This window comes from Battus philenor, unplaced genomic scaffold, assembly GCF_028537555.1.
Source record: "Battus philenor isolate CCGP_79_NKW_IND1 unplaced genomic scaffold, ilBatPhil1.0.hap1 SCAF_2, whole genome shotgun sequence".
Lineage (NCBI taxonomy): Eukaryota > Metazoa > Arthropoda > Insecta > Lepidoptera > Papilionidae > Battus > Battus philenor.
The window spans coordinates 6,025,590-6,147,485 of record NW_027181682.1 but is presented as its reverse complement, the minus strand read 5'-3'; the positions used below and the strand labels follow the sequence as shown (position 1 = coordinate 6,147,485).

General features: G+C 32.3%; 13 protein-coding genes across 17 annotated transcripts; 8 read left to right on the top strand and 5 right to left on the bottom strand.

Annotated features, from left to right (window-relative positions):
- Positions 1 to 1,519: 1,519 nt before the first annotated feature.
- LOC137922356 (larval cuticle protein A2B-like) lies at positions 1,520 to 3,597 on the top strand. The gene is made up of 3 exons (XM_068765339.1): positions 1,520 to 1,576; positions 2,235 to 2,306; positions 3,169 to 3,597. The coding sequence occupies exons 1-3, from the start codon at positions 1,559 to 1,561 to the stop codon at positions 3,553 to 3,555; spliced, it is 477 nt and encodes a 158-aa protein (XP_068621440.1). The 5' UTR covers positions 1,520 to 1,558; the 3' UTR covers positions 3,556 to 3,597.
- Positions 3,598 to 3,687: 90 nt separating this feature from the next.
- On the bottom strand, positions 3,688 to 13,097 carry LOC137921998 (endoplasmic reticulum transmembrane helix translocase). Its single transcript, XM_068764810.1, has 10 exons — positions 12,648 to 13,097; positions 12,477 to 12,566; positions 12,199 to 12,405; positions 9,785 to 11,731; positions 8,514 to 8,772; positions 7,704 to 7,900; positions 6,986 to 7,128; positions 6,309 to 6,441; positions 5,082 to 5,225; positions 3,688 to 4,028 (listed from the first exon to the last, which is right to left on the bottom strand). Exons 1-10 carry the CDS (start codon positions 12,915 to 12,917, stop codon positions 3,918 to 3,920), a joined length of 3,501 nt encoding a protein of 1,166 aa, XP_068620911.1. The 5' UTR covers positions 12,918 to 13,097; the 3' UTR covers positions 3,688 to 3,917.
- A 681-nt stretch (positions 13,098 to 13,778) lies between these two features.
- Prim2 (DNA primase subunit 2) lies at positions 13,779 to 16,282 on the top strand. Its single transcript, XM_068765161.1, has 2 exons — positions 13,779 to 15,046; positions 15,985 to 16,282. Exons 1-2 carry the CDS (start codon positions 13,816 to 13,818, stop codon positions 16,239 to 16,241), a joined length of 1,488 nt encoding a protein of 495 aa, XP_068621262.1. The 5' UTR covers positions 13,779 to 13,815; the 3' UTR covers positions 16,242 to 16,282.
- Positions 16,266 to 20,259, bottom strand: Glg1 (golgi glycoprotein 1). Its single transcript, XM_068765159.1, has 7 exons — positions 19,344 to 20,259; positions 17,558 to 19,254; positions 17,340 to 17,487; positions 17,048 to 17,274; positions 16,792 to 16,975; positions 16,572 to 16,675; positions 16,266 to 16,483 (listed from the first exon to the last, which is right to left on the bottom strand). Exons 1-7 carry the CDS (start codon positions 20,107 to 20,109, stop codon positions 16,319 to 16,321), a joined length of 3,291 nt encoding a protein of 1,096 aa, XP_068621260.1. The 5' UTR covers positions 20,110 to 20,259; the 3' UTR covers positions 16,266 to 16,318.
- Positions 20,260 to 20,816: 557 nt separating this feature from the next.
- Positions 20,817 to 35,414, top strand: Tmem18 (transmembrane protein 18). 2 transcript variants are annotated; one of them, XM_068765283.1, is made up of 4 exons: positions 20,817 to 20,941; positions 21,168 to 21,285; positions 30,445 to 30,593; positions 34,527 to 35,414. In XM_068765283.1, the coding sequence occupies exons 1-4, from the start codon at positions 20,885 to 20,887 to the stop codon at positions 34,647 to 34,649; spliced, it is 447 nt and encodes a 148-aa protein (XP_068621384.1). In that variant the 5' UTR covers positions 20,817 to 20,884; the 3' UTR covers positions 34,650 to 35,414. The 2 variants fall into 2 exon arrangements, with proteins under 2 accessions (XP_068621384.1, XP_068621385.1); XM_068765284.1 differs by having other exon boundaries at positions 20,844 to 20,902.
- Positions 35,415 to 42,100: 6,686 nt separating this feature from the next.
- Positions 42,101 to 47,885, bottom strand: Tdh (L-threonine dehydrogenase). Its single transcript, XM_068765363.1, has 4 exons — positions 47,717 to 47,885; positions 46,251 to 46,775; positions 43,144 to 43,410; positions 42,101 to 42,241 (listed from the first exon to the last, which is right to left on the bottom strand). The coding sequence occupies exons 1-4, from the start codon at positions 47,814 to 47,816 to the stop codon at positions 42,105 to 42,107; spliced, it is 1,029 nt and encodes a 342-aa protein (XP_068621464.1). The 5' UTR covers positions 47,817 to 47,885; the 3' UTR covers positions 42,101 to 42,104.
- A 7,860-nt stretch (positions 47,886 to 55,745) lies between these two features.
- LOC137921893 (protein artichoke-like) lies at positions 55,746 to 60,128 on the top strand. Its single transcript, XM_068764678.1, has 5 exons — positions 55,746 to 55,758; positions 56,624 to 56,675; positions 56,889 to 58,845; positions 59,263 to 59,444; positions 59,901 to 60,128. The coding sequence occupies exons 1-5, from the start codon at positions 55,746 to 55,748 to the stop codon at positions 60,037 to 60,039; spliced, it is 2,343 nt and encodes a 780-aa protein (XP_068620779.1). The 3' UTR covers positions 60,040 to 60,128.
- Positions 60,129 to 61,347: 1,219 nt separating this feature from the next.
- LOC137922377 (inosine triphosphate pyrophosphatase) lies at positions 61,348 to 62,064 on the bottom strand. Its single transcript, XM_068765361.1, has one exon. It carries the CDS (start codon positions 61,938 to 61,940, stop codon positions 61,365 to 61,367), a length of 576 nt encoding a protein of 191 aa, XP_068621462.1. The 5' UTR covers positions 61,941 to 62,064; the 3' UTR covers positions 61,348 to 61,364.
- Positions 62,065 to 62,910: 846 nt separating this feature from the next.
- Positions 62,911 to 64,913, top strand: Rpn8 (regulatory particle non-ATPase 8). Its single transcript, XM_068765199.1, has 2 exons — positions 62,911 to 63,225; positions 64,062 to 64,913. The coding sequence occupies exons 1-2, from the start codon at positions 63,051 to 63,053 to the stop codon at positions 64,868 to 64,870; spliced, it is 984 nt and encodes a 327-aa protein (XP_068621300.1). The 5' UTR covers positions 62,911 to 63,050; the 3' UTR covers positions 64,871 to 64,913.
- A 1,205-nt stretch (positions 64,914 to 66,118) lies between these two features.
- LOC137922026 (myosin-VIIa-like) lies at positions 66,119 to 77,007 on the top strand. Of its 3 annotated transcripts, none has more exons than XM_068764858.1 (11): positions 66,119 to 66,217; positions 66,292 to 66,549; positions 66,762 to 66,946; positions 67,418 to 68,625; positions 68,748 to 68,989; positions 70,241 to 71,077; positions 72,056 to 72,394; positions 72,532 to 72,743; positions 73,374 to 75,700; positions 75,920 to 76,416; positions 76,683 to 77,007. In XM_068764858.1, the coding sequence occupies exons 1-11, from the start codon at positions 66,194 to 66,196 to the stop codon at positions 76,875 to 76,877; spliced, it is 6,324 nt and encodes a 2,107-aa protein (XP_068620959.1). In that variant the 5' UTR covers positions 66,119 to 66,193; the 3' UTR covers positions 76,878 to 77,007. The 3 variants fall into 3 exon arrangements, with proteins under 3 accessions (XP_068620959.1, XP_068620961.1, XP_068620960.1); XM_068764860.1 differs by having other exon boundaries at positions 75,920 to 76,048; positions 76,683 to 76,810; XM_068764859.1 differs by lacking the exon at positions 66,119 to 66,217 and having other exon boundaries at positions 66,320 to 66,397; positions 76,683 to 77,006.
- A 1,195-nt stretch (positions 77,008 to 78,202) lies between these two features.
- LOC137921914 (inactive peptidyl-prolyl cis-trans isomerase shutdown-like) lies at positions 78,203 to 82,516 on the top strand. Its single transcript, XM_068764705.1, has 5 exons — positions 78,203 to 78,333; positions 78,491 to 78,586; positions 78,698 to 78,998; positions 80,251 to 80,450; positions 81,599 to 82,516. Exons 2-5 carry the CDS (start codon positions 78,537 to 78,539, stop codon positions 82,386 to 82,388), a joined length of 1,341 nt encoding a protein of 446 aa, XP_068620806.1. The 5' UTR covers positions 78,203 to 78,333; positions 78,491 to 78,536; the 3' UTR covers positions 82,389 to 82,516.
- A 461-nt stretch (positions 82,517 to 82,977) lies between these two features.
- On the bottom strand, positions 82,978 to 86,005 carry Phb1 (prohibitin l(2)37Cc). 2 transcript variants are annotated; one of them, XM_068764707.1, is made up of 5 exons: positions 85,931 to 86,005; positions 85,582 to 85,671; positions 84,960 to 85,121; positions 84,296 to 84,477; positions 82,978 to 83,557 (listed from the first exon to the last, which is right to left on the bottom strand). In XM_068764707.1, exons 2-5 carry the CDS (start codon positions 85,667 to 85,669, stop codon positions 83,165 to 83,167), a joined length of 825 nt encoding a protein of 274 aa, XP_068620808.1. In that variant the 5' UTR covers positions 85,670 to 85,671; positions 85,931 to 86,005; the 3' UTR covers positions 82,978 to 83,164. The 2 variants fall into 2 exon arrangements, with proteins under 2 accessions (XP_068620808.1, XP_068620807.1); XM_068764706.1 differs by having other exon boundaries at positions 85,854 to 85,980.
- A 2,687-nt stretch (positions 86,006 to 88,692) lies between these two features.
- On the top strand, positions 88,693 to 93,112 carry LOC137922431 (uncharacterized). The gene is made up of 4 exons (XM_068765417.1): positions 88,693 to 88,818; positions 89,117 to 89,281; positions 91,243 to 91,372; positions 92,791 to 93,112. Exons 1-4 carry the CDS (start codon positions 88,732 to 88,734, stop codon positions 92,925 to 92,927), a joined length of 519 nt encoding a protein of 172 aa, XP_068621518.1. The 5' UTR covers positions 88,693 to 88,731; the 3' UTR covers positions 92,928 to 93,112.
- Positions 93,113 to 121,896: the final 28,784 nt, after the last annotated feature.

The following is a 121,896-nucleotide window of genomic DNA, read 5'->3' as shown; positions in this document are numbered from 1 at the left end:
TTCAACGTAACGCTCTTCCATTTATTTGCATGACGCCCCCACTACGTGAGTGGTGGATCGTTTATCCCGCAATCAAGTCGGTAATAAATTAACGCCATTACTAAATTATGCCCAGCTTCTGGATTAATCTAGAAGTCGGGCCGCAGTCCGACGCGGCCGCTCTTACATTATTACAGCATTCATTAGAGTTCGCTAATTACTCCTTGCTTTAATGAATAAGCTCTAATGAACCACTTTCTGTTAATTAAAGGCGGCGTGGGTTGGGGCCAAGGGGTGCAGGGGCGGGGCGGAAGGGGGAGACTTTTCTCCGGGCTCTGATTGCAAATGTGAATTTGTGTAAGTCTGAGTGGAAAGAGTGTTTCAACTGAAAAGGGGTAATGAGGCGGTCGAGAGAAGCCGAATTAGTTGCAACTGCACCGCTGTATGCATTACGACTCACCACCTTAATGATCATATGATGTAGATACTGAGCGTATATTTATTCAATCTAACGAAGCACAACTACAACCGAGAATATTTTGAAAAACGCAACTTGGCTTATGTACATTTATAACAACAACTCCATAAATTATTAGTGTTTCCTATGTTTCGTTTATTTTAAAATCCAAAATGAGATTCGAAAACGAATCCTTAAACGTTATCTTATTTGTCTATTTTGATCGATATGTTATAACAGAGCTACGTTCTATAAAACCAATATTGTTTTTTCAAAAGCCAATTTAGTTTTTTTTTAAAAATAAAGTAATATCAGCTTGGCAGAGATCGCTATAATCCGGCCCGATGTACCAGGTGTTACGACCAGTTAACTAACGTGCGGGACTGAGGTTCCGATCGGTATAATTTTGGTGACAACTCATTTACAATACAAAACAAGTCTGGGAAATCTTTTATTCGACTACTGGAATTGTCGCTATGTTGTTAACATATTCAAAGATCAAATCTCCTCTTGTACGGACGGTATGTTACTGTTTATAGCCACCAACAACCAACATCTATACGTCCAACCTAAATAATTTACCAAACGTGTTTACAAAATCTGTTTACAAAATGTGTCTATCCGCCTATAACCAATTTTTAACAGTTACGCGATTTTGCATCGTGGTCATACCGACATATACAATGTTGCGGTTTTAAGTGTGCTAGTTATTTGCGACTTTATATTATTTTACACTAATTTAGTAGCAAGAATATGTCGCAAAACGAAATTAAATAGTTCATTGCGTAACAATACATTTTTCGAAAGAAGTTCAGGTAAAAAGTTTTTATTTGAATTCTTATTGCTAGTAGTAATAACTTTGGGAACCAACATTAAGTACACTGTAGTAATCCTAAATTTGGCAATCGGCGTTAAGTTAATTAATTTAAAAACGGCTAATTACCGAGTTTTTACTTAGGTGTGATAGAAACCCAACGTTTGAGCAAACATAAATGCCTCAATAATCAATAAGCGTAACAAATTAAACATTGTACGAAGTGAACCAACGACGAACGAATGTATAAAATCGATAAACAGATACGAAAATTTTTATTTTAACAGTGATTTTCATCGTGAATCAATATGCTCTACTATGTCCTGGTAAGTTATATTTTATTTGCGTGTGGTATACTAAGTAAATATAATCTGTATTAATTCAATGTTTGAAATCATGTTTGAAATGAGTCTCTATTTTTAATTACTTTATAAAAAAAACACTCTTGACTGATGCTTTATTTGAAAAATTAAAATCATACTATCATAATATATAGTAAGTTTCCACTAATCAAAAGCTTCATCCGAAAGTAGAGACCGCAGGCCGTCAACCAAGTGTGTAGTAGTTTTTTTTTTAATTATTGTGACAATATTAATTTTGTTCGTCGTCGCAGATTTAAATTCTGTACAAGAATTTGCACTTCTCGATATTTAAATATACTAGGTTTAATATCAAACGGACTACTGAACCACAGTTCAGTGCCGTAGCTAGAATAGTTAATTCTATATTCGCCGAGCAAAGTAAATAAAGCAATATAGTAGGTGTCAATGTATACACATGGCTACTTTTTTAAAGGTGTACAATTAAATACATATAACACTAGCAGCCTTTTTGACCTAACAAATATAGACTATGCAATCAATGTAAATAAATATTTACGTCATTAATCACAACGATGTTTATGTTATGAATTTTTGGTGTAAAATAACTCATTCAAGAAAATACGGTCAGGATCTTAATAAACGTGTTTTTTCAACGTTACAGATTGCCTGCCTTTTGGCGATAACAGCGGCTGCTCCTTATAATTCATACGGATTAGCTTCCGTTGACAGTTATGTACGTATACTTTTATGTTGTCAATTTCATGCAAACACATAACACCTATATAAAGGTACACGAAAAATTGCAATTTGATTTCTTGATCTCAATCATTGTGAATTCGAACTGTAGATCTATTGTCTATTGTCTCGTATGATGTTAGCGCTGTTAGCCTTGCGGCTCTTACAGCTTCATCGGAATATTGAGATCCAGTCGTATATAACATAAGTAATAACATAAGTGGTCCAGTATTGACTGGACAAGTTATGTTAATTTATTGGAATATCTAATGTTCTCATATAAATAACCATTAATTTTAATTTAAAGTCGATCAATTTATTATTCATTAATTAGCTGTTGATTTTTATTTATTTGTGTGTCAAAAAGTTAGGTTGTTCCGCTTACTGCAAGGCGTAATCCTTCTCTAAAGATATCTATGGGGGCATATACCATAATCGACAAACTTGGCAGACGGGTTGGTGAACGCAGTGTCGTATTATGGTACACTGAGGACACTACTACACATCCTCTGGAATCTTATTTGTGAAGTGTCAATCCATTATAATAAATGCACAGTGTGTATTATGTAAGATTGTATCCCGGGAATCAAACCCTTGTCTCAGTCCTCCTCCGCTGAGCTAGCACTGCTCGATTCGTAATCTTTATTTAGGAAATATAAAAACAGTGATCAAAATTTATGTTTTTAGTTGTGAATTGCTAATTTTGCTGATAGTATTATTTAAATTATTATATAATATTTACTATATGCATATAGGGGATATGCACATATAATTGTGCATAAATATAGTAGTAGCTCATATTTTTTGTTTTAAGGAAATAAACTAATGATAATAGATTAAGCACGCAATTTTCTTTACAGTCAGTCCCAAAATATGAGTTTAATTACGCAGTAAATGACCCGCATACCGGCGACAATAAAGCTCAGTCTGAAGTACGAGATGGAGACGTAGTGAAGGGTTCATACTCGCTGGCCGAACCGGACGGTACCATACGCATTGTCGAATACACCGCGGACGCTGTTTCTGGTTTCAACGCAGTCGTTAAAAGAATAGGGCAGAGTGCCCACCCACAACAGATAATAACACCTGTTTTAACTAAAGCAGTTGCACAGCCAATGCTGACGCAAGCTCCGTTGATTGCGTCTGATCATGTATCCAACGTTGGTTATAGCCTTGAAGACTACTGGCCACAAGATATCGGCTGGGGCGGACATTCTGGTATTGGAGAACATGGCTACTGGCATTAGATAGAACTTGACGTATCTTTATATTTAAATTGTATCAAAATTTTTCCTAGTCGATTTTTAGATGAAAGAATTTATCGTAAATGCCAACGATAAAAATAATAATCGTACTGTAAATAAATAAAACTCAACAAATTATGAATCTTTTCTATTTATTTATATAATATGTATATCTATAGAACGAAGACAATACATCAATAATTTACTAAGACATTTGTTTTACAACTAAAAATACCAATGACATTTATTTATAAATGCACGTGTTGAGCGGCGTTGGTGCACCAGGCGCACAGAAATGCGTGCGTTACGAATGGTACGCACGCCCCACCCACTTGGGAAGGAGCATGTGCGGACTTCAATGCACGTTACGTGACTCTGCTAGCGCGACCTTCGCCGAACAGCCATAAGCAGATACGATCCACCAAGTATGCGAACACCATATCTGCTATGAGGACTTGCACTAATATCACTCGGTACTGAAACGAAAGAATTATTACAAATAAACTAAACGCAACAAAAAATTGTTAATTTCTTAACTAAACAACTTACAAAAGCAACAAAATTGTTGAATAAATAAATATTTTTAATTCTATATAATCATCCTTATCATGATTTCAACCACAAATTGTCAACTGCTGAACATTGGCCATTCCCATACATTTCCAGTTAGACTGGTTGGAAGCATTTGCACCTAACGTCTTCCGATGCCTTTAACAGGGTTGTCTATCCACCTTGTAGTTAGATGTCCTAGGCCGAGCTTGCTGGTCCACTCCAGAAACTTAGGGTCATTCATAAAATTATGTTAATGTTGATTTACTGATTTCGAAATGTCAATTTATTATTGAAAAAATTGGATAAAAATTTGATTTATGTATCTTTTAATTCTTGTAAGGCCTAAAAAAATCATTAAACTATCGTAAATCCAATAAAATGGATGTATGTTATAATTTTTGCGAAGAAAATGTTGTATAGGTGTATCCCCTTTTAGTGAGGGCGCTCATAAACTTTGATCATAAACCGGTTTTTAGGTTATTACAACTGTTGCTAGTGGAAATAAATAGTCATTGTAGTGTCCATATTAAAAATGTTTAGTAGAGGCCTTTTTTTAGATCGTTGCTTGAAAGGCAAAAATTAATAACACATCACTAAATAAAAATTCTTAATATAATTAAAGTACATTAATTCCGCTTTAACATGTTACTTTTATAAATCATGCCTGTATTATGCAATATCATGTCCTTTGTATAATAACAGTTAACCATATTAACAGGGGTTTCTCAAGATTTATTTCTATAATGTGAACCATTTTAACGAGAAAAATTAAACGTAAATCATTTTGTACATAACGCTTTATTGAGTCATATGAATGTTTATATAATAATTGTGATAATAGTCCTTGATTTTTTTTATATGTTTTATGGTTCAATGCAATGATTTCGTAACTGCCGCTTGTGGAATTAAATAAATAAGAAATGACTAGGGATATATTCATTATTGAATTTACAATTATTTTAAAGGAAAATACTCACATCAGGCGGGAAGTATACTATCTCGAACATGTTAGAAAGATCTGGAATTAAGCCGGCAGCGAGCGCTAAGACCGCGCCACCTGACAGTACAATACTGTACAGTAGAGGTTTGTTGTCGCGCAATCCCTCCATAAACGGCTCACCCTGTGTACAAATAATATGCGTTACGCCGGCAGATAACTATCAAAGTGCCTCGTCATTCGTATAAGCACATATCTTACAGTAAAGTAAAATAATTGGTTTCTGTCAAAGGTTTCTATAAAAAGAACATTTTGTGCTCCTTGTGATTTTACAGTATTAACAACGTGGTTTAAACTACAAAAATCTAACTCTCCAGACTACATTTTCATCATTATTTCAGTCATAGAACGTCCACTGCTGGACATAGTAATCAAATTCCAATAAGAGCTCAGCAACGGTGTGCAAACAGTCGGTTCACAAAAACCAGTAGAAGCAGAAATGAAGAAAAGCAATTAGAGAGATTGTTTTTAAACTCTGTCACCTTTCAAGGTAGCTTCTGAAGTAAGACACATCGTTTTGATCAAGTCTAACATTCAAAAGTCGAAAATTTCTTTATTCAAGTAGGCATTTCCATGCGCTTTTGATTCGTGGACGATTTTAATATAAGTAGTAAACTACCACCGGCTCAGAACACTGATCTGCTGAGAAGAGCCGGCCAGAAACTCAACATTTGCTATATTAAAAACTATTTGTGTCGTACATATTATAATATCAACCATAAAAATAAGTAAACGAACCAAGTTCCACAAATTTCAACCAACAAAAAACCCTTGAATGCTATAAGATTTATTTTATGAACATATAATTTTAGATTTAAAACTAGGAAAAGGAAGGTCTAAGATATCTTGTAGACTTTTAATATATATACAGACATCTAGTGAGTTAGTTACAAAAACTTTAAGAGAGCTGTTGGTACATATAACTAAAATAAATAATTAAAAGAGCATAAGTAGAAAATTGTTGTTGATTATGTGATCTGCCTAACCAGACTCAAGTTTATCTTGGCATCGCTTTACCAGAATGCAAGTAAATAAAACTGGGTTCTTAACAAAACTAATAAATCTGTGATTATTCAAGATATATGAACATGAGCACCAATAGATATGTGTTCGATTTTGATTAAGTAGGTACTAATATAAAAATAAAAATTACTCATTACTTTTTTTACTCATTATACATAATTAATATTATACAATCTTTACTAACCCTGTAGTTAATCGCAAAGGTCGATATCTGGAGTGCCATTGAAATAATGTAAACTGTACTATTCAGCAAGTCTGGGGCGAATTCCCTCTCCTCGTCTTCGGCGAGATCCATATCTAATTTTAATTTTGCATCCCTGTAAAGAAATTAAAATTCTCTTACATTATTAATGTTTTAAAATACTCCATGTATTTTCCAAACTGCCATTTATGTAAAAAAAAATGAATATTTTTTTTTATTTTGTAAAATAAGTTAAGTGAGAAACAATACATTTATTAAATTGTTCATCAAGAGCTGAGAGAAAAATGTCCGCAGCGCCCTTCTTGATACAATCAGATTGTACTCTTTTAAAATGGTATTCTTGGTATACTCTGACATGAGGAGGAAGGCCTGACACAAACTCGGACAGGTTTTAAGTGGAGCAATTAATTCACAAGTTTTTTTTTTCAATAAAACATTCTTTACACTAAAATAGGATCATTAACAAGTTTCAATTAAATTTTTAAATTTATGTCATCGTAATTTAAGGACACTAAAATAAAGTAAATTGTAACACCGTGCACAATAATATAGTTTTTATGGGGTTAAACAAAATATCATAATTTTTTTAAAATTAAATCAATAAAGTGTACAAAAGATGCAAACGTAAGTGAATATTCAAATGATTAATCAGTTCTCACCTAGCCGGCGACCGTTCTGTGGCCTCCTGCACTAAATATACAAGACACAAAAAGTGCACCGCAAACTGCGTCAGTACTGTCATTATAGTGTACATATTAAAAATGTTTGGTAGTGGTCGTTCTTTGGACAGTAGCTTGAGAGGCTAAAATAATAATAATAACAAATGAAAATACATAATTTACACAAAGTATTACCTAAATAGCTAATCCTTTTGTTAGCTTTCTAAATATATAAGTAACCAAAATAAAATAGCAAAGGACTATGAAATACGAAACTGCAAAATATCACATTTATATGCTTGTTATCTTGAGGCAATATTGATATTTTTAATATATGTATAGGTGACAAACAAAAGGATGTTCAATTAGAAAGTGAAACTACGCAGTATTTTAATTAAAATACTCTGATAAATGTGCAAACCTTGGGACAATGTACGGGTACATCGCAGTAGCAATTAAAATTTTAATAATTGCAACACCTTTCATATCTGAACATAGTAATTTTTTCCCTCAAACTTCTTTCTATTTTACACTTAAGGGCTTTCCCAATGGGTTTTTGCAAATATGTGCAATTATTGCAATTGCATGCAACATTACAAGCTGCTAAGTTTAACTTGGTTAACATATAGCATTTTTAACTGATTTAATGTCATTGTCACCAGTACGAAATAGATATTTATAGATATAAGAGTGTGAACTACACATTAATTAGAATTACCTTAGATCTCGATATGAATAAGAAACACGACGCGAGTAATAAACTCTGCAAAGTTGCTTGCGTGTCACTAAATTTAATCCCGTCCAAGTAGAGCACCGACTGACTGTACGCAAGGATGAGGGCATTCAATGCCAGGATCTTAAACATTTGCAAAGTAGTGACGAGAGTGCAACGACCTTGTTTGATAATGTGACAAACTGAAAAAAAATACACCAACTAAAAAATAATTTTGGTACATCTCTTTATTTTATCTTTATGTGTATATATATATATACACATTCATACATACATATATGTATGTATATATATACATATGTAAATGTGTGTCTGTGTGTGTTCCAGACAATAGTTTAATACCTATACGTGGACGCTCGTCCCATTGCAGAAAGAATTTTGTAATCCTATTATTAGCTGACCACTACTAGGCGTAGGAAGTATTCCTACAAAATTTCAAGTCGCTAAGCCTTATAGTTCAACAGATATCATAATGAGTCGGTACAAGGTGCAAATATTTTTATTTTTTAATGTATCGAGATAATATCTATTCCAGCAGAAGGGTTCCCCTCTTGGACACCTTCAATTCTGGTGACAAAGCTAACGTTTCCCATTGAGGTCCACTAAATGTCCTCTTATCACTACATGAAAGTTTACATAAGTGTCATCAAATCTTGGTGACTCCCAAATCTATTTAAAGATATAATATTTTTGGTTGAGTCAAAACTCCAGTGGAGGTTTCACTGGATATTTTAATCCTGGAGACTATAAAAGAGCATTTTTCAACAAAAACGTAGTTATGCAAATAAAACTCACTACAAAGAATGCTAGATAAACGGCTCGTAAATGGCGCGGCGACACTAGCATCACCAAGCCTGACGAGTTGCGGTTGATCCTCCTCCTCCAACTTCTTCATGGCCCTTCGAAGTCTGGCAGCCGCCTCGGCCCGGGCTTCAGCACGAGGGTCGGCACGCGTTCCAGTTACTCTCCTGGGCAAATCTAGGTCAGGATTACGTTCCTCACGTGGTTTTTCGCGTAGACGCTCAGGCGCATTCGCCAAAATAGCTACACCCACCTGAAATAAACAGACGACAAAATTTATTCTTTTAAATATATTATCCACTTAGAGATCAGGGGTGGGAAATATATAAAAATGATCACTTATACACTTCTACATTGTGTCTCTAATACAGTCCAGATTTGATTTTGGCGTAGTAGTCGCCATAGCTACTACTTTTAAAACTAAGTTTGCCAAAAAGTAGATATGCTTTTAAAATCTAAAAAACTATTACTATGATTTTTTGTTAACATCGTAACATGAAAGTAAAAGTATAGAAAAGTATTAATAAAATAAACATAAACGCAATAATAAATAGGTGAGTTTTTTTATTTATTTTGTGGGGCTACTACTATTACTTCTATTACTACTATTACTCTCATGTTCTATCATATGATTTCAGTTTGACGTTGATTTGCGGGACATCTTGTACATAACTAACATTGTTAATAATTATTATTGCAATATTGATTAACAAAACGAACGAAATAAAATTTTAAATTAATCATATACACTTTTCCCTCGCTTACTTTCACATATCCCAAGGCGAGACAAATTTCAACTTGATTTGTCACTAGAACAGCCAGACATATGGAACACAATTAAAACTGATCCAAAAAGTTCTTTGTAAAGATGCTTGTAGAAAGACATTCTTTAACAAAAAAAATAGTTTATAAGTACATTCTCTGGATTTTTTTTTTGTTAAACATACTCTTGTAGGTTTTCTTTTCCAACCTAACAATGTACAGAGATTTTCTTTTTAAAACTGTTTACATTAACTTTTAATAGGTTTGTAAAATATTCATTTAACATTTTTTGCAAGAGTCAAAAAAAATAGTCATTGAGCCAAAGTGGTTAGGGAACAGTTTGCGGACTCCTTATAAAGATAAAAAGCTAAGACAAGAATTTATAAATATGCAAAATTCTGATGAAGAAATATAATGTACTGATTATATTTGTTTTTACAGATTTGAAAAAGTATTTTCTGAATAATACCTTGCTAGTAACAACTAACAGCAACCATACTTACATCAGCATGTTTTAAAGCGCCAACATCATTTGTACCATCTCCACACATAAGAGTCACATAACCAAGTGATTTTAAAGTGATAACAGCAAATTCTTTCTGTTTTGGTGCAAACCTTGCAAATACCTTAATATAAGGCATTAGTTTTAACATTAATTTATGATAATGCTCATTGAGGAATGTAAGGCCTTCGCCAGTAATGCACAGATCATATTTACTTGTCAGTTCTTTTGATGATTTATCATCTACTGGTAAGACAATATTTTCATTGATAGACTTCCAGACCCATCCACAAGTTTCTTCTGTTAAAATAAGGACTTCACTTTTTTGTGTAAATTTCAATTCTTTGGCAACATGACAAGCAGTTAATGGATTGTCACCAGTGATCATAACCACAGAATGTGATGCATGGACTATTTCAGATATTGCTTTCTTTGAATCATTCTTTAATGGACATGATATTATCACAAATCCAACAAATGTCAAGTCACATTCAACATTCTCCCGTGACAAATCTCTGATTTCTTGAGAGCTCAGTTTACCCAAATTTCTATAGCCTAATGCTAAAACTCTTGCTCCCCTCCTCGATAAAGTTAAGTAAACATGGTCATAATGACTAGGGACCTCTTTGAGCATAGTTTTTATTGTCTCAGGTGCACCTTTGACACTACTAATGTAATGAGTTTCCATAAACCCTCGTTCAAATACTTGGTAACCCGCAATCACAGACATCCTCTTTAAGGCGCTAGAAAAATGATTTCTGTGAACAATTTTAAAACCAGGCGATTTTCCTTTCTTAGGTATAACAGCATCCCCTTTGGTTAAATTCCATTCAGCCGCTTTCAGAGTTGCCTTTTCCAATGGATCTCCAACAACTCCATCATCAAGTTGTACTAGTGAATGACAGGATGCTAAAACTTGTATTGTCTCTATTGGTGCTTCTGACAATGGTATGACAGTTGCATCTTTATGGTCCCCAATGCCTGCTACACCTTCAACTACTAAATTATCACTGGTGAGAGTCCCTGTCTTATCGAAACAACAAATTTCCACTTTTCCAGCAAATGGAATCCTAAATGGTTCTGTACAAAAGACAGCTAATTTTGACAGTGATAACAAAGAAGTATTTACAGCTAATGATAACTCAATAGGTAATTCTGGTGGCACCACAGATGTTAATATTAGAGTACACTCCAAGAAAAGTTTATATCTATTTCTTTCTGGATCCTCACAACCTTTTACCCAAACATAGACTGCAGCGGCAATGGCGAATATTAACAAAAACAAAATAAAGCCAAATGTTTCAAGATTATTTGCAGTTACCCGCTTTACTCCAAACAGAATAGTCCTTAACAGTTTGCCTTGTGATGTATTAAAACCATTACGTATAACATAACCAATACAACCATTATCAGGGGCCTTAAGCCCTGAACTGATGTTTTTACTAGGCGAAGAATGCTGCACAATTTTAGTGCCTCCATACAACATATGCAACTTACTATCACCTTCAGGGTCGAGGCTCAATTTTAAATTCTTTTCATTCTCTAAAGCTTCTTTCATTTGTGGTACACTTTCTCCTGTAAGCATTGATTCATCCACTATGCATGATCCTCTTAATAGCAATATATCACATGGAACAAGGTTGTCACTATGAGATCTTGTAAGTGAGACAATGTCACCAGGTAACAACTGATCACTCATTATCTGACGCCATCTTCTATTCCTATAAACATTGATGTTATAAGGTTTATTTCCCATCTTCCGTATTTCTGCCATATTTCTCAATTGTTGTTGAACTAAGGTGCATTCAAACATGACAAGCATCACCAGTGTAAATATTGAATAATACCAATATTTATCCAGACACCAAAGAGCAACACAAAATACTTGAAAAACAAAAAAAGGGGCTGTTGCTCTTTCTTTAAACAGTTCCATAAATTCTGGTACCACCTAAAAAGATGCATGTACTCAAGATTAGTATAAAATATGTTAGTTACTTAGTTAGTTTTATCATGCTCATTTTCATAAAGTTGATTAAGCAGAAAGCTAATAAAAAGAAGTTGATTGTAATGCCTGGTGCATTCTACATTTTTAAAAATTGATTTTGAATATTTCTTTAATTTTTTTTAAATATCTGTACAATCCTATATCAATCATAATTGGGTGATAGGGAAGATATTGCAACTCCAGGTATTAATAAATTCCATTTTCTGTTCCAAATAGCAATACTTAAAAAAACGTGACATTTATTTTAATCATTTTTTAAAATTATTCCTAGCTGTACAGCCCTATTTTGGGCCAAAATTGGTTTATGGACTATAGTAAAGTTTTTAATTAATTTTATTATGCAAAATGCTGAAGACCCAACTTTCTACTTTTGTTTCAATTTGAAGCTATGGGTTTAAAACAATACTTACCATTATCATTTCATTTTTACCATACTCTTTTTCAGCTATATCAATAGATTCATCATCTAAATAGCCTTTAGACTCCAAATATTCTTCATAAGTTTTATTAACTGGAAACTCAATTGTGTGAAATTGTTTTTTTTCCCAATCATAAATATATTTGCTCTTTTGAAAAATGAACCATACATCTGGATTGAGACTATCTTTTTTTGTTGACTGAAAAATCATATTACCAAATTTTTAAAGCCTGTTTTGCAATATATAATGATTTAAGCATGACAACCCACCTTAGTATGATGGAGTTTAACTATTTCCGAAAATCCATTATTAGACGTCGGTACAACCTTTACAATTTCTGCTTGTAATGGATCTTTTACCTTGAAAATTAAATTTGAAATAAGGATTAATTAGGAAGTGCTTGTGTTCTTCTTTGTTTTGAATATATATTTATTACTTACTGCTGTACAGGATAGAAAACATTGTATATGCACGCTCCAATAGCAACAGAGACAAATGAGTATTTGAATTATTGCTACTACGGCGACCGTAACAAAACCTGCTTCAAAATTATCCTCAAAACCATACACAACGATCCAAAAATAAAATACTACAGGATAGATTACTAGGAATGGAAAGACGGTTCCTTGAAAGACTGTAGCCATCGGCTTGAATAGCTGCGTGTATTGGACTAAGTCATCCAACGACGACAGCATCTTTGTAGAAACCATGTTACTGAAAATCACTTTAGAAATATTCACGCGCTTACAAAAATTTGTTTTTTAAACATTTATAAATGGGGGGCACATGTTCTTATAAATCTGATATACAAATCAATTCAGTAAAAGTTGAAAAATTAGATTTTACTTAATTTTAAAGCCCTAGACACGATATCATAATCGGTGTCAGCAAATGTGACAGCTGAATTGTCAAAACGTCAAGAGGAACTTAGATTTAGTGAAAAAAGTGTGATTTGCGCGTGCGTGACACGTCATGTTTTTTCGGTTTTGGTATACTTAATAATAACATTCAGTCGTTACATCTCTAAACCTTAAATATTGTAGATATAATGCTAAAGTCCTAATAAAATTATTGTCAATAGTATATTCCCATTTAAAACTACTATTTTACGATTATCTCAATCCTATTTCTTAATTAAATTGTTAATTTTCTATTAAATTTAATTTTCTTCATAATGTAACTTTCTCCATTTAAACTCACTATGGTCAGTAGAACCAGAGGACCCTTTAAATAACATTATACATTAATTTAGATAAACTTGAAGATGAATAGTGTTATAACTTTATATACTACTCAATCAGACAATCATATCTTTATGATTTTTCTATTTGCAATGCATCATATTTTTATCTTTTACTACTCTAATACATAATACATTATCTGTTTATGACTTTCAAACTGATAACGTTGACTCTGACAAAAATACATAAATATAAACTAGACTATAATAATTATTTATTAAAATTATAATATACAATAATTGAGAAATTATCTGTGCAGGCAAAATATCTGTCTACTATTAAAAATTTAAAACGTCAAAGACTCGCGCCAAAACTTAGACAATTATGTACTTTTTAATATTAACGGTAACCCATATTTATGTGAAACATGGATTTCAATATAAAAAGGAAGTCTACGCGAACTATTAATAGCAGTAATCATTTGGAATTCTATCCACATGACCTGCAAATGTATAAAATTCCTCCTACAGAGGATATAAGATTACAAGAATTTGAAACATTGGCTTTAGAAAGATTAACTTTACTCAGATGTTTAGCTACCGCAACTACTCTTAAAGGATTGCGACCATTTTCAAATGAATGGAAAGAATTCATTATAAATGAATTAAGATCCCAGGGATTAAAGTATTATGCTAATTTATGTGATGTATCAGGATGTGGTACCAATGAAAATGATATACAAGCAAGACGTAAAGATCATATTGGGCATTTCATACTGCGTTTGGCTTATTGCAGAACTGAAGAATTACGAAGGTGGTTTGTCGCCAGAGAATTAGAGCTGTTTAAAATGCGATTTTTGACTATGAAAACGGAAGCAGTAGAAGAGTTTTTCAAACTAAATAACCTGTGTTACACTAGTATTTCAGAGGAAGAAAAAAATGCAATTATTAATAATTTAAGGGAATCCACCATGCATCAAAAAGTGGACACTCTGAATTTCTATAAAGTTAAATTTTTTGAAGTTCTTGATCTAGTTAAAGCAAGAAAAGTTTATATTCAAGGAGGATTTGCTTACATACCTGATAAAGATTTTATCTCTGTTCTATCTGCAAAGTATAGAATACACTTAAAACAATGTTTAGTAATTGCATGTCAACATTTGGGTGAAATAGAGCAAGATGAGCGGCTGGTTGCTTTACTGAAAGGCTTACATCATTGTTATTCAGGAAATGACTATAGTGACACCAAAGTAAAAGTTCCAATTGAAAGTCTTGATTCTTTATCAGTGAAATCATTTCCTTTGTGCATGAGACAGCTTCATGAACAATTAAGGCTAAACCACCACTTAAAACATGGTGGAAGATTACAGTATGGACTGTTTTTAAAAGGTATTGGTGTGTCTCTAGAAGATTCTTTAAGATTTTGGAGAGATGAGTTCACAAAAATAATGGAATCAGATAAATTTGAAAAACAGTATGCATACAACATAAGATATAATTATGGTAAAGAAGGCAGTAAGAAAAATTATTCACCTTTTAATTGTTTAAAGATTATTAATGTAAATGTTGGCCCAGGAGAATGTCATGGATGCCCATATAGACATTGTGATTCAAGCAACTTAAAAAATAAACTTAAAGGATATGGTATAGACAATCAAGGTAAAAAATGTTTAAAATTGCATATAACTTTAGAACTTTTGGTTACACATTTTTTTTTTTAAATTACAGCAATGAAAATAATAATTAATGGCCAGGGTTTTTTTTTTTGAGTAAAAAGATAAGTACCACAATTCCTTTTACCTTGACACTTTAATTTTTTTACAAAGGGAGAATATGTGGTTACCATAAGTACTAAAAGTTGTTTTGTCAATTAATATCAGTAGCAGAATTTTTATAATTTAAAAATAAAACTTGGGCTGAAATCTCGTATAATACTCCTAAAACTACAATTAAAGTTCCTCATGCCACTGCCTTGAGGTTCTATTGTAAATTCATACTATCTATTTATATATAGCTAGACTTTCCAATGTAATTGATGCAAAGAACACTGAAGTGGTAGTAGTTATATATAGACATTCATCTTTTAAGGTGTTAGGTCCCTTAACAGCAACAAATTATACCGAGGCTTGGCTGACTTAGACACTCTTGAATCAGACCACTAAACATACCAAGTGACCCCCAGCTCCAAGGGGGATGCATGTCTAGGGTTGGTCTTTTGGCCAGTTAGTCTATAAATCATCTACCTTAATAACTAAGAACTAACTAAGCCAGAAGAATATCTAACATAACAGCTTGTGCCCAGGCCATCAATACCGCTCCTGAACTTACCACTTAAAGTAGGCTAAAGCTAAAAGCATCAAGTATTGACATCCAATGAAGTTGTTCAAGCTAAAAAACAGCATTTGTTGATGACAAAAAACCTTTACTTAAGTGAGTTTAGTTAGAAATATACTGCAAACATAAATATTTGATAACAGATTAGTCTTACATTTTTTTTTGTTAACAAACAGTGGAGACTGCAATTTCATTTGCATTAAATAAATTTAAGTCAGTGAAATTTTTGTCAAACTAATTTTACAAGTGCATGTTTTTTTCAGCCCTCACGGATATATTAGACATGGCAAAGAAAGGTCATTTCCAAATAGCTTGCAGCAAATATCTTGATGCTACCCATAATACAGATCTTGGCCTTGGGATAAATCATCCAAATCAATATTTTGAGGAAAGCCAAAAACTTTTGAAGGGTGACAATAAAGTAGAAGTAAAGAAAGAATCCAAGCTGACTATTAAGAAAGAAGTTTCTGATAATATTGAAAATATGGATTTCGATGAGATAAAGGAATGGAACGAATAAATGTTTGATTAAATAATATAATAATAAATGTAAAAAATATTTTTTTATTATTTAATAATACAGCATTCTCAATTGAATTATTTTCTTTTTGTGTACATTGCTCTCTTTGTCACACGACCACAGTACAGACCAAATATAAAGATTAGGCCAACAATTGACATTGCCACAACTAGAAAGTATTTCTTTGATGGTGATGATGACAGTTCATTGTAGATATCACCTAAATTTTCAGCATGGTGAGCCTGAAAGCACAAAACATTAACAAGATATTCTCAACCATACAATTCATTAAAATTAGTAAAAAAAATGTATTTACTGATTAAAACTTACAGCAACATATCTATACATTTCCAAACGACTTGAAAGTTGTTTCTCACATTCTGCTTCCAACTTTCTGTTACTATCATTTAATATAATTTTTAAACATTTAAGACCTAGAAGTATAGTAAAACATTTGAGCATAAATTATGTACAACAAAACTAATAACAAATATTTAAATAATAATTTGAAGTGGATAATGAATTTATATCAATATCAGAATTAACTAACGTCTTCCGGCACCATGTTCCAATTTTTCACAATATTTCAACAAGTCCAAAGCACATGCACGTTCTAATAAAGGATCTGCTTCAATGTCAACCTCAGTTTCTTCTATAATTTGTGCAACTTCCTGTGCACATTCAGCAGAAACTATTTTATGGCTTAACAATGCATTTTTCAAACATTCTTCAACCTAAATAAATAATATGATTAACAATCTTGATATTAATGTAAAATAAATTATAGTAATCATTAGTTGGTTTACCTGACCATCAGAATTTGTTACTGAATCTTTAGGTGCAGGACAAATAGTTTGTATCTCCGCTTTACACAATTTTCCAAGCAGTGGATCAAGGCGGTAATTCAAAGCATGCTCTTTCAATATATTTGCCAATTCATTTTCACATGACTGAGTTAGCTTGGACTCTCTAAACTTTTCCTTTAAGCAGTACAAAACTTTGCCTTGTAATTCCATATCTTGAGGTTCCATTGCTAAAATGTTATTTTAAATGAATACATAGTTTAAATTAATATATAACAAAAATGTGCATACTTACCGATAACCTTGTAACAGAATTTTTTAATATCAGATTTACAGGCATTTTGTAAATTATTGTTAAATCTATAATCCATGTTTTGTTCAATCATTCTGTTAACAATTACAATCTTACAATTCTCATCAAAATCTGTTTTTTGCTGATGGGCCTAAAACATGGTTATTCAAAATTTTTATCCAATATCATTAACTTTACATAATACATGAAAGAAAACTTACTTTTAAACAATCTAGTATATTGGAGGACTCTGTGTTGTGACAATACAAGTCTATCATATCATTGCAACTAGTTATCAAGTGATAGTCAATAGCATTATCAGTAAATTCCTGTTTTCTCACAACAAAAATTGCTTTTCTACATCCTTCACTTAATTTTCCTTTTGCAGTTTGCAGACATTCCAAGGCTGCAGACTCCCCATGTGGTACTGTAGGGCAAAACATTTGCAAATCTTTCGCACAAGCATCTTTGAGATCAGGATCTAAATCTATATTTTCTTTTTGTTGGAATAATTGGCTTCTTAATTGTTGACGACAATCTTTGAATATAGTATGCTTTCTTCTAGTTATTGTATCATTTCTTACAATTTCACTCAAACAAGTTACAACTTGGCTTTTCGTTTGTGCTTTAGGACAAAATCGTACAACATAAGATTTGCATGCATTTTTGAACTTCCTTGTAAATCTATAATTTTTTAATGAAATTAATTGTTCATGTTCAATAGCCACTCTGCATTTATTGTTTGCTTTTACTTCTGCATCATTTTTATGAGCAATCAAACAGTCTAACACATCATCTTCATCTTTTTTACCTTTAAGTTCTGATGTACAAAGCTTTTCTATAGGTATTCGACAATAACTACTTACAATGGCATTAAGTTCTATGTGACCACTTTGTGTTTCAGTGAAATTTGTTACAACTTCTTTGCATTTAGGAGACAGGTCTTTTATTTTATTTTGTAGACATAATATTTCCTCACCTTTTCCGGTATTTTCATAACACAAATTAGCTAGATCATCTATGCAAAAGTCTTCTATTTCAGGTAACAAATCAACACTTATAGCTCTTTGACGCATAACTTTTCTTACTTGTTGTTCACAAGCAGGCCTTAATACAGCTTTTAAACCAGAATTATATGCATAATTGTACAAGCAGGGTAGTATCAGAGGGTCCTTTTCTGATTGGTGTTCATTAGCATCAGCCCACTGTAGTTTTGCCTTACATAGAGTGACAGCATCATATTTACATGCCTTATACAATTGTGGATCAAGTTTAAAGTTCCTAGAAATGAAATACTGTATTTGAAGTAAAGCAGATTCACAATCACCAGTCATTAATACAGTTCCTAGCTTTTCCATGAGGCATGACATCACCCTACCATTGCCGCCACTTATTTCCCTGCAGGCTCTGTCAACTACGGGTTTACAAGCTTTTCGTAAAATTGGATCTACTCTCCAATCTTCTCCAGGATCTGCCTCTTGTACTAATGTTTCTAAAGACCTTTGACAAGTTATACTAATCCTTTTGTCTTTTCTTTTTCTAGGTCTGGCATGTTCCATTAAACAGTGTATTGTTTTACCTTCTGCTTCAATTCCTTTGCATAGATTTGTTATATCATTAGCACAGTTTTGCATTAATTCTGGTGACAACCGGTAGTCATCCATTAACATTTTTCTATGATCAGTCATCTCAACAATGCATTCTGGTGTTAACTTAGTGTTTTCATTCCGAGACACATTTTCCAAACATAATAGAATTTGTGCCAGTCGAACTTCTTTATCTTCAACAACACCTTTCCTGCAATGATACTTTCTGATGTCTTCTTTACAAGACTTTACTAAGCCTTTACTATTTTTATAATTAATAACCATATTTCGCTGGATGTAAAATAGTTGATCTTTACATCTTTTGGTCATACCTGGAACAAATTTTATGTAAAAAAAATTACCATATACAAATTATTTAAAAAAAAACTAATATATAGTTTTTTTAATTTAAAATGATTACCTTTTTCATACTTATGCCGAACAAGACATTTATACATTAGGAGTGATCCAGGCACTTCATCAAGGCAGTAATTTTTAAGGTCTAAGTTACAGGCTGCAAAAACTATTTTATCCAACTGCAATGTACTGTATTTCATTTCATTTAAAACAACAATTTCAGACTGACATTCAGGTCTTAAATTTTGAATTTGACTTTGTAAACACTTTAAGGTCTGGGATTGTGACATACTTTTAAAGTCTGTAGGTATTCTACCACAGTTATATGCATTAATATCATCATAACAGTTTCTCAAAAAGTCACCTGTTATCTGCCAATCATTAAAAATAAGGGACTCAATGTTATCAATTACATTCCAGCAGATTTTATCCTTTATACTGGGCTTCCGTTTCAAAACACAGTCTATACTAAGTTCAGTAGGAATTAGACAGTCAATTATAGCTAACTCTTCTCGACAAGGCTCTTTTATTTTGGAATCTATGTATTCATTACTTAAAAGTTTAGCCTGATGCATCCATAGCTTATGTTGACAAACTAAGCTAGCCTGTGTTTTATTATTATGTGTAGCGTTTAATGCACAAGACAGAATCGTAAGATCGTCATGAAAATGAGAACATTGTTTCTCAATAAATCCACAGTCGTTTAAGTCTACCGAATACCTTCCCTGTTGAGATCTTATTAAACTCCCAATCACTTGTGCTCCTGATGCATTGTTTATACTTAACGCCAGAAAAAGGCATAAAGCTTTTATTAATATTATATTACACATTTTTATACACTGACTAACTTATTTCTTATATTATAACATATTAAAGATCCAATGTTGCTTAATTATTTTTTTAATTTAATGCGCCATATTTGAAAGATTTATCGTAAATAATATTTTAAATGTACTATTTTTATATACCGAAAGATATGCTACGACTGCTATTTGTTTGACAAATAAAACATTCTGCTTTTTAATTTTTTACTCAAAGGGAAAGAGAAACCTGCAGCCACAATTTTTTATTTTTGTACCTAAAGCGCCTTATGTTCTTTTAGGGCTAATCTTTTATCTGCTAAATAATATTTTGGACAATCTACAGTATTATAAATTAACCATTGAATTTTCTATAAAATTGTTACATAATAAAATATTTAATGTTACCTACAATTTCTCTATTTACAAGCAGTAAAATTTAATCTATTAATTTTAGTTATTGCAATTACTACGTTTTTAGTTTTGTTGCAGTGTGAAAAGAGCAAGAAACTATTTTGTTAATTATTACATGTTTTGAAATAATTATATTTGCTTAAAATTAAATCAAATACAATATTATGTTGGATAAATTCATTATTACATTCGTATTATCACAATAAAATTAAAATGTATTTAAAAACATTGCGCAACAGAAATTAATGGCTGTATGAATGAAGTCTTTGTCGCATTGGTTATTTTAAGTCAACAAAAACGTCCGTGGAAGGAATGAAGTTTTGTCAATTTTACTGGAGTGGACTTACAGCTTATAGTAAATTAATTTTTAAGTGCCGGTAATAAATAAACAATGGAAGGATTTATAGAAGTAAATGAGATATCTGATTTCGTTTCTTATATACGTAGTGTAAGTTTACCTATTATTGAGACTTATTTTTTAGAATATCGTAGTTTTGACTTATTTTCGTATATATTTACCTCGTTAGATGCACTAAATGTTTGTATTAACGCAGTAAATTAAAATATTTTTAAATATATAACTTTGATCATTTGGAACTTTGTGACTAAATGTAATCGCCTTTGAAATTATTATTTTATTAGCAGCTGGTATTTAAGGTGAATCCTTGTTTCAGATTGAATGGCGTGATCCTTGGCTTATTGCATTACTTTCTTTCCACGTACTTGTCACCTTCACGTGTTTTTCTACAAGGAATTATGGCAACTTTCAAGTTATTCTATTTATAACACTGTGTAAGTTTTTTTTATTTGTTACTAAGATCATAATTTATTTTTTGAAGGTGATACAAATGATAACATGTTTTATTAACCAACGTAAATTATAACAGAAATGTTATAATTAAAATTTTTGTCATCATACTCATATGATTAAATTCTTCTGATATATTATATCTGTAGATGAATTTGATCAACTGCATTTTTATATATTCTTTTGGAATTGTCATTAATTCCTGCTTTCACATACACTCACACACAAACAATTGTTATTATGGAATGAGTATCAGTAGTTATATTTTCTTTAATTTTCACAATTAATGTAATAAAAATATAATGTACAGGAGGATTGATTATAGGTGTAAGTTCTTAAGGAATAAATGGTTGGCTTATTGGTCAACAAAAAGTTTTTAAGCCTTTACACCTATTTCCTATCTAACTGTAGAAAGTGTTCATACTGAAATATGAACAATAATTAATTTTAATATGTAGTAGTAGAGTAAATTTCAAAACAATTTTCTTGCTTTATTGTTAGTATGTTATCAATTGTTTCTGAAACTATTGATATTTGGATAGGGTACAACATTTATTGATGGCAAATGAATACTTTAAATTTTTACAGATGAATTTCAGAAAATAAAAACTTTCTAGAATGTACCTTGATGTTCCTCATCAGATAGTACATGTCTTATATACCCAGTTGCATGTGAAACGGTAGAATTGACCATAGCATTGAGTTTGTGGATGGCTTAAGCTTTTATGTAATTCAATTTAGTTCAATTCAAAATATCTTTATTTTAGTATGCATTTACATGCACTTTTAAATCATCAATTATTTTAACATTATAAGTAGTATGCTACCACTGACTCATAATACTAATCTGTTAAGAACAGCCAGCCAAAAATTGAACAGTTGCTCTTTTAATTTATTTTTAACAATTTTTCATATATACAATATTATTTCAATCATGTAAATGAATCAACACAAAACACAAAACAAGTTTCGCACATTTCAATCAACAGAAAACTCTTGAATGCTATAATGAGATATATAAAATAATATACTTTTAATTTTAGATGTAACACTAAGAAAAAGGCCTAGATATCTTGTGGAATTTTATTATATATATGTTTACGTTTTATTATTTTATTATATAGTACACCCAGACTCTTGAAGGCTTTGTTAACTTTTTTAAGACAAAATTCAGGCATTATCAGTGAATTTTTATTTTTTTTATTTATCATGTGTCTGTCACTTATTTGGATATAAGACTTTAAATTATGGGACATAAATAAAGTATCATAAGAATTTCTTGTGAAGCAACCTTTACAATACCGATTTTTTTAATGCCTCTTAAAGAATCTCTGCCTTTTATGTTATAAATAGCCCATACAGCTTTTTTCTGTAAAATAAATATAGAATTAATATCTGGAACTGCCTGATAATAAAATTGGTGTTGTAGATCAAGAATTTGCAAATGATTTTCTTTAAATGTCAAAATTTATAGATTTTTATCAAGATGACCTTTGGAATAGTAATGCAAATTCTATTCGGTCAATGTTTATGTAATTTACAATTTTATTCATTCCTTAACCTATTGCACTGACTTTTTTGTTTAAAGAATTGTTATCAGTACTGAAATTTAACAATAACAAAAACTATATTATTTTCATAATATAAAACATTGCATTAATTAAATGACTTGCCTTCTTTAAAATGCTATGTAGTCATATTTTTTCATTGTAATATCTCAGTACGAAAAACAATAAGCTAGAATAAATGATATACAGCTAAATAACTGGATCACTTTTGAAGATGCGACAAGGCATGGTATGATTTTAAATAATGAATCAGATCTAAGACATGTTACGACTATTGTAAACATATTCATAATTATTTGTGTCAAATAAATTTATTAGTGGCTATAAATATAGTTTTCGCGGCACATTTGAAAAGATTTATTTTATGTGGTAAATAGGTACCGCATAAAAGTCTAGTCGGAAATCACCTATAATTTGCTAAAACGTATAATCTATCCTATCTTTCAGAGTCTTCCAAAATAGGAACTGATTCAAAATAAATACTACCTCGCATTTGTTTTATGAGTTTACTATTTATAAGTTTTTGCGGCGACACTTGTTTCACTAGACGCTTGTATATATTTTGATAGCCAGATTTACAAGATCATCGTTTATCCATAGACGCCCACCGAAAGGCATAGGTCTTCTCCGAAAATGTCTATAGGGCAATACATCATAATCGCCACGCTAGGCAGTGGCGTTGTTAACGCAGTATGCTATTATGGTACGCAAAGGACGTTGCTACTAATCCTCTGGAAAATAGTTTGTGGTGGGAATTATATAAGATCGTATCCCGGCAATTGAATATGCGACCTACAATATCAAATCTCAATTCTGTACCGCTGGTTTACCACTACTCCGAATACAAGATCCTATCTACTAATTTTTATTATTGATAATTTCCTCAATTATGTTCCAATTTGATTTGAATTTTCATATCACTCAAAGAAAAGGACCGCAATATTAATTTCGAGATTTGAAATGCAAAAAAATGAGCCGATGTTTACATCATTATCAACCTAAATTGAGTTGCCGCGTCATCGCCGTGTTTATTTGTATTTTGAACATTCGGTTTCTATTTTAATCAAAGGATGTACGTCAATGGACCATCCTCTCATGTAAAAATATTTGTTTTTTGTAATCAACTGTTGGTTGTAACATGATATTATATAGCTAATAAAACTTTTAATTGTCTGTCAATGGATACAGTGTAAATTATGCGATAGAAAGTACTACATAATTTCTTATCTTGATCTTAATTCTTAATCCTTTGTTAACTCCGAGATTTAAAAGTTTTTTTTTTTAATTAACGTTAAATCATCAGTTTAAATAATCACGTTCCTTATCTATTTTTTTGCACATTTAACTTTAATTGACTGCACAAGCTAATCACAATGCAAAATAATAAAATTTATATCAAGTACGCATTCAAAGCGTGATTTAGTAAACATGTTTTTTTTTTGTATTTAATCAATGCTGTTTGCCCATTGGCGTTTAGTAAGAAGGTAGTGTAGATTTGTTTACAGTGACTAAGCAAGTGAGTTTCCTTGGAAGCCTTGGTTCGCGGTGTTACATTACTTATTTTACCGGATCGAAAGACCGACAAGCTCTTCGTGTTCCTTAGTCACAAGCGCCATTAAATGACTCGACGTAAGGGCTCCCGTGAGGAGAGCTCGTTCATAATTTAAAAAAAAAATGAAATTATTATTAATTACTATTAAGAGCAGTACTAGCCTAGAGGTAGAAGACTGAGAAATGATCGTAGGTCGCGGATTAGATTCCCGGGATACAATCTTATTTAATTCACACTTTATGCATTAATTATATAGAATTCCCAATGCTCACATACGAGTTTCCAGAGGATGAGCAGAAGCGTCCTCTGCGTACCATAATACAACACCTGCCAAGCGTAGCGATTGTGGTATATTGCCCCTAAAATATCTTTGGGGCGTGGCCTATGCCTTGCTCTATAAAATAAATACAAAGATCTGTTTGCACACACATTTGTTTGATATGAATAACTCCATATCCCGATTCGATCAGTATTTACATAAATACAAAAGCATGTTCATTATTGATATTTTCAAGAAATAGCAAAAATTATATAGTTAAAGATGTATTTACAAATAAATATACTCATATCGGCTAAGACTGCATATATAACATTAGAAGCATCGCTGGAGTTTCTTCTACCATTTAATGTTAACGCTTTTCGAACGAGTGATGTCAAACTGCGAGTAGTAACAGGCAGCAACGAAAAGTCGAAGTCTGCTCTCTCTTAATCTAGTAATATTGTAGAATAAAGCGACTCGAGCATTTCTAGAGAGCCATCTATCATTACTACCTATAAAAAAGGTCTAGCCTAAGCTCTATCTATATCTATATCTAGCTCTATCTATCTCGCAAGCCCAGGGGTTCGTCTATTCACATGAAGCAGTAACAATCTAAGAGTATCCTTTCAATCAGATATATGTCAAGATTTATTACGATAAAAAATTCTTTACAGTCACGCTAAAACTGCGCTAATCCATGACAAAAAAAGAATTGCCGAGATAGTACCACCGCAACGTCTATTTCTGTAGCTAAACAGCTGTGTAAGTACTATTTCAGCATGAACTACTGTTAGTGAAATGGCTGGGTATTGTTACATGTAACAAACGAGTACATGTAAGAATAAAGGCAGCATTGTAATTAGTAATGTTCGGATCCAAAAACCAAATACGAAACATTTAGCTTATGTATTATATCACATTTGTATTGGCATTTTAAACTGGTTACTCCAGTTAATTATATTTCTTTTATATGCCTGCTACTATATATATATATATATATATATATATACACTATTCTATCTACTGTTCGTCTGACGTTGAGTGATGCCGGCTATTCATAGATATTTACATTGGTGATTAGTCTATCGCACGAAGCGTTCTGAGTGAAGAATATTGTAATGTTTAAATTTTTCTTTCTGCCCACGTTTAAAGAGCTAGAGCTTACCTTTCAAAAATACTAGCATAACTTAATTGTGTATAAAATATTGGGTTTTGGCAGATTATGAAATTAATGATTTTAGAAGGAAGTCGTAATAAACTTGTATTGATGCTTGATAGTATGTTAAAACAATTTTCGAAGAGGCATAGTCGTTAATCATTAAACGACTATGAATTTTTGATCATAGTGCTACCGAAACTGCTGTACCACGCCTTAGCAAACCATACGGGTGTGGGAGCCGAATAAAAGAGCATGGTCGCCGATATCAGACCGGAGCGGCCGATACTTCCCCCTGCGTGGCATACCTATGACGCGGTATAGCCGTTTCGGTAGCACTGCACCACATATCTTTCTCCTGCCAGGTCAACCGAATAACGCACGTAATTTGTATATTAGTTAATATCTGTCGTTACTTTGTGTTTTCGGTTAAGGTGAACTGCAATGTATTTCTTATAGTAGTCCTGATGTGGCTTGCAAAACTATACATATTCTTAGGTGATTTTTATCTTTTATTTCGCCCCATATTACATTATTTGTTAAAGGTTTCTCTCCGATTTTGTTTTTTTGGAGAGAATAAAGAGAGGACTTGTATACAATGGAAATAACAATTTTAAATTCATGTTTCGTGTAAAACCGTTCTTCGTTCACGCAAAACACACGTTTTTAACAAAATAATTTTTTGAATATAATAGCATCATCATAAAAATGATACCTTTTAATATTCATTTCTTCCATCACTCTGATTAATAATACTTGCTATCTAATGTGATTGACCATATCAATGATATAATGTTATCTCTATATCGCGTGATAAATGTGTTTATCATATGAGAAAACAAAACAAAACTTCGATTAAAAAGGCATATCGCTATAATAATATCTATTGTATTTTTTTCTGAATTGATAAATGTTGTTTGTCCATTGGTTTAAAGGATGATTGATTATAGGAGTAAAAGCTATGTATGAATATATGGTTTATACGTCGTTCCTCTAAGACGCCCACTGCAAGGTATATGCCTCTCTCAAAGATAACTATGGCGGGATATGCCATAATCGCCACATGATGCTGCCCATCATCTGGAAACTTATTTGTGAGCAGTGGCAATTCTATATAATTAATGCACAAAGTGTGAATTATATAAGATTGTATCCCGGGAATTGAACTCGCCACCTACGATCGCAAATAGAGTGAAAAAACTTTCTTTTTTCACTACTCTAAAGTTGTTTACATATCAATCAATAAAACTGTAAAGCTTTTACTATTTGGGCACCTTCTGTAATTTTGACTTTTGACATTTTGATATAAATTAATCGAATTGCCAGAAACGACAAATGTTTATTTAATTATGTAAAATTGCGGCTTTATCGACGACTGGGATATTCTTAGACTATATATCAGTGTAGAAGGTAACCTTACCGCTATGTCACGTCGTGACGCGCTCGTATTACATTTAGTGAAACTCTCGTTCGATCTCCGTGACGCGAACATATTTATTGTCATAAAAAAGCTTGTTATAACCGATTGGCTTTTAAAATCAAATTTGCATATCCATTAACATAATGGCGAATTTTTTTTCTTCTAAATTAAGTAGTTTTTTGTCATGGTGGTTCCTTAGTCTCAATATTTTATCATTTAAAAAACCAGTAATAGGATAAAATTATTTTATTGACCATATTTTAATAATATATTTTTTTTTTTTTTTAATAAAATTGTCACTTGAATTAAATAATTTTTTATTTTCATTATTGAGGTAAAGGTAATAATTTCTCTATTCATTCTGTCATCTTTTCTAAAGGAAACTGTGTTCTATAAAGGTTCTAAACATTTTTAGAGACTACCGCCCTTTTACAACTAAAATAAAATCTGATTTAATTAGATACTATAAGTACGTATCTTGTGTTTCAGAACGGCAACATTTGGTTTTGAACCCGCTAGGGTACCGCCTCTGTTAGAAATTTATGTCCTAGATTTAGGCTTGCAGAGTATATGGGTTTGTTTATTTAAAGCAGCGTTTCCGAAAGTAGCCCACACGGGTTCGAGGGTCTTAAATTAGATAAATTTAATGCTTTTTATAGTGAAGAACTAAAACGTTAGGAATGGGGAGTTTTCTTAATGAAATACGTTAGGATTGATTGGGTTATTGCGATATATGTGGATGTCGAAAAAGTAAAGTTGGATGAAACAACTTTTTCGATTGCCTAACTTTAATAGTTTTAATTTGTAATTGAAACTCACCCGCCTAATTAAAGGGGGGGGGGGGGAGGGTATTGATTGATTACTTAGTTGATTTTTTACCAATTCCAATTTGTGGTTATAACTCTGCCGCAAAGAAAATCCCTATTTGAGATTGGGGATAAGGTAGAAATGTAGTTGTAGGCGGTCTACCGGAATCAGCTCAATTTTAAAAGCGGTCTATGACAAAAAATGTCTGAGATCCCTCGATTTTATGTCTCGTTCGGTATCAGAGATTACGCACAGTTATTGTAACATGAACCTAATTGAATCATTATACGATTTGTTACAATCATTAAATTCTGTACAGGTACAGTATTATGTAAGAAAAAGTATTTGTAGTTATTTTGTCATTACTTATAATTACATTTATTACTGAGAATTAAATATATACTGTATTAATCGTTTTCTATACTGTAACAATCTAAGGTTAAATTAACGTTATTATGTTGTATTGTGTTTCTCTGTAATCATGGTAATATTATATTCATATGTTATCATCATACACATGGTATGACATGAAACTTTTTTATCTTTAAAAAATTTCGTATTTAAATTTTAGTGGTCTAAATGAAAAGTTCATACGGTTAATCGGCGGACATCAGAGCTAAGAGCGAATGCTCCCTTTAAAACTTTTTTATTTCAATTTCAAAATATGTTATATATCGTGAAGTTGACAAAGTTTTCAGCGTGCATATATAGACGTACACATTTTAAAAGCAACAAAGAACGACCCGCGAAGTTTTCCTCGTTTAATGTTTTGTGTAATTAATTTTAATCAGCAACTAAAATTCTATGTATCATTATGGTAATTGTCCGAATTAATGATGTAAGACTTGAATTGCCCGTAGTTTATATGAAATTACTTGCTCGACCTTTTGACCTGGATAGACATCCGTTTGAATATATAAATGTCTCGTGAGTATAGTCTGAGTAGGGTTTGCTATATTTACTATATTATAATGTACGACAATTGTAACATCAGGCAAACTGGCATCTGGCAAATGTACGCAAATAATTTAATTCATGTATACAGTGAATTTACATTTTTTTTTGGTTTATTGAGCAATGACAGTGATATTCATAAATTTAAAATACCTAATCTTGTGCATCATTGCTTAAGTTGTATAGGCTTTGTAATTTCATCTGTTGTTGCTCGACTGCTAAAACAGAGGCTTCGTGAAGTCCACATAGATACATATACCTAAGGACGACTTTCCACTAGTATCAGTGCTCATTCGGGAATGTTAAAAAAATTCTTCAAATGCATTGTTTTATATATACAAAGATATAAGATTTTCACATATAAACCAAGACTGTCAATCTAACCTACACAATGTTCCACTATCAAAAACGTTACATAAACCTGTCTATACCAGGTGTAGCCAACCTGCGGGTCGAGAGCCACATGTGGCTTTTTGAAGGATTATTTTTGGCTATCGTTAAATGAAAAGCGAACACGGGCATTTAAAGTACTGTTAACAAATATTTATTTATTACACGTTAAATGAATAACACGTTAAGCAAATTAAACGAGTTAAATTCTTAATTTTTACTATACAATTTTTGTACTTTTACTTATATGTCTTCAAAAAAGAATTTGTTAATTTTTTAACACCTTTTTTGCATACATTAAAAATACGTTTTTAATTGCTGCAAATTTTCAAAATTTATAAAATGGCTCCGACTGTCAAAGAGCTTGGGTCCAGCCTCCCCTGGTCTATATATTATTCGTCTGGGAATAGCAGGGAATAAATTTTTTTTTCTTTTTTTGTTCGTCTACCGTTAATTTTACCCAAATTGTTTAAAAAAAGTCAATTTCGTTTTGCCAGTATTTTTAATATAATTATCCTACATACAACTACGATAAACTGTGTGTGATAAACAGATCTATTGTATAAATATATTTAATTTTGAATTGAAAAATTCTTTATTCAACATATGATGGAGATACTTAGATGTTCTCTTATTCACATCAAGATGAGTCTATCGTGAGTTTAAATAATAAATGCCTCGGACTTGAGATCGGGCTATAGAAATTCAACGAGATTAGGTAGCTTTTTACAAGTATATAAAATCACATTTTTAATTAACATTGAAATAGCTCGTATAGGAACACATCATTACCGGTGTGTTCTATCTTTTATGTAGTCTTTTACAGTGTGCTTACGTCATTTAACTTTTCCCATGGGAAGATTTACTATCACGCAGAAATCGAATCTTATGGTTATATTCTGGTTTTTACATTATGTATTACACTGCCTGGGAAAATCGGTAATCTTTTTGTGGACACAGGAATTGAAGAGCGACAGTCAATATTTTATTTTTGTATTTTTCAATATGTAGATTATTAATCGTATTTTCTTTTGCAGTACTCTTGGTGTATTTCTCGGAGAACATAAATGAAGTTGCAGCAAGAAATTGGACGCTGTTTTCTCGTCAGCAGTACTTTGATAGCAAAGGCCTCTTCATATCTGTAGTGTTCTCCATTCCTATATTGCTCAATTGCATGATTATGGTGGTAAGTGGGTGTTATTTATATGTCATTGCAATATTACACATAGCAACAATTGTCTGCCCTCATTTGTTTGCGAAGTTCGCTCGCATGATCGATAACTTTGTTTTCTCGAAAAAGATAAAATAAAAGTCAGTATGCTTTAAATGAATGTTATGTTAATATTCACGAAATATAAATGAATGTATTTGGCACATTAAACTGTCTGCCTTAATAAATAAATTTGGCTTTGAAATGCAGCAGGTGTGATCAACTGTTCAATCTATCACAACTAACAATAGTAATAATACAGAAAATCTATACTTCGGACGAATATTTGCATATTAAAGAACATGTTAAACAGTTTCATATATGAAAGTTCAAAAGGTGTTATTTTTAAGTGTATCATAAGTGTATATCAGATATCTATGGGTGGATATACTATAATCGCCACGTTTTGCACGCGGGTGGGCGATCGCAGTGTGGTATTATATTTCATAGAGGACGTTGCTACATATCTTGTCCCGTATTTGGGAACTTGTTTGTGAACAATGGCAATCAAAAAAAAAAATTAATGCACAAAGTTTAAATTATATATCTTTGTATCCTGGGAATCGAACCCGCGACCTAAGGATCGCTAGTCTCTCCTCTCTATCACTGCCCAAGTAATAATCAAAGCTTTAACATTCTGACGGATTGTCCAAAACGAAAATCTTGACTCTTAGGGGTTACCTTTTTTTATTTACCTACTCATTTATTGACATTTTTTACACATTGTTTAATAGACCCGCCATTTAATGTTTTAAAAGCACTCTCTACTAATCAACCCTGTAATAAAGTTACACAGTACAGTTCTCTTTGAACAATGGTTTCTATTTATGAGCAGTGAAGGCCCAGCGGTAGGTGACTGAGACTTATCTTAAGACGCAGATTCGATTTCCGGGATACAATCTCATATTATTCACACTTTGTGTATTAATTATAAAGGATTGTCACTGTCAACTAAGAAAATTTCCAGATGATGTCAAGCAGTTTGCGTACCATAATACCACTCCGCGATCGCATACCTGTCTGCCAAGTGTGGTGATTATGTTATATTCCCCCATAGACACCTTCAATGGCATTCTATGGGCTGAAACGACGTTAGTTATCTTTATATAAAATTATTTAATAAATTGTAATCAATTCTATCTCACATTGACGTCGCATTTATCTTCGTTAAAAAAAGTGAAACTGAAAATGTGTCCGAAATTAATGTGGACATGTGCGTACAAACAAATGTTTAAAACGATTTGATAAATGGTTTCATTGTATCGTCAGTGGTGCAGACAGGCGGAGTCGCGATAACACGTTATCTTATTTGGTGCGACAATCTAAATATAAATAGGAATTTAGTACATAGTTAATCGTGTTTTGTCTGGACTGATTTGAAACTGTTACATAGATATGCTAAAACAAACTATCACTATAATAAAAATAATATTAAGGTAAGCTTTCACTACCATTGAATTGTTAAAAAGTTAATTTTATTGAAAATTATTTTATTTAATAAAAAAAAACTAGAAAATCGGACTACATTGAGCCTGTTACTTCGTCGCCGATTCAGACCAAAGACGCTTACTGCAAGGCATCGGCCTCCCTAAAAGATATCTATGGGGGAACATACCATAATAACCACGCTTGGCAGGCAGGTTAGAGACGTAGAGTGGTATTATGGTACGCAAAAGATGCTGCAGCCCATTCTCTAGAAACTTGTTTTTAAGCAGAGGCAACGAACCCCCTACCAATAATCGCAAGTCACAGACCACTACCGGTGGTCTACCACTGCCTGTTATTCTGATGAGATAAAAGTTCGGTGTGTTTATTTTTTTTGTTATTATGTATATTATGACAGTCTCTTTTTACGTACTACACAATAATAATACATCATTATAGTGATAAGAATCTTTATTTTTATAAAAGTTGATACAAAATTTGTGAGTATTATATCATCCATGTGTTACAGAAATCGGTGTCTTTCCAATTATAATGTAAATCTATATTTAAGATGAAAAAAATAATTATTCAATAGAAAAAATATCTATATAAGAGTATTTAGGTAAGTATATAAATGAAAAAGGGACAAAAGGAGACATTCATATTTGTTTATGAATGTGTGTATACGTATTACTAATACAGCTTTGTTAGCGCTACTCTTATTAATTTTATTTGTAGTCACTGCAAATGCACTGTTTGAATAATTATAGCCTTACCAAGTTTAAGGAGTTCGAACGTTGAAGCTTAGCCAGACTTCTATACTGTAATTAAGTTCGAGGTAAACTCTCGACAACCTTGCTTCGACGTTACATTGTTTATTCACATCGGCAAAAAGATTAGAGGAATTTTAGTAACCCAAAAACTTTTAAAGTTAATTTTAATATTTATTATGTTATATATAACTTAATATTACATAGAAAATACATCAAATTGTAGTAAACAATTTCGGCATTAAATTTGATCAGTTAATGTTATGATATTAAAACTAAAGCCAGCACACCGTAAAATTAACAAGGATATTTCAATGTAAATTTTACAAACATAATGCACTTTGCACGAAGTTTTTCTTGAGTTAATTTATTTAAAGTGTAAAGAAATGACGCACTGCGCACCTGGGCGGTACGGTGCGACACGGTGTGGCAACTAAAACAACTAGCCAATGTTTAGTACCTTATAGCAGAATTAACATCTTGATTAATTAAAAATTAATAACGTATATATTTAAAAGATTTGAATTTTGGGATTAAAAACAAACTAAGTAAATTTTCAGCAGTAACAGGTCCGTTGCTAGACATGAGCCCGCAACAACAGATTTTCGATTAGACCGATAGGAAACGTCCGCATCTGCCAAAGACTTTAACATGATCGGTTTATCCATCTTGTAACTGCACGTTTCCAATCTCTTTGGATCTCTAAGGCCCTGCAACCGTTAGGTGTGTGCGCTGTGTGGCCTGACCACTGCTACTTCTTCCGCTAGTCTATGTCTAATCCTTTCGTTCGGATCTTCTTATTTCTGCGTAATCTTGTAGAGTAATCCCGAGCATAGCCCTCTACCATGGCCTATTGAGCGACTGTGATCTTGTCAGTTCAGTGTCGTGGCCGATTACGATCATTACTAATGTTTGTAAAATAGGTTTCAGATGTTCAATGTTACAAAAAATTTAGTCTGAAAAGGTCTTATACTGAAGGTTCATATAGCTCAGTCGAAGTACTGTAGTAGTTTATTGTTATGTAATAAGTAGTAACAATACGTTAAGCTGATTAGATATTGTCATCCAATTAGTCTCTAAACAAAAAGATAGTGCAATCGATATTCGTACATGTCGCATGGATTCGGATAAAGCACGACGATTCGCCCAAAATGTGTCTGTCTGTAATCAATTTTTATACAAAAAAGAACTTCGTTAAAACGTTGCATTAAATTACTTCCGTAATTTGTTTTGCCCAGCGCCAACGCTTTCCGAATTGGTTCGTAACAACATCGGAATCCTAAACAAATTTTTTACAGAGGATTCTTTGCCCTGTCACCTTAAGTGTCGTCCGCCCCAGTAATCTAAGAATTCCTTGCTCAAATATCAGCCTCCAATTCCGGAATCCACGTTCCGTAAAAAAAAACATAAAATTGTTTACATATATAGGTATACGATATGAATTAAGCATCTGCTTTGTATTGTATACAATATAGTACGAAAATTTCTCTCGTATTATTTTCCGTGTACGTAGTTACTTACTCATGTCAATTTGTCGTCACGAAAACACGGAAGGACGTTATAATAATATTTAGACTAAATTCTAAATTCCTCAACGGATCTAGATTCTAAAACTATTCATGTAAATTTAACAGAGTGGTTCTATATCAATACCAGGTTCTCCCATCATTTGATTAATAAACAAAATAGTTTAAGTTTAATGTTTTCTTTTCAGGGCTCGTGGCTGTATCAATCGACGCAGATTATGACAAACTTAAAGAAGGCGCAATTACGACAGCGCCTAAAAGAATTGAACATGCATAGAGAGCAGCAGCAACGCATGATGAAGACCGAGTGAAGCGTACAACATGAAATTGCAACGAAAACAATTGTATTTTTGCTAATAACAATGATGTGATATTTTGCGACGTAAACTTTACCGCTGCGAATGCGCTACACCCACGTTTTTGTAGCTATTCGATAACAAATTGACATTTAGTGATTATACGTGTCGAATTTTCACGTAAATGCCCAAACCGTCTAGATGACGTGTTTCTGTAACTTGCCTAAAGTTGCCATATAAATTCAAAAACAATAGACACTTGGCAACGCTATATGATAAGTGGCTATTGTATACTTTAATAGTATGCACGGCTTTAACATTGTTTGTAATTGACAGCCTTATGTATGAAGTTGCTGTTGAACTAATAATGTACAATTACACGTCGATGACATGCAGTTTTCATAATAATATATAAAGAACAACGGACAGAATTAAACACACAATAAAAAACTATTAAAACGTTGAAACTAACACGCGGAAAATATAAAATGAGTTTATTTAAATACAATTTCCGGCAGTTATTTGAATAATTGATGTATTTTTTAGGTTCCGGCATACAAGATGAATGTCTATATTTTATAATATTTTATCCTTTTAAACACCCAAATACAGTTTACTTATGATAAAATTATAAATAATACACACGTTTTATTAAAAAATTGCAAACAAAGCTTACTGGGACGAATACTGTATTAATTTTGACTTCAGCTTATTAACTGACTAAAACATTTTGAAGATGAAAAGGTTTAATCAAATTTAAACATCAAATATGATGGTATAGAGTCCAATAATTGTTTTATAATTTATATATATATATATATATATATATATATATATATATTTATGTATATATATATGTGTGTCTTAACAATAATTTGAAATTATAAATCGAATGAACCTTCTATTATTATTCATTAACAATGTTTCTAAAATAATTATTTGAAAATTCAATTCAAATATTATTTGTATTGAGAACTTATTGTATAAAAATTGTAAATGTTCTCATTAATAATAATATTATGATGGTAGATAGAAAAAATTCAAACTAGCACACGACAAGGTTAAGACGCAACCTTGTTTAAGTAAATAAACCGGTTCTGCAGATACTACCAGAATGTTAGATAGAACCACAGTTATATGATCTTTATTGTTATACATTGAGCAAAGTGAGATTTACAGATCGTTAATTTAATTGAATTAAATTATAAATTGTAATTATTAAAATGCACATTAACTATTAACTCTGAAAATTAAGTTAGGAGTTATTTCTAAAATAGTACTTTACCGTTAGCCGGACGAATGCTATAAACGTGTTAATGTAAAACTTCGCCAAATTTCTTACAATCATGACTAAATGATCCTTTGGATTCGTTAGCTTTATTATCTAAATCCGCATGATTTTCTTTTTGTTTCATACTTAATTTTTAGAAAAATTCTGAAAATTTGACATATAATTAGAACTTAAAAAGAGCTTTTCTCTACGAGAAATTAAAAATAACAATAACTATTTCGTTTACAATTAATATTTGTTAAAACGTAACTTGCGTCTTGCTAACGGAAAAGTACGTCAACAATTATTCTTAAATCTTTTTTGTACATATCAGGCTTGTCAATCATTATATTTAGTTTGGATAAAAATATATTGATAAATTAATATCATAAATATTACATAAGTCTATCATATTACATTTTTCGGCGAGTTCCTTTAAAATTATTTAAGAAAATAATCATCTGAATGATTATTTTCGTAAATATTTTTTTTCCTTATAAATTATGTCGTCGACGTAAATGCGCAAATGTTTGCAGTTTCTCTCGCAGAAATATATCTGTTTTAATTGCATATTTATCGCAAGTTTTTTTGGGAAACAAAAGTACTTTCCATAGTAACCAACATCCAACTAGCAATACTCGTCTTTAAGTTCAGTCATTGGTTATCATCGAAAAGCGCCTTTAGGTTATTTAAAAATAGCTATAAAGAGGCCGTTCATATAATACGTCATCAGAAATTGCAAAATATACAAACTTAGTTTTTCAATAATAATTTAATAAATATCTTAAATAAAAAAGTGATTGAGCAATTTGTTTACTGCCTAAGAGATAGAGTTATATTCTGAGATGTCTATGTAAAGGTCGTGTTTTCTTAGGCTCACCCATCCTTCGTTGTCACATCTTGTCAAATTAGGTTTCCAATCCCTGACCTTGTGACAACTGTCCTAAACAACATTAAAGTACAAATTGTATCGTTATTTTTGGTAAAACTAATGACTAATAATTACTTTTCAATAGTTTCGACTTGTTGCGTATTGCATAAGGAATGTTGATATAACTATGGTTCAATTATGATATAATAATGTATATCTAGTTAGTGGGCAGTGGCAGCACAGCGGTAAGGACTGATACTTGCGATCGTAGGTCGCGGGTTCTATTCCCAAGATACAGTTATCCATAATTCTCACTTTGTACATTAATTATATAGGATTGACAATGCTCACAAATAAGTTACCAGATGATGGGCGACAGCATCCTCTGCGTACTATAATCCAACATTGCGATCGCCAACCCGCCTGCCAAGTGTGGCGATTATGATATATCCCTCATAAATACTTTGAGAGAGGCCTATGCCATACAGTGAGCGTTTACGACCTAAAACGACGACGACGAATGTATGTCTGATTACATATTATACCGGATTTTTAAAAAGTTATTTGCTGAAAGATTAACTCGTTCCGTGCCACGGCAATTTTTGAAGATTATCCATTCAGGCCGCGTGGGGCGTATACAATCTATTATAGAAATTAAAAGTCGTTTAAAACTTATGCTTTACACTTTTTCAATATTGCAAAGATATAATGGCGGAAAAAAGTTATCAAATTTTAATATGCATTATGTACGCGCATAAGTAATGTGATATTATCTTTATTCGAGCCTTCAATTCATATTTTTTAGGAATCCCTTGTTTTTCAATGAGAACTGCAAATGGTCTGATCGGGAAAATGTAGAAAGGGTCGTATACGCCCTACGTGGCATGTAATGAGTTAATTATGGGTGCGTCTTGTTAAATATTATTTTGTCTGTTATCAGTGTGCAGAAAACAAGAAGATACTGACAAACATTTTAAATGAATGTATAACTTGAGATAACATTTACTTTGTTTGTGGAGTATCATGTAAACTGTACCTATAAATGTTGTTTATGTAAGTACTTAAAGGTTTGTTGGATTTTTGTTATTAAACAACAGCATTTTAGTGATGTGAAACTAATATTCGGTGCGAATAGTATGTTTTTTTGGCATTTGTGTTATAACGCTGTGATTATTTAAAAATATGCATTGATTACTTTAAGTATTGATCGTAATTTTTTTATCGGAAAGTAATTTTGTTTATGTATTTCGTATATATAGCATTATAGTCTATGCTAGATCGTTAGATAGGAATGTTGTGTTGACTTGTAAGTCTAATGTTACGTGTAAAATTAAGTTTCTATTACAAGTGATTGTTTTATCGTGAGATGTGAAATTTTCGTTATTGTACATCTGCGACAATGTGAGTGCCATTTTCGATGTGATAACAGGCATGAAGTTACAGTAAATATTTTTACATAATAACAAAAGGTTTTATATTCGGGTGCATATTCATATAAAGTTATTAGGTTCGCTAAAAATATGGAGATGGCCTTAGTTACTATTTGAAATATTAATATTAGATACTATTTCCACTTACAAGTCTGTATAGTTTTTAGTCCCACGCGCACAATCTTATATAGTCATCCCAACATTCGTATCTCAGGATTTTTTTCGATACAAAAGGATTCTCCATAATTAGCCAACGCTTCAACTTTTAATAAATATGCATTCGTATATTCCATCTGTTATAGCATGGTGCAATAGTATAGCGTAGATAATAAGTGACGGCCTATTCATCGTTTTAGTGTATTTATAAAGTTATTTGTATCGGCGTTAAGGTTTAGCGAATTTCTACGAACGAAACGCGCAGACATATAGGTTTTACATTTTATAATTTAACAAAGATTGAGTATATCTTTCTGCATACGATATATAACTGTACAGAATAACTACGTTATCTTATTATCCCATATAGTGTACATGTTTATTAGATTAAAACATATGATTGATGAACATATTAATCTCTCTCTCTCTCTCTCTCCTTGATATTTATTATTCCCATATTTTCGGTCGCTCTTTGGGTCAGGAACCTGGTATGTTGAGATTGGATGCGATGTTGTCTACGTACTCTGGGGGTCTCCTCTTTACATGTATAAACTGACGTAGGCTGCTTTCTTGAAGCTAATCGGCGATGTCGCGTACACCGAGACTACCGCGATCGTATTCGTTGCGAATTTTGTCTAGTCTCGTCACGCCGCACATCCACCGAAGCATCTTCATTTCTGCCACTTGGACAGTATGTGCTTGGCGCTTTGTTACTGGGTTTCGCTGTCGTATGTTAAGACTGGCCTGATGATGCTTTTGTAAACTTAGCCCTTGAGCTTGACAGGCATTCTTTTGTCACAGGTTACGCTACTTACTTCCTGCCACTTAAGTCAGGCTGCCGCGATTCGGTGCTGAATGTTTACTTCCAAGTTTCGTGACGAATGTGACATGGAACCCAGATATTTATATTTATCACACCTGGCGATTTGCTGTCCGTCAATAATGAGAGAGTTTTTTTTATGGAATCTGGGTCGTTACAGTAGGCCGCCTTTTTGTAGCTGGTGCTTTCATTTCCCTAAAGCATGTTCAAGTTCGCCTCAGGATATTGGACAGATCGCTACATCGTCGGCATAGATACGAATCCAGGATGATGGCCTGAGTGTTTTTAGTTAGAGCATCTATAACCATGCCATACCACGGGTACGCGATCGAATGCCTTTTCCATGTCTAGAAACGCTACGTACAGTGGTTTATTTTTCGCGAAACGCCTACATGATCTTGTTAACAGCAAGGGTCGGGGTCACTCACTTAGGTTTCATTGGCAAGCTCATACTCTTAACGAGAATGGAGAGGGATATGCTCAGAATTTGTTTAATAGATCGAATCAGTGGTCAGGGCATCTATAAACATGCCATACCATGGGTACGCGATCGAATGCGTTTTCCATGTCTAGAAACGCTACGTACAGTGGTTTATTTTTCGCGAAACGCCTACATGATCTTGTTAACAGCAAGGGTCGGGGTCACTCACTTAGGCTTCATTGGCAAGCTCATACTCTTAACGAGAATGGAGAGGGATATGCTCAGGATTTGTTTAATAGATCGAATCAGGTATGAAATCCCTATACGAACGGAAGTACTTGACATTCGACACGTTAAAGTCGCAGTGGGAAGGTCACTGAACGCACATAGCAGATAGCTGCTGGAGCCTTAAGGTTTTGGAGCGGGCACAGATCGGCAAGGATGTTCATTAGTAATGATCATGGTCGTCGGAAAACGCTGGATCCAGGTCGCTTTTAACCTGTCCTATAAATCAACGGGGTGGCCTATGTTTAAAAGAGAAACCTGTTAAGAATTTTTTCCATCTGTATTTTTATTAATCCAATTCAAAACCGTTTAAGATACATTTGTCATGAATTCATATACAATATCATGTAATTATGTCATGTATAATTTATAAATACGCTTTAACATGAAAATTGTTAGACAGTTCTAAATTATCAACGTACATAAGTCCAACTAAAACTGTACCAGTTAGGTAACTAAATGGTACTAAAAAGGGCGGTACAGCAGGTATACATGAACATTTTAAAACATTTTTTTTCCTCGTTAAAAATTATTTAATTTTATTAATTTGCAATACGGACATAATACTCTTAATTTTATTACCTAAATATTAATAAAAGATACGTGCGATGAACAAAACATCTCAAAAACAATGATGAACGTGTGCATTTGTTTAATGATTTATTGTCATTTATTGGTCAAAGTCATACAATTTTCGTGTTAAACATTTTTCGTTTAGAATAGATATTTAAGTTTTATTTACCTTTTAGTGTTTGATTGAATAAACATTGTATTTTTTCGCAATTTAAATTATATTTATAAATGGTACACTAATGCCGATTTTTTTTGTTTCATTAATAATAGAATTAGAATAAAGAAAACAAATGCCTGTCAAATAGTATGTAAAGTAATTGCTAAGCGGTCTAGGTCGTCTAGTATACGTCCATAGGTCTTATTGTGTGGGAACGCAAACACACGTCTCGTTGTGTAATTAATTGAAAGACTGATTGTGTGTGCAATGGTGAATATGTATTTTTATTTTTAAAATACCGCGTACAATTTTTAATGCTTACTTTGTTATTGCCATTATCTAGCCTTTATTATCATTAAAAGTTCTGCAATGTTTTATAAGGTACTTCCCAAGTTTAATAAAATCATGAAGTAGGTTTGGAGAAATTGACGAAAAGTAAAAAAAAAATGTATTCAAGTGTTTTTTTATTCAGTCTCAATTTTTTCTATATTCATGGATATTTCTAGTCTCTATCAACTCATTATGAGTTATTTCTTACCATCGGTTTTAGTTCGGCTATTGGCTTGTTTACAAGTGAAGTTTTTTTTTATATATATGCTGTAATTGTAAAGCTTCGCGCTTATTTTAAAACATCACAAGTTAATTTATTCATAAAGGAATTATATGATGAAAGGATGTGGCTGATAAAATAAGTACTTTCGTTTTGGTAATAAAAGTGAATTAACAGCGTTGTTAAAATATAATCATTTTCATCTAAATTAAGATAAACGAAGGAGTCCATATTTATAAGATAAACGTATATAAGTGACAATAATTCTAGGTGAACACTGTGAAAAAGCTATTTTTCTTGGCTAATATTTAAAATAGCTTTTCAATAGTATACGACACCGCACAGATTTTGGTTACTCTTATTTAACATCGCTGGAAATTCTTTAGAAATAGATATTACAAGTGTAAATATTAAAAATGTAAGAATGTTTTAGAAGCTTCAATGAATAAAACGTTAAATAAAAATGTTTATGTTTTTTTATTTCTCTTCAAAACACCCCGGCTTCTAAAATAATGATGTAAAACCAAGAAACTAGATGGCGCTGTTTTAAACGTAGCGCAGAAATTAGTAACCATTTTTGCATTTGAGGGACCGGAAAGTAATGTCGTTTCTGTTGACATATTTTACAGAAAAACAGATTGATTTGTGTCCACATCGTTGAAAATTTGTATACTAGATGGCAAAAGGTTGTTGATAACGAAGGTGAATATATTGTTATAAGAAATAAAAACTTGTTAAAACTGTAGTCGTTAGAATTTAACTTAAGAAAGCGACGTTACTTTTCGGTCCCCCTAATAATAAAATCAAATAACGAACCCAGTATATAGAAAAAGTGAAAAAAAAATCAATAATGTTTTAAATATTTTTGTTTAATTTCTTATTAAATAAAATATAATTATTGCTGCATTGGTACAGAAATAGATATTACGTCTATAGTTCAAAAATTGTTTGCGACAATTTTTTCTTTTACTTCTTTTATCATAAGTTTTACTAGACTATCCAAATCTATCTCCGGCTTCCAGTTCCAATCGCGTTGCGCGTCTTTGTCGTCGAATACTTGAGGCCAAGAATCAGCTGAAAAACAAGATTATTCATAATATACAATAAAATGGTAAGAATTCCATAATCCCCAACCAAAACGTCTTGCTTCATTTAAAACTCTTACTTTATAGTACTTATCTTATATTCAAATCTAAATAACGGTACAATTATTTCGGTAGTACAATAGCTATGGTGGCCTGGTGGTACACATAGCTCCAGAAAGTGACAGCTGCACCGATTTCCCGGAGAGCAGCTTAGCTATGAAGTAGCTTAGTTTTAACATTCAATTGAGGACGCAAGGGCGTCTGAGAAGGAACTATCACGTCACTGTTGTATAAAAAGTTTAAGCGATTTAACTCGTGTAAAAAAAATTATCAGAACTTCATTACAAACGAAGTGTTCACTGCCGGACGTAGGTCTCTCCCATAGACTTTTAATAGAGCAGGTGGAAGCAGCTTGCATCTAATGTCTTTCAACGACCTTAATATGGTCGTCTGTCCACTTTGTGAGTAGAAATCTTATGCAGCGTAAGCACCACTTGGAAATGTAAAAATATATCCAGAGTTTAAAGAGTACTTTTGCGATTTTAAGAGACAGTCCGATATGCTCAACTACAATCCTCATATGTTGTACTAACGGGCCGTAAGCAACTTTTTAAGAAATTTTATGTTTAAAAGCTTAGCTTCAGAACTTATTGTATTATCCGCAAAAACGTAAAAATTGAAACGGGCTATCGGAATAATAAAAACTTTTATGGTTATGTCACGTTTTTAACATCTTCCAATTACACGAACATGATGGAGTAACCTTCTTTAATAATAAATTGTAACTTAAATGATTTTTTTTAAATGTCCTATATATTTATACGTCTGGCAAAATATTGGTTGCGCTAATTATTCTTACTTCTATTTATCTTAACGACTATTAATCCTTACCGATATCCTGTCTGCTGTCCGGTTTATATGAAATCGTGAATTCTGGCAAATGTTTAAACATTTCATTAGCTAATTCTTCTGGGGTAAAGCTCATAGAGGTCACGTTGTATACTCTTCGTATTAACATTTCATTGGGTGCTTCTAGATATTCGGACAGAGCTCGGAGAGCATCTTTTACGTGCATCATTGGCAATCTGGTGTCCGGCTTTAGATAACAATCATAATGGCCTTTACGGAGTACATCGTGGAATATTGCGATCGCATAATCTGTATACAAAAAAAAACTTTTAATATTATTAATATTATATTAATTATATCCTAACAGTTGCTTCTTAATACATATTAAAAAATTTAGTATTTATGCGCTAAAATTTAAATATTCATATAACAAAATAGTGACAGACATATGATAAATATAAGAAATTAAAATAAATCCATAATGCGTGAATTTTGTCTTTAAAAAGTTAACAAATCCTTCAAGGGTCTGGATGTACTTATAAATAATAAAATTCCACAAGATATCTTAGACTTTTCTTTTCTTAGTTTTATGTCTAAAATTAAAAGTATATTATTAAATAAATCTTATTACAGCATTTAAGAGTTTTGAGTTGATCGAAATGTGTAGAACTTGGTTTGTCGACACATTTACGTCGTTAATAGGCGTCAAACATTATCACATTTAACTCAAAACGTTCAACTTTTGAGTTTCTAACCGGTTCTTCTTCCTCAGCAGATCCGCGTTTAGTGCCGGTAACTTACTAATTATATTAAAATAACTGAAGAATCAAAAGAGCTCGTAAATGCCTATTTGAATAAAGATATATTATATTTGGAATTAATTTATCTGATCGTATTTTATCGTGTAATTATAACGGATGTTTTAATTACTGCTTTGTTGATATAATTTCGATAAATATAAAAGAAAATATTACTATCATTGTCAACAATTTTACTTCTAATAAAACTGAAATCTTATAAAGCTTCTTTTACAATAAAAATCAAAAACGTCATGAAATCAATAAAACAAATATTTCATATACGATAAAGAGATTTTTCAATAAAACTTGTCGGTTGCTTCGAAGGTTAATATGCATCTATGCGAATTAACAATCACCATCTCTCCTGTGTTGTCGGCCTTGTAATGTGCTTACTATTGAGACAGATATTCTCAAGGAGAGTGTACGGCCATTTGACCTGTCATACTCCGTCGAGCCGAGAGCAAATCGGTGAATATCATGCATTTATCAGATGTTTTGGTCTCAAGATATGGCGTGTTCCATATTATGTTTTCCTTCGCCGTTTAAGAAGTATAATTCAATATTAATTTTATATAGGATGATTTAAAATTGTTATTGTAATTGACATACAAATTTAACACTCTATAACTGTCTGGTTACTATTGACGTGAATAAACTAGCTTTTTTTTTGCCAAAATTACTATATTTGAAGAAGAAGAAGAAGCTAATAGAAATATTAATTAGTAAACATTATTATATTTATCCAAACAATATTTCGGTACCTCATTATTCCTCAAAATTAATATACAATTAGTATAATAATTCATACCCGCTATCTAGGTGTCGTCCTGAATTACAAATTAAATTTCAAAGCGCACGTAAAAGCGCGCGAAAAAAGGCGGCCTAAGTACTCGGCCGCCACAATCCATTATTAAATAGCGGAGATATAATGTCACAGACGTAAAGTGACACTCTTTAAACTGTAATCAGACCCGTCCTCAGATACGCAAGCTAATCCACGCGTCATTGAGACTCCAGGTCATACAGAACTGGTTTATGCGTAGGGAAACGTGTGCGCCGTGGTACGGACGCAAAAAAAAACCTGCATGTTGACATGGAACTGCCAACAATCGCCCAGTTCCTTAAACAGACATCAATACATTACTATGACTCTGTCGTTCAACACACAAATTTATAGATTATAGGTGCCGCCATCTACAATATGATCACACCCGGTACATTCAAACGCCGCACCGCCCTGAGACCTAGACACGTACTGAAGTTACTAGACGAGGAGACTATAAGACAAGCCAAGTACACTGCTCACCATCATCGTCGTCAGTCGATAACCAACCAGTCTAATCGGATTGTATATAATAGGGGACCAACTCCCATTCATACTAGATAGAAGCGTTGCTGGAGTTTCTTTCACAACTTCTTCTCTCAACGCTAATGAAGATAAAAACGGTAATAATGATATTAGCCAGGCGCAAATGACATTAACCTAAACCTTTTTTACAGGTAGCAAAGATTGAGGGCTTCCTCGGGAGTATTAGCTGGGGCCGCTATGTTCTACTATTACCAAATTGGAGCTTTTTGATTGTAAATGTTTAAGCTTGTCACATGAAATTTTATTTTAATTGTAATTAATAAATTGCATTCTAATTTAATAGTTTAATCACACGAGAGATTTTGTAGATTATTTTAAAATTATATGTTAAGCTACTACCGGCTCGGAATGCGGACCTGCTGAAAAGAGCCGGTCAGAAACTCAACAGTTACTTTTTTTAAATAAAATTTAATAATTTTTGAAGAAACCCAACATACTTGTATTTGATAGTAAACCTAGATGCTCTTATGTCTAAGACAAACGCAATAAGGTGATGGTCATACGGTGTTTTTAAATCGCCATATGTTGAAGTAAAACTTAATAAAGACTAAAATCAGCATCTTGGACACTATTAAAATTTTAGCGTAGGGTTTTAATGAATTAATATTGAGAGACGTTAAGCTATAGTTCATAAATTATATCCAATACACAGGGGCATCTTAGATATTTTAAATTACTAAAATGGACACCAATTTAACAATTGAATATAATTGTATATTTAGATTAACTTATTATTAAAATAACTAAACATTGTTAATCTCAATATTGTGACAAGCGGAGATAGACAGATTTAAAAAAAAATGATCAGATTAATTTACGAATGCATATTTTATCAAATTATTATTCACATTGTACCCAATAAGGTTAAAATTAAGTAAGTTGTTTTTGAATGACGTCTTAAAGTTTACAAGTACGCTCATATGTTACATATTGCCAATTTTTTTTTAATTTGTTATCTAAATAAACATATATATATATACCTGTAGTTCCGCCACCAGGTGGATCACTGGAAATCACTCCAGGAAATCTTAGACAACGAAAATCCAACCCGAATTTGTAATGATAATATTCGCCTAAAAGCTCTGCGTGCACTTTTGAAACACCATAAATAGTTCGCGGTCTCTGCACTGTTATATTAGGCGTGGGATTTCTAGGAGAATCCGGTCCAAATGCACCGATAGTGCTGGGCACAAAAATTCTAAGCTTGTACTGTTTAGCGAGTTCTATCACATTGTGCATTCCTTCTATGTTAACTCGAACTGCTAATGGAACATTTTGTTCGCCGATAGCACTGAGCAAAGCTGAGAAGTGTATCAACCAATCCACTCTGTGATCCACGACTATTTTCTGAAGGCCTTTAAAATCTAAGATGTCTGCAAAAATGTAAGGACCGTCGTTAAAGATTTCGGTGGATGGTTTAATTATGTCAGAGAGAATGACGTTGTCTTTTCCATATTTTCCTCGTAAGTGTTTAGCACACTCGACACCAAGTTGTCCAAGGCCGCCTGCAATGGTTAAAAAAGTGTTTTTATTATATCACAAACTAGTTTCGGTTTAGCGAGGTACGACCATGAATTTGTGCTTTCACTGAAGTACATTTTAAGTTTGTTGTACAGAATCCGGTGCAATGTATGATGATTTATTACAATTAGTAAAAAAAAAATATTATCATTTTATTATTTATTTCTTAGTAAGAATTTACGACATTATGTTTCAGTTTAAATAAATATCACATTTAGAATTTTGAGCTCACGGAATCGTTTTTAGTAACGACACTTCTAAAAAAATGAGAGAACCATGGTCAAATTTTTTGTTGCAATCAAACAGCGATGTAACCTTAGTGCGTACCGATTTGACGAACGTCTTAGCAAAATTATTTATTTAACGACATGTTCTATTTTAGAATTTATTGTTACAATCACCAGATCAATTGTAAGAATAGTTTCTCTAAAGATCGTTAATAATAATCTCACAAATATTAACGCCTTTCTGAGCAGTGAAAGTCTGAAATAATAAAGAACCTAGATATATTTCTAAATATTGTCATCAACCGCAAATTGCGGAAACGTACAAATATTACGCGGTCTTTGTATACTTTGCATATTACGTTGCGTAGTTTAATTTAGCAAATAAACATGTTTTTGTTTGGTATGGAATATTTCGTAGCTATGTAATTATAATTTAGAGATGTTGTTTTCATTTTAGTAATCATTATTAATCTATACTTGGTTAAGTGCATTTAAAAATAACTTAAAGAAAGAAATGCGACCTTTTTACATCTCGGCATAAGTTGGTTTCTATAATAAAATTTAAGAAAATTTTTATTATATAAATATTTAACGTATATTTAAAGAAAATGTAGCTGCACTGTAAGTTACTTCAAATATTTAAAGCATTTCAAAAGAAAATTACACCTTCTCTTCTCAACTTGGAAGAAAAAACTCACCAGTGATCAAAATTTTAGGCGGTTTCTTAACAGTATTAATACTGTAATTTCGGATAGTTAGTCTTGTTACACTAAAACATAATCGTTTTACAACTGACATTTGGAACAAAAATTCTTTATATTAATTGTTTAATAAAATAAATCTTAACGCAATGTGAGTCTGCGTTAGACAAATGATAGCTCCTGACTGGTTGGGAACGTAACTAAGAGATGTTTTTGTGTTAGATCTAAAACTGGTTCTGTATGAAGATACTTGTAATTTACCTGTAGACTTTCATAGGCTTTAAGAAATATTATCGTAACAGAATCTTATTGAGTTATTGAGAGACACACCTACGTATCTTATATAAGATGGGTGTGTCTCGTGACCTATGTGACAAAACTGTTTTTTTTTTGTTAGGAATTGTAAACTTGTTTTGTGAATGTCTTACAAATAAAGAACGTATTTTTATTCATCAATCAATAGTTTGAATAATTTTATTTCTAATGCACAGATGTAAAACGTATAAATGTAAAAGTTATAAATGGACGAGCATATCACTCATTTTTGACAATTAATATTTTACGGTACACCATATCCAAAAAACAATGGTTTCAGATATAATAAATTTGATTTATGTCTTAATATTATTTATTGATATTAAATACTGTTCACTATATGTCCTTGCAGACTTTATGCTGCCAGAAGTAATTTACCTGTCGTATTTTTACAGAAATTTAGAGTGATGACTTTATAAAGCTTTATGATTTCCTTTTGCTGGCAAATGAGCCATACAATCATCTTTTTAAAGCTTTTATACCATAACCAATCACCTGTATTCTGCACATTTCTAGTTCACGTGTTGTGATATATTATAAGTAATATTACAATATTTTTCTTTCCGTCAGTCTCAAATGTCGCATTAAAGAATAATATCGAAATGTATTTCTTCTTTTATACACATTGAAGCTTTTGTATTATCGGTTTATATTTATAACCGACTTCCACTTCACGACGTTTTTTTTTAATAATGTTTATCGTGCGATTAAGTTTCTAATAAACCTCATTAAAACAGACTGTTGTATAGTTCTCCGCGTATTTTCCTAATACGCAAAACGATGCTTTACTGAAGGTTGTTTTACAATATGAAATCATTGCTGCGGTTAAATGTGTCGTATATTGCTATCGTTGTCCAAACATTATTGTTTCAGTTAAAGGTCGTCCTCTGTAACTAGCAAAATAGGAAATTAAGATAAAGAAGATTTTGAATTTAAAGTTCCTAATAACTTCTGTTATATGAAAATTTATATTGTTTCATCGTAAATGCAAATTCAAAATTCTTCATTTAGCATTATTAGTAATAATCGCCTCCAGGCAATTACAATCTTCTATAAAATTATTTACGGTATAGTAATCTTTAAAACACAAACCTTCTTTGTATTTTTTTTTAAATTTAAAAGTAGAAGCTTTCTATCAATTATCTGGGATCCTATTACGCTTTCGCCTTTAGAAAAAAATCATCAACGTGGTATAATCATTTTTTAGGCATATAACAATTATTTTTGCTTGTGTTATTAAAATAGAAAACATCCAACTTCCTGGGAAAGTCGGTATTGTTTTTTTGCACATACATTACACGTATTGACATGCAACAATCAATATTTTATTTTAGTTAAATGACTGATGCGTACTTACTTTATGTTCTTCAAATTTACAAAATTATCACTTTTGTTATTTATGCTTAACATATGTTTTAAGAAATGTTCATGTAAATAAACCCCGCTATACAAAAAGCGTTTATAAAAATTATGCCCTTAAACCATTGCACAAACTCGGTTTTCGAAGTGTTGTGCTATATTTATGTTTAAACAATGTTAAGTACATAAAATTACTTGTAGGGCTGAGACGATTTGGATTATTATAAATAAAAATTTATTTCTTGTTACCGGATCGAGATTTGAGTACATAATTTTTTTGCTAACTGATTTATATTTATATACCACTAGTTCGAGATTTTCAATTTTGGCATGAATTTACTTGAGTTTGTCAAAATAGACTTGCAGTTTAGTTTTTGTATATATGAATACACCGGCTTCTTTTGGAATTTCCCAGATGAAATTTCTTGGTATTAATTGGAGATGCATTCTTTATAAATATATAATACATAATAGTGTTATTATAATTACCTATCGTCTTCTCTTAAAGGAACCCTTGACAATTTCGCAAAAAAAAAAATAATGTCGCATTCTAAGTATAGCTCTATTGTGTTGTATGCATTAAAAACGTCAAGGTTAATTGAATTGATACGAATAAAGTCTAAATTACCGATTATCTTTATGGGCCGTCTCTCCACCAAGTGGAAAGATCTTATTTAATGTATAGCAACACCTGCCAAGTATAACAGCAAAACAAGATCGCACTTTGCCAAGTTCTCCAAACTTTCGGTTGCCTTTTTCTTAAAGTAGAGAAACTGTCCAAAACTGTCTATTAATAATAGTAATATCAAAATAATACAATGATTAACGTTCAAATATAATATCTAAACGTTTTGATTAAATGACAGAAATTGTTACAGAGAGTCTTAACAGTTTTGATTTAATAAAGCTAATTTAATAAAATATATTTTTCTTTCTTTATACTGTACATGACAGTATAAAGAAACAAACTTAAATTGTGATTTTTTCCCAGGAATAGTGATATGTCCAATATAAATAGCAGAAGTAACAACATATTCCATGAATTTAAGACTACTTTATCATAGCTTCCCGGATAATATTCAGAAAAATTACATTGCTATTTAAAAAAAATATGTCAAAGAAAATTTGTGTGCTAAGGGTTCGCTACAATGACTCCATAGCACGCACACCTTGAGAAACTGTTCGCCTCTAGGTAATTTAAATGTTTATTCAATATATGTTCTTTATATTATTTAATGAAAAATATGTTATCCTGTTAAGTTTCTTTCGACTGTTCTTCTCAGATCTACGAATTTATTATCTGAACATGTGGCAAACATGACTTCATGATGTTCGTGAGATATGTATTCATTATGTTATGTATCCAGTACCTTGCATAAAGAATTTTTGAACTTTAATTTCGTTTTAAAATGTATTATTGTCATTATATTAATACACTCACTTTAATGGCAATGTATAATTTTGTGCAATGAATCTGAATGTGCCATAAAATTAAAATACTTTTACATAATTGTGACAATTTTATTGTTTGAACTACTCTTCCCTATTACTACACCGTAGAATTTAATCTAGATAAGTCGTTCATGCAACTGATGCAATCTTTATTTTGCAATATTATAGTCAAAGATGAACTACACCGACAGATTTTAATTTGGTCAGAAGCATTACTTCATTTGCTACTTTTGAGAAGTAGTTTTTATAAATATAGCATTCGAGCAGTATAAGAATGAAATATGCATTACTTGAATAAAACATACCTCTGTAAACTATTTGTAATTTAGCCGAATTCGGTTTTATCGAGCGATGGGTCTGTGCTTCAACAGCCTGGTAGTAACATAACTATAGATAAATAATAAGACTTTACAGAGCCTAAATTATTTTAATTATATATCATAATAACTGATTCTGGTTGTGGACGTTCAAGCGTAAATCAAACGACGGTTCTTAATGGTTACTGTAACAAGATTTTTAAAATCCTAAATACAAAAATTTTATTAAATAACTAATTAATGTATTAGATGTCAACTGTTTCTTTTGCATTAATTTAAATGCAAAAATTAATTGCAATAAATAATTAAGAACAAAAATCTTTGAGATGTGTTGCAAGCAAATTGTTCTCGGTGTGAAAAACGATTTAGGTGAATTAATAAAAGATCACAGAAAAAATATAATATCCTTTATATCTTTATTGGTATTAATTATATTCCGTTTAAAACTTTATAGTAAATTGTACAAATTAGATATAAGCCATATGAAATAAAATCATTATTAAACTTAAATATCATTTCGCAGATTAAATCAAAAATTAATATTATATAAGTTGATTACGTTCGTTTTCTACCAAATTGTGCATCTGTATCCAGATGAGAGGTTATGTGTACTGGCACGCGCCACAATGGTGAAAGATAAGTTCCTTGGTGCGCATCGAGCCATGAACCGAAAGTTTGAGTATGCACGCGATGCAAAATTTACTTAGAACCTCAGTTGGTGTTTGTGTACTAAAAGTGTCGCCAGTCGTACGGCGAGAAAATAGTGCTAAATTTTAGTAACAAAAAATAATATCAGTTATCATTACCGACAAAGCCTTCATCTCGAGTACACTTTCATGAATAAGTATCTTATGAGTTAATTATTAAATTTTAACAAAATCTTAACAATTCTTGAAATTGGATCCTATTGGGAGTTAGTGTAAGTAATAAATAAATAAATTAAAATATGCGGTTAATATATGTTTCAAATTATAATTATTTTATAAAAATCCTAACCTTTTTACCTAAAAACAAGATAAATTGTTATTTTTTGTAAAGAATTTCTTCTTTTAATGTTCCAGGTTCATTTTTGCTCTCTGTGCAATACGCAAATGATTAGAAAATTTTATGTAAAATTTAGAAATATTGGCATAAAAAAATCTTAAAATTAATTATCTGACAATTGCAGAATTTTTTAAATAAAAGCAGAAAATATTTCGTAAATTTTTTAAAAAAAAAATTAATCTATGAAAAAAATTATGATGAAACAAGTTTATCTTAAGTTAAAAATCCTTCTTTATATGTCTTCCTCGTAATATCATTCCAGGTAATAAAATCTTACGAAGTAATGGCTTAATGGCTAAATTACAAAACGTAGATTTTATAAATTGACAATTAATACGCACTCAAGGTAAGCATGAACGCAGCATAATAGATAACACAAGAGAATCCCTGGTTGTTCGTTTTCTTTGACACTGGAAATCACGCAATTAAAAAAAAATGATATTATTTTATACACGAACACGACGTTCCGCTAAAAGTAATTTACGTAATAAAAATTGTACCAAAAACTTAAACAAAAAATATATGCTGTTTTGTATTTTAAATAGGTTAAATTAGACCTATGTTTAAATTACAAAAGCCTATATTTCTTTTCTATTACATATGTCACAAAATCCATCGATAGCTTGAGGTAAAAACCTTCTCGTATTTTATTGCATTCTTGTCAATTCGTTTACAATTGAGAATCAATTAATACAGTATGATTTTTTACATATTCACATAGTATTCACTAATATTAGTAATAAGTTTTTCTCTACTTATCAAAACGATGTAGGTTTTCTTTTCAATGGCGCATTTGTAAAACAATATAATTTCGTTTTAAGTTTCGCTTCGTCATTTGTGATTGGCGTATTTTATTATGCAGAAAAGCGTTTTCACATGATGTTAAATCGTTGAAAGTTTGGTTAATGCAGGCACAGGGTCGATTTAATGGAAGTCACTGTTTTAGAAAGAAAATGGCCGAGAATTAAAACACCGGAAGTCATGTGCCTGTGATTTCTATGCAGGCCCTTCTTTTCTGTCCTATTGGGAATCTATGGAGGATGCCTATAGCCAGCGGTAGACGTCTTTCAGCTAAAATGATGATGGTGATAGTTCATCATTTCACAGATTACGATTGTTAATATTTGTTATGTTGTTAGGGCTCTAGTTTTTTTTGCATAAATAAAGCACTGATTGGTGTCGTTTGGAATATACAAACGAACAGACCTGTCGACTATTAAAAGAAATGTTAGTACTATAAGAAAAGAATTTTAATTAATGATTGCGATCGGACAAACGTTTAAAATTTATGTGAATTAAAATTGATAACCAATTTATTGAATATTTATGTTTGGGATGTTTTTTTACGAATTTATTTATTACGAATAAATACAATACAAATGTTCGCTAATGTCTGTAGTAGTTTAGAACTGTATTACAGATATTAACGCCTACTGTAATTTAAAGGCGACAGTGTTAATTTATTATTAATGTATAATTCTGAGCCTATGGAATAATATTGTGATAATGCTATTGGTTAATGTATAATAACATGTCTCATTTAATTTATTAATTATTATTAATAAATAGGTATTTTAATAATAATTACTTTATAAATAATAGTTTTATTTTTATGCTGGTACTATTAACTGTTTTGTCTTGCCTATAACTAGAAACATGTATTAAAAAATTCTTAGAGGCATACATTTGTACACACACAAACTTTGTTATTGACTCGAACGTTTTAGCAATAGCAATTCCCAATATCGATTCACAGCAGGCACACGTGCGTTGATCCAGTTTTATAACATATTGACATGGCATTAACACGAATGGCCTTATTTGATCGATTGCTATAAAAGTCTTAATGATTATTATTAACAGTTTATGTTTTCATTTACCGATTTAAACTTAGAATTAAATACAGCTTTGTAATCGTGTACAACTTTTGGTCTCTTTTAACCTTTCAATGTTCATTATATATGCATTAAAAACTATGCGTTATTCAATTTAATTTATTTATATTTTATTGTACATTGAAATCAAAAAATATGTTTATTTATACAAATGTAATAAATTTAATAGAATCAATAAAAAATTAACGGTATACTAAAAATTAGTTATAAAGTTTATGTAGGTGGTACAAAAGGCGGTCCCATCGCTTGTCGCAATCTCTACCAGAACCTTTATACATTTGAATGGGGTGATATAATTAGCGGAAAAGACGGCTTAAGGCATACATAATAGAGAAAAAAGACTACGAAGTATAAAATATACTACACCTTGTAAACTGAAAGAAGAATAATTTAAAAAAAACATATAAATGTGAACTTATTTTCCGTATCATCATACAAACTAGCGTCTTCGGAACACCTTATCGACTTTGTCTATCTTGTGGCTGGACGTCCTACCCTGCGCTTGTTAGACTGTGGGTAGTACTCCAGAACCATAAAGCTCTATCGACCATTTGTTCCCTTTATCACTTCAACTTGCTAATCCTCTGGGCTATATCGGTTACTTTCGTTCATCTATGGATCTTCTCATTTCTAATTCAATATCGTAGAGAAATCCCTAGCTACATAAATATAAAGTATATATATACATAATTAACAAATAAAAACGAGTAAGTAGAGACAGAGGCTAAGTGCTTTAATTCTAACTAGAAAAGTACTTTATATTTGTTCCAATATGCAAGAAAGTTTGCGGTGACGAGTCTTGTGACAGTTATAAGATGAAGATAAGTATAGCGTAACTGTACCGTAATGATCACCCGTTTCGTTGGCTGCCTGCGTGTTACGTTTTGTCCTCATCTTTCAAAGTGTAATCATTTTTTATTATTGTCTCACTTATTGTGTTTGCATTGACGATTGCAATTTCATTTCCATTACGAGCCAATAAAAGGGTTATATATCTTGCAGTGCGTGACGTTATATTGCAAAAGCGTTAAATAACACGCATTAAATACGGTTATTTACGAGTACAGTTTATGTAATATTACATTTTACTTAGGAAAAGTAAACTATTATAAATAATTATTATTACGATGTTTGATGTGTTAAAGGACAAATTAAAGAATATTTTGTTAATTGTAACATGCTGTTTGTTCGTTAGCATTTAAAGTTTTTCGGCCTTGACATGACACACGTTTCATTGCGCTAAGTTAAAAACTCTTTAAATCAACTACGTTTTGCTTAAAAAGCTTTGATACACTCAGGCTGTTATGAAGGATGTTCCTTTGATTTGGGAGTCCGTCGAGACCTAAGAAGGTAGCCCAAGCGAACATTCCTTGGAATGAAAGGGGATCTCGGATTAGTTTGTGGCCAAATTATCGTTCAATTACAAAGGGTGGTCCATAATAAAGTTCACTTTATAATAATCTAACAAAAAAGTGACATTTTTTTTCGAATATTAAGTAATGAAGGTGTCCAGGAATATTGAGACATCAAAGGTATTCGGAACCGGCGCCATTTCTTATCGAATGGTTTGCTTTAAGCAAGTGTTTTTGGAGATTCACAAAAGAATCTGATCTTGAGATGTTCTCATAAAAATAATATCACGACATGACTTTTGTTGGTAACATTTCTCGTACCATCTCCATGCTGTCATGAAATGCAAGACGTCTGGCACAGTCATACTGGAACCTAAACTTGAAATTGCACTCTCAATTGCACTGAGCTCTCAAAGTTTTCGTTCCACGAAGTTATTATAATACAAAAGTGAACTTCATTATTGCCCACCCTGTAGTACGGTAAGTGATAGCACGTCAAAACTAGTACTTGAAAGGACCTAATAAATATAAAACGAGTTCTGAATTCTTTTCATGGTCCCATCGATTCATCTTCGAATCATTTGATAAAGAACTGCATGCTTTTAAATCGATTACTTAGCAAATAAACTTATAAAGTTTCAAGGTAATGCACGTATGGGTGGGTAGTCATGATAATGTACAGTTTTGTTGTCGTAAAACCTAAAATAATATGTACGTAGATTTGATAGACCTCGAATAGAAACAATAGTATAAAAGTGAAAGTGCAACCTACCGTATCGTTGTACTGGACCATTGTCTTCAGTTTTTATTGTTTTCAACGATGTCTAACAGTCCTTGACGCAATAGTACTAATTGTTATAAATGTGCACTTGTTTGAACTAAACTTTGTTAACTATTCGTAATAGTTTGTAAATCAAATACAACTATTTGTGTAAGACATTTTCATAAAAAAATTCTGTTAATTCACTGTTATTTCAATAATATGAACAACAATAACAAATTTATCAATTTTTCAGATGCACCACAGTTAAAACAATCCTAACGTAAAATGCAACAATGACTGTCACAGAAGAACCTGAGGGATGGATATCAATTCAAAGAAGAATTTATTATGGACAACTTTAGCATTAATACTGATTTCAGAAGTTATCACAATATGTCCCATTCCAGATACGATACTTCCTTGTATTTGCACAAGCCGACACGATGACATTCAAATTTGGTAATTTTTCTGATAACAATTTTCATAATACTTAAATTCTGTTCGGCACAGTGGTAACAGTTTCTATACGTAACTATCGCTTCAATATTTATATTTAAAAGCCAATGTCAGTATGCGGTCTTAAGGATACTGATTAATATCAGTGTAATATCAAACCATTTGATAAATCCAAAGTAGATACACAGTCAGTATTTTTTAATATTTTTTTTTCAGGTGTACCCACAGTGATTTACAACAGGTCTTAAAAGGTGTACAAAAAATTGGACAGTTTGTACAAAAGCCAATAGACGAATTAATTATTGAAAATAATTACCTGCCAGCGCTACCTGGAAAAATCTTTCAAAATGTAAAAATTCAAAGACTAATGTTGCGTCATAATGGTTTAGAACGCGTATCAACAACATGGTTGGACGCACAGGAAATGAATTTGGTTGAAATATTTATAGTAGAAAATGAATTAAAAAGTATTCCTGTTGAAAGTTTAGCGAAATTACAAAAACTTCAAGCACTAACTATTCAGTCTGATAGCTTAAAAAGGATACCACCGTTTATGAATATACCGAGACTAAAATATATCAATATACATTCCGAAAGTTTAAGCGGAATTAGTGAAAATACATTTGCAAATTTACCTAAACTTGAAAGGCTGTACATTCAAGGAAGCTTAAACTTACGCACGTTAGGAGAAAACGCCTTCTATAATTTACCGATGTTACAAAAACTAGAAATAACAGAATGTGGCGTTACCAACATTCATATGAGAGCCTTATCTTTACTTCCTGTTTTAATGCATCTATCATTGAGTAATAACGAAATTTCTGATGCATCTATGGTTGGCAGATCTATTCGAGATTTACCTATGTTGACTCACTTGAATCTTAATTACAATATAATAGATAGATTAGACGAAGGTGCTTTTGTAGATCAGACTATGTTAGAGACTTTATCGTTAGCGCATAATAACATAAACATCATACATCACGGGGCATTTCATAGAGTACCGAAGTTGCGGGAAGTCGATTTAAATTATAACAATGTTATTAGAATACATCCTGAATCCTTTCTACAGCAGTCTAGTAGCGGGGTAGAAGAATTAAATCTCATAGGGAATAAAATTATGCATATTTCCGAATTTCGAGCGTTACTGGATGCCCTGCCGCGATTAAAGTTTCTAGACATGAGTGACAATTTGCTTCAAGAAATTCCTAGAGGAGCATTAAGAGGACATCCTAGCTTGGAACGTTTGCATCTCAATAGCAATAGCATTAAATTTATCGAAGGAGAAGCGTTCATGGCAATGCCGGCTTTACGAGAACTACATTTAGGTAAAAATTCATTAGGCGATATGTATGAAGGACCATTTTGGAACTTACCATCTTTAAAAGGTTTGGATTTATCAAACAATTTCTTTCAACGTATACAACCCAAATTATTATACAATCTTCCATCATTAAGGAGATTAAATCTTAGTTATAACAAATTAACAGTTATAGATCCTTTAAGTTTTATTGAAACTCCTCTATTAGAATACATAAATATATCAGGAAATGCATTAGTTTCGATTCATCCGGCAACGTTCCGAAATTTACCTAATTTATATGAACTAGACGCGAGCCTAAATAAATTAATTGAATTTGTCCCTGGATTACCACGAGGCCTGGAAAAGCTAAATTTACAGAAAAATCAAATAACTAACTTACCAGTGTCCCCGTCGCCAGATTTAGATCTACCTTCACTAAGAACCTTAGACATATCAAATAACGGTTTACAAAGAATTCCCTACGGGAGTTTAAAAGCGCTACACAATCTCAGAAGACTATATATAAGACGCAATGGACTTAAACAAATCGATGTAACTTCGTTTAGCGACTTAACTAAATTAGAAATATTGGATTTAAGTTACAATCAAATCTTCCACGTCCATTTAAAGAGCTTTAGTGCGCTCGGTAGCCTTAAACAGATAATTATAAATGGGAATAATATCGAAAACTTTGATTTTATGATCTTTCAAGATAATAATGAATTGAGCTCTCTGGATTTTAGCAAAAATAAATTAAAAACCGTACAATTTGAGAAAAGTGATAGAAAATTAAATATAGAAATTTTGAATATTTCTTCCAATAACCTTTATGAACTTCCAACAAACTTGAATGCTTTTGGCCAGCTTAAGGTATTGGATGCAAGTTTCAATCACCTTAAAACGTTTGACGGTAATTCCATAAACAATATACAGAGACTGAAATTGATTAAACTATCTTTCAATAAAATTATAGAAATTCGTAGCAACAGTTTTAGAAATCTTCAAAACCTTGAAACTATTGAATTAGAAAATAATAAGATTGAAATTATTCACACATTAGCGGTAACCAATCTTCCAAATTTATTGTCTATTTATCTCAGTCGGAATCATATTATCGATATACCTGACAGCGTATTTTCAAACCTACCTAAGCTAAGAATATTAGAACTCCAGGGTAATCGCCTTCAGTTTATATCAATGCGAGCTTTTGAAAACACGCCTCTAGTACAATATCTGAACGCGAGTAATAACCAATTAAACAATCTAGAAAACTCTGGCATACGACAGTTATTTTCTTTAGAAGTTTTAGACTTAAGTTTTAATAAATTGAAGAAAATATCAAAGGAATCATTCCAATATATGGAATGGCTAGTAGAACTTAATTTGGATAACAACCAAATATGTCACATAAGCGGACAACCATTCGATACGATGCCACGATTAAAAGTTCTTTCGTTACGCTATAATAAATTAACATCCGTAGCAGAACATAACTTTGAAAAACTAAGAAATAACATTGCCATATTTGATATAGACGGTAAGGAAAATTTGTATCAATCAACATAGAATGTATTCAGCTATTTCAAATAACGAATTCTTTTACAGGTAATCCTCTAACTTGTAACTGCGGCGCAATTTGGCTAAAATCCTGGTTGTTAGAATCAACTTCCATTGGACCAAAATGTGCCGATGGAACATACGTAAAAAGAATGCCCTTTTCTGGAAGTGATTGTCTTAATATTCCGGTACAAAATGATAATTCAAGGCATTGTATAATTCACGAAAACGAAGCACTTTTGCCGAATTTAGCAACATCGCAAGTTTATTCATCATTGGACAAAGGAAACGGTTATATGACACAAGAAAAAAACAGTTTACAAATTAATAAATTGAACACACGGCCTACACCTGAAGAATCCGAATATTTTTATGACGAATATGTCGATTATCCTTTTAATGAAACTATCGTGGATTCCATTAATGAACATGACAACTCAACTAAAAATAATGAAAAAACACAAGACAGTGCAGCAAATACCTCCAAAACACCCTCCAAAAATATAACAAATGTTCCTAGAAGTGGGTTTACATTTTTTGGGTTTCCTCTTCCTTCTATAGATGTGAGTAAATTTATAAATACAGGCCGAAAGATTGATTGGCAAGATAAAAGAAAACCTTTACGGTTAAACAAATATCAATCACCTGTACTTGAAGCACCCCAATTTGAAACTGGTGGTTTTACTCCAATGTTGCCTACTACAAATGGCGGTTTTACGCCCATAATGAATCCTACGATTGCAGGTCCTGATAGTTTACAGGAATCAATATCTAAGATTGGATATACAAACTATTATAATATGGATCACACCGAAAAAAGCTTTGCTATGGTAGAAAAGTTGGCACCAATAACAATTAGTCAAAATAATACAAGTCATACTAAAACAAAAAGTGAAATCCATGAGGCTGAAGCTTATTTAAACAAAGATAACAACACAAGTATAATCTACAACAAGACAAAGAATGTAGAGGAACAAAGTGTTAAGCCAAGTATTTTAAACAAGTATCATTTGATTGAGTCCAATTTGACAGTTACTCAAGTTACAGAAAAAGAAAATATTATAACAACCGACACAAGCAATGATATGTCAGTTCAAGCTTGGATGGAGTCAACAACTAGTATTCCATATCCCACTTCTATACAAGTAACTTTAAAACCCTTAACAAAAAAATATGTTGAAAGTCAACCTACGGCACTTTCAGCAGTTTTAAAACCAACTAAAGAAGAGTTAGAACGACGTGAGCATAATAAACATCCTGCAACAATAACTAAAGTCAATTTACCATACTTAGATTCAGTTGCAAATGATTATACTCTGGTCAATAACAGAGCTGCCAAAACTCATTTTTCAGAAATACATACTACAAATTCTAGAACAAAAAATGCAGATGATAAAGATTGGTATTACAAGAATTATAATAACTCTAACTTAGAACCCTTTATTGCACCAGATATTCATACATCAAATAGTGATATGTTATATTATAAGAAATCAATTGTTTATTTTTTGACAATGTACTATTTTTTGTTATCATAATTGATAGTTGTTAAATATAAAATAAAATCATAATATTTTAAATAATAGATAAGATAACTGTATACTTCACTAATCAAAATTGTTATTTTTGTTACATTAAATAAACCGTTTTTTTATAATTAGATTATGATAAACTGGGCTAAATGAATCAATTCCAATCTTGTTTCCATTATACATGAAATTTGTGACGATATTTTTATATTTCAACTATCTGATATTATTGATGGTTAGAAAATAAAGAAGTTCAATTATTAAACTAATATATTTTCTTGTTCAATAAACTTTTATTTAACTTTACTGACAATTTCTTATAAAGTATGCCTTTAGTTTATCTAAAGCTTTATACCTATGTGAAATTTTATTTTTTTCTTCTTTAGACATTTCTGCATAAGTCAAGTTGTACCCATCAGGTTGAAACACACAATCCCAACCAAAATCTCGTGTTCCTCTTGGAGATACAATTTTTCCTGATGTTTTTCCTTGAAATAGTAAAATTTCCTGATTGTCACCAGAACTAGGGCAATAAGCAAATGTGCAGATAGCTTCCGCTGATTTATCTTCCCATCCGTCCAATAATTTAGGTAGTCCTTCAGGTTCTAATTTCTCTAAAAACCATTTAATGTATGGACCAGGTAATCCTTTTAATGCATTAAAACATAAACATGTATCTTCAACAACTACCGGCTTGTTTAATCTACGTGCTGCTTCTTGACATTTCTTGATAGAAACTTCATCAATTTCCCCCTGCAACTCTGGTAAATCCAACTTATAACTCGTCACTTCAAAGGGAAAATTTTTACCTAAAATCGCTCTAACCTCTTCCAACTTTTTTACATTTCCTGTAACAAAAGTCAAAGTTCGTTGAGACATCTTTGTACTATTATATTAACAAAAAGGTTTAAGTTCAATGAAACGTTTCTTGTTATTGTTTGCTTGCAATCTCTTTTAATATACGTGTTACAAAAATATTATAATAATACAGCATCGAATTTGACATTACATTTTTAGACGTTAAAGACCGAACAAATGCTACTTTTTATTGTCAACAAATGAAAGCATTTCTTTTGGTAATCCAAATGATAAAATATTCAACGTTGAAGTCCTAAATTTTAAATTTACCTTCTTTGGTTTAGAACAGGCCATCAACAAATGTAATTGATATTTTTGTATTCATTAGGCATTTAGTAGGTTACTGGGTATATCATTTAGGGATATATATCATTGGTAAAAATATAATTTTTACCTTAATATTTTATTTCACTAACGTATATCTTTTGAAATGTAAACTATTAAAATGGGAGTTGAGTACTGTTGGGTGTTTGTTTAATAATGGATGATTATGCGTCTGGTTTCCGTCTTAACAGTAACATAGCTGTGAGGGGACGGTTATGACTAAAATCGACGAATATTTGGCGCTGTGACTTATTTCGACACTTACTCAATGCAAATATGGTAAATATTCAATTTATAATAAATAAAGGTCTTCCAATGCAAATCCTTCGCTAGAGTAGTAGAGTACTAAAGTTTTCGAAAAAGCTTATTTGTTCATGCTTGGTTAATACCAATTATAATATTATCCAAATCAAAAACGTCTACTTATTTTGAGCATAATGGAACAAGTTTTTGTTTAATAACAAAAATTTGAAGGCCTTTAAATTTTGTTTGTTATAAAATTATGGCTATCATGACATGCATCTCAAAAAACATTTTATTTAGTAAAAATTGGTTTAATTGAGGTTCGCTTTTGAATAATATAAGTAAACAACCATGACATTTCTTATTTTTTAACCAATTTACTGTTATCTGTGTAGTTCATAGACTGTTTTATCTATTGTAATGACTGTCAAATTTTGTTTCTTGCAGTGAATAAGTAGTCTTAAATTTGCTTTGGTTCTATATAATTGTAACAGCAATAAAAGATTACAAAATAATAATAGCTCCATATTTAGGTACGTTTTAAATAATTATTAATATAAGAAAATGCCGAGTCAAGAAGTAGTAACCACAAAGGTTGTGGTTCATCCTTTGGTACTTTTAAGCGTTGTGGACCATTTCAATCGAATGGGAAAAATTGGCAATCAAAAGAGAGTTGTCGGCGTTTTATTAGGTTGCTGGAGAGCTAAGGGAGTTTTAGATGTTTCAAACAGCTTTGCAGGTTAGTAATAGTTTTTGGGACAGTTGAAGTTACTAATGTTTTGTGTATAATTTGTCAAGTCATATACCAATTTAGTCAACTGTTATAAATGTATATTAAGCTTAAAACAACAAAATAAGTCCGATTTCAAGTACGCAATGATATATTATCATAATCATTACAGTGATTGGATGTCCTTTTCTAGTAAAGATATGGTCTTAAACTGCAAATCTCCAAAGTCAAAAGCTTGTTTTTCTATTTTTGTCATGTTAGTACTTTCCCTACCTTTTCTCCTATATTTGTTAAAATAATTTCATAGAGTAGCTTCAGGAGAGCATAGCTTTTTATTCACTAACTGTTATTCAAAGGTTATATATTACTATGCAAAATGATGGATGAAGATGCTTCCACAGTATCTAATGTCCATCATACCTAAACTTGTATTAGTTGCTGTTGACCATCGGCTGTCTCTCAATAATGCTCACATATTCTGCTTTTGGACTCCATTAATATTTTGGGGGTATAGAAAGCAGTGTCTAGTTGTTTAGCTTTGAGTGTACCAGTTACTATTAATGTAATATTGTTCAAGTACTAAAAATGGCAAATTTTAGATAATGATGCTAGAAAAAGCTATAGATGAAATATACAGCATGTGTTTCTTAAACAAAACTGAGCATAATTATATCAATGGCCTATAGTAGGGTTTTAAGATTAGTTAATAAAGCTAAAAATCTAAAATTTAATTTAATTAGTTTTTTATTTGAGTTACAGACATTTTTAGAGTCATAAAATAAATATTTTGTTATATTTCAAAATTAATAACAATTGTTTTAATTAGTTTAATTATTACTTTACAGTGCCCTTTGATGAAGATGATAAAGACAAGTCTGTATGGTTCCTGGACCATGACTATTTGGAGAATATGTATGGAATGTTCAAGAAGGTTAATGCTCGTGAAAAGGTAGTTGGTTGGTACCATACTGGGCCTAAACTTCACCAAAATGATGTGGCAATTAATGAGTTGATCAGACGTTACTGTCCTAATTCAGTCCTTGTTATTATTGATGCTAAGCCAAAAGATCTTGGTCTGCCTACTGAAGCATACCAGGCAGTTGAAGAGGTTCATGATGATGGCAGTCCCACAACACGTACATTTGAACATGTTCCTAGTGAAATAGGTGCTGAAGAAGCTGAGGAAGTTGGAGTTGAACACTTACTTAGAGACATTAAGGATACAACAGTTGGCAGCCTTTCACAAAGAATCACCAATCAATTACTTGGGTTGCGTGGCCTACATTCACAACTCAGTGAAATTCGTGATTACCTTATCCAAGTTGGTCAAGGGTCACTACCAATGAATCACCAAATTATCTATCAGTTACAAGACATTTTTAACTTATTGCCAGACATAGCAAGTGATAACTTTATTGATAATTTATATATAAAAACTAATGATCAGTCTCTTGTTGTATACCTAGCTGCACTAGTAAGGTCTATTATTGCTCTGCATAACCTTATCAATAACAAAATAACAAACAGAGATGCAGAAGAAGGTAAGAAAGATGATACAAAAGACAAAAAAGAAAAGAAAGATGATAAAGATGATAAGAAAAATGAAGAGAAGGTAAAGGCAGATAAAAAGGAAAAGGAAGAGAAGAAAAAGTAAAACAGAATCATCAGTAATTAAGTTGTTTACAATATTGAATTATTTTTAAATAAACTGTATTTACCAATTCTAAATTAATCTCTCATTTTATGTTAATTATCTTATTATTTAAAAATAGTGTGCTTTATTAACCCCCTTGACATACAAACAAAATGTGCATCAACATATTTAAAGGATACCATTTAATTTGGCTTGCCTGGAGTGCCAACGATCACTCATGGACAATGTCAGAATCAGTGTGTTTTATGTTCTGGGCTTCATTACTGTATAAAATTTTAAAACATTCATATATTACATTGCTAGTTTACAATAAAAGTCTACAACAGCACATGAAATGCGACAAGTCAGAGCCATCATTGTATGTCAAGGGGTTAATCTTTTACAGAGAGATACTGCATCATGTTTCTTACATAGGCCACTGGTTTGGTTGAGACTATAATAAAATAAAGTTTTAGTTACCTAAGTATCTATATAAGACATAGTAGCATTTTACCAAAATTTAATTGGTACAAAAACATCTATTTGCTTAATTAGAGCTATTGCTTATTGTTATCGATACATTATTTTTTTTAAAAGAATTTAGAGAATAAATCTTTTATATTTTTTCATAAGGAAATAACCAACATTTTAACATACAATTTAATCATTTTTTAACAAAACTATATTTTGTAGGAAAAGGAAATATTCGAAAGAATTTGTAAATGCTATAAATTTCGAATTACATATTTAAAGGCATTACAAACAATTTAAATTCTAACTTTAAAATTGCCAAGGTGAGAATTGATAATAAACATGGTATAAAAATAAAAATTTCCTTAGTGGCAATCTTACACTTACATATTTAGTTTATATATATTGAATTTATAATTTTTATTATAAAAATTACGAAGATATTTGTTATCTAAATATGAGGAAGCAGTCACATCTAGTGTTAAGAAGTTTTAAAGAGAGCATCTTTTACAACTTATATACAAGACTTAGTAGTATATTATCGTATAGTATTAATTTTTTAGAAATAACTTGTAAAAATTGTCTTATATTAAATCCACTAAGTTATCATTATTACTCTGATAAATCCTAAAATGGACGATACCAATTAAAACTTTACAAAAATATTGGTAGTCTATAACTGTAAGTATGAAGTGCTATCTTGAAATACTTTGTTGATAAGTTTCAGTTATCATTTATAATAATGATAAATAATCTGGAACACGATAAACATTTTCCAGTATTTGTGATGATGTTATGTCGCCGTTATGTGTGTGTAATAGTTTGTGAAAAGTTTTAATATTTCTGTGAGAGGAATCTCAAGCGTTCTCCAAAATGGCTGACAGAATACGTCTTTCAGTAAGTCCTATATATATGTATAGTAACAAAAAAAACTGAAATTACAATGAAAATAATGAACCTACTTCTTATAGGACTTCGTTTGGTTGCACCCAGAACAAAAATCAGAATTTGATATTCCAATAGCTGTTAGAATATTGAACAGATCTGGTGATCTAATACAAGTCGTAGACGATAATGGTAAAGTATTTACAACCTCCGTCAATAACGTTTTGAAGCCTTTGCATGCTACATCTATTAATAATGTGGAAGATATGATCACATTAGGAGAACTACAAGAGCATACTATCCTTCGTAATCTTCATATACGATATAATCTTCAGTTGATATACGTAAGAATACTTGTAATTCCTTTTTAACTTAATTGTGATGTAAGAAAACTGTTTCAAGGTTTTCGACTGTTATTTATTTATGTGTGTATCGCTGTTATTAATGTGATGAGAGAAAATGGTTTTTGATTTTTACATTATGAACTTTAAAAACTATATTTAACATTAAATAAAACATCGCAGTAAATTTGTAATATAACAAATGATTATTTCAGACTTATACAGGTACAATGTTAATCGCAATTAATCCGTACGAAATATTGCCGATATATACAATGGATCAAATACGTGTTTATCAAGATAAAGACCCCGGGGAGATCCCTCCACACATATTTGCAATAGGCAATAACGCTTACAGAGCGCTTTTAGAAACCTCATCTAATCAGTGCATTGTAATAAGGTACTTTTTACTGATCGTTTTTATCCTAAACATAATATTTACATTAATCTTTCAATAAAATTTAATTATGAAAAAAAATAATCATAGGCAAACGTCTTAACTGCAATAGAACCCTGCAAAGTAATTTTAACCTTTCGTTAGTATATTTCATGTTATGAAAGTAATTTCGTTAGTTGACATAGCTACAACAACAACAATAGGAACATTATTAAGCAGGCTAAAATACTTACTCAAGTACTTGAGGAGTAAAACTAAATACTACTTTAAATATTTATGTTGTTCAGAGAATGAAAATTTCTGACGAGAATTATTTACTACATTATTAGTTGGAAAGACTTAATAAGATTATTCTGATGTAATCAAGATTACATTGATAATTTTTTTATTGAGAAATATTTTTGTTAATCATTTCAAATAATCTAAGTAAATTAGTAATACGAAATTCATTAGATAACGTTATGGAAATTACAGTGGTGAAAGTGGCGCTGGCAAAACGGAGAGCACAAAATTATTGTTGCAATTCTTAGCAGCTGCCAGTGGAAAACATTCCTGGATCGAGCAACAGATTCAAGAAACGAATCCTATTTTAGAAGCATTTGGTAACGCCAAAACCGTAAAAAATGACAACTCATCTAGGTTTGGAAAGTACATTAATATATACTTTGACCAACAAGGAGTTATTGAAGGAGGAAATATTGATCAATATCTTCTAGAACGATCACGAATAGTTTTTCAAAATAAAGGAGAACGAAACTATCACATATTTTATTCTCTGGTAACTGGATTATCTGCGGACGAAAAAAAGAAACTTGAATTAGGACGTCCTTCGGATTACGTGTACTTGAATTCGGGTAACATGTTGACTTGTGATGGCCGCAATGACGCACTCGAGTTTACTGATATAAGGTCAGCGTTCAAGGTCCTCAACTTTCCTGAAAGTGAGGTTTGGGGAGTGTTCAGCCTTCTCGCTGCTATTTTGCATTTGGGAAATTTAAAGTTTAAACCTATTTATTTAAACAACATTGAATCTTCAGAAGTAACTGATCCAATGAGTGTAAATAGAATCGCAAATCTTCTTGGTGTAAATAAAGCCAATTTATGCGATGCTTTAACAAAAAGAACATTTATTGCTCAAGGTGATAAAGTTGTTTCTACGCTATCCGCACCGGCTGCAGTAGAAGGAAGAGATGCTCTTGTTAAAGCCATTTACGGGCACATTTTTGAATATATAGTCGAAAATATTAATAGAACTTTATGCAAAGGGCAAATGCTTTCAAGCGGGTCAGTTGGTATATTAGACATTTTTGGGTTTGAAAATTTTATTTCAAATAGTTTCGAACAATTATGTATAAATTATGCTAACGAAAATTTACAACAATTTTTCGTTAGGCACATTTTTAAAATTGAACAAGAACAGTATGAGAGAGAAGGAATAACGTGGATGAATATCAACTATGTAGATAATCAAATTAATTTGGATTTGATCGGTTTGAAACCTATGAACTTGTTGTCACTTATTGATGAAGAATCCAGGTTTCCTAAAGGTACTGACATAACTCTTTTATCCAAGCTTCACAGTAATCACAGTAAAAATACATGTTATGTTACTCCGAAATCAACGCGCGAACATCGGTTCGGAGTTCGCCATTATGCCGGTGATGTATATTATGAAGTCAAAGGTGGGTGATGCTGAATATCAATTTGAATAACTTAAGCTCTAAGCTATTTATTTAATTATTTTGTGTAATTTATTTTAAACACTGCATTTAATAATTTATGTACGAATTAATAATATTTACAGGTTTTCTTGACAAGAATAGAGATATGTTGACATCTGATATAAAAGAGATGATATTAGATTCTAATAACCAATTCTTGAAAAATCTTTTTCTTATGGAATCTGTATCTCAAAGTGGAAGTAGAAAGACTTTGTCTCTCAGCCACCAGTTCAAGACCTCTCTGGATGCCCTAATGAAGACACTTAATGCATGCCATCCATTTTTCGTAAGGTGCATAAAACCAAATGAATTTAAGAAACCCAGGGTAGGTATTTTAGTTGTTTTACTTAAGCTTTTTTTTTTCAAAAGACTGCAACTTTTAGGTGATACCTCAAAAATCAGCTTATTAATTAAAATAGACTTGGATTTTATATTGGCGTCTTCCGCCAATATTAGTAAGCGGAGCGCTCTATTACAGGACTTGTTTGACTGAAAATGACCAAAAAGACCGCAAAATAAAGATGCTCAAAAAACTTTTCTATTAATATAAGCCCAACGGAAGAGGACTGTGGCTTGCGATTCACACCTTGTACTTTAATTATATAGAATTGATACGACTCAATAACCAGTTTTCAAAAGATAGGCTGCAGCGTCCTCTGCGTACCATAACACCATACTGCGATTACCGACCCGCCTGCCATTCGTTGCGATTATGGTATATGCCCTTAAAGATATCTTTAGGTCAGACCTATGCCTTGCAGTGGGCGCCTGAAACGATGAATCTAGAAGTTTGTTATTCACCGCCAGTTCTTGAATTTCTTTTATGATAATAAAGTGTTCGATAAAGAACTTTTTTCACTGACATTTTAATACAAATGTAAACGAGTCCTTACGCCGTTATGTCAGGTATTAGCTCCATGTGGCAAATATAGCGTCAAATTTGTTTGCAGTATATTTAACGTAAAAAATAATTATCTTAATGACACAAAGGACGACACATTTATATAACATTATTTACTAGGGGTTTAGGGGTCTATCGTAAATGTATAAGTTAAAATTTATTAAATTTAAAATGCATTATTTATTTAATTTATGCGGTTAATTAAATTTACAGTCTCTTCCTTATCTTTTATCCATGTTATATTTTGGAAACTACAAACCTTTAAAAATGTCGAAGCACGAGTATAATCACGTCAATTATAACATTTTATTAATCAAAATGTTGTGGCATCAAGGGAAATTTTCCAAAATTTGAAATAGACGAGACATTCCCTACAATCTCACGTAGATGTGTTTTTTTTTTTAAATATGTGTCGTACTTTTAAGGCTCTTAAAGCTTCATTCATGGTTCGCGATGCTTTTAGGACTTTTTTCTCTACAGTAATAAACCACTTCTTGGAAAAACACATTTGTTTAGATTCTAAATTGGTATACAGGCTTCGAAGATTTTCTGTACTGGTATAAGTCGTCTAAAATTTGCTTTTACTGCGATTTCGTAGTCAATGAATTTAAAATAGCAAACATTACAAAATGATATTTTAATGAAAGAAATAATTTCATATAACATCATTTGCAGCTTTTTGATCATGCTTTATGCGTACGTCAATTGAGATATGCCGGTCTAATGGAGACAGCCAAAATACGACAAGCCGGTTACCCGATTCGATATACGTATGAAGAATTTGTTCACCGCTATCGCCTCGTCGTCCCAGGAATACCGCCAGCAGAAAAAACCGATTGCAAAATTGCCTCAAAAAAAATTTGTAGTGAAGTATTAAAAGATCAAGACTATAAATTTGGACATACTAAGGTATTTTTAAAAAATCATCACGACGTCATTCTCGAAGACCTTAGGCATACAATTTTATTACGAAGTGTCATTAAAACACAAGCTAATATCAGAAGATTTATACTCAGACGTAAATATTTACGAATGCGTGAAGCAGCAATAACAGTTCAAAAACTTTTCCGTGCTCGTGGATTTAGAACTAGATACCTACTTATGAGAAGAGGTTATCTACGCTTACAGGCAGTTATAAAATCTAGAGAGCTGAGGCGAACATTCCTTAACTTAAGAAAATTCTTTACCAAATTACAAGCTCATTGTAAAGGATATCTAATCAGGAGATTTGTTAAGGAAAAAGGCGAAGTTATACGAGCTAAATTAACGCAATTACAAACAGAAAAGAAAGAGATGTTAGTAACAAGTGATATCGAAACTGTTGAAAATACTTATGAGCAAAAGTTCAATGACCTCATGAGATCTATATGGATTTCTAAGGAGGATGCCGGCATGGAAAGTAAAGTTCAAAACACAGATGAAATAGATGACAAATACGTTGACGATGTTTTTGGTTTTTTAAAAGATACGATAACCCCGGCTGGGACCGTTCGTGGTACAGGATTTGGAGTGGTCAGTTTCCTTTCCAATATTTTATACTTATTAACAAATTAAAACATAAAGTCATGTAAAAATTATTTGTGATCCAAATAGTATTATTTCATCGGGCCAGCGAGTGATCAATAAATAGTTATTACATTTTGTCCTAGCTCAGCTACGAAAAACTACCAAAGGCGCAAATTCTACAGTGAACTAACAAACGCGCTCAGTATGAATAGTCGTTATTTTTTTTGAAAATCTTTCGAGTCATCGAGATAGAGTTTTGCCTTAACTAAATTTCATTCATATGACAACATAACTTAAGTTTGGGCCATAAACTTTATTCTACTTGTTAAATTGTATTACAGATTATTGAGATTTTAAGACATGGGGTTTATATACTCGTAGATACTAGCTGATCCCGCAAACGTTGTTTTGGTAAAATATATTTTTTTTTATTCTAAGTCATGACAAAATAAAAACAAAATTCTAGCAAAAAAAAGTTTTTAATTAACAAATAAAAAATAAGGGTTGATTGTAGAGGGGTGAAAATTTAGGGTTGTATGTATTTTTGTACGCTGTATCATAAAAAAATAAAAACAAAAATTTTTGTCCAAAAAAATTAAAAAATATTTAAGGGTGGACCACCCTTAACATTTAGGGGGATGAAAAATATATATTGTAGGATTCTCCACCCTGGCCGATATGCACGCTAAAATTAACGAAAATCGGTCGAGCCGTTTCGGAGGAGTTCAATCACGCCCACCATGACACGAGAATTTTATATATTAGATATTTTATATTGAGACATTGTATATTATTAAGTAATATAATTTTGAGTTTGAATATTTTGCCAACCGAAAATTTTTAATAAAATATTTTGACATAAGGTTAGATAATGAGATTTTAATTAAGACAAAAAAAAATCAATCAAATATACTCTTTATTTATAGTATCGATTCACGATAACTTTATAATTTGTCAAAATTAATCATTTGCAATATTTTACAGATGACAACGGAAAAACCATCCATATCTAACATAATACCGCTTCCATTAGAAGTGGAGGACGAGCCATTCGATGAATTCAATTTTAGAAAGTTTGCAGCCACTTATTTCCTTGGAAATATAAGTCATCAGTACTCTCGGAAAGCCTTGAAAAATTCATTGTTAGATTTACCTTCGCCTGTAGATAACGTGGCTGCCCAAGCATTGTGGATTACGATACTCAGGTTTATGGGAGATATTTCGGAGCCGAAATATGTTGACGATAAAATTGACAATGTACCGGTTATGACGAAGTTGACCGATACTGTCGGACGAGCGTTCCAGAAGAGTAAAGAATTTGAAGTTAGTTTCTTGTTGCAATAGAGAAATTCTTTATCTATACCTTTTAAAAAGCACTTATTAAATGGTTAAAAATTACTTTTGTATCCATCATTATTTTTACGTTATAATAATATTTAATAGATGAAAATTATTTTTAGAATCTTATACAACCTGACAGTTCTAAAAGGAATAAAATTGCTCAAAAATCGATTAAACGGCGCGCAAAATTAAATGACGAGTTTATGCGAAATATAATGAACGATGATTCAACTAATGATATGTATAGCAGTTGGTTAAATTCCAGACGAAGTACGAATCTTGAAAAATTACATTTTATAATAGGACACGGAATTATTCGCAAAGAGTTACGGTAAGCATAATCGATTATTTTTTTATTGTGTTTTCACATGTATAATTACAAACTAATGTGCTTGAAATTGGCATACTGAACAAATAGTTTGCTAAGGAATATAGGAATTATTATTTAGTTATTATTACCAAAATACGATCCCTTTATACTTCAATTAACCAACAATAATTGGCCATGTAGGTACATACGTAAATAAAAGTATTGACACCTATTAATGAATAGCCATTATTATTCACAGAAGTTTATACATAAAAAGTGTCTCTTAAGTCTTTTCTTCAGAGTTCAACTGTTTAGGTGTTTGGTTCTAATTCTTAAGAAGCCTCTTGTTAAATATAATTGAAGTCAAATATTTTAGAGTTGTCGTAGTGTAATTTTTTTCTGACAGTGTCACATGTTTTCCTTGTTTGATCTGTCTTTATGGTTTTTTAAATTTTCTTTATAATATACTGGTTAATAACTAATGAGATAATTTAAATTATATTTCTATTGTTGACAAGGTAAAATATTGAAACATTTTAGATAAAGTATTTATATGAAACGGATCAATATTTATAAAGTAGCAATGTAATACTATAAAGTATTAAGTAGCACATAACAATATATCTATGCGATTTTTTTCTGGTTTTTCAGGGATGAAATATTTTGTCAGTTGTGCAAACAGTTGACCAACAATCCTTCAAAATCTTCTTACGCCCGTGGTTGGATCCTTCTCTCGTTATGCGTTGGATGTTTTCCGCCATCGGAAAGATTTGTTAATTACTTGCGTTCATTTATACGAGATGGACCTCCGGGATATGCGCCATATTGTGAGGGACGGCTTATAAGAACTTTCAAAAATGGTCCTCGATCTCAACCGCCTAGTTGGCTGGAGCTGCAATCCACAAAAACCAAAAAACCTATATTATTAACTGTAACTCTCATGGACGAGTCAATGAAAACGGTACAATCCGATTCAGCAACGACATCGGAAGAGATTTGTCAACAAATAGCTGATAACATAGGTCTTGCTGATACATTTGGATTTTCATTATATATAACCTTATATGATGTAGTTTTATCTCTAGGAAATGAAAGCGTTCATATAATGGATGCTATATCTCAATGCGAACAGTTTGCTAAAGAACAAGGAACTCCTGAAAAAAATGCACCCTGGAGATTATTCTTCCGAAAAGAAGTATTCACACCGTGGCACAATCCTACAGAAGATCCAGTAGCTACTAATCTGATATACCACCAAATCGCTAAAGGTGTTAAATTTGGCGAATACCGTTGTAATTCGGAACAAGATTTAGCAATGCTAGCAGCGCAGCAACATTATATTGAGCACGGTGGCAAGATGGATCCTAATGTATTAAGAAGAGTCATCGTCAACTACATTCCAAATCAGTTTATTAAATCCAACGATGTGGCTTTAACTAAGTGGGAACATCTTGTCACGAAAGCGTTTGAATCCTCAGAGAGTATACAATCGAAGATCGATCCACTACTTTGTAAGGAAGATATCGTAATATTTGCGAAAATAAAATGGCCAATGCTATTTTCGAGATTTTTCGAAGCATTGAAATTAAAAGGAGATTCTATAAGCAAAGATATAATTATAATAGCCATCAATTGGACCGGTATATATATTGTAGATCAATCAGAGCACATTCTTCTCGAAATATCATACCCTGAAATAACTTACGTTTCTTATGATGACGAGCAAGAGTACGATAATGTAGGAAATGTAACCATTAGAACTATAAGACAAGAAGAGTTTGTGTTTCAAAGTGTAGATGCAAACGAGCTGAGTTCACTAATCATTTATATTATAGATGGTTTAAAAAGACGTTCCACATATGTAATAGCACAGATGGACTCACAGGGTTATAGCGATGCCGCCTCGTTCTTGCAATACAAAAAAGGTGATCTTATAACATTATTATACGAGTGCACAGGAGAAACTTTGATGAATTCAACTTGGGGTCACGGTTCATGCAACGGACAGGAAGGCTTATTTCCTACCGAACAAGTGTACATCTTACCTACTCTTTCTTTACCGTCTAATATCATTTTAGAAGTATTTAAAAAAGGTAACGTCAGCATTGACAAAAAACCTTTTTCAAAGTATAACACTCTTCAAAGAAAAAAGATGCATACTCTTGAAAAATATGCGAAGGAATTTTTCAGAGAGAATAACGATTATAACATATCGGTATCAAAACAATCAACATTAAATACAGCAAAAAAACACTTGATAGGTGATCTTTGGTCACACAGCCGAGAACCCTTGAGAAGACCTTTGCTAAAAAAGCTGACAGGCGATGATAAACTTTGTAAAAATGCTCTAACAGCCTTTCATGGAATTCAAAAATACATGGGAGATTCGCCAGCACCCAAACCCAGATCAGTCACTGAATACACTGATGAAATATTTAAGTCTGCTTTGAATCAACCTAGTTTGCGTGATGAAGTATATTGCCAAATAATGAAGCAGTTGACGAACAATCGAATACAACTTAGTGAGGAAAGAGGTTGGGAATTAATGTGGCTGGTGACTGGTGTGTTTACGTGTGGACAGCCATTAATAAAAGAGCTCGTTGAATTCCTTAAAACACGTCCACATCCCATTGCTAAGGAATGTTTGAAGCGCGTGTTCAAAACTCAAAAGCATGGGCCGAGGATGTATCCTCCTTACATTGTTGAAGTGGAAGCAATTCAACATAGAAGTATGCAAATTTATCATAAGGTGTACTTCCCCGACGACACGGACGAGGCATTTGAAGTAGATTCGTCCACAAAGGCTAGAGATCTTTGCGAACAAATAACTGGCCGATTAAATTTGAAAAACAGTGACGGTTTCAGTTTATTTGTGAAAATAGCTGATAAGGTCTTTTCAGTTCCCGAAAATTATTATTTCTTTGATTTTATTCACGAACTTGTAGAATGGATGAAAAGATCGCGGCCTGTACGTTCAGGTGAGTATTCAAACTCGGGAGTTTTCCGATTCTTATATGTTGTTATCCTTAACGTATGACTATTATTTATTTAGAACCTAGCTTCAAATATAAATTAAAAAAGCAGGTATGTTTCTTGTTTACATATATAATTTATTATGTTGATATATCTACAATTTCTTTAATATTCGCCGTATTATAAAATAAAAACTATTTTCATTAAATAATTTATGTTTTCAGCTGGCACTCAAGTACAGATGAACTATCAAATATTTTTTATGAAAAAATTATGGATTAACACTGTTCCTGGAAAAGATAAAAATGCCGATCAAATATTTTACTTTCCGCAAGAATTGCCTAAGTATTTGCGTGGGTATCACAAAACTTCAAAACAAGACTTGATAGAATTAGCTGCACTTATTTATCGTTCAAGATACGGTGACGATCAAACACTTTTATCACAAATTTCACAAATTTTAGAAGAATTCATACCATTAGACATGACAAAAATCCAATCTAACTCGCAATGGAAATCTTCGATTACTTCAGCTTACTTAAAACTTGGAAACATGTCAGAAGATGAAGCTAAAGAACAGTTTTTAAAGAAAATTTATAAATTGCCGACATTTGGTACTGCTTTTTTCGAAGTAAAACAAACATCTGACCCGACATATCCTGAAATGGTAGTTATAGGAATAAATAGGAATGGCGTCAGTGTTATTCATCCACAAAGTCGAGTAGGTATTTGTACACAGTAATCAGAAATTGCACGAATATTGACTAACAATAACTTTTATACCTTTTATACAGTGGTTAATGTCGAGTCTTGGCTTTTTGCCATAATACCTACCATTTGGAAAATGTTTGTGATGCGTAAATGTTTGTCTACATGTTTCATACAGTTTATTAAATGTTTACAAGTTCCTAACTTTGCAGGTTTTTTGTTCTCCACATTATACTTTAAATTATATAGTAATTATAAACTTTGGAATATTTCTTCCAGGACGTATTAGTGACGCACCCATTCTCTCAACTTTCTAACTGGTCTTCAGGCAATACATTCTTTCACATGACAATGGGTAACGTTCTTCGGGGTACCAAAATCTTATGCGAAACGTCTTTGGGATACAAAATGGACGATTTAATATCATCATATATAGCAGTTCTGCGTCAAGTTAAACTAAAACCTAAAGCATAAAATAAATTAATTCAAAAAATACACCTGTAATTACAGTTAATTAATTGTATTTGTAAAATAATAAATAAGTTTTATTATTAGACATAACTGTTTACCATGTTTTATGAATGTCAATAGTTTCTATGTATTTTTGTGTAAATTATATTACTTCTTTACTACCATAAAAAATAAAGTGTTTATGAGAATGGTAACAAAGATTTTGTCATTTTTTGTCTATTGATACCTAACAACGAAAGTTTTTCTTTAATATTTACTTAAATGTTTTTTCCTATAGTTCCACTTTTGATACATTCCACAAGAAAATAAAGTTGCAATGTCAATATAGCGCACCGCATTCATTGGTCGAGGTCTAGCCTAGGTCTAATAATGATTTTGCCGTTATTACTATCGAAACTGTAACTTTGGGTCTATGTAAACAGCGTTAAAGCAATTAAAGAAAATGTAATCAAGAACATCTAACCTCTCTAACATTAAACTTACAATATCTAGTATTGGAACAGAATAATTGTCGTCAACTTTTGCACAATTGGGATTTGTTAAGATTTAACGATGTGGCAATTTGTCGCTTAAGATAATTCCAACTGCTGTTTGTGCTAACTATTGTCGATAGAAGTCGCAATCAATTCGATGTTTCCTTATGAAAACTTTGCTGTTTTGCGTGAGTATTCTATACCACCACATGGTGCATGGTGGATAAATAAAAATATAAGAACCGAGAGCTATCTCTCGTTTCTCTTCACAGACCAGCTTTGTTAACATCTCATTCACTCTCAATACAGAAGGACCGTTCTGAGATTACCTGTAAAAATTTGTTTTATCTTATAGATGATTCTGTATGGTTAATCGGGATACCACTGTAAAAAGAATTATTGCATCGAATATTATGTAAGCTTTAGTAACATTTATGTAAGTTTGTTAGTTTTTATACTAAGTGCTTAAAAATTCCTCTTTGTTTTGAGTGATATGTTAATTCTAGATGAGTACTTTTTACATACAGTTTAAATGTATTTATAATGTACTTCATAACAGATTTTTTTGTTTAAAATTGGAGCCTTTGTTTTGTTACATAAGAAGTGATTAATTTAAAGTTCAGAAAATTAATTGACGAAATTAAATTTAATTGCGGATATTTCCATGAAATATGAAATTAAAGACTATGAAATTAAATTCTTAGCAGAAAACTATTTTTTTGTTTTATTTATTAAAAATTTGATAGACGAAAAAGTACATTTGCTTTTATTAACGAATCACATTGAAAGAATGACAATTTTAAAAATAATTACTGTCAAACTGTCAAAAAGCATCTGTCCAAGTTGTATATTCCACAAATAATATATAACAACAATTTTTACTAAACCAGCTGATGATTAAATAAAAATTACGACAATTGTAATGTCAATATTTAGATAAAAATAAACTATAATGTGATTAATTATACGTACTAGTTGATTTCAAGGTAGTAAAAATGTTAAAGTGAATTTCGGGCACATTTTCTCTATTTCGTGTCATGACATGTTAAACATTTAGTTTAGCTTGACTTTTGTCATCAATTTATGATTTTTATCCTTTAGATTTATTTTACAAAACATGTTATTTTTGTTCCTTGTTTACAGAAAGTAAAGCAAAAAACAATTTTTTAATTAAAGTTACAAACTTATTATGGAATCAACGGCCCCTAGTGTTGCTTTGGAACAAGCTTTAAATTTAAAGTAAGTAAATTGTTAGGATTTTTTTTGGAATACAACGGCAGAATATATTTATTATGGAATTGTTTGTAACATTTTGTATTGTTTAACTGACCAATTTTATTACTTTGATAGTGATGTTCTGAAGAATGGTTCAATACTTCATATCAACGAAGAGTTCGAAATTGCTAATAATTTAGCAACAGAAAAAGATGATATCCTACTAACAGATTCTATGGGCCACCCTGTAAAGTCATTTAAAGATCTAGAAGAAAAGTTAAGTATTGTTGATGACGAGGGTCTTGTGAAGAAAAAAATTATTGAAGAGGGTGGTGGTCTACCTTTGAGTGAAGAATTCACTGTTTCAATTGCATTTTCAGGTTATTGGGAAAATGAAACAAAGCCTTTTGATGTTGTTAATGAAAATAAACCTTTGGTACTTATTATTTATTTAATTAAAAGCTATTTATTAAGATATTTGCTATAGTTTCTTGACAAATATGTAGCATATTATAGTATAGCAGAATAACAACTTTTATAGCACCTTTATTTCATTTTAATTTAGAATATTGCCTTAATTCGTTATTGGATTAAAAAATTTGCATAAATTTTAAATAGAGGAAATGTAACAAAAAAGACAGAAAAATTTTAGTTATTACCCTGCAGAGGTTGTCTTCTTGCATTTTAATTATTATAAAATTTGAATTAACCAATGGTTAGCATAAAATATAAAATAATTTAGTACTTTATGTTATCTTTCTAAATCATAAAAGGCTTATCATCAAGAATTTTTTGTTAGTAGTATAGTTAAAATGGTGTTAAAAGATTTTACAGACAGAATTAATTCATCAAATTTCCAGAAATCACTCAAATTTAAAACTATAGTCTTTTGTTAGCGTCATACTAATGCATGAAAAAATATTTTAATCTGCCCAAAAATTTAAAAAGCGAGTAGGAATATATATATAATAATAGCTTAGAATTTTTTAGATATTCTGATGTTTTTTGTATGGAAGAGAAATTGAGTGCTGTTGTGAGCAAAATCTTGCTCACAATATTCTAAACCATATTCATAAAATAATCTAATAGATAATAAGGGAGACTTTGAACAACTTGAAACACAACTCACTAGACAGCAAAGGAAACTGACTAAAAATTCAAAGAATTAATTTCTTCAAGCACAATTAGCTTTGAGCCTAAACAAAAATTCATTGATCTGAGTTTAATTGATTTGTGGAGAATCCCTGAACTAAAGTCTTTTGGGATATGGAGTTTCTCAAATCATTCTTTTTTAAAATATTGACTGACAGGAACATGAATATGCATTCTATGGCTAAACAAAACTGACCATAGAAGTAGCAAATTTAAGGCAGCCAAGCAAGCCCCAAAGCCTCTTTAAATTGAAAGAACCTATAAATTGTCAGATCTATCAAAAATAGGAGATTGATAATAAGAATATATGTAATGAAACTTGCCCTATTAGGTATACACATGCATGTTTTCAATATGTATTCATGTATAAACATATGTCTATAAGAATATTGTTAATTTCTGGTAGTTTTTAGCCCACAAGTGTGATTAAATATTTTAATATCTTAGATTTCGCTGGATTAAAAAATAAAATAATTCACATATACAAAAATGGTGAAATTAAAAGCGCTGAGGAATAATTCATTTTTTAATTGCAGGTAGTGGATCTGAATGACAATGGTTTATTACCAGGTCTTCAAATTGCTATAAAGACCTTATTAGTTGGAGAACTGTCCATTTTTCTATTGTCATACAAAGTCATGTATGGAGAATTTGGAATTCCACCAAGAATCAAACCCAAAGCAAATTGTGTATTTTATATTAAGTTACTTAAAAGCATAATTACACCAACACTCGGGTAAGCTCAACCAAATACTTTTATACAGTGGCGTAGCTATGGTGTTTGAGGCCTGGGGCAGTTTGGGGCTCGGTGTCCCCCCCGTCCCCTAAAGAGTCTAAAATCTTTATTTAAATATTTTTCAAATTTTGGTACAATTTTTTGCCCATAAAATAGTAAAAAATCCGAAGCTCAATTTTGTTTTTTTTTCTTTAAAATATTAAAGAAATCAAAATAATTTTTTTCTTGAAGGGACATGATCCTCGCCCTCTTTGTATAAAACAAAAATGTGTTTCCAGAATTTTTTGAACCCTTTATGAACTCATCTTTGTGGTTTATACATTAAGGGAGAGAATCATGTCCTTAAATGTTGAACACATATATATCTTCTTGTACATTTCATGAACACAGATATGTGTTTTGCGATTTAGGGCCCTTTTAAAAAATACTTTGTGTTTTACGAATGAAAGGCTTAAACACTGTATATTATAATTTGTAACCATTTACTTTTTTTTTATGTTCATATTATTTAACAACTTTTTTAGCACAAAAATAGTAAAATTTGATATTCTTTTTATGTTAACTTACTTTAAATTATGGTTTTCATTTTTGTTTTAACATTTCATTATTCACCGTACAAAAAAAAATTCAAAAAAAAATATATTTTCAACTTTGCTTGTGGTGCCTGGTGCGGCCGCCCCGCTCGCCACCCCCTAGCTACGCCACTGCTTTTATATTCAATTAATTATTAGAATAATATGCTTTACAGACCAAGCTGGTCATATTTTCCAAGCAACCATACCTTGTAATTTCTAAGAGAAATTTGTTTCTATGGGATTGGTGTTTTTTTAAAGATAAAACCTTGTCCAAATTATGGTTATAAACAAAACATGTTTTACTGATGATACTTTTGTAGAAAAATGATTTATTTAAATATACATGTTATGTATTTAGTGTGTGTGTTAAAAATATAAAAAAGTCCAGGTCTCTTTGTTGAGAAGTTGTTAAAGTTAGGATCACACAGCTGTATTAGTTGTTGTACAAAGTTCTAATGCATGTATGTATATATGTTATGAGCAATCTTTATCAGTTATCCTGTTTATAATGCCTTGCTAATCTTAAACAATACCAGCATAAAAATTTATATAACCTAATGAACTTGTTTTCAGGCCAATAAATTTTTCAGCACCAAATATGTTTCAAAGGGTGCATCATGAGGTAAAATTGTTGTACAGTTGTGGTACTACTTTATACAAATCCAATAATTATTCAGGGGCTATAAAATTATTCAGAAAAAGTCTGGCCATGCTTCACAAGTGCCGTTTAGCCGATGAAAATGAGGAAAATATTCAAGAAAAACTTCTAATAAAATTATATACTAACCTTGCATTATGTTATAATAAAACTAAACAACCACTGAAAGCTTGTACTGCTTGCAATGAATTGAATAGGTTAAATAGTTTGTGGAACAACAGTAAAGTACTATTTCAAAATGCCAAAGCACTTCGCATGATGGGGGAATTTGGAAAGGCAGGAAAAAAAATTAGACGAGCCTTAAAGTTGAACCCAAACAATGAAGAAATAAAAGCGGAACTGGATTTACTACAAAAAACTCATAAAGCCTGTAATCAAACACAACTGGTGTTTAAAGAGAAAAATTCTCTCGAGTTAATGAATGATAAATTCAAACAAGAAGTAGAAAGTCTAATACAATATTTTAAAAATAACGATGATCTTTGTAAGCTTACACTGCCATGTACATTAAATTCTAGTGAAATAGATTACATTAAAACGATATGTACTAGAGAAAATATATTTTTTAATAAAATCCAAAAGAGTTATTTATTAGACAAAGATACAATCTCAAGTGAAACTAATGAAGACGACACCTCGTGTTCTTTGTTTGATAATGATGCAAAACTACATGATATTTTTTACACTGCAACAAAAGTAGATTAATTATTTGGCAGAGAAATTTTTAAATAATATCTTGTTTTTGATGTAAGCATTATTATTCCAGTGTTAAAAAATACACATATCAAATATGACAAAGTTTTTCTCTTCCCTCAGCCATATGCACTTTATTCTTATGTTGTACTAATAAATCAATTACTTTTTACTTTTATTACAAGAAAAATTGTAGCTGTAATTTTTTTCAAATATAATTTGTGTGTATAAAAACATCTATATATTTTATATAAAATGTAAATGAACATACAGCTAGACTCTAATACTCATTAGTGAAAATATAAAATGAGGGTTTATAATGCACTCATATTTTTTCAAAAGATCTGTGGTAATATTTAGAAAATAATTTTTATTTTATTAGTACCGATAACAATTCTATGCTATTCAATGTGATATTTGCCGTGTTTAATGTAATTAGTGGTAATAAGATGGCGAATAGTTAAAGCTCGCTATAAACATTAACTAAATTTAATATAGCCCAAATAGCCATAAAAATTTAATTTTTAGTTCTGTGTCAGAATATATTTTATTAGGGACAGAGGATTGATTTTCATATAATGTAAAATAATTATAGAACATATCAACAAATTATATTTTATTTGCGTAATTACAATATGCCATAAAACTAATAAATGACTACACTATATTGGTGAAACCACACCTCATTTAAAGTCCTTAAAATGCAACACTTAATGAACAGAAATGCAACAGCACAGTACCAATCTGCATCTTAATTGTACCAATTTGTAAAGATAGAAAAAGTATACTTAGTTTTGAGTGGGAAGGTTTAGTAGGACATTCTGTCCCTGAGGTAGATAAGTAACATTTCGCGATTTTGATAATTGATAAGCAATGTCTTCTGCAGCTTCAATACGTCTAAGTTCCACCAGACCTTCTCCAGCATTGCCAAATGATTTTGCAAGGAGTATGGCAGCTTGAGCATCACCTTCTGCTGCTATAACAGCAGCTTTTTTCTGTTGTTCAGCTTTTTCCACAAGGAATCGTGCTTTCTCAGCTTCCTGCTGTGCTACTTGTTTCAATTCAACTGCTTGAGTGAACTCTTTTCCAAAGGTTAAATGTGTAATGGAGATGTCATCCAAAATTAAGCCAAACTGTGAAGCTCTTTCTGTGAGACTTTCATTTACTTTCTGTGACACCACCTGTGGAATATTTAAATAGTATCAACATGGACAAAAAGATACTAAATTGAGTAGCATTGAAAATTCTTTTTTTTTCAAATTTTGTGGACATTTTTTTAGGACAGTGTTTCTCAACCTTTTTTATACCAAGCCCCACCTTAAAATTCTTGTGAGCCTCTATATAACAGTAAAGTAGGTAAAAAAAGTAAGCCGGAGTGTGGGCTCTTCTTTGGGAAACAGAGGCAGTGTTTGAGTTTTTAGGGAGTTCCAAGAAGCTGAAAGATTTGTATGTCTTAAATGACAGACACAGTCTTGGTGGATTGTAGGCCATGCAAATTCTGTATTGTTTAATCCACCTTTAACTAAATTAATTCTTGCTAGGTTAGTTTCCTCATCATACTACATATATTTTTCTACTTTTAATATAATAAAACTACCTGTCCTAATTGTTTAATAAGTTAAATCATATTGGCAAAGTTAAAATGTAAATAAACTTAAGATACAATTATATCATATTAATAACTGTCTCTGATAATCAAAGGAATTTATCAAAGTTAAGGGATGAAATGACCTTTGAAAATCATTATGTGAACTGGCAAGTGAGGCAGGAGTGACTTAAAAAATATTAATAACACATTGATGCCATTTCCATTATTCTTTAAAGTATAAAATAGAAAAATCAGAATAAGTGAGGACAATGGATGCACATCTGCCATTTAGGACAGATACACATTTTTTTTTCATAGTATTTATTATTACCTCTCTCTGTGTAATGAGTTCTCCTGCATCAAACTGTGCAACTACAGCTTTAAGAACTTCTGCAGTGATGGAAGGAAGCACTCTTTCATCATAATCTATACCAAGGATAGTGTAAATCTTTGGCAATTGATCTGGTATTGGTCTGAACAGAATACGCAATGTAATATTCACATTTTGCAAATCTGAAATAAAAAGAAAATGTTCATAAACATATTTTTGTTTTAATTCAAATCAGATTACATCTTTAAACTCTAAATACAATAAAAAAGAGAACATGCTGCATAACAGATAATAATAGAAAGTTTTAGAGGCATAATATCAATCCAGTATTTTTAATGTTATAAAAATTATAATCTTTAGATTTTATGTGTACATGTATTATAGCAATATCTGTGATCAGACTTATAATAGATAAACCATTTTGTGGATTTATTAAACAATGAAATAATATAGAATTTTGTTATAATTAGTAGTATAGTAGTAGAATTTTGTTAGGAAATACCAAGGATTCCAAACTATGCTTTTACTATGCTGTGTGGCTTGCCAGGATATAAATTGAGGTGTCAACTAAATAGGTAGTTACAACAGTTTATCACCAGGTTACTACTGCTTAGTAGTTTTATTGTATTTCTGAAAAAGAGCCATTTTTTAAATTTTATCATACCTTTACTTCCTGTCATAGTAGGAACATTTCTGGGTCTTGATCTGATGTCAAAAATAATGGGTCTCTGCACCCAGGGAATGAAGAAGTGAGTCCCTTCACCCACAACTAGATTTTTAACTCCAGCGAACCTATCAAATATTACAGCTCGATGACCACCATCAACTGAAAATTCATGTTTTGTCCATAAGAAACTTGATATAATTATGAATAATGAAGTGCATAATTAGGTTACTGCAATGTTTAATATAATGTGCAGCAAATGTAAAAAGTAAGCATTTGCACATAGGTTATATCATTACAATCATCATAATATAAACCTAAAGTGCTTTACATCATATTGTTATTTTGTACAGTAAAGTGGAATAATTTGCATGTATTATGGCATCCAGTCCCATGGGAAAGGCTTATGTGTCCAGCAGTGGATATCCTATGGCTGAAATGATGAAGTTGATTATAGTTTCTGTAAAATTTGGACGAGGGTGTCTCCAGCAGATACAGTAGATAATTAATAAGCTGATGTTTATATTATACCATAAGAACTGAATATAAACACTATTATAACCTGATAAAAGTGCTTATTATAAATCAGTCATAGACGTAATAATTTAAAATATAAACACACCATTATAAAGAGCAGAATTAACTACACCACCGACAACCGCTACACCGAGGCCAAGTTGACCAATTCGATTGAAGAGTTGTGCTGCCATTCCTGAAACACAGATTCCATTACTGTGAATTAATAATCATTTTAATTATCAACCGCTATTTTTAATTCTTATAAGATAAAAAGGCAAAACTAAACTTTTGTAGTTGCATGATTACCTAACCTTAAAATCCATAATAGTCATTAACATGAGAAGGGCAAACATATTACACAATATAAAAACGTACCTAATGTTTTCTATAATATTAGGTTTAATATCTTTTACAGAATACAGTATAATACTTTATAACTAAGTAAAACTCACTATATAAACTAATGTCGGCTCACGTAAGGTGAAGAAATTAGTAGCAAAATTATTGTAACCACTACCATAGATAAGACACATTGTTTTTCTCAAAGAGAATATAAAACTTAAGATACTTATCAATAAATAATAAAAATCAATTAATTAAATCAAATACGATAAAAATAAGTCAAACACACTTAGATAAAATAAATTAAAACGAAAAGATTTAAGATTACAATATCTAACTTTTTTTAACAACAATATTTTCTTGCGGTTATAGGCGGTCTTCTATTTACATGTTTCTAGTATTCTTTGATATGAACTTAAATGAGTGAGAGGAAAACTTACTGTTTAAATATTTTAAAAGAAGGGAGGAGAGAGGAGGAATTATTTACGTACGACTTTAAAAATATGACTTTCCTGACTTAATATTTTGTGTCACCTGTAGACGGCATACACAGTGTTAGCATCGTTAAAAACTAAAATTTAAATTTAGAATTACATACTTTCGATGTTTTTAATTGATATGAGTGGACTATAACATGTTCAAGTATTATGCTTTAGGCACTTATCGTATTAGTAAACATGTCGCAAACTTCTTTAACGATAACCATATGGTAATTGAACAAAAAATAAACAGACGTAGTTACAATAAGGGGTTAATCGGTTAAAGTTTGCGGAGGGTCGTACCGTGGGTGGCTCAATTATGCAATAACGACTAATAAGCAAATCATTATCTTGTAAAAATTTTCAAATCCAATTGTCTGGTTATTCGTTATTAATATAACATTCTTCTTATTTTCACAAGAGCTCTCATAAATTGTTTGTAGATCTGCTATCTGATAATCATATGACGATTCATTTAGATAGGCGATGAGGTTTCTTTTAGTAAATCCTTAACGATGTACAGTGTTATTCCCAAATAAATAAGGTTAAACAGATTTTTGTAAAAAATCAGCCTATATTTACAAAATTTTTCCTTTCTTTAAAAAAGGAACGGCGGTCTTAGCTTAATAATTCTTTGCCTACTATGAAAATATTACTAATATTACAATTATTCCTTCGACTTGTTGGATGAGCAGCTGAGCAGCCTTGATTATTCCATAGATAACAGCCATCTAGAATCCACCAAAGATTAATTAAATAAAATTGAGCGCCTTCAAAGCTTCTGTATTCGTTTCGTCTTGAGAAATATATTTTCTAGTTTTAGCTAAGCACAGCGGTTATCTTTACAGATTCATATCATTGCTCATATGTATATGCTTTCTATGCACTTTAATATTCTCAATCCTCCCAGCCATTTTTGTCACAAATTTCGATATTGATTTCTCCATAACATACAGATTCAGAAATAACTCAGATTAACCGTAAATTTAACAAAAAATATGTCACCAGTCTGAGTGCAATATGATGTAATATTTCACGTATGAACAAGGAAAAATGGACACCAAGACTGCCGGGTAAGGACCAACAAATAAAAGATTAAGAGGTAGATAAAAGAAAAAATGGATTGATGAAATAAGAAAAGCAGGTGAAAACTGGATCACCCAAGCAAAAGGCAGACAGATGTTGAGCAAAATGGTGGAGGCATTTACCTGTAGGGGGATCCATAATGATTTATGATTTACAAAAAATAATTTTGATTCTTTTCAGTTTATTTATCATTTAAAATTTATGCATTAAAATTATTTTTTATGATTGGAATTTAAATTTAATGATTATTAATAGTAATATTTTATTTTTTAATGCATGCACATATTATGTAATAATTAATCATATGATGTACCTGTTTTATATTTTATTCAATATGGAAATAAAGAGGCTGTATTAATATTCTTTATGTAAAAAGGTGCATAATATTGTATTATATTCTATCTCGTACAATACATTAACTATCTGTTACATGTGCTATGGTTGTTTGTATGAAATTGCCTTGAACGAATAGACCTTCTATTGAAATTTATTTATATTACGATTATTCTACGTCTTTCTTTCTGATGTACAATTGAGAATATTTAATAAATAAATCAATAATTAATGCATGTATAGTTTATACCAGGACTTTATTTTGGTTTTCGGAAGTCGTCGCCGCGGAGGACTTTGTATAGCAGTGAAACTCGTAGGAGTTCATCAATGATGGAAACCTTAAATTGCGTGCTCACCCACTAGACAATGCTATCATATTAAAGTTCATGATTTTTTATTATAGCCTTATATATAGATATAAGCGTATGTGTTTTCTTTGATAATACGATAGTTTTATCTGGTATTTAGTTCTTCTAACAATCTGGGGATGTAATAAATGATAAATAAAAATGACCGATGGAGATGTGTCAAATGTATCAAAATGTTATAAGATAAAGTATAAATGAGACACGGTAAACATGTTTACATTATTTTCATGCCTTATGAGGAGGGTTAAATAGATCTAATACGGCAAGTTCGGAAATTGCGAGTAAATATTATTTTTTAATTGCAAGTCAATACTATAATTACTTGCCTTTTAGATGGAACACTTGCCTTTTCGTAAAGCGTGGACCCAAGCCAAATGTTGTTTAATGATTGGTGATAGTAAGTAGTTTATTCATATTAAAATAAATTTGAACGTTTAATTATTTTTAATTAAAGGTTCATTAAACGTATTCACGTTCAGGTATTATGTTTTCTGAGGGCAAAGTGCCGATTACGGGATACCGATATCAACTGTTGATATAAGTTCAATGTAAACAAAGTAATATTATTACACACGCATCAATAATATTTACAACCTTAGTAACGAAGTGAATTTAATAGACATCTATTCTGTTAAATAAATTAAAATGCATATTAAAGTGCCTGAAATACAAAAGTGCTGTTTTTGTCTTTCTTTACGTCGTGGGATCATTATATTTGCTTATATTAATATAGTAAGTTGTAAAAAAATATGTTTTTAAATTAAATAAGTGTCAGTTAAAGTTAAAACTTTAACAAAAGAGAGTTATATCTATCATTAAATTTTTTTCTTCTTAGTTATACCTATCTTTACATTTTCTTCTAAAATATTTTTTTACATTTACAAAAATCTAAATTTATTGCCAGTAATTTATTTTCTAAAGTATTTATTCAGCTTTAAAAAATATTAGTCCTGGGCTTTTTAACTATAGAGCCCTATAAATAATTAATGAACATTTTTTTTTAATTTTGAATTATGTTCCATAACGGTAGATATTTTCATTGGTCGCCGTGACGTGTCTCGTTATCACAACGGAGTTGCAGAGGCTGTCGATAACAAACGATACGTCGTTGGAAGTCGTGACCTCCACTGTATTGTTCAGCATCCTTGGGATGGGAGTTATATTAAATGTACTGCTACTCGTGGCAGGTTCTCAGGTAATCAATTTATTAATGTCTCCTTGGTTGTTTCAAAAATACACGAAGCTCTCGCAATATAAGCCTGTAAAAATAATTGACACTTGTCATATGTTATAATATGCTAATAATCGCCAAGATCGAGATAGAAAGAACCTAACAGATATCTTATACAAAGTTTCTCAGAACTAGGGAAAGTCACCTAATCAAGAGAGTTACTTTTATTATACAGTTAACATACAATTTCATACAATGTTATTTAATAGAGATTTGTTTTGATATCGTTTACAGAAGTGTCGAAGTAACGTTGCGTAGTTTTACTTATTAGCAGCTTAAATTAAATAATGTACAGAAATTTCATTTGCCATTTTAATGTCGATATATTCTATAAAAATGATTTAATATTCTCTCCTCGGTTAAATCATTTCAATCCATATAAACAATATAATAGGTATATACATAAATGAGTTATAAAAAGAAATCATTAGAGAAATACACCTCGTATCATTATGATCAATCAATTTAAGGATAACGAGTAAAGAATAATGTAGTTACTTAACAGTGTTTTTCACATTAAATGGTGATTCGATTCCTTAGCGAAGCAGAACTGATATGTCCTGAATCTGAGTCCTGATCCTGAAAATCGTTACATGTAGTATATAAAATACGTTAGCTATTTTACTAAACATATCTTCTTTTCGTTTCCCATAACTAGAACGCCTTGCATACCGAATAAGTCGTATGCAAGGTCGATTAAAAAATGTTGCTAACGAAATTACAGAGTGCGTTCGTTAAGGTGGTCCGTTTTGTTTGTTTAGCAATCATGCTAGTAACAACTTCCTTCGGACTGTACTACAGGATTTAAAGTCGGTTTTGGCGAATTTTTATTATGATTTCTATTTTTCCTTTTATTAGATAATGTAGGAGAGGACGTATTACCAAAAATCAATGTAATAGCACTGTAGGGACAACATTACGTCATCGTCAGCGGCGCTTCGAAAAGAGGAATTCGACAGAAATATAATTCTTTACTTACATCAGTATTATGACAGTAATATTCTGTCATCGTCAGTGGTGCATCGAAAAAGGGAATTCCACAGAAATAAAATTGTTCATTTACGTTGATGTAAATAAGAGGAAAGGCCGAATGTAAAAACACTTCTACTTCAGAATTCGTGTTGTTACTACCACCTCGTGACCTACCGGCCCTAGAGAGAATCCCACAGCGACATGATAACCACGACTGGGAACTTTATAGATAATATACAAAGTATAATTGCGGTTAAAAGAGTTATGTAGACCGTTGAATATAGTATAACTATGGCGTTCTTTAGGCTGTAATATAGAAATTAACTTGGGTTTTTTTGGGATTACGATATGTTGTTTGCCCATTGCCGAACCATGGCTGGATTGGAAGCTATTATATTGTTATATCGTCGCTGAAACGAGGTCTGTCATTACTGGATTCTTTGCCAAACTCATAGTCACAAGTTATGTTCGTGATTAATCTAGGAAAATGTAACAGGAATGAGTAGATCCGAACGAAAATAACCAGCATGGCCCGTTAGGTTCGCGAATTTAAGCGGCAAGCCCACATAGCGAATACCACAATTGAACGTTGGAGTCTTATGGATCTGCAGTGAGACCTAAAAGGTGAACAGAGAATATATGACTCGCTTATGGTTTTGATTACCGATTTCCTGTTCTCACCGCTTTTTTTTTTGTTTTAAAACTAATATAGCTCCCTCTACTTGTCGGCTGCTTGATGGTTAGTAATTTGGCCTACATACAATACAAAGGTATCCTATATGATTTTATAAGCAAACCTTAATTTGTAAGAACTTGGCGCGGACTTTTAGTAGAGAAATTTAGACCAGTAAGTTTTCTATTGTTAGTTGATTAATAGAAATATTTCATCAAGCACGGAGAAAGAAGAAATTCATAATATATTTTTTTTTAATTTTACATGTTTTTTTTTACAGAAAGATGTTGCGATGTTACGTTTGTACAACTACTATGCTGTAATAACAACTTTGGCAGCTCTGGTGCCTACCTTCATGCTTTTATCCCGAGAGATGTTTTTTGAAGTTTTCTCGGCTTTGTTTGCTATAAGTAAGTTACACGCTTAGCACATAAAAACGGGTCCTTATTCATCATCATTTCTATTTGTAGGAACTTCAAAGCTGGACATAGGTCTCCCCCTAATTTTTCTAATAAAACCGGTGTGAAGCAACTAATATCCAGAGTCTTTCAACAATCATAAGAAGGTCATCTGTCCATCTAGTTGGGCTTTGTATTTGTCATTTATTTCTATTGATTGTCATTTTATTGCTTTAACAGAATTCGTCTTAGTTAAATCACATTTTGATTTCTGGACGCTTACTTCCAAATCTGATATGAAAAATATTGAGGTACATGTTGTATCAATAGGTATCTTATTACCAGAGGACTAAGATATTATGTGTAATTATTAGTAATTATGTTCGGTCTCTTTTATCCAATACTCGAGAAGAAATAGCCGTGAACTGCAATAATACGCTGTCATTAAAAAGAGGCGGATACCTTTCTCTTTCCAGACATTATATTTATATAACTTGTTTTTAAAGGTAGCTGCTCTCCACGACTTGAAAATTTAATTTTGGTAAATTAATCTTATTTTTTAAATGAGAAAGTAAAAGAATTAGTAAGACGTTTATCTAATAATACAAAAGTTCACATTTGATTTACGTTTTTTTAGTCCTGTTAAATGCATTATTATCATTTGGTGGGAACAGACCTTTCACATGGATTTACAATTAGATAAATGGAGATTGGCGATCATGCGTCTTCGGATGACTTTAAAAAGACTGACGATTCGCGGTCTTCGCTCCTAAATATTAAACCTCAAATGCCATCAGTTCTGCGCGCTATGCGGTCTGGACACTGCCACTTCAGCTTACCTAATCCGTTGGGCTATGTAATTTCACTAATCGCCGGATAGAGTGAATGCACAACTTATCTCATTACCAACTAATGGCCATACCATAATATGATCTGTGTTTGTATGGAAAAATGGAATTCTATGTGCCTTGTTTGTACAATGCGGACATGTTCATGTTCTCTTATGTTTTTATTTCTGTTTAGCCTGACATTGGCGTGTTTTGGGAATGATTTTTATTTCACTTGTCATTGGAAGATGTAGAGGTCGTAACCTTGAAATTAGAATAGAATCGGTCACATGTGCAGCTTAAAATACGTGTCTTTAATTTTATTTACAATTTTAGATCATCATGTACAATAATTTATACCTTCCACTTGCTTACAAAAGTGCAGTTCAAAGGGTGGTTTATTGGCTCTGTTCGTCAAATATAGCATTGTTATGGTGCTCTTGAAATAAGAATGTAGTATTGCTGACAAATGACTGCTTATTATTACCACCTCTTTCTTTTGCCGATTTGTTACAAAATACTCCTACCAAAATAATAAAAATTCCTCGACGTATTTATATTTTTGACCAATTCGAATATGGTAATCGTTTTTGATGATTACAGTAATGCAATGCTACGTTATCGTCCTCGTTAGAAGCGAGGTTGTAAAGCTTGAACAAGAAGAGATGGTGGCCAATGAAGACATGCAAGGAGAGAACGAAACGATGATAGCAGTTCCTGATCAAGTTACATTACTCTGAAAGTCCCAAATGTAATGTGATAAAAAATTTATGGACCGTTTAAAAACGTTCAGTCGTGTTGTTCAGAAGAAATTATAACTATTTTAGCATTGAATATTAATTGTATAACAATAAATATATTATAATGGGGGTAAGTTTTGTAAATAAAATAATTATTAGCCAACACCCATGTACATATTTAATAAAGATTTTGTCAACTATATACATACATTTTTTTTCGGGAACACAATTTGACTTCATTACGTACAATAATTGATCTATATTTTAAGGTTAAACGTTCACCGCTCACGATCACGCGGTCTTGCGGTAAGTGTCTGGAATTATTAAGAAAAATTAAAATATTTCCCAATTTGGTGCACGAGCACAGGTGGGCGCCTGCGGACAAGAATCGTGACTTACTCCCGGGAATATCGTCGAGAATAATATTCATTGAAATAATATGGAATATGACTTAAACGGCTCTGACATGCATTGTACGCTAAATTGCCAATTAGGCTCACAAAGTTACAATGTTGCAAAAGAAATTGATGAAATAAGCTGATGCCAGAAGTTTGCATGCTATACTGCATGAAACTCACTGTTATATAGAATATTGAATATCAAAAGTTTATTAGACAATGACACTGAATTTATAACTTTTATTGACTGTCCTGATTTCCAGAGTGAGTTTTCATTGAGCCTGATTCATCGTCATAGCTTAATTATAACTTTTTCTTTATTTTGCTTTCGGAGAGGAATTTTCGAATTTTTTCCTTTACTGTTTTGATAGCCTTTTGTACGAATACTACGCGGACGGAAGAATCTTTTTCTGTCACAAATACATGAGGATACTTTGTACCTATTATTGACCGTTACACTCGACTAAAAGCGGACGGAATTTTTTCAGTAGTTTTAAAATATGGATGATAAAAATTGCGTTTGACTTCAAACCTATTTTGCGTAATGCTATTATAGCGATTCGGTATTCTTTATCACCCCACTTCATTACAATATCAAAAAAAATATATTTGAAATAGATTGGTACGAAAGTGAGAAAATACAAAAAGAATGAAAAATCCGAAATTAAAATGTAATATTGTATTTCTTTATTATATGTAACTGTGTAAATAACTATTTATAGCTATGCTAAGTACATCATTATTAACGGAAATTAAGTTTCATAAGTCATATATATTTTTATAAAAAATAAATTTAATGTAATTTACAGCTACAATAAATTGTAGCTAATGTGAAGTCTTGCACGGAGCAACTTGCGGCAGATGGCATTCGAGTGAGAAAATACTGAAAGGTTCAACCGCGAAGGGCGGCGAGCGTGCGGAGTGTTGGTCTTTAGTTACGATTTCGAAGGTCATGTAGAATTTTACAACTACCATCCTTAGAAATTTTATCTAAAATAATTTAAACGTTGGTTTTATGCCTATATTTAGATGATTTTCTGAAAATTCAATAATGCTGATGAATGCAATAATTTAACAATCGTGATGGTATAAAATTGTAGAGTATAAACTACTTATATAATAAGATACAAGTAAAAATAGATTCCATTAAATATTTGTTGGCGTGCTGGAGCTGTAATAGTGGTGTTAATTAAATTTAAAACTCCAGTCAGAATTATATAATTTTAATCACAATTTTACAATAATGTCACAGAACACAACGTGCACTACTCAAAAGCAGCTTTTTAAACTTTTTCCTTGCACCTTATTAATTACTTAAGTAACTTAATTGCTTAATAGCCTCAATTACACAACAATTCACGTTACAATTCACTCGCGTAGCAAAATGGCAGCTCTCCATGGCCATTTTTTTAAAAACAGTGAAACTTTAAAAACTGCACTAAGGAGTCCTGTAAAGCGAAATGCACTTATTAGCCATGAAGGGCGCGCCGAGAGCTCTGCCTAATGGTTGCCATTCATGAGCTGAATGGAGACATGAAATTGCCAACAATTATATACTCTCGCAATGATAACTGGCGGATGCTTTAGCTTCGGCAAACTTGCTTGGGCTCCAGATAAATTCGTGCCTCTGAATATTATGGTTAGAAAACCGCTGCGTTGTTGTTTTATATTACATTCGTTCAAACTTTTATTCATGAATATTTAACGTGTTTAAAATAATAAATCTTTAAATTCATATTTCATCAACGACATAACAGCATTACTATATATTTTTGTTTAATTTGCGAATTATATTTTAAACTAGCTGTAAGTTCGAAAATAATAAATTATTATATAAATGGTCAAGTAGTAACGATAAAATTAGCAGATATAGCTCTACTGAAGACCAAAAATTCTTCACAGAGATCGATCAGTATACAAGATTTCTTACGCCTATATATCCGTGTATAAATTAACTATTGATGATTTTCGAGGGTAAGACAGTTAAAACATCTTTTAATGTGAACAATCATTTTCATACGCCTTTTAACCGAGTATTTTTAAATACATTAATGTCGAATCTCAACAATCGGACGATGTTATCGAACAATGCCAGGCAGGGTGACATCACAACATGGCTGCCAGGTAGTCGGGAGCGGAGATAGGATCCGGTCATCCTGCCCATTTCCGGTCTTCACGCGGCCGTGACGCTTCCGGGCGTGCGTCGCTGCCGCTGCCTTCGCTGACGTAGAGTCACTAGAAATGAAAAAGCGTAATGCATAAATAAATGTTCGATGTTTAAATGTAAAATAAAGTTTATTGAAACTATTTGGAAAATTATAATTAGCTGGCGATAAATGACATTTTCTGCACAAACTTCATTAAAAATTAAAGTATTTTTGATACTATATAGAGGTAAATGGCAAACATTTCAATCGCGTAATTTCAGTTTTTAACATAAATGAATACAAAGGAATCGATAACAAAGACACTTCTAGAGGAAGCTTAGCATAGGTACAATCTCCACGTCATGTCGTCACCCGCCGTCCGCAAGATGAGTTTTGTGAAATGAATTCGTTCACAGTGACAATTGAATCCTGCGCTGTGGCTCGTCCTGAGTGTGGACTGGAACGGTTATCTTGGACTGCACTACAACTTCGAAAGTATATATTGTCGGTTATGTATTATGGTAAATATTTAAATAAAGGTTCGTAAAGCCTATTTTAACAAGCATGTCATATGTAATGACAATACGTACAGAAACCGACATATGTAAATTCCTCCGATCATTGCCCAATCAGTAAGTTACCCGTGCCTATTGACAAAAAGCTTATATTCTATTATTATGAGAATACGTTACAAAGATGAATTTTACAAGATGATCGGTTATAGGTATAAAAGCTTTAAAAGGTTAAACATATAGCTTATTTATCAGCACATAGCTTTAAAGATTTGGCACATTAAATTATCACTGTGAAATAAGTTACATGAACTTCTTTCTCGTTTTGGCATGCCACGGCATGGCCCTTAACTTTTGGTAGTACAAACGATGCAGGGACCGACCAGTAAAGAATATTTAATTTCAATAAGTAGTCATCCGAATTTTAAATAGTTTTTAATGACTATTGGATAAGGTGTACCATAAATAAATTGAAATTACTAATATCCTTAATTAGTTAATTTTTAGTTAATTATGAAAAAAGGTAATAAATCCCAATTTTTAAGCACAATTGGCAGAGTTGTAATATTTAATTGAATTATGCTTATCAAATTTTTATTAAGTCTAAAAATTTTTTTTTGAAACAAGTGCGATGCGAAGTTATCGTGTATCAAACTTCGATATTACCACTTCATAATATAGACAGGTGCCGTCAGGACCATCTGACAGCGGTCATGCCCATATGTCGTGCTCTGCTCGCGGCTCCGCAAGGCCTCACGCAAACTGCTTTGCTACTCTTTAATTAGTGTATTTCCTTAACAGTCTATTCTATTGAAGTTTTTTCTTAAATATTTTCAATATTCAAGAAATACAACAGGCAACCTACTTTGTTTAAACACACATTAAAAAGGTGTCATTTGCTAACCGATAGTATGTTTACGAAAGTACTTATATGTAATTAAATATGAACTTAAAACTATTGATATTTAATCTTTTTGAATATGAAGAAGCTAAATGTGCAAGGGAGGTTCGTGTGAACATAAGTTTTTAAAAGCTAGCAAATGGAAAAAACCCATGCAAACTTGTGTTTGTAGACCGCATCCATCAATGATCTTCGTTAATGTGTCGTAATTCTATTTACTGAATATCTATATTCTCTGTAAATGGAAGATTGTTGCCCAGCAGTGGAAACGTTACGATAAATAAATTCTAGTTTAATAGTTTTCATATAGGTGCATCATTAATAAATAAACTTACATCTACAAATCAGACATTTTATGTAAACAGCGTTCGGTGGCTGACCCATGTTTTCAAATTTAAATTAATAATGTAATATTTTAAACATAGCTTTCATAAAAGCATTGGACGATAAAAAAGGAATGCGGATTTAACTATTGAAAATTATTTTGTTTACCGCAAGACTCAAATAGATTCATGAGGTTCTTTTTATATACGCTTTGACCGGTAAGTTGCAATCAATGTTAGTCTGGGATCCGAGTGTTTCGGAGTTACTCAGTTTTAGCCCAGTTGATTTTAGTTGGCTTTTATACTCAAAATATTTATTTAAGAGGCATCAGTCTCATTCTAATAAGAGAAACAAGACTAAAGTTAATTGTGATAGCTTTAGCTCCGCCTGAAAACAAATTTTCTTCCACAAAGTAAATCTTAATGCAGAAAATTTTATAACGTCCTGTCAAGAAAAGCAGCGAAATCACCTTTAAAAACACATTTTAATTGTTTATCTAAATATTTTTTAATGCTTAATACGCTGTTTTAACTGACGACAGGTTGAATACCGGCGATTGATGTAAAAGAAACGAAAAATTATATGTGAAAATCTAAATAAGCATTCTACGTCTTCGATTACTTGAATTTATTAAAGTCAATTTATAACCATTTTAAATGAAATACTAATCTGTTATTGATAACCGCGAAGGATGAGTTTTTTGTTTTTAAGATATTTCAACATCAACATGACCGGTTAAATAGGGTGACAATGTAAATCTAAGCTTGCTAATATTTTTTAGGAGAATTTATATTCTTTTTGAAAAGAAGCTTTAGCATATAATGTTACATATAGATAAAACTTTCATTATTTATTTTTTGATTTGTTAATTGTTAACATCGATAACATAGATTTTCTAAAATAAACGTAAGGAAAGCGGAATACATTCATATATTGTGGTAAGTTTGTTTATTATTTTTTCATGCAGATTGTAGCGTCATTTTATTAATCATTAGTTGATAGGATTTTTTCTTTAAGTTTGATTTAGTATTATGAACATGATTAAAGGGAAAAACTATTAGTCACTAAAAAAAGTTTTAAAAGGAATATACCAGATAAATTTGAAGAAAATTGTATCTGATACATTTTACCTTGCTTACTGTATGTCAGCTAGATATGAATCTTTACAAGTAGCACTAAACATCTATTAATTACATGTGCAGTTGATCAAACAAAAACTAAAATAACTAAAGCACTCATGAAGTGGCAAAGGAATGGACATATGTAATGTTATAAACACAACGTAAGCAAAGAAAATTGCCAAGGGGTGGTGATATATCTGACTATCTGACTTAGAAGTGAAAGTCTAACTGGCCAAAGCACGGGATAGAAACCTGGAAGAAGATGTAGAGGGCCTTCACCCGTAGTTGGGTCCACATTAAAAATCAGCATACTATCCAATATTTTTTATAAAATTGATAAGGATATTTTCATTCGGAAAATAAGGATACGGACGTCAAAGAGTCGTACGTCAAAGAAAAGTGAAAAAATAGATTCTTTGTAATTCATGTCAAATCAAATTTGTCTTTAGGTAAATAGTAGGTCTACTTAATTGGAGAGAGTAATAGCAATCTGCTAGTTAGTCAAGAACTAAAGATTATATGGCAAGTATAAATAGTTCTGTTAGCAAAAGCCCACAATCTGCGGCCAACTTTATGGACACTGGATTGCGGTTCATTTATCGGCTGATTGAAATCGACATATGTTGGATATGGTAGATAGCGTAGTTTCCGTTCCAAATGCGTCCTTCCAAAACTCCCTAATGTGACGTGCGTAATAGAGGACCCTTTGAGAATTAGTGAGATCGATGTGGTTTGGATAAATCTTCATTATGTAATGGTTTTAGCCGATGCCTTATTTGCGTAATTATTAGTCGGTTGGTAGTTTATATTGGCAACGTATGACTTAAAGGAATTACCGTATTAATTTTTTTGAAATATTAGCGTCTTTAATTTTTGTATTACTTGTAAAAAATATGAAAAGCAAGAAGGTTTTTTCGGCGAGCAAAGTTATGCCTGCGATGCGTCTTTAACATTCCAGAATGACACAGAGAGTTTAAGTGGTCGATTTCGTAAAATCATTTTCGGTCGTGTGTCGTGCCCGCATGGACTATTAGCGGCGGTAATGACGCATAATGACAATAAATATTCGGCACATTAAGGGACACGATGGAGTCGCCTGCAACCGTAACGTCGACGATGCGGTTGTTCTATTGTGCGAGCACGGTTCAAGAACTTCGCTTGCTGTAAAGAATTTTGCTTCATGATAAAGTCGATTAACAATACCGTTTACTTGTATAAATATTTTAGAACCTATAGTGTTATGTGCATTGTAATGTAATTAAATAAGTCTGAAGAGTATTTTTTAAAAAAATGCACCACCTTCGCTTGTCAACCCTATCCTTCATGTCGTTACAAATAGACGCCGGAACCACTTTAAAACCTGTAAAAAATATAACTACTAATTTTAACCACTTTTAAGTTTTAATTCGAGTATTAAATATATTAAATTGCTAAATAGGCGATTAGTTCCTACTAAATATGTCCGGAGTAATTTGTTTTGATTAATAAATAGAATCCGGCGTAAATCATCGAAATTTATTTAGGAAGTATGATGTTGTAATTTAATTTGTATACGTATATCTCATGATAAAACATTAATCGCTTACCTTAAGTTATTTTTATATAAAGCATTAGGATTTTAGTTAATAAGGACAACGATGATTTCCTCCCTGCCTTGATAACCAGGATTATGTGTACCATATCTGAAAAACAAAATGTTTATACCAGTATGATGGCAATTTCAGAATAACATTTTTGTTAAAGGGAAAATTATTGAGAAAAGTTTCTGTTTGATTAAGGATAGGATTTTTTTCTTTGAAGAAAAGTCAATAGTGGTTTTTCTAATTCTTTATCCTTGAGGGATCTATGAGTTCTGATCAAGAGGCTGGGCTTAGAAAGAAAAGTATCTGCTTATACATAAGTTAAGTACTAGACATTACTCCGGGATGTCTCACATAATAATCTTGGTAGAGTTAAAAATGTACATGCCTGAAACATTATTAATAGGCCATTAATATATATAGTACAACTCGTATAAGATTTTTGTTCCTAAACATAAGTTAAGTATGTTTTTGAACTGTAACTTGTGGCCTGACGGTATATCATTCCGCCGCTTTGTTGACTTTCGCCTACGCAGGCAAAACAACAAAGATACGTGTTCAAAGGGAGGCGTTACTGAAACACAAAAATTATGAACGATACGACAATGATTAGTTTTAATTGCCGATCACTGAAACGATCAATGGAGTGCGTTCGATCCCTCAGCCAAAAAGCTGACATCATTGCTCTGCAGGAGACATGGCTTCTACCGAATGAAATTCAGGAACTAAGTACCGTGAACAAGGCTTTTGGATACGCAGGTAAATCTGCGGTTGACACTTCAGCTGGACTTTTACGGGGACGTCCATACGGCGGTGTGGCCCTTTTATGGAATAATTCGAGATTCGAGCGCGTCTCGATTATTGCGTGTGAGAGTGATCGAATCGTTGCAATTAAAGTGAGTGTTATGGGTCGTACTATGCTAGTGTTTTCAGTCTACATGCCGACGGACTCATCAGAAAATCTTGTGGAGTATGTAGAATGTTTAAGTGAGATAGTTGCCGTTGTGGAAACTAACAATATTGAATGTGTGTATGTTTTGGGAGACTTTAATGCACATCCGGGGGAGCCTTTTTATCAGGAATTAATAAGTTTTTGCTCTGAGCAAAACTGGGAGTGCATCGATTTAAACACATTAGGCTCAACATCTAACTCATACACCTTTGTTAGCGATATAAATGGTAGCCGACGTTGGCTCGATCACTGTTTGGTCACCGAGGCCGCGAGTGGTTCCGTAACTCAAGTTAAGATACTTCATGACGTTTACTGGTCCGACCACTTCCCATTGGAAATCCACTGTGATGTGTCCACTTTTCAAAAGACAGCGGAGCCGCCGCGAGCTTCTAAAAACAAAATTGTATGGGGGGAGCGTGATGCTAAGCAGATTGAAAAATACGCCAATTACTGTAATGAAAAGTTGAAATTAATTGACTTTCCTCACGCTCTTCACCACTGCTGTGATTTTATTTGTACAAATAGTAGCACAGAACATACAAAGGTTATTGATGACTTGTATAACAAAATAATAGTGACGTTGCAAAAGGCCGCTAAAGTTAGCTTCCGTGCTAGTCAAGGTGGGTATAGCAGAAGCGGGGGCAGGCCCATAGCTGGGTGGAACCAGTATGTTCGTGATGCTCACTGGGATGCCAGGCAAAAGTTCCTAAACTGGGTATGGTACGGACGACCTCAGCAGGGCCGCATATACAATGATATGTATGTCTCTAAAAAAGTATTTAAAGAAAAATTGAAGTATTGTCAAAAAAATAAAGAGTTAATAAAAATGAATATTTTAGCATGTAGTCATAAAAATAAAGATTTTCGAGGATTTTGGAAGCATACAAAAAACATGAGCCCGAAGCTAGGCGTACCGGCGAGCATCGAGGGCATACACGATCCCAAGGAAATAGCTAATCTGTTCAGCTTAAATTTCCAAGTGCAATCGCCTTTAAAAACACAGGTTGAAGATGTTGAGGTCGTCGTGTCCAGTGTGCCGAAACGTATTAGCGCTAAAGAGGTGGAATTATTAGTAAAAGGAATGACGCGAGGCAAGTCACCGGGGCATGATGGCCTCAGCATCGAGCATTTTTTGTATGCCGGGCCCCACCTCCCGAGACTGTTGAGTTTGTTGTATACCATATGTATTAGACATTCGTATCTGCCGGCGGATCTAATGCGTTCGGTCGTGGTTCCCATTATTAAGAATAAGACGGGCGACTTAGGGGATAAGAACAACTATCGGCCGATCACATTGGCTACTACTGCAGCGAAGATACTTGACGGTTTGATTGAGGGACAACTTAAGCGCTACTTAGTCCTGCACGACGCTCAGTTTGGCTTCAGGCCACATTTATCTACAGAGTGTGCTATTTTGACCCTCAAACATACTGTCAAGTATTACACGGATCGGAAAACAGCTGTCTATGCTGCATTCCTGGACTGCTCCAAAGCATTTGATCTGGTTAGGTACGACATTTTATGGCCTAAGTTAGTCGATTCTGGTGTGCCAGGTGAATATATTAACATTTTAAAATTTTGGTATGGCCACCAAACTAACCAGGTCAAATGGCTGGACCAGTTTTCCCGCACGTACAGGTTGGAATGCGGGGTGAGGCAGGGCGGTCTGACCTCGCCCTTGCTTTTTAATCTGTACATAAATCAGCTTATCGTTGGGCTCGGCAGTGCCGGTGTCGGCTGCTATATTGATGGTTGTTGTATAAACAGCATCAGTTATGCGGACGACATGGTGTTGTTGAGTCCGTCGGCGGCTGCTTTGAGAAGGCTGATGGCCATATGTGAGGGGTACGCGAGGTCCCATGGCCTCTCGTACAATGTAAATAAGACAGAACTCCTTGTGTTCCAAACAAAAAATCACAAGGTCACTCAGGTACCGCCCATTAAACTTAATGGCGAACCGTTAAAAAGAGTGTCGTCTTTCAAGTACCTCGGCCATGTGGTTACTGAGGACTTGAAAGATGACAAAGATATTGAAAGAGAGCGGAGGGCGATGGCAGTTCGCTGTAATATGTTGGCCCGCAGATTTGCACGATGTAGCATAGAGGTGAAGATCACCCTGTTTAAGGCGTACTGCCAGACATTGTACACGTGCAATCTGTGGGTCAGCTACACGCAGCGGACTTTCAGTGCCCTCCGTGTACAATATAATAATGGTCTTAGGATGTTGTTGGGGCTTCCACGTCACTGCAGCGCGTCCGAGATGTTTGCGCTTACGCGCACCGACGGGTTTCACACCGTATTGCGCAAACGGACCGCATCACTTCTGCACAGAGTGCGTGGAAGCACCAACGACATTCTACGACAAATTAGTGATAAGCCTGACTGCCCTATTCTGCGACACTGGCTGCGTGTTCATGTTCACGTAGCCGGCACGAGTACGGGCAAATATTTAAATTAATTATTTACATATATTTTATTGTAAAACCAATATGGACAAACGTCCGAAATAAATGATAAATAAATAAAAATAAAATAATATAAAATAATTTATTTGTAATTAGCTACTTCGATAAACTTTATACTGTCAAAAGTTACTGGCTAGTTGCTTTTTTTTTTTAAAGAAAAACCTGAAAATTAATAATTAAAACGTAAACAAGAGCGTTGACTTTAGTAATTTAATATCTGAATAATAAACAAGGACTTGACAGTTTGTTTAGTTCGTCAAAAGGTTATATCGGAAACATTTGTGATAGGTCTACATCCAGAAATAGACGTCTGTTTTTCGACGATGACGATGAATGAGACGATGAATTACTTTAATTTTTCGTACACTGCAATACTTTTTAAAACGTATATATTTCCAAAGTTTTGTGTTAGAGGATTATTCAGTTTAATTGGCGTCAATTGTTTTAGGTTTCTTAATTTACTATGTATGGTACGGAAAGAGAAAAAAATGATTCTTACTAATTTTAAAAGTTTTCCTTCATCGAAACGTTGCTCGTGCATAAAAAGTCGGATCTATTAAGCCACTCCAGAGATATGCTTATGTTGAATGTGTAACACATTTCACAATATTTTTTTATTTATATAGTAAGATTAATAAGGATGATAGTCTAGGTAATTTGCAAGAGTCGTTGGATCAATGCATTGCATGCTTTCGCTTTGGTATTATAAGACGGAGATTTCTCGTCGTCATAGGCGCGTGTACCGTAGTTTCGCGGTTGACTCAAAGGTTGTGCGTAATGAGCCCGGGGTTTGCCGCGTCACGTACTGTAACGAGTTAGTGCGTCTGGCTGGACGGCCAATGCCAGTACTTAATTTACTATATTTCCGTATTACTTTGTATAATAACTGTTTTATAGCTAATATATGCTTGTTGAAAATAAGTAATATTAATCAGGAATTAACATAAACCTACTCAGTTAAACCTACGGGTATATGTACTGAATGTGACTATAGTAAAAATAAACGTTTTAAAAAATTAACATATTTAATTTATCATTGAATGCTATGTAAAGGTACATAGTTTTCAGTTGATTGAAATGTGTAGAACTTGGTAGACTAATTTTCAAGATTGATATTATAATATATACTTGATGTACATTGTTAAAATTTATTCAGAAAGTGCAACTGTTAAGTTTCTAGCCGGCTCTACTCAGCAGATCAACATTTAGAGTCGGTGATGCTACTTATAGTGTTAAAAGTTAAAGTGTTACTTGTTAATATTCAAATACAGAGAAGCGAATAATCGCCATGAAAAAAAAAATTCAAATGAAAACTACAAAAAGGTAAGGTTGAAAAATAACTGTATATTCGATCCACAGCGCGGGTGCGTATCGTCCAGCGCATCTCACGGCAACCTGCACAGCGTCCGTATCGCATTACATATAAAATATTTATTATTTATAGCATGTAATTAATAAAAACACACCGGCTACAAAAACAAGTACCCTAACAGGAAGATATAATAACTCAATCGCGCCTACATTGCTCGCCTCGATTTGTTACCGTCCTGATTGGATCGCTCCGCTGCGCAGGCGCACAATATAAACACCAGTTTGTAAGCAAACGGTAGCTTAATGTCTTAACATGATATGCTATCCGCAGCCTACCGCGGTTACGTGTTTCTCTTGTGTTTAATAATTATGGCCATTCAACAATTTAGGATTGGCGACTTGATAGATAAACTCAGCCTGACTTTGACCTTTGTTTGGATTATTTAGTGAAATGTAGTAAATTTTAGTCTTTAGTTTAACGCCACAGATATCACAAAATTTTACAAGCTTTTTATTTTTATAGAGAATATGAATGTCATATCTAACAGGCAAAGGTTTTTTTTTAATTATTATTCACTAAACTATGTCTCTAATTAATTCATAAATTATGTGATAAATTAACACATAATATTTGTTCAGACCCCTTTCTGTGCTATGTTTAAATTTGTGTTAGAAAACTAGCGCTTTCATCATAAAAGTTAAATTGTGAATTGCATACAGGTTAAATCAGAAAATAATTAAAGCACCTTTATAAATAAATAAGCCGGTACGTGTTCGTGTGTGAGAGCGACTGACTAAGGGGCACGAGGATACTTAATAAATATTTCGTATTTATTAAAAGATACATCTTGAACGCGGATTCTTAAAATGTAATGTGAATGAAACTGTTATCAGTAAAGAAGGTACAGTAAAAGATTTGTTTTTAACGGTGGTGCCTCACTCATACGAATGATCTGCAAAAATATTGGTATATCTGGTGGTGTTTGAAGTTTTTTTTTTCATGTCACGTAAGTGGAGTTATTTAAATAGAAACTTTCTAGGAAGTGCTTTTTATCAGTGGAGATGGATAAGAATTGTGAGTTGGATGTATTCCTAACAACATACAATGCTATTAACAGTTATTGGTCATCCTTTTTAACTCACCAGCTGAACATAGTTTTTCTTTAACGGTTGAGTTCTGTGAATCTTTAATACAGACGGTGTACACAACTATATCATAAGTTTATAGTCTTCTGCAGTGGTAGAATAGTTTCCTGCCACTATTAGATGTCTATTTAGATTATGTCGCCAAATCGATTTATCGTTGCGCTCAATACTCTACGCGTATCGATATCCACTGTAATAAATGTAGTAAAAACCGTAAATACCTCTATTGATTTGTAATGATTATTATTGTTCATAATTAAAGCGTAATGTTTGAAGACGAATATAAGCAACGTAGTAGCGCAGACCCGGCCATCATTGTCTAAGAAATGTACGGACACCCATCATTAACATCATCATGTCAGCTGATAGACGCAGAAAAGGGCAGAGCCTCTCCTAAAGAATGCCACGATGATCGATCTTAGGCACCATGCATCCAGCGACTTTCCAGTGTGCCAGTCTTCATTGATTATAAACATTAAAAATAAAGGTACTTAATATCATTAGTCTAAGTAAAGGTTATAAAAACAGATCCCGAGATTAGTATAAAAAAACACAGTTTAAAAAACAGTTCATTAGCGTTAATAAATGACCCAGAAATTTAGTAATCCCGCATAAAGTTAACGATTTAAAATGTCACACAAAGCATTAAAATTGCAGTTTATTCGCCTGACAGGGAACCTGTGCGTCCAGACGGCGCGTGGGTTTGAAATACGAGCGCCGGTACCTACGTGAGGAAGGACTTTATTAAAGTTCTCGTGAAAACACAACAATGAAGCGGTTGCAGTAACTTAATCTAAGAGAATGAATCCGCAAATGAAATCTGCCGCGAATGTGGGGTTTAATCTCGCTGCTCTAACTTTAGTGGTTTTTCCTCGACTAGTTTTGTAACTATTATTACTGTGCGTATTAAAAATTATTATTAAAACTTCGCACTGTAACATATTAAGGGTGTGCCATAATAAATTTCACTTTTGAAAATGATATGAAAAACAACACTTTGCGCTTTGACGAATACATATTTTAATTAAGCGAAGGATAAATATTTTATCTAAAATCAGAACGTTATGTTCCATCCAAAAACAATAAGTTTCAGAAATAATAAATAACGTAATGAAAATATAGTAGGAAAAAGCGATTACAAAATTCGGATTACTACATATTAAATTTATTTATAGTTTATTACTATCTGTCCCTGTCTGCACATTTTGTACTGCCAGAAGTTATTGGCCTATCGTACTCCAATATAAATAAAAAGTAGAGTGATATATTTTATAACGATCACTTTATATTGTTTTGGTAATAGGTTCAAAAATTTTAAAGTTATTTGCTGACAAAAGAATTATACATTAACCCTTTAAAAGTTTTTACACCTATAACTGTACATTTATTAATAAAAGTTATTGTGAATATGTTATTTATTTTAATAACATAACCGTATGTTAGAAATACGGACTAGCATACTTTTAAATTTATATTTTAAATACAGTAGTCTCGGTATAAATCTCTTTCAGCTGACATTCTTGCAGCTTATTTGCTAAGCTCACCAACGCTGCAGGTCTCTGCTAACTTGCCTTGGAATACACTAAATATTCATAAACTGTCAACGCTCGTTCGTGTTATTATTTTTGTTTTTTTTTTTGACTGCGAAGAACCAAATATTTTATGTATTAAAATTGCCTTTTCACAGTAGGACTAGAAAATTAATTTGGAATTAGTGTAAGAAGGTATTTAGTATTATAGGAGAAAGTTCATTAGTTCGTTCAAAATTTTCACGTAAACGTACTACACGTTAATATACGTTTTTTGGCAATTAATTTTTTGTTAATTTTAATTTAATCATAAAAATTAAAGTTAAAAATATTCTTTAATGTATACATAATATAATAAAGAATAACAGAATAATATCTTACGACACGAGATGGTTTCTTACAGACTTTCATAGTATGGAAACGGAGGACAAGTAGGGGGTAGATGAAAGTAACTCGTATAATGTACACGAGTTACTTTAGAATATAGTTAATATACAATGTTCTTAAAAAGACATTTATTTATTTACGTAAAAACGCATAGACAACTAATAAAACGGTGAAATGTATAATAATGTACAACTATAGTTTAAAAGTTCAAATCATTTTGGTTCGCGTTCGTGTTTTCCTGAGAGTGACAAAAAGAAAAAAAATATATTAATAATTCAATAAACGATTAAATAGAATATACACCTTAACTATTTTCTTATAAATTGGTAGTGCTCGTATAGTTACAGGAAATTCGTTCGAAAACCGATTATCCTATATTTTTAATTTAATCAAATATTATCAGAAACTTTTCAGTTGTAATTTGTAATACCAGAAAATAATACCATGCAGAGTTTTTAATATTTACTCAAATCTAAATATTCATTTATAGTCTGTACTGAATATTTTATTTATATATATATAAGTGTTTTTCATGGCCGTAGGTGTGTAGACACATTGATAAAATATATACAGTTGAAATAAAAAAAATGGTGACTGTGATTTCCTCCAAGGGGCATAAATCCCAGCGCGGGCAGTGGGACAGCGATAAATAACCAGGCTTACAGTCGCCGCATTGGCTTCTGTTCTTGTTAAATCTCCTCTATATGTTTAGTTACGTTATATAGATTTTAATGCCAACGTAGCAAAACAATTTAGTGTAAACCTATACATTTTTGTTGTAGTATAAGCAAGTATGAATATAAATATCTTTTTTATTTAAAAAAAATAACTCTTACATATCTCACACAGTAGATGAAAGAAAGCTTTAGAAACTTATTTGATTTCTAACATTATTTCAGTTCTAGGAGGTATACTGCTGAACATAGACCTGCGTCATAGATTTCAAATAGGACTGGTTGGAAGCGGCTAAACAACGTAATAAGGTCATCTGTCCACCTTGAAGGATACCGTTTGACCCTGCGCTGGGCGATCTATGGTCCCAATTGCAGGAAGTTAAGGCCCCAGCGGCCACCCGTTTTGCTCCTATTTGCTGTTTCACCTGACCAATGCTACCTAAGGTTGCCCATCCGCTGGCCTATGTCTGTTACTTTCCTCATTTTGATCTATAGGAGAAGTCCCGACTTTAACTCTCTTTTCTTTCTTCTCTGTTACTCGTTGAGCGACTGTGAGCTTTACAATGAGGCCAGAAGTAAGAGACCACGTTTTTGAGCCATGGGCCTTCATTGGTAACACAAATAGATATTCATTTTAAAGAACTGAGGGTTATTAAACAGGAAGATTTTTCGATGTTCTAACATTTATTTATTTATTTAAACAATACTTTTTACTTTTTTTAATTTTAAAAAATTACACTTTTATACTGTAGAGAAATGTTCATTCATAAAATACTCCTTCACATAAAGTAAAATTTTACTGTGTGTGTATAAACAGCACACTTAAATAAATAAAACCCGAACGCTGTAAGTTACTATACGTATTAAACGTTAGAATTTCCTTCCTGTCTAATAAAAACGGTGGCTGCGAGTATCGTATCTCGAAGGAAACCGGGCAGGCCGTAATAAGTCTGAGAAATAAAATAATTCCCAAGTGGAATACACACACTAATGTGACTAATATTATAATATCTTGCGCCCAACGTATCTGCTCTAGCAACGCCGGAAGATTTAGGTGTAGGTTGGAGCGTGTTATTCTATAGGAAGTCAAGAATTAAATTATATTATAAAATAAATTTGCTCTAATATTTTTCCATACCTTATAGATGCTTACAACATTACTATAGTCTAACTCGAGTGGAATAAGTTACCCGTAAATATATATGCCTGTAGAACTCCTGTAATCAGTTGTAATTGTTGTGTTAATTACTATTATCCTGTTGTGAATACGTATACAACAAGTTTTAGTTACTTGACTGCTAAGACAGGTCTATATCTAGCACAGAAAACGGAAGAATCAATAAACTTTGTTAATTGTGGCCGGAAAGTTTTTCTTTTTACCACTGCGTTATTTTACCTACAATAGCAGTACTTGGTTCCAACAAAATGGCGCATCAAATACATCCAATGAATCCAGTTTAAGCGAAATAAATCCAGTTTAAAAAAAAAAGTTTAGTGAAAAACAGATATCGCGCCGAGGAGACAATCCGTGGTCTACCAGTAGTCTAGTTCTTACGGATTTATTCTTTAAGATGTTGATGAACTGGCAATTAGTTCAAGGCCCTGTTTACGCTAATAAAACGATAACAATTGCCCCACTCAAAACTTATAATTCCGAAAATGTCGAAGAAATGTCCGCTACGTTAAAAAAGGCACACAGCTCGGTGATGTTATATTTATGAAAAAATATATTCTGAAGTCCTTACTACATAATAAATATATATTTTAATTCTTAATTGCATTTCTTTTTGATTTTTTTTAAATTCGGTTAGCTTAATGGACCAGCCTTTACAAGAATTTGTATTTATTGGTTTTTTAACATTAGAAAGTGTCATAACAAGGGCATTGGTTGTAATATAAAGTTCTGCAAAATTACATGTCAGTTTTTGTCAATTCAAGACCTCAAATGGTTCGTATAATTAACGCAGTAAATTTACAACAGGCGGCGATCTTAATTTAGAATAGACCAACATGATTTCAGTACTATTTGGATACAGAAAAGCGCCGCGTTATTGCCTTCTTGGTCTATTTAATGGACTCTTGTGAGAGACATTTCCTATCATTTGAAAATTGTAGCAAGCCTCAAATAGAAAAATATTTTATCTTTGAGAAGATATCAACGCGCTTGAATGTATGTGTTAATTTAAATTAAGTAACGAATAAAAATTCGTTACTTAATAATAAATTAAAAATTCTCTATTTTTCCTCTTAACTGTATTAAGCATGTTTCCTATAGTACCGGCGTCTTCAGATGGTTCTAACAAGGTTTTCCATCCATTTTTAGGGTGGACGTTCTATGCTGCACTTGCGGCTATTTCTTCTGCACGCTGCGTGGCCTTCTCACTGCCGTTTCAATTTCCCAATCCACTGAGCCATTTTAGTTACTTTCGTTTGTCTACGGATATTAATATAAATGGCTGAAATAAAAAACACGTATTAAAGTTCGTCAAACTACCTTCAAAACTCGCCTCGCTGTGGTATATGGTGAGGTATAGCGATAATTAAAAACTTAACTTTGCAATTAGAGTCAAGTATATTTGTTTACGAGTCAGTGTTGCATAGAGCGCGGTATGCGCGCGCGCAGCAGCCAGGTTGGGTCGTAAAGCGCGGACCACACGCGGGCGGAGGTGTGAAGGCAGCGCCCGCGCCCCGGGGGCCTGTCGCATAACTCACAAGCAGCGGGGCGCCGGCCATTCATATCTACCTGCACGATTCGGCTGCCGATGCCGCGACATATCGATACATCGACGCACCTAGACACACTGTCTGCTCCGAAAAACAAGGTGAATCGAAACATTTGTAAATGTGTCGCATTGAACCATCTTCCGATTTAACGTTACTTTCCATGCGGTTTTAATAATAAATATTGACAATTATAATATTTTTGTCATTTGTTTGTATTTTGATTTAAATCAAAATATAACATGTGAAACATATATCTTCACATCAATAGTAATGTTCGTAAACCGCAGACAAATAAAAAACTTCTTTAACACAAGTTCAGAGTAAAATGTTTTAAAATATAATTTACATTTCATAACACAATTCTGATCCTTTATCAAAATTAATTTTAGTATGATAACATTTGCAAAGCTGTTTTGAGAGATGATGAAATGTATCAACTTGGTCTATTGTGTAATTGTAGATAACACCAGCCAATTAAAAACAAGCTGTCTCCGACTGAGTATAGGATTTCCTGTCTTGAAGTGTCTTCTGTTGGAACGCTAAGCATCTTGAAAGACAGCCCAAGTCGAGGACTACCTAAGCTATCTAAGATCTCAACGGTCGTCTAATTCGGTAATAGTGCATGTTATAACATATAACAAGTTACTGAGAGGAGTTAAGTTGCGAAGATGAGGTTTAGGCTAAACGCCTTTCGCGCTTTGCCCTATCAAGTTCCAAGAACCTGTAAATGTTATTAAAGCTACATTGCAGGCTTTGACCCTCCTCTCAAAAAAAACAGAATTAAAGGTTGTTGATTTCCATGATTTGCGGTCGTAGGTCGCGGGTTCGATCAGTATACAATTTTATATAATTCACACTTTGTGTATTAATTACATGGGATTGCCACTGCTCACAAAGAAGTTTCCGAAGGATGGGCAGCAGCATCCTCTACGTACCAAAATACCATCCGATGATCGCCAACCCGCCTACCAAGCGAGGCGATTATGGTGTATATATCTTTGGGAGAGGCCTTTGCCTTGTAGTGGGCGTCTATAGGTTGTAATGACGAAGAGTTATATATTTTGTACTTTGTGTTATGACATACTGGTTCTCAAAAAAATTTTTTTCGCCATAGTGGCTACTGTCGATGTAATAATTTACACATAGTATAAGTGTCCACTTAGCTACTATCGTTATAAATTTAATAAACACTAACTTCAACAGTTTGTAAAAAAACATTAAAAAAGAAGAGAAGACGATGCATAAATAATGCATAATAAATCATTTGGTTATTAAATTTATTATTAATAAGGATAATTTGATGACAGTTGATATTTATTACCCGGGCATCCTATTCGACCGGAAAGATAATTTCAATAATCAGCCTTGAACAAACTGAACCAAACAATAATTCTCGTGAGCCCAGAGGTTCCCGGCTAATGACACGTTTCTAGCGCGACCACGCGCGGGGCATCCCACAATTTAGCTGTTACAAATTAGAAGCAACCCGTTATTTAAGTATCGGTAGCGGGCTAGCGTGCGTCGTTACTGTAATTTGATTTCTTTTACGGAACGAGCGTCATTTGGCCACTAATAGGAACCTTTTGGCTCATCACTCCAAACGCGAGTAATTTAACTTAAAGTTGAAAAAAGGATAACTTGCGCCGACTTTACATAAGTTAACCCGATTTGACGTGAGCTTCGTGCAATTGGTTATTGCTTATTATGTTAATTCACGGTTTTCGCTTCTTATAACACGTGAGAATTTCCGTTATGAAGTATGATTTTAAGCATGAAATGATGAGTGAGTTTTGAGTATTGTAACAATTATAGGTGGGTGTGTGGCTACGTGTTTCTGTGCGAGGAGAGAGAGGACCGTAATTTTTAGTGGTAAATATGAGTTGGCATTTTAAAGCAAACTTGAGTTTAATTATGAATGTTGAATGTTGCTTCGACAGGCTATAATTAGAAGAACAATGGCGTCTGATTGAAAGTTTAAATATGGCGAGAGCAGAAAGCCGTGCGTAGGTTGAGTTTATTTAAGACAACTATGATTGGTCAAGGAAAGAGAAATAATTAAACTAAATATTTTCTCAATTCATGAATTGTTGTTACATAATAAAGTAAATGTTATCTTAAATTTATTTTATTGTAATGAGTCAATAAAATATCCAATATTTAAAGAAAAACACTATGTCAGATGCAACACAAGAAAGCTGCCAACGACATTCTGGAATTAGTATCGTATTTATATATACATATATATTTTACTGTTTCTCTCTTTCTCTCTCTCTATGTATCTCTCTCTCTCTCCTTATATATATATATATATATAAATATATATATATCTATTATAGTATGTCTAAAGTACAATCATCTTAAGTTTTCAACAAGAGAATCATTAAGTAAGCGTGTAAACGGTGAGTGTATGCCCAATTTTAAAACAGCATAGTTCCTAAATTTAAAAAAAAAACTTATGAATATATTTTTATACCTATTTCACACATAAGAATTCACAATTTTGAATACCGTTGCATGGAACACCGGAAATGACGTCGTGTTGCGAGCTAGGTTGCGTGTGCATGCCGCGCTCCCCTGCGTAGGAGCAGCTTCCGTTTCCGATATGCCGCATTTGTTGCCCAACCTAACGTTTAATTTTTGTAGGGCCATGAACTGTTGCGTTTCAATCGTATTGACAAAAATTTGGTTACCCTGATTAAGCCATACTCGTCTTATCGTGCAACTTTTTTATTTTTGTTTTTGCTACTTGTTGTACATTGATTGTTAATATACGAAAGATAGATCTAGCCATTAGTTATCACATGAATATACATAATATGTAATATGATATAGTTCATACCATTAAATGCACTAGTTATCGTAGTATTTATTTATCACATTAAAGCGGGGAAAATTTCATTTCTTCCTTTTTACCTTACGGGTAGGCGAGTTTTTTGGTTTGTTTATGTAGTTTGTGACATGTCGTCAAAAATAAATGTCATAACATATAAACAATAACCAAAAATTTGAGCAAAACAATATACCTACTTTTGTCTACAAGAAACCAAGACTGTCAGTATTCTGACAGCGCATTAATAATTATGAATATTAAATTATTAACAGAAAGATACTCAAAAAAGCAAGCAACGCATGTCTGAGAAGTAGTAGCCTAACTTTAGAGGACTGCGATCGTAGGTCGCGGGTTCGATTCCCGAGATGTAATCTAATACAATTCACACCTTATGCTTTAATTATATAGGATTGCCACTGCTTATAAGTTTCCAAGGGATGGACAACAGTATCCTCTGTTTTATAATACCACATTGCTATCGACAACTCCTCTGCTAAACGTAGCGATAAAGGTAATATATCTATATATTTTTATAGATATGTATAGTGAAGGCCTGTGCCTTGCATAAAGCGTCTATCTGCTGTAAAGTCTGCTGAGAAACACTTCTCTAATTTTTTCCTACATGTTGACGCCTCTATACGATCTGTGCTATTCACAGGCCACAAAATTTTGGTGCAAAGAGCGCTATATTAGCATAGTCCGTATAGTATATGTAATACTGACGAAATAAATACGCAGCTGATAAACCATGCCAAAATTTGTAGACTGTACTATAGATACTATAGATACGTGGGCGTTTAAAGAAATTTAGCTTTCGTGTGCAAAATTTCTTGATTAGTATAATTATAAATCGTGATGACGTTGATACGATAAAGTTGTAATCGTTATTACTACAAAATTTTCTTTCATATCTTTAAAACACTTTAACAGTTTATTTCTGATTTTGTTCAATTTCGTATAGTACTTTTTAATCACGATCAAATAATAGTGATTATCTAGTTGCTCTTATTCGATAAATGAGATTTAAAAGTATTAGGAGAACATTTCACGTTTAAATTTACACGTCGCATAAATTAAAAATAGTTTTAAAGTACAATGAAGCAAAAAAGTAATTGCGATAGTTGATAACATACACAAGAAAGAACAGTATATGTAATTCCTCGCGATGCTATTCCAGTTTAGATTAATTAAGTAAGATTTCGTGGAACTTATTTTCACCGAGGAAAAGTCAATTTTAGTCGTAACATTTAACATAAAATAAGATTCGGATTTGTTCGCGTTTTGGATTTCGGAATATTAGTTGTTTTAGTGTCATGGGTCGGTGGACAGGAAGTCACGCGGTGCGATGAACCCTCCTAATTACTCCGGATATGTGACATAGACTATATTTATTTCACGGGTAGATACGTCGGAGGCCTCGATTGTTTGTTCATATTATTTAATTAAAATCATGACAGAATCGTTTTATTTATTTTTAATGGTAATTTGTCGTTATATCGATATATTTTGTATAAGTGTAATAAATGTAATTATTACACGAATATGTAGAAGAGATAGAGAGAAAAATACTTTATAGTACCTTTATCTCTCTGCTAGGCATCATCGCGAGCCATTGGCGAGATAGGTGTATCAATAAGGAAGAAGATACAACGAGGCGTGCAACTTCATTGGATTTGCGCTTACGATGTGTTCTTATTTTAGTCTACTCAAAGGCATGAATGGCGTCTGTTACACCGACAAATGCTGTTGATTGCCAGCGAAATAACTACGAGAGTACCAGGGAGCACTCTATGCATCGTACGTAAATCGTCGTCGAAAAAAAATCATGTTGGGGTTGCAAATAGCGCTTCACAAGTCCGCAGTATTATGGTTCCAAGAACTATCGCGTTAATGGGAATCACCGCACGTAGTCCTAGCAAAGCATTAGGTGATCGAGGTACTCGACCTCCTTAGATAGTCGTTTAGACTCCGTAAAGCATTACGATCGCCTGGTCCTTTGAATAAATAAAATAACAGGCGAGAGAAATCTGTCTTTATGTGTCTATAGATAACCATAGTAAGGTAACCAAAACCATACGGAGTACGCGTGTGGACAGCCTTACGGAAGCATGGACTTCGTACAATATTATTCAAGGTTGGGACAGTCCTGATGCGCTTCGTTCACCAAGGCAAAGGTACCGAGTCGAATCGAGTACTTTAACCGGCGCAGGGCATTTACCCCCTGGCATGCTAAACTTACAAAAGAACAATATGTGCGTTGTTGGTGTGATTTTGTCCATTTCTAGGGCGTAGTAGGTAGAGACGCAAGGAAAGGCTCACCTTCAGATGTAAACAGGTGATTATGTCGTGCGGTTGCTTCGGCGATTGATTAATTGGACAGCCCTGGATTCCACGTTCTATACGAACGCAAATACCTGGCATGGCAGTCGAAGCGGCGGATCTTAGTGAATATATTCGGATATTCACTTTTCTTGACCGCAGTCAATCGGTGATAATAGGTGGAGCATCGTCGCGGAGGGCGATAACCTCCTTCTGTGAGAGTACCGTGATCCATATGAAGGCAGCCGAACTTGGTCGACAAAGGACAGATTACGCTCGGTGACGTCGGCGTCAGCGAAGAGACGCGTCCTCGTCACGAGACCATCCGAAGAATGGCGTTTCTCCGCCATAAACAAAGCCTCTGGGTCCGCAAATGCTTACGCTTACTTCATCTTCTCCGATTGAGAACCGTTAGTATTGTAATGGCAAAAGGAGGTTTCAGAAATAGCATTAACAAAGCATATCATGAGACGGGCTATCGAAAATAGCAAACCGCTAAAGGGACTGTGGCGCTTTCCCTATAGAGTCTAGTGGGTAAATATCCCATATATTCCTATTTTCCCTAACCAGCGATCGCGAACTTATGACTTGTGAGTTCATTTATGGTGATACGCATATTCAAAGAAAGTTCATATTTCAAATATTTTTCTCTCACAACTGCCAAAGTTGGCTATTAATACATAATTACCTTACGAATAATTAAAATCTAGAAATAGACGCTAAAGTTTCGTATCGTGTATACATCCAGAATATTTCTCCCCTTAACGAAAAATACCTTAGAGTTGCTATATGCTATACCTTAGAGTCTACAAGATAACGTGAATACATACAAAAAAATTTAAGAAATTCTTTAGTTTGATAGTTGTGGTGAACATGGACCGAGGGATGTCATTAATATTTTTAATATTGCTTCACCGAGTATAATCCGACCACAAACGAATCTGTTAAGGTGGTTATACACAGAAAGCTGGCCATAAAAAGTCATAAAACGTATTTTAACATCCATTCGATAATCAATCTAACACGTCATAACTTTGACATCCAGTCTGCATCGACCTAACTCAAACTTAAAACACAAAAGGCACTAATATATTCTTTAACTGTATAACAATAAAGAATAGTTTTCCATGATGACTTACGTTAAAACAAAAACTTTTGGACAAGACCACTGAGTAAATGAGTCTTAATATAAACATGTTAATTCACAATAAAAAAATCGGGACTTATGCATATTATTTTAGATACAAATTGGTAAGAAACATATAAACGCATTATCGAGCCTGTTCTAATATTGTTTGTTTGATATAAAACTTTAAATTTACTTTTTAATTGGAGTTTTTTTATTTTTATTAGACACATTTTGACTAATGCCGTTATTTTTGTGCTAGTGAAAAATTAGCAACAATTTTTACTTTTGCCATTGCATCATAATTATTGATGTAGTAATCAATCGTAATACAGAATTATTAGATATAAGGTATTTAAAGAAGTGAACATGGTACAGCTCGTTTGCCGTCAATTAATGTATTATATATCTTAATCGAAAATCAATGGTTTCAGAAATAATAAATAACTATATATTAAGATTAATTATTGTTTATTATCTGTCCCTGCAGACATTGTATTGCCAGAAGTTGTTGCCCTGTCGCATTCTAATAGAAAAAATAAATTAATGTAACATGTTTCAAAGTTATCATTTTTTACAGTATGATTGGAAATAGCTGTAAAAGCTACAGAGCCTTTTTACGAATGAGCTGCATATTCACCTCTTTAAAGGTTTATGCCTATAACCAATTACTCAATATAATTCAATAGTTCCATTGTAAAACGTTAAATAATTTTTAACATAATTTTTTTATTCAGGTTACGTAATAGGTTTAAAAAGTAACAGTTAAGTACACATAATGTAATTTTGAGTCAACGCGCATTGCCCTAACATTAATAACGTTAAAGGTCATAAAGCAGTTGAAATTATCAATGTGTATACATAGTTATAGGTATGACATAATAGTATTTTAGCAATTACTTGTACGTCAATCATTGGTAATAACATTGCATGGTATAGCATTGGAAGGAATGAAGTATATGCTTTGCTAAGATCGAAATTATTTATTTTAAAAACAATTTAACTGACACAATATGTACTTTATCTATAATTTTTATAAATTATACTAAGGTCTTAAAACTATTTTTTAATAAAAAATAAAACAATGTACCTTTAATTCACAAACTACAGACCGGCAAGCATAAAACGCAGTATCCTTGTGTAGCGCGAAATTGTTGTGGTGTCATCGCGGCTACTGAGTAATTGGTTCTAGGTGTCAAAGCCTATCCAAAATTCTATGGATGGTTATTGTTTACTATCTAACCCTGCAGAATTTATACTGCCAGAAGTTATTACCTGTATAAATGACTAATACGCTGATGATGAATGCTTGTACCTTATATATTTTTGGGACATTTGCTCTCAGTGAATCGGTACGAATTTGCAATCTATTACGCAGATTCAGTTTGTTTTAGAGAATTTCTTTTGTGCTTATAAAAATTCTAGACAATGTCACTTTTATTCATTTATATACGTAGTTAGGCAAATAAGATTAAACACACAAATATTTGTTAAAATGAGTTTACCGTGCAGAACGAACTAAAAAAAAAATCAAAATTATCTCTTCACTGATTAATCATAAATGCTAGTAAATTCTAAATGAAAATAAAAGAAAGATTCATATCATAGTTTCGAAAACTATTGATTATTAAAAACACATATGTCGTATAAATAACAATTTGTAAACTTGTAAAGTTTTAAAAATAGTCAACCCGTCTTACGGAAAAGTTTGCCTTTAAAAAACATTTTTTACCCCAATTTTGGTCGATGTGGATCGGATTTTATTTTCATTATTAGTTATATCATCATGCCCTCCCATAGTTTTACAATAGAACCTGTTGAAAGCGGCCTGCATACAGCGATTTCCGAAGAGCTTAACAAGATCGTTCGTCCACCTTGTGTCCGGACGTTCTACGCTATGCTTGCCGGTACGTGGTCAATTATGATTTAGAACTTATAAATTGTAATGAGATATGAGATACAGTTATCTTTGCTTACTTTATATGAGCACAGGAAAAAGCTTATGTTTTTATATCTTCCAGAGGTCTTTACTAATAATATAAGATTTAAATACTGAAATGTCGGCTGAGTGCGAGGTTTGATTAATCATGTGCGTGAATGTTTTGATTTATGGAGGCTGCGCAAGCGCGACGGACGCCGCCCGTACGTCTATACCTGACTGTAGATCTCACTTTGCTTGTAATTTTATGTATACATTTTCTAGATACCTCTCGTGTGGTTATGTAGCGAATGGATTATTATTGAATTTCGTTATATTTTACTATTTAAGATTAAGATTTTTTGTCACCAGCTATTGAGTATACCGTGTAAAAATAGTAACGATAAATTTCTTTCTTTCTCGAGGTACTGTTTTCATGCTATTTTCCGGGCCGATTTGATTCTTTTAGTCGTAATTTAAAGCAGATTACTACGTTTTTTGTGTAGTAATATTAATATTTCTCAAACAAAGGTCCTTTCCATCCATTCCAATATCGATAGTTTTTATGTAACTGTATGTGAGATTCTGAGAAAGTGCAATCAAATGGAGTAATGGCGAACGTAATAACGCTGGTAGCCACTCATGTCGGTTGTAAATCTCGTCAACGTAAGGCGGCGGATTTTAAAGGCCTCAATCAATATTAAATCATAGCCTGCCAAGGATGTACTCAGGTACCAACTAGATTTATACAAAAATCCCGGGCACGAATATGTGAAAAAGATACCGACATCAGATCGCAGCCGAGTTTAACCCTTGACTCCGAATACGTAAGCTGAGTCATTTATCAATAAACAGGGTGACCACGACACGATATATCAAATTAAGACTTGGGTTATTTTTTGGACCTAAAGAAATTAGCATTTATTTTTTAAAATAAAATATGAAAGAGTACAAATTCTCCAGATGCTGTGAAATCATTGTCCATTAGGATAAAAAGGTCGATGGTGAATCATGATGACGTTACTTTGAATATAAATCTCTTCATCAGTAACACATAACATCTGACATTGTGAAAGAAGGCGTTCGTTCAGCGGTTCGTTTAAAGTTGAGGTGTGGAGGCGAGTCAGGTGCACACGCGCGGCGACCGACGAGCATTTGTCATTGTAGCTGGCGATTATTCATCTCATTGAAACATTAACGCTCTCAAGAAATAATCACATTGACTAATGGAGCCCCCCGTCGACACTCCTAAAGTTTCACACTCATCCGTAGTTGGCTAAGAGCGCCGCCGCTCTAACGATGGACGCCTCCTTGTCAGATCTGATTTACTTCACGATAACAAATGTTCTCGGCTGGCAAAGGTTAATGAATTACAATTTTGTTCGTGATTATATTAAGGTATCTAAAGACATAAAGTGCGAGTCCCTCAATCACAGTAATGATAAAGGAAGGTTTATGTGCGGGCGCGTACGCAGGCTTCGCGGGCACAAACAGCAAAAAAGTCTACCATAAACAGACCGTTTACGATGGCAAATAAAGCTCGCCATCTTCTTCGTAGTCCCGTAGTGAATTATTGCTTTATTGCTTCAGAAATATTTCACAAACAGAAAATATTTTATGATTCTCAAGTTAAGTGCGGTCATATATCATTTTAAGCCATAGATAATAAAATTCGTAAGTCACCAATGCCGAGACAAAGGTGGTGAAACGAGCGGTAATGCGTACGACAGCCTGGAATATGCTTGTATTACGTACATTGGATAAAATTGCACACATTTATGGGAAATTTTGATAAGCGAAAAAAAGAACAATGCTAAAATTTCGTTGACATTAACGAAATCAAAAATAGATGTGCTATTTTTAAAATGTGTTGTTGTCACAGAAATAGAGTTTCAAACCCTAAATATTGTTGTTAGGCTATCAGTTGTTTTAGTCTTTTTAGGTATCGTCTTCATCATTATTTTCATTTTTTTAACCAAAGTAATTTAAATAATAAAAAACCCATGTATTATTAAATTTCTACTGGGGTAGTATAAATAGAAAACCGTTGGCATTTATATTTGTTAAATTAACAAAATACAAACTAAAAAACAGTTAAAGTTAAACTAGTACAACATATTTTAATTTTTATTTATTTAATTAAAATTAGGTTTTGTTATTTATTTTGCCCAATGAAGTACAGATAAATAATTTCTATATTAGCAACAGTTAATCTTAGTTATTATTAATATGCATACAAACGTTGCAATTATGTTGTCCGTATAATTGATAGTTGTAAATTTATTCGAAAATAAGTTAACACACTCCAAGAATTTCACGTTTCAAAACGGCTGAAACATAAAATTGGAATAGTTAATGCTCAGCGAAATCGTTAAAGCGAGTGAAGACTGTAATTGGAAGACATTAAATGTAACCAGTCTCGTTATAGCTGACTGTTAAATCCTTTACCATGAGCATTAGTGCACAGTATTTACACACGCGTTACTTTGTCCATGATCGACACATATGATACTACAAGTTATATGAAAAACGGTGACAGACAGTTGTCTAGTGGCTAGATCGTCGGAGTTATGCTTTACTCTTTTGTTTATGTGTTCACACGAAT

Excerpts from the sequence above, each read along its gene's own strand:
- LOC137922356 (XM_068765339.1), top strand. Across the intron at positions 2,307-3,168 it reads TAGCTTCCGTTGACAGTTAT|TCAGTCCCAAAATATGAGTT; the intron begins GTACGTATACTT and ends TTTTCTTTACAG.
- LOC137921998 (XM_068764810.1), bottom strand. The coding sequence starts at position 12,917 with ATGGTTTCTACAAAGATGCTGTCGTCGTTGGATGACTTAGTCCAATAC. Across the intron at positions 8,773-9,784 it reads GCGCTTTAAAACATGCTGAT|GTGGGTGTAGCTATTTTGGC; the intron begins GTAAGTATGGTT and ends TGTTTATTTCAG. Across the intron at positions 6,442-6,985 it reads ACAGAACGGTCGCCGGCTAG|GGATGCAAAATTAAAATTAG; the intron begins GTGAGAACTGAT and ends ATTTCTTTACAG.
- Prim2 (XM_068765161.1), top strand. The coding sequence starts at position 13,816 with ATGGATTTCAATATAAAAAGGAAGTCTACGCGAACTATTAATAGCAGT. Across the intron at positions 15,047-15,984 it reads ATATGGTATAGACAATCAAG|CCCTCACGGATATATTAGAC; the intron begins GTAAAAAATGTT and ends TGTTTTTTTCAG.
- Glg1 (XM_068765159.1), bottom strand. The coding sequence starts at position 20,109 with ATGTGTAATATAATATTAATAAAAGCTTTATGCCTTTTTCTGGCGTTA. Across the intron at positions 19,255-19,343 it reads TCGGCATAAGTATGAAAAAG|GTATGACCAAAAGATGTAAA; the intron begins GTAATCATTTTA and ends AATTTGTTCCAG. Across the intron at positions 17,275-17,339 it reads ATTCTGTTACAAGGTTATCG|CAATGGAACCTCAAGATATG; the intron begins GTAAGTATGCAC and ends ATAACATTTTAG.
- Tmem18 (XM_068765283.1), top strand. The coding sequence starts at position 20,885 with ATGGAAGGATTTATAGAAGTAAATGAGATATCTGATTTCGTTTCTTAT. Across the intron at positions 20,942-21,167 it reads TCGTTTCTTATATACGTAGT|ATTGAATGGCGTGATCCTTG; the intron begins GTAAGTTTACCT and ends TCCTTGTTTCAG. Across the intron at positions 21,286-30,444 it reads TATTCTATTTATAACACTGT|TACTCTTGGTGTATTTCTCG; the intron begins GTAAGTTTTTTT and ends TTTCTTTTGCAG.
- Tdh (XM_068765363.1), bottom strand. The coding sequence starts at position 47,816 with ATGTCAGTTGTAAAACGATTATGTTTTAGTGTAACAAGACTAACTATC. Across the intron at positions 46,776-47,716 it reads GCCTAAAATTTTGATCACTG|GCGGCCTTGGACAACTTGGT; the intron begins GTGAGTTTTTTC and ends TAACCATTGCAG. Across the intron at positions 43,411-46,250 it reads ACCTGGTGGCGGAACTACAG|ATTATGCGATCGCAATATTC; the intron begins GTATATATATAT and ends TTTTGTATACAG.
- LOC137921893 (XM_068764678.1), top strand. Across the intron at positions 56,676-56,888 it reads CACGATGACATTCAAATTTG|GTGTACCCACAGTGATTTAC; the intron begins GTAATTTTTCTG and ends TTTTTTTTTCAG. Across the intron at positions 59,445-59,900 it reads CTTTCGTTACGCTATAATAA|TTTTATGACGAATATGTCGA; the intron begins ATTAACATCCGT and ends GAATCCGAATAT.
- LOC137922377 (XM_068765361.1), bottom strand. The coding sequence starts at position 61,940 with ATGTCTCAACGAACTTTGACTTTTGTTACAGGAAATGTAAAAAAGTTG.
- Rpn8 (XM_068765199.1), top strand. The coding sequence starts at position 63,051 with ATGCCGAGTCAAGAAGTAGTAACCACAAAGGTTGTGGTTCATCCTTTG. Across the intron at positions 63,226-64,061 it reads TGTTTCAAACAGCTTTGCAG|TGCCCTTTGATGAAGATGAT; the intron begins GTTAGTAATAGT and ends ATTACTTTACAG.
- LOC137922026 (XM_068764858.1), top strand. The coding sequence starts at position 66,194 with ATGGCTGACAGAATACGTCTTTCA. Across the intron at positions 68,990-70,240 it reads ATGAATTTAAGAAACCCAGG|CTTTTTGATCATGCTTTATG; the intron begins GTAGGTATTTTA and ends CATCATTTGCAG. Across the intron at positions 76,417-76,682 it reads TTATTCATCCACAAAGTCGA|GACGTATTAGTGACGCACCC; the intron begins GTAGGTATTTGT and ends TATTTCTTCCAG.
- LOC137921914 (XM_068764705.1), top strand. The coding sequence starts at position 78,537 with ATGGAATCAACGGCCCCTAGTGTTGCTTTGGAACAAGCTTTAAATTTA. Across the intron at positions 78,999-80,250 it reads TTAATGAAAATAAACCTTTG|GTAGTGGATCTGAATGACAA; the intron begins GTACTTATTATT and ends TTTTAATTGCAG. Across the intron at positions 80,451-81,598 it reads ATAATTACACCAACACTCGG|GCCAATAAATTTTTCAGCAC; the intron begins GTAAGCTCAACC and ends ACTTGTTTTCAG.
- Phb1 (XM_068764707.1), bottom strand. The coding sequence starts at position 85,669 with ATGGCAGCACAACTCTTCAATCGAATTGGTCAACTTGGCCTCGGTGTA. Across the intron at positions 84,478-84,959 it reads TACTATGACAGGAAGTAAAG|ATTTGCAAAATGTGAATATT; the intron begins GTATGATAAAAT and ends TTTTTATTTCAG. Across the intron at positions 83,558-84,295 it reads AACTCATTACACAGAGAGAG|GTGGTGTCACAGAAAGTAAA; the intron begins GTAATAATAAAT and ends AATATTCCACAG.
- LOC137922431 (XM_068765417.1), top strand. The coding sequence starts at position 88,732 with ATGCATATTAAAGTGCCTGAAATACAAAAGTGCTGTTTTTGTCTTTCT. Across the intron at positions 89,282-91,242 it reads TACTCGTGGCAGGTTCTCAG|AAAGATGTTGCGATGTTACG; the intron begins GTAATCAATTTA and ends TTTTTTTTACAG. Across the intron at positions 91,373-92,790 it reads CTCGGCTTTGTTTGCTATAA|TAATGCAATGCTACGTTATC; the intron begins GTAAGTTACACG and ends TGATGATTACAG.